At 33.7% G+C, this 113,525-nt stretch overlaps 15 protein-coding genes across 40 annotated transcripts; 10 read left to right on the top strand and 5 right to left on the bottom strand.

Annotated features, from left to right (window-relative positions):
* Positions 1-20,928: 20,928 nt before the first annotated feature.
* Positions 20,929-21,826, top strand: LOC112714461 (early nodulin-like protein 6). The gene is made up of 2 exons (XM_025766068.3): positions 20,929-21,143; positions 21,353-21,826. Exons 1-2 carry the CDS (start codon positions 20,960-20,962, stop codon positions 21,745-21,747), a joined length of 579 nt encoding a protein of 192 aa, XP_025621853.1. The 5' UTR covers positions 20,929-20,959; the 3' UTR covers positions 21,748-21,826.
* A 3,826-nt stretch (positions 21,827-25,652) lies between these two features.
* LOC112714457 (calmodulin-binding receptor kinase CaMRLK) lies at positions 25,653-30,097 on the top strand. Its single transcript, XM_025766063.3, has 2 exons — positions 25,653-28,779; positions 28,918-30,097. Exons 1-2 carry the CDS (start codon positions 27,348-27,350, stop codon positions 29,541-29,543), a joined length of 2,058 nt encoding a protein of 685 aa, XP_025621848.1. The 5' UTR covers positions 25,653-27,347; the 3' UTR covers positions 29,544-30,097.
* A 3,292-nt stretch (positions 30,098-33,389) lies between these two features.
* Positions 33,390-37,156, top strand: LOC112714459 (uncharacterized). 8 transcript variants are annotated; one of them, XR_011867034.1, is made up of 8 exons: positions 33,390-34,079; positions 34,167-34,227; positions 34,509-34,744; positions 35,121-35,322; positions 36,193-36,327; positions 36,441-36,535; positions 36,609-36,745; positions 36,946-37,156. XR_011867034.1 is itself a non-coding variant. In XM_025766066.3 (8 exons), the coding sequence occupies exons 1-8, from the start codon at positions 33,645-33,647 to the stop codon at positions 37,010-37,012; spliced, it is 1,350 nt and encodes a 449-aa protein (XP_025621851.1). In that variant the 5' UTR covers positions 33,390-33,644; the 3' UTR covers positions 37,013-37,156. The 8 variants fall into 8 exon arrangements, 4 of the variants coding, with proteins under 4 accessions (XP_025621851.1, XP_072061750.1, XP_025621850.1 ...); XR_011867033.1 differs by having other exon boundaries at positions 36,827-37,156; XR_003159272.3 differs by having other exon boundaries at positions 35,103-35,322.
* Positions 37,157-40,253: 3,097 nt separating this feature from the next.
* On the top strand, positions 40,254-45,115 carry LOC112714458 (nucleobase-ascorbate transporter 2). 2 transcript variants are annotated; one of them, XR_003159267.3, is made up of 14 exons: positions 40,254-40,674; positions 40,780-40,877; positions 41,358-41,534; positions 41,737-41,837; positions 41,938-42,013; positions 42,141-42,200; positions 42,286-42,470; positions 42,567-42,663; positions 42,878-43,023; positions 43,104-43,195; positions 43,294-43,371; positions 43,481-43,641; positions 43,903-44,216; positions 44,777-45,115. XR_003159267.3 is itself a non-coding variant. In XM_025766064.3 (13 exons), the coding sequence occupies exons 1-13, from the start codon at positions 40,584-40,586 to the stop codon at positions 44,113-44,115; spliced, it is 1,575 nt and encodes a 524-aa protein (XP_025621849.1). In that variant the 5' UTR covers positions 40,254-40,583; the 3' UTR covers positions 44,116-44,308. The 2 variants fall into 2 exon arrangements, 1 of the variants encoding a protein (XP_025621849.1); XM_025766064.3 differs by lacking the exon at positions 44,777-45,115 and having other exon boundaries at positions 43,903-44,308.
* Positions 45,116-45,478: 363 nt separating this feature from the next.
* On the bottom strand, positions 45,479-48,851 carry LOC112714456 (O-fucosyltransferase 8). 2 transcript variants are annotated; one of them, XM_072205648.1, is made up of 11 exons: positions 48,687-48,851; positions 48,074-48,248; positions 47,828-47,914; positions 47,629-47,728; positions 47,480-47,550; positions 47,294-47,382; positions 47,071-47,191; positions 46,844-46,987; positions 46,432-46,760; positions 46,003-46,243; positions 45,479-45,884 (listed from the first exon to the last, which is right to left on the bottom strand). In XM_072205648.1, the coding sequence occupies exons 1-11, from the start codon at positions 48,785-48,787 to the stop codon at positions 45,576-45,578; spliced, it is 1,767 nt and encodes a 588-aa protein (XP_072061749.1). In that variant the 5' UTR covers positions 48,788-48,851; the 3' UTR covers positions 45,479-45,575. The 2 variants fall into 2 exon arrangements, with proteins under 2 accessions (XP_072061749.1, XP_025621847.1); XM_025766062.3 differs by lacking the exon at positions 48,687-48,851 and having other exon boundaries at positions 48,074-48,583.
* A 2,258-nt stretch (positions 48,852-51,109) lies between these two features.
* LOC112714454 (shaggy-related protein kinase eta) lies at positions 51,110-55,803 on the top strand. 2 transcript variants are annotated; one of them, XM_025766061.2, is made up of 12 exons: positions 51,110-51,712; positions 52,740-52,832; positions 52,914-52,973; positions 53,051-53,323; positions 53,405-53,479; positions 53,572-53,628; positions 53,923-54,063; positions 54,175-54,225; positions 54,312-54,407; positions 54,519-54,602; positions 54,754-54,855; positions 55,176-55,803. In XM_025766061.2, exons 1-12 carry the CDS (start codon positions 51,698-51,700, stop codon positions 55,269-55,271), a joined length of 1,143 nt encoding a protein of 380 aa, XP_025621846.1. In that variant the 5' UTR covers positions 51,110-51,697; the 3' UTR covers positions 55,272-55,803. The 2 variants fall into 2 exon arrangements, with proteins under 2 accessions (XP_025621846.1, XP_025621845.1); XM_025766060.2 differs by having other exon boundaries at positions 51,193-52,182.
* A 1,012-nt stretch (positions 55,804-56,815) lies between these two features.
* On the top strand, positions 56,816-60,854 carry LOC112714453 (probable LRR receptor-like serine/threonine-protein kinase At5g45780). 3 transcript variants are annotated; one of them, XM_072205647.1, is made up of 12 exons: positions 56,858-56,891; positions 57,043-57,324; positions 57,408-57,540; positions 57,714-57,785; positions 58,044-58,187; positions 58,325-58,396; positions 58,485-58,544; positions 58,698-58,768; positions 58,844-58,987; positions 59,075-59,413; positions 59,688-60,079; positions 60,258-60,854. In XM_072205647.1, exons 2-12 carry the CDS (start codon positions 57,210-57,212, stop codon positions 60,576-60,578), a joined length of 1,863 nt encoding a protein of 620 aa, XP_072061748.1. In that variant the 5' UTR covers positions 56,858-56,891; positions 57,043-57,209; the 3' UTR covers positions 60,579-60,854. The 3 variants fall into 3 exon arrangements, with proteins under 3 accessions (XP_025621843.1, XP_025621844.1, XP_072061748.1); XM_025766058.3 differs by having other exon boundaries at positions 56,816-57,324; XM_025766059.3 differs by having other exon boundaries at positions 56,833-57,324; positions 58,850-58,987.
* Positions 60,855-71,386: 10,532 nt separating this feature from the next.
* Positions 71,387-73,760, top strand: LOC112714452 (uncharacterized). Its single transcript, XM_025766057.3, has 2 exons — positions 71,387-72,764; positions 73,402-73,760. Exons 1-2 carry the CDS (start codon positions 72,055-72,057, stop codon positions 73,616-73,618), a joined length of 927 nt encoding a protein of 308 aa, XP_025621842.1. The 5' UTR covers positions 71,387-72,054; the 3' UTR covers positions 73,619-73,760.
* A 60-nt stretch (positions 73,761-73,820) lies between these two features.
* On the bottom strand, positions 73,821-78,130 carry LOC112714451 (uncharacterized). Of its 3 annotated transcripts, none has more exons than XM_025766056.3 (5): positions 77,819-78,130; positions 77,141-77,716; positions 76,835-77,053; positions 74,723-76,711; positions 73,821-74,316 (listed from the first exon to the last, which is right to left on the bottom strand). In XM_025766056.3, the coding sequence occupies exons 2-5, from the start codon at positions 77,628-77,630 to the stop codon at positions 73,970-73,972; spliced, it is 3,045 nt and encodes a 1,014-aa protein (XP_025621841.1). In that variant the 5' UTR covers positions 77,631-77,716; positions 77,819-78,130; the 3' UTR covers positions 73,821-73,969. The 3 variants fall into 3 exon arrangements, with proteins under 3 accessions (XP_025621841.1, XP_029145341.1, XP_025621839.1); XM_029289508.2 differs by having other exon boundaries at positions 74,723-75,478; positions 75,614-76,711; positions 77,141-78,115; XM_025766054.3 differs by having other exon boundaries at positions 77,141-78,089.
* A 585-nt stretch (positions 78,131-78,715) lies between these two features.
* LOC112714449 (uncharacterized) lies at positions 78,716-83,988 on the bottom strand. 3 transcript variants are annotated; one of them, XM_025766052.3, is made up of 6 exons: positions 83,243-83,988; positions 81,764-82,129; positions 81,435-81,653; positions 81,315-81,326; positions 79,335-81,182; positions 78,716-79,217 (listed from the first exon to the last, which is right to left on the bottom strand). In XM_025766052.3, exons 1-6 carry the CDS (start codon positions 83,847-83,849, stop codon positions 78,865-78,867), a joined length of 3,405 nt encoding a protein of 1,134 aa, XP_025621837.1. In that variant the 5' UTR covers positions 83,850-83,988; the 3' UTR covers positions 78,716-78,864. The 3 variants fall into 3 exon arrangements, with proteins under 3 accessions (XP_025621837.1, XP_025621836.1, XP_025621838.1); XM_025766051.3 differs by having other exon boundaries at positions 79,335-81,326; XM_025766053.3 differs by lacking the exon at positions 81,315-81,326.
* Positions 83,989-85,937: 1,949 nt separating this feature from the next.
* Positions 85,938-87,319, top strand: LOC112714448 (large ribosomal subunit protein uL5). 2 transcript variants are annotated; one of them, XM_025766050.3, is made up of 4 exons: positions 85,938-86,055; positions 86,182-86,332; positions 86,427-86,622; positions 86,960-87,319. In XM_025766050.3, the coding sequence occupies exons 1-4, from the start codon at positions 86,053-86,055 to the stop codon at positions 87,156-87,158; spliced, it is 549 nt and encodes a 182-aa protein (XP_025621835.1). In that variant the 5' UTR covers positions 85,938-86,052; the 3' UTR covers positions 87,159-87,319. The 2 variants fall into 2 exon arrangements, with proteins under 2 accessions (XP_025621835.1, XP_025621834.1); XM_025766049.2 differs by lacking the exon at positions 85,938-86,055 and having other exon boundaries at positions 86,176-86,332.
* Positions 87,320-87,434: 115 nt separating this feature from the next.
* LOC112714447 (uncharacterized) lies at positions 87,435-89,173 on the bottom strand. Of its 7 annotated transcripts, none has more exons than XM_072205646.1 (3): positions 88,648-89,173; positions 87,988-88,284; positions 87,435-87,910 (listed from the first exon to the last, which is right to left on the bottom strand). In XM_072205646.1, exons 2-3 carry the CDS (start codon positions 88,247-88,249, stop codon positions 87,558-87,560), a joined length of 615 nt encoding a protein of 204 aa, XP_072061747.1. In that variant the 5' UTR covers positions 88,250-88,284; positions 88,648-89,173; the 3' UTR covers positions 87,435-87,557. The 7 variants fall into 7 exon arrangements, with proteins under 7 accessions (XP_072061747.1, XP_025621831.1, XP_072061746.1 ...); XM_025766046.2 differs by having other exon boundaries at positions 87,435-87,913; positions 87,988-88,302; positions 88,648-89,143; XM_072205645.1 differs by having other exon boundaries at positions 87,988-88,302; positions 88,659-88,966.
* Positions 89,174-94,209: 5,036 nt separating this feature from the next.
* LOC112714445 (glycosyltransferase BC10) lies at positions 94,210-99,084 on the top strand. Of its 3 annotated transcripts, none has more exons than XR_011867031.1 (6): positions 94,210-94,931; positions 95,054-95,170; positions 96,172-96,272; positions 96,445-96,543; positions 96,644-96,725; positions 98,910-99,084. XR_011867031.1 is itself a non-coding variant. In XM_025766045.3 (6 exons), the coding sequence occupies exons 1-6, from the start codon at positions 94,617-94,619 to the stop codon at positions 98,913-98,915; spliced, it is 693 nt and encodes a 230-aa protein (XP_025621830.1). In that variant the 5' UTR covers positions 94,212-94,616; the 3' UTR covers positions 98,916-99,084. The 3 variants fall into 3 exon arrangements, 1 of the variants encoding a protein (XP_025621830.1); XR_011867032.1 differs by having other exon boundaries at positions 94,212-94,931; positions 96,628-96,725; positions 98,910-98,941; XM_025766045.3 differs by having other exon boundaries at positions 94,212-94,931; positions 96,445-96,516.
* Positions 98,915-102,012, top strand: LOC112714444 (small ribosomal subunit protein uS2). Its single transcript, XM_025766043.2, has 5 exons — positions 98,915-99,272; positions 100,434-100,696; positions 100,831-101,028; positions 101,265-101,490; positions 101,699-102,012. Exons 1-5 carry the CDS (start codon positions 99,116-99,118, stop codon positions 101,779-101,781), a joined length of 927 nt encoding a protein of 308 aa, XP_025621828.1. The 5' UTR covers positions 98,915-99,115; the 3' UTR covers positions 101,782-102,012.
* Positions 102,013-103,560: 1,548 nt separating this feature from the next.
* Positions 103,561-105,661, bottom strand: LOC112714443 (receptor-like protein 51). Its single transcript, XM_025766042.3, has one exon. It carries the CDS (start codon positions 105,431-105,433, stop codon positions 104,135-104,137), a length of 1,299 nt encoding a protein of 432 aa, XP_025621827.1. The 5' UTR covers positions 105,434-105,661; the 3' UTR covers positions 103,561-104,134.
* Positions 105,662-113,525: the final 7,864 nt, after the last annotated feature.

Genomic DNA, 113,525 nt, shown 5'->3' with positions numbered 1-113,525 from the left:
TGTCTAGGAAGCTTAGGTTCCAAGAAAATTGATGGAATCCAACGACCCCACTTTAAACTCAAACTTTTGGCGTCCAGGTATGATGTGCCAAAAAAGGTCGTAGCACTGCTTGATACAGGATCTTGTGCAACTGTAGTCAGGCCCAATCTGTTACCTGATGAGATTTGGGCTCCTCATGACAAGATCTACACAACAGCCAGCCAAGGAAGATTTACCATTGACCATATTTCTAGAGGAAATGTTGGGCTACAAATATTTCCTGAAATGGTGATTTGGCTGAAGGTTCTGGGAAGCTACCTCCCTGAGAAAGATGTACTGTTTGGTTTTGATGCATATTACCAAACGAAGGGGATGTCAATATGGCCTGAAGGTCTGAAATTCAAAAGGAAGTTCTTGCCACTTCTCGAAAACAGAGGCATTTATGAAATTAGCAAGGCTCCTCCAGACTATGAGGCTATCCAGAACAGGTTACTAAAAGCTTGTTGTGACAGTCATGACAAGTTTGATCACCCTCTTCCTTTATGGAAGAATCAAGAATTCTTCATTCAATTGCCCTTCAAGAAGAATGAAGACATCAACCCTACCAAGGCAACCCATTCAGGAATGAATCCTGAAGATCTGAAGTTAGCAAAAGAAGAATGCGCTTCGTTACTGAAGCAAGGTTTAATTGAACCAACAACTTCCAACTGGGCATGCCAAGCATTCTATGTGGAAAAGAGGTCTGAACAGATCAGAGGAAAGAAGAGATTGGTGATTGATTACAAACCCTTAAACCTCTTCTTACAAGACGATAAATTTCCACTACCAAGGATTGACGCCATAACTCCTCGTCTTAGTGAAGCTAAACTTTTCAGTAAGTTTGACCTCAAAGCAGGATTTTGGCAATTGGGTATCCACCCCAAAGACAGATATAAAACGGGCTTTTGCATACCTGATGCTCAGTACCAATGGACTGTCATGCCATTTGGACTAAAGGTAGCCCCATCATTATTCCAAAAGACTATGATCAGAATTTTTGAGCCCATACTCCACTCAGCTCTCATCTACATAGATGACATTCTGCTGTTCTCAAAAGACGGCCCAACTCATCAGGCCCTTCTGACCCATTTTACTGAAATTGTAGAAAAATATGGAATAATGTTATCTCAAAAGAAAAGCCTTATTGGTCAGGCCCAAGTTGATTTTTTGGGAATGACTTTCAATAATGGTTTCTTCCAGCCTGGAGAGCACATCTCAAAGGAACTGTTAAATTTCCCTGATAATCACCTGACAACAAAGCAGGTCCAACAGTTCTTAGGCATCATCAATTACATCCGTGACTTTCTTCCGGATGTAACAAGACACACAAGCCAGTTGTCAAAGCTACTAAAAAAGCAACCCCCACCATGGGGCCCTGAACAGACGACAGCTGTCAAGTACCTGAAAGAAGTAGCACAGAAACCCCCACCATTAAAGATTCCTAGCAATGGACAACGCATCCTGCAAACTGATGCTAGTGATAACTACTGGGGAGCTGTTCTCCTTGAAGAGATTGATGGAACAAGACACTACTGTGCGCATGCTAGCGGACAGTTCAAGGAGTCAGAGAAACACTACCATGCTACATACAAGGAGATTCTTGCAGTCAAAAGAGGAATCGAGAAGTTCAGCTTTCACTTGAGTGCATATCACTTCATTGTGGAAATGGACAATACATCTTTTCCGTCCATGCTGGAAACCAAAGGGAAGATACTACCAAACTCACAACTTCTAAGATGGAAAGATTGGTTTTCACGCTATAAATTCACAGTAAAACACATCAAGGGAAACCACAACACCATAGCTGACTACCTTTCCAGACCAATCAAAGAACTTCCACCCAAAGTTCTTCACATCTTAGCCATGAACAGAGCTTCACCACCAGCCTTCCCTCTTCCAGACTGCCCTCAAGACCACAAGTTCTATAGAAGGGAACCTGGACCGTTTCCTTTTTCCCTTCGACCTAGGACTGCCGCTGAGGTCAAGACCCTAGCTGAAGAATGCCTGTTTTACTGGTTACACAGGCTCCTCCTTGTTACCCAAATCACAGCAAAACCTCAACATTTTCACCCAAAAACACCTTATCATATCATACCCATTATCAAAGGTGAAATTCCTGAAGAAATGCTGTGGTTCATGTGGGCGCTCACTGTTCAGTATGATTGCGCCATCATAGTTCCTGGAATTGCTATGTATAGGTTCCTCTGTGACAAAAGCTTCTCAGGAACAAATCTTGAGAAACTTCTCAAGATGTTTGCACCAATTCCTTTTTGGAGAGGAAAACTTTTCAGTGCACTAACAGACCATGACGTTTGGAACCTCCCTGATAAGCTGAGACACAGGTTTTATTATGCCTTTGTCTTAAGAAGGTTATTTGCTTATCGTAATGAGATCCTTTACACCAGAAATAACTTCAACATTGTTGGTTATTCAAAGATATGGCCAACAGATGAGAAACACTGTCTCAACAATCTGGCCAAACATCTCACCTTCCACAACAATCCTAATGTTGATGTACTCACAGGATCCATTGAAGGACTCTCACTCTCATCAGAAGAGGAAGCCTCCTCTTCCAGGACTATACAAGAAGAATTAAGCGAGTTCCAAGCCAACTTTCTTGCTTCATCTGTGACTTATCCTACCCCGCCACTCCACCAGAATGAACACCCATGGAATTCTCCTCTTGTAGATCAAGCCACGTATGGCTATGGAAGCATTGAAGACGAAGAACCAGGATCAAGGGTCTATCCACTACTGCCAAGTCCAACATATGTGGATGCTGGGATTGAAGATGGTGATACTGAGGATCAATACACAGAAGGACCACATGACCTTGTGGATGACATTGATGAACATGAGCCCATTACGAAATACAGTTCGTGAAGAATGGGACCCAGCAACAATCATGATGTCCAGAAGTAATTATGGTATTTTGTCTTTTGTAATCATGTAAAATATGGTGTGACATAAAGTAAGTTTGTCCTTTTATAAAAAGGAATGATGTGAGATAAAGTTGTCATAATGTAACCAGAGATAAGATTTCTTCTTATCTCTTAGTAGTCTCTTAGTAGTGCAGTCCACGTGTCTGTATTTAAATAGCTTGCTTAAAGTTGTTTGTCCTGTTGTAATGATGGATAAGATTCTTTCTTATCCTCCACTACCCAAGAGCCTCTATATATAGAGTGCTCTCCCATTGTAAAAATCAGAACTTAATCTTTCAATATAACCATTGTAAGATATTCACCATGAATACTCTCTAAATCTCTCTCTCTCTGAAATCTTGAGTCTGCAATATGCTTATCTTTGCTTACTAGTTTCACGTATGCTCTAGGCTTGCCTCGATCTTGAGGATCCTGCCTATCAGAAATGAAACTGATCCGATCCATGAGAAGTTCCAGTAAGGTCCCTTGAATCCCCGATTGAGATGAGTTTAGTGGGAAATCGGGATAGAGATGACAGGAGGTATTGGTCTCTTGGTATGTTCTTTCAGAAGTACGTCTGGATGCACCCCTTGGCTATCAGAACTTAATCTTTCAATATAACCATTGTAAGATATTCACCATGAATACTCTCTAAATCTCTCTCTCTCTGAAATCTTGAGTCTCCAATATGCTTATCTTTGCTTACTAGTTTCACGTATGCTCTAGGCTTGACTCGATCTTGAGGATCCTGCCTATCAGAAATGAAACTGATCCGATCCATGAGAAGTTCCAGTATTGGAAAGAAAGAACATATCGGCATCCATGACGCTCTTGTCATAAGGTCCCTTGAATCCCCAATTGAGATGAGTTTAGTGGGAAATCGGGATAGAGATGACAGGAGGTATTGGTCTCTTGGTATGTTCTTTCAGAAGTACGTCTGGATGCACCCCTTGGTATCAGAGCCTAATGAACTAAAGCAAAGAGAAGGTATATTGGAGATAATGGAGAGTAAGAGAGAATTTGAAATATTCATGTCAAACCCTGAATCTAGTCAACCTATCTTTCATAATACAGAGCTTTCTCTTGATCGTTTACCACCATCTGTCCATAAAACCCTATCCAACAAGATAGAAAACCTTGTCGAAATCACCCATATACCAGAAGACTCAAAAATCCCTGCTACCCAACAACCTCTCATAAATCCATATTCTTTCTACCACCGAAAAAAGCAGTTTAGTATTCGCCACCTCATAAGAAGACAATCATCACCTCCTGTTAAGGAAGTGATTCAAACTTCCCGTTTACAACAGTGTGGCCTTCAAGCCACCTCTGCAGAACAGTATGTTACGATTGAGATCCCTCAAGAACTCATTCGTGAATACCTGTCACAAGGATATACTCACCTACACCTTGGAGCTATAAGGATGATTCTGACCTTACATGGCAGAAAAGGACTACCTGTTACCGTAAAGATTGCACTTTTAGATACCACCTTCAAGGAATACCAACATGCGCTTATTGGAGCACTTGTATCCACTCTCACTAATGGGAGTGTGATTCTTACAATCTCGCCAGATTTCACCATCAGGCTTACAGATCCGACCCTTTCCCAAAGGATCCGGATACAAATTCAGTTGATTGGTGTTACACAAGACGCCAGTGCTGAACAGGCAACACTCCATCACCAGGTGTTGTACAGAATCCAAGATCACGCTTTGGATCTGAACCTTCCAAACACCACCCATGATGCTCTTTTGATGTTCACAGATAAGAACCATGGACCGGCCATAGTTAACATTCCAAGGATGATTCCTCCAGATGAGCTTGCGGCTATAGTGCCACTAGAATGGATTACTAACTATGAGAGAGCTTTCCCACAAAGCACTCCTGATGTCCAAACAACATCACCACCAGTAGTCACGCGAGAGACTGACGGAACAGTCAGAACGGTTTTTCAAAGGCCAGGAACAGAAGGACGACCATCCTTTTCTAGGCAGTCATCCTCCAGGAGGATCTATATGATCTCTCCTCTCACTGTTCAACATACCAGCAATCAAGATGATCCCCCAATTCACTACTATGAGGAAGGAAAGCCAGTCTATGTCTCACACGTCAATGGCCATTTCATATGGGATGTTGATCACAATATGTGTGACTCAGATTGCAACTGCGATGCTTGGGGAGAATCAGAAGATGAGGACTACTACAAAAAGAAGAAGTCCAAGAAGAACAGGAAGCAAAGCTGTACTGCTCCTCCAAAGTTCTACCCACCAGATGAACCTGAGGAACCACCAAGGTTTTATCTAAGGAAGAAGAAAAAGAAGATCCTTAGGCCCCAATTCTCAGATCCTATTGCTGTACCATGCATAGCAACTCTCAAGCCTTATGAACAAGAATTTCCTCCTCTACAGGTTTCCACTGACAGTCAAAGGATTACTCGACGGCCATACATAGCCCCAAAAGGAGTAACTCCACAAGGAGTCCAGTCAACTTCACCTCAAGATGAGGTCCTGAATTGGCAAACGGAAAATGCTGTTAGCCAAAACAAAGTCCTGCTGAGAATCGATCACACTTTGGAAACACTCGTTGAGAAGACAGACAACCTGTCCTCACAAGTGTACTCAGTCCAAACACAAGTTGATGAGCTAAAAAATAGACTGACCATACAAGCCCAAAAACTTGACCAAGACTTAAAGACCTACATCCAAACCCATTACTTTGGCCCAGATTTCCAAAAGAAAGACCAAGAGCTCACCCGTATTAAAGCCCAAATCAGACAAATCGAACAAGACCAAGCCAGACAACCCAAGCCACAAGCTTTGGCCACAGACCCATTAGCCTTATATCCACCACAGTATCCCATGTACACACCCACTTACATTCCTCCACAGCAGCCAACCATAAATCAACCTGACTATGACAACATCTTTAAAACCCATTACCATCTTGCCCGACGACTCCACACAAAGCCTAAGCCACACCCGGTTCAACCTACAGGACCTTCACAAAAAAGGATGCATAATCCACCATGGTCAGAAAGAGAATTTCTCAGAGGAGAAATCTCTGGAGAAAAAACTGAGACAATTTCCAAAGGAAAAGAAGAAGAGGTACCAGAAAAGAGGACAATCGGAATGATTAATGCAGACATCACTTCGAGTGATTCGTTTGAAGAAGTAACGTCTGACTCATCAGATTTTTCGGTTGAAGAGTCATCTGAGGAAGATCAAATTGCAGATCTTTCTGCAATTGCGATGGTTGATCAGGCCAACCCAACCTCAGAAGAAGAAGGAGAAGGGATAGTCGTAGAAGAAGAGGATGATGTTGTTCCTCCACAGACTAAGTCCACTCAGACAAAAGCAGGCAACCATTATTTCACTTTCGATAACCTTCCTCCTCACAAGTACAGAGAAAGGTTGAATGATTTTGGAGCCTGGATTGATACCAAGATGTCCAGCCCTAATGCAGATATCCAGCAAGTACTTTCTGAGTTTGTCACCAGGATGACTGGCAATCTTAGAGAATGGATAAACACACTAAGTGAGTATGAGCGAATGCAGCTCACTGGTGGAAGTGCTGCTCAGTTTCTAGGAAGATTGCATAAAGAATTCCTAGGAGACATTGGGATTATCCAGCAGAGAAATTCCCAAGAATACTATGAGATGAAATGCTGTTCACTTAATAAGAAAGATCTGGAAAAACATTTCAAAAGAATGCAGGCCAAATACTACCCTCTTGGAGGACAGAGCAATTCAACGCTTAAAGAAGTATATCTTGCTTCACTCCCAAAGGAGCTCCTACCGGAGATACGAAGAACAATGGCCATTTACCAGAAGGATATTCCAACGATAACCTTCGGAGAAATCCATCAATTGGCTCTAGCAGCTCTTGACAAGCTCTGCAACCAGCAAGACTTGTTCAAACAGCTAGCCAAGAATTCCCTTAAACTAAAGGGAGCATGTAACAAGTCTTATCTGCAGATCAAATGCAAGGATAAAGACTCATGTGATTGCCACACAAAAAAGAAGCACCACTACAGAAGAACCAGACGATCAAATTTCGATCAAAGCCATTTTGAAAGAAGAAGAAAGTTCAAAGGAAAGAAACGGTTCTTCAGAAAAAAGACTTTCAAGGACAAGCGAACTAACAAATGCTTTCTTTGTGGACAAATTGGACACTTTGCCAAGAAATGTCCCAATAAGAAGCAGACAAGCAAAAGAGAAATCAAGATGCTTCAATCTCTACAAGATGCTGTCTTAACCCGAGATGATGAAGATCTTGAATCGATCCTTGAAGAACAGTCAGAAGCAGATGAATACACGAAGTACATGCTTCATGATCCTGAAGATAGTTCTTCTGATGATGACTACAGACCAATTCACTATATGGCACCTGCTCCGCCTCAACAGCGGATGACAGAAGGAGGATGTCTAGGAAGCTTAGGTTCCAAGAAAATTGATGGAATCCAACGACCCCACTTTAAACTCAAACTTTTGGCGTCCAGGTATGATGTGCCAAAAAAGGTCGTAGCACTGCTTGATACAGGATCTTGTGCAACTGTAGTCAGGCCCAATCTGTTACCTGATGAGATTTGGGCTCCTCATGACAAGATCTACACAACAGCCAGCCAAGGAAGATTTACCATTGACCATATTTCTAGAGGAAATGTTGGGCTACAAATATTTCCTGAAATGGTGATTTGGCTGAAGGTTCTGGGAAGCTACCTCCCTGAGAAAGATGTACTGTTTGGTTTTGATGCATATTACCAAACGAAGGGGATGTCAATATGGCCTGAAGGTCTGAAATTCAAAAGGAAGTTCTTGCCATTTCTCGAAAACAGAGGCATTTATGAAATTAGCAAGGCTCCTTCAGACTATGAGGCTATCCAGAACAGGTTACTAAAAGCTTGTTGTGACAGTCATGACAAGTTTGATCACCCTCTTCCTTTATGGAAGAATCAAGAATTCTTCATTCAATTGCCCTTCAAGAAGAATGAAGACATCAACCCTACCAAGGCAACCCATTCAGGAATGAATCCTGAAGATCTGAAGTTAGCAAAAGAAGAATGCGCTTCGTTACTGAAGCAAGGTTTAATTGAACCAACAACTTCCAACTGGGCATGCCAAGCATTCTATGTGGAAAAGAGGTCTGAACAGATCAGAGGAAAGAAGAGATTGGTGATTGATTACAAACCCTTAAACCTCTTCTTACAAGACGATAAATTTCCACTACCAAGGATTGACGCCATAACTCCTCGTCTTAGTGAAGCTAAACTTTTCAGTAAGTTTGACCTCAAAGCAGGATTTTGGCAATTGGGTATCCACCCCAAAGACAGATATAAAACGGGCTTTTGCATACCTGATGCTCAGTACCAATGGACTGTCATGCCATTTGGACTAAAGGTAGCCCCATTATTATTCCAAAAGACTATGATCAGAATTTTTGAGCCCATACTCCACTCAGCTCTCATCTACATAGATGACATTCTGCTGTTCTCAAAAGACGGCCCAACTCATCAGGCCCTTCTGACCCAGTTTACTGAAATTGTAGAAAAATATGGAATAATGTTATCTCAAAAGAAAAGCCTTATTGGTCAGGCCCAAGTTGATTTTTTGGGAATGACTTTCAATAATGGTTTCTTCCAGCCTGGAGAGCACATCTCAAAGGAACTGTTAAATTTCCCTGATAATCACCTGACAACAAAGCAGGTCCAACAGTTCTTAGGCATCATCAATTACATCCGTGACTTTCTTCCGGATGTAACAAGACACACAAGCCAGTTGTCAAAGCTACTAAAAAAGCAACCCCCACCATGGGGCCCTGAACAGACGACAGCTGTCAAGTACCTGAAAGAAGTAGCACAGAAACCCCCACCATTAAAGATTCCTAGCAATGGACAACGCATCCTGCAAACTGATGCTAGTGATAACTACTGGGGAGCTGTTCTCCTTGAAGAGATTGATGGAACAAGACACTACTGTGCGCATGCTAGCGGACAGTTCAAGGAGTCAGAGAAACACTACCATGCTACATACAAGGAGATTCTTGCAGTCAAAAGAGGAATCGAGAAGTTCAGCTTTCACTTGAGTGCATATCACTTCATTGTGGAAATGGACAATACATCTTTTCCGTCCATGCTGGAAACCAAAGGGAAGATACTACCAAACTCACAACTTCTAAGATGGAAAGATTGGTTTTCACGCTATAAATTCACAGTAAAACACATCAAGGGAAACCACAACACCATAGCTGACTACCTTTCCAGACCAACCAAAGAACTTCCACCCAAAGTTCTTCACATCTTAGCCATGAACAGAGCTTCACCACCAACCTTCCCTCTTCCAGACTGCCCTCAAGACCACAAGTTCTATAGAAGGGAACCTGGACCGTTTCCTTTTTCCCTTCGACCTAGGACTGCCGCTGAGGTCAAGACCCTAGCTGAAGAATGCCTGTTTTACTGGTTACACAGGCTCCTCCTTGTTACCCAAATCACAGCAAAACCTCAACATTCTCACCCAAAAACACCTTATCATATCATACCCATTATCAAAGGTGAAATTCCTGAAGAAATGCTGTGGTTCATGTGGGCGCTCACTGTTCAGTATGATTGCGCCATCATAGTTCCTGGAATTGCTATGTACAGGTTCCTCTGTGACAAAAGCTTCTCAGGAACAAATCTTGAGAAACTTCTCAAGATGTTTGCACCAATTCCTTTTTGGAGAGGAAAACTTTTCAGTGCACTAACAGACCATGACGTTTGGAACCTCCCTGATAAGCTGAGACACAGGTTTTATTATGCCTTTGTCTTAAGAAGGTTATTTGCTTATCGTAATGAGATCCTTTACACCAGAAATAACTTCAACATTGTTGGTTATTCAAAGATATGGCCAACAGATGAGAAACACTGTCTCAACAATCTGGCCAAACATCTCACCTTCCACAACAATCCTAATGTTGATGTACTCACAGGATCCATTGAAGGACTCTCACTCTCATCAGAAGAGGAAGCCTCCTCTTCCAGGACTATACAAGAAGAATTAAGCGAGTTCCAAGCCAACTTTCTTGCTTCATCTGTGACTTATCCTACCCCGCCACCCCACCAGAATGAACACCCATGGAATTCTCCTCTTGTAGATCAAGCCACGTATGGCTATGGAAGCATTGAAGACGAAGAACCAGGATCAAGGGTCTATCCACTACTGCCAAGTCCAACATATGTGGATGCTGGGATTGAAGATGGTGATACTGAGGATCAATACACAGAAGGACCACATGACCTTGTGGATGACATTGATGAACATGAGCCCATTACGAAATACAGTTCGTGAAGAATGGGACCCAGCAACAATCATGATGTCCAGAAGTAATTATGGTATTTTGTCTTTTGTAATCATGTAAAATATGGTGTGACATAAAGTAAGTTTGTCCTTTTATAAAAAGGAATGATGTGAGATAAAGTTGTCATAATGTAACCAGAGATAAGATTCCTTCTTATCTCTTAGTAGTCTCTTAGTAGTGCAGTCCACGTGTCTGTATTTAAATAGCTTGCTTAAAGTTGTTTGTCCTGTTGTAATGATGGATAAGATTCTTTCTTATCCTCCACTACCCAAGAGCCTCTATATATAGAGTGCTCTCCCATTGTAAAAATCAGAACTTAATCTTTCAATATAACCATTGTAAGATATTCACCATGAATACTCTCTAAATCTCTCTCTCTCTGAAATCTTGAGTCTCCAATATGCTTATCTTTGCTTACTAGTTTCACGTATGCTCTAGGCTTGCCTCGATCTTGAGGATCCTGCCTATCAGAAATGAAACTGATCCGATCCATGAGAAGTTCCAGTATTGGAAAGAAAGAACATATCGGCATCCATGACGCTCTTGTCATAAGGTCCCTTGAATCCCCAATTGAGATGAGTTTAGTGGGAAATCGGGATAGAGATGACAGGAGGTATTGGTCTCTTGGTATGTTCTTTCAGAAGTACGTCTAGATGCACCCCTAGATTAAGTTCTGATTTTTACAATGGGAGAGCACTCTATATATAGAGGCTCTTGGGTAGTGGAGGATAAGAAAGAATCTTATCCATCATTACAACAGGACAAACAACTTTAAGCAAGCTATTTAAATACAGACACGTGGACTGCACTACTAAGAGACTACTAAGAGATAAGAAGGAATCTTATCTCTGGTTACATTATGACAACTTTATCTCACATCATTCCTTTTTATAAAAGGACAAACTTACTTTATGTCACACCATATTTTACATGATTACAAAAGACAAAATACCATAATTACTTCTGGACATCATGATTGTTGCTGGGTCCCATTCTTCACGAACTGTATTTCGTAATGGGCTCATGTTCATCAATGTCATCCACAAGGTCATGTGGTCCTTCTGTGTATTGATCCTCAGTATCACCATCTTCAATCCCAGCATCCACATATGTTGGACTTGGCAGTAGTGGATAGACCCTTGATCCTGGTTCTTCGTCTTCAATGCTTCCATAGCCATACGTGGCTTGATCTACAAGAGGAGAATTCCATGGGTGTTCATTCTGGTGGAGTGGCGGGGTAGGATAAGTCACAGATGAAGCAAGAAAGTTGGCTTGGAACTCGCTTAATTCTTCTTGTATAGTCCTGGAAGAGGAGGCTTCCTCTTCTGATGAGAGTGAGAGTCCTTCAATGGATCCTGTGAGTACATCAACATTAGGATTGTTGTGGAAGGTGAGATGTTTGGCCAGATTGTTGAGACAGTGTTTCTCATCTGTTGGCCATATCTTTGAATAACCAACAATGTTGAAGTTATTTCTGGTGTAAAGGATCTCATTACGATAAGCAAATAACCTTCTTAAGACAAAGGCATAATAAAACCTGTGTCTCAGCTTATCAGGGAGGTTCCAAACGTCATGGTCTGTTAGTGCACTGAAAAGTTTTCCTCTCCAAAAAGGAATTGGTGCAAACATCTTGAGAAGTTTCTCAAGATTTGTTCCTGAGAAGCTTTTGTCACAGAGGAACCTGTACATAGCAATTCCAGGAACTATGATGGCGCAATCATACTGAACAGTGAGCGCCCACATGAACCACAGCATTTCTTCAGGAATTTCACCTTTGATAATGGGTATGATATGATAAGGTGTTTTTGGGTGAAAATGTTGAGGTTTTGCTGTGATTTGGGTAACAAGGAGGAGCCTGTGTAACCAGTAAAACAGGCATTCTTCAGCTAGGGTCTTGACCTCAGCGGCAGTCCTAGGTCGAAGGGAAAAAGGAAACGGTCCAGGTTCCCTTCTATAGAACTTGTGGTCTTGAGGGCAGTCTGGAAGAGGGAAGGTTGGTGGTGAAGCTCTGTTCATGGCTAAGATGTGAAGAACTTTGGGTGGAAGTTCTTTGGTTGGTCTGGAAAGGTAGTCAGCTATGGTGTTGTGGTTTCCCTTGATGTGTTTTACTGTGAATTTATAGCGTGAAAACCAATCTTTCCATCTTAGAAGTTGTGAGTTTGGTAGTATCTTCCCTTTGGTTTCCAGCATGGACGGAAAAGATGTATTGTCCATTTCCACAATGAAGTGATATGCACTCAAGTGAAAGCTGAACTTCTCGATTCCTCTTTTGACTGCAAGAATCTCCTTGTATGTAGCATGGTAGTGTTTCTCTGACTCCTTGAACTGTCCGCTAGCATGCGCACAGTAGTGTCTTGTTCCATCAATCTCTTCAAGGAGAACAGCTCCCCAGTAGTTATCACTAGCATCAGTTTGCAGGATGCGTTGTCCATTGCTAGGAATCTTTAATGGTGGGGGTTTCTGTGCTACTTCTTTCAGGTACTTGACAGCTGTCGTCTGTTCAGGGCCCCATGGTGGGGGTTGCTTTTTTAGTAGCTTTGACAACTGGCTTGTGTGTCTTGTTACATCCGGAAGAAAGTCACGGATGTAATTGATGATGCCTAAGAACTGTTGGACCTGCTTTGTTGTCAGGTGATTATCAGGGAAATTTAACAGTTCCTTTGAGATGTGCTCTCCAGGCTGGAAGAAACCATTATTGAAAGTCATTCCCAAAAAATCAACTTGGGCCTGACCAATAAGGCTTTTCTTTTGAGATAACATTATTCCATATTTTTCTACAATTTCAGTAAACTGGGTCAGAAGGGCCTGATGAGTTGGGCCGTCTTTTGAGAACAGCAGAATGTCATCTATGTAGATGAGAGCTGAGTGGAGTATGGGCTCAAAAATTCTGATCATAGTCTTTTGGAATAATAATGGGGCTACCTTTAGTCCAAATGGCATGACAGTCCATTGGTACTGAGCATCAGGTATGCAAAAGCCCGTTTTATATCTGTCTTTGGGGTGGATACCCAATTGCCAAAATCCTGCTTTGAGGTCAAACTTACTGAAAAGTTTAGCTTCACTAAGACGAGGAGTTATGGCGTCAATCCTTGGTAGTGGAAATTTATCGTCTTGTAAGAAGAGGTTTAAGGGTTTGTAATCAATCACCAATCTCTTCTTTCCTCTGATCTGTTCAGACCTCTTTTCCACATAGAATGCTTGGCATGCCCAGTTGGAAGTTGTTGGTTCAATTAAACCTTGCTTCAGTAACGAAGCGCATTCTTCTTTTGCTAACTTCAGATCTTCAGGATTCATTCCTGAATGGGTTGCCTTGGTAGGGTTGATGTCTTCATTCTTCTTGAAGGGCAATTGAATGAAGAATTCTTGATTCTTCCATAAAGGAAGAGGGTGATCAAACTTGTCATGACTGTCACAACAAGCTTTTAGTAACCTGTTCTGGATAGCCTCATAGTCTGAAGGAGCCTTGCTAATTTCATAAATGCCTCTGTTTTCGAGAAATGGCAAGAACTTCCTTTTGAATTTCAGACCTTCAGGCCATATTGACATCCCCTTCGTTTGGTAATATGCATCAAAACCAAACAGTACATCTTTCTCAGGGAGGTAGCTTCCCAGAACCTTCAGCCAAATCACCATTTCAGGAAATATTTGTAGCCCAACATTTCCTCTAGAAATATGGTCAATGGTAAATCTTCCTTGGCTGGCTGTTGTGTAGATCTTGTCATGAGGAGCCCAAATCTCATCAGGTAACAGATTGGGCCTGACTACAGTTGCACAAGATCCTGTATCAAGCAGTGCTACGACCTTTTTTGGCACATCATACCTGGACGCCAAAAGTTTGAGTTTAAAGTGGGGTCGTTGGATTCCATCAATTTTCTTGGAACCTAAGCTTCCTAGACATCCTCCTTCTGTCATCCGCTGTTGAGGCGGAGCAGGTGCCATATAGTGAATTGGTCTGTAGTCATCATCAGAAGAACTATCTTCAGGATCATGAAGCATGTACTTCGTGTATTCATCTGCTTCTGACTGTTCTTCAAGGATCGATTCAAGATCTTCATCATCTCGGGTTAAGACAGCATCTTGTAGAGATTGAAGCATCTTGATTTCTCTTTTGCTTGTCTGCTTCTTATTGGGACATTTCTTGGCAAAGTGTCCAATTTGTCCACAAAGAAAGCATTTGTTAGTTCGCTTGTCCTTGAAAGTCTTTTTTCTGAAGAACCGTTTCTTTCCTTTGAACTTTCTTCTTCTTTCAAAATGGCTTTGATCGAAATTTGATCATCTGGTTCTTCTGTAGTGGTGCTTCTTTTTTGTGTGGCAATCACATGAGTCTTTATCCTTGCATTTGATCTGCAGATAAGACTTGTTACATGCTCCCTTTAGTTTAAGGGAATTCTTGGCTAGCTGTTTGAACAAGTCTTGCTGGTTGCAGAGCTTGTCAAGAGCTGCTAGAGCCAATTGATGGATTTCTCCGAAGGTTATCGTTGGAATATCCTTCTGGTAAATGGCCATTGTTCTTCGTATCTCCGGTAGGAGCTCCTTTGGGAGTGAAGCAAGATATACTTCTTTAAGCGTTGAATTGCTCTGTCCTCCAAGAGGGTAGTATTTGGCCTGCATTCTTTTGAAATGTTTTTCCAGATCTTTCTTATTAAGTGAACAGCATTTCATCTCATAGTATTCTTGGGAATTTCTCTGCTGGATAATCCCAATGTCTCCTAGGAATTCTTTATGCAATCTTCCTAGAAACTGAGCAGCACTTCCACCAGTGAGCTGCATTCGCTCATACTCACTTAGTGTGTTTATCCATTCTCTAAGATTGCCAGTCATCCTGGTGACAAACTCAGAAAGTACTTGCTGGATATCTGCATTAGGGCTGGACATCTTGGTATCAATCCAGGCTCCAAAATCATTCAACCTTTCTCTGTACTTGTGAGGAGGAAGGTTATCGAAAGTGAAATAATGGTTGCCTGCTTTCGTCTGAGTGGACTTAGTCTGTGGAGGAACAACATCATCCTCTTCTTCTACGACTATCCCTTCTCCTTCTTCTTCTGAGGTTGGGTTGGCCTGATCAACCATCGCAATTGCAGAAAGATCTGCAATTTGATCTTCCTCAGATGACTCTTCAACCGAAAAATCTGATGAGTCAGACGTTACTTCTTCAAACGAATCACTCGAAGTGATGTCTGCATTAATCATTCCGATTGTCCTCTTTTCTGGTACCTCTTCTTCTTTTCCTTTGGAAATTGTCTCAGTTTTTTCTCCAGAGATTTCTCCTCTGAGAAATTCTCTTTCTGACCATGGTGGATTATGCATCCTTTTTTGTGAAGGTCCTGTAGGTTGAACCGGGTGTGGCTTAGGCTTTGTGTGGAGTCGTCGGGCAAGATGGTAATGGGTTTTAAAGATGTTGTCATAGTCAGGTTGATTTATGGTTGGCTGCTGTGGAGGAATGTAAGTGGGTGTGTACATGGGATACTGTGGTGGATATAAGGCTAATGGGTCTGTGGCCAAAGCTTGTGGCTTGGGTTGTCTGGCTTGGTCTTGTTCGATTTGTCTGATTTGGGCTTTAATACGGGTGAGCTCTTGGTCTTTCTTTTGGAAATCTGGGCCAAAGTAATGGGTTTGGATGTAGGTCTTTAAGTCTTGGTCAAGTTTTTGGGCTTGTATGGTCAGTCTATTTTTTAGCTCATCAACTTGTGTTTGGACTGAGTACACTTGTGAGGACAGGTTGTCTGTCTTCTCAACGAGTGTTTCCAAAGTGTGATCGATTCTCAGCAGGACTTTGTTTTGGCTAACAGCATTTTCCGTTTGCCAATTCAGGACCTCATCTTGAGGTGAAGTTGACTGGACTCCTTGTGGAGTTACTCCTTTTGGGGCTATGTATGGCCGTCGAGTAATCCTTTGACTGTCAGTGGAAACCTGTAGAGGAGGAAATTCTTGTTCATAAGGCTTGAGAGTTGCTATGCATGGTACAGCAATAGGATCTGAGAATTGGGGCCTAAGGATCTTCTTTTTCTTCTTCCTTAGATAAAACCTTGGTGGTTCCTCAGGTTCATCTGGTGGGTAGAACTTTGGAGGAGCAGTACAGCTTTGCTTCCTGTTCTTCTTGGACTTCTTCTTTTTGTAGTAGTCCTCATCTTCTGATTCTCCCCAAGCATCGCAGTTGCAATCTGAGTCACACATATTGTGATCAACATCCCATATGAAATGGCCATTGACGTGTGAGACATAGACTGGCTTTCCTTCCTCATAGTAGTGAATTGGGGGATCATCTTGATTGCTGGTATGTTGAACAGTGAGAGGAGAGATCATATAGATCCTCCTGGAGGATGACTGCCTAGAAAAGGATGGTCATCCTTCTGTTCCTGGCCTTTGAAAAACCGTTCTGACTGTTCCGTCAGTCTCTCGCGTGACTACTGGTGGTGATGTTGTTTGGACATCAGGAGTGCTTTGTGGGAAAGCTCTCTCATAGTTAGTAATCCATTCTAGTGGCACTATAGCCGCAAGCTCATCTGGAGGAATCATCCTTGGAATGTTAACTATGGCCGGTCCATGGTTCTTATCTGTGAACATCAAAAGAGCATCATGGGTGGTGTTTGGAAGGTTCAGATCCAAAGCGTGATCTTGGATTCTGTACAACACCTGGTGATGGAGTGTTGCCTGTTCAGCACTGGCGTCTTGTGTAACACCAATCAACTGAATTTGTATCCGGATCCTTTGGGAAAGGGTCGGATCTGTAAGCCTGATGGTGAAATCTGGCGAGATTGTAAGAATCACACTCCCATTAGTGAGAGTGGATACAAGTGCTCCAATAAGCGCATGTTGGTATTCCTTGAAGGTGGTATCTAAAAGTGCAATCTTTGCGGTAACAGGTAGTCCTTTTCTGCCATGTAAGGTCAGAATCATCCTTATAGCTCCAAGGTGTAGGTGAGTATATCCTTGTGACAAGTATTCACGAATGAGTTCTTGAGGGATCTCAATCGTAACATACTGTTCTGCAGAGGTGGCTTGAAGGCCACACTGTTGTAAACGGGAAGTTTGAATCACTTCCTTAACAGGAGGTGATGATTGTCTTCTTATGAGGTGGCGAATACTAAACTGCTTTTTTCGGTGGTAGAAAGAATATGGATTTATGAGAGGTTGTTGGGTAGCAGGGATTTTTGAGTCTTCTGGTATATGGGTGATTTCGACAAGGTTTTCTATCTTGTTGGATAGGGTTTTATGGACAGATGGTGGTAAACGATCAAGAGAAAGCTCTGTATTATGAAAGATAGGTTGACTAGATTCAGGGTTTGACATGAATATTTCAAATTCTCTCTTACTCTCCATTATCTCCAATATACCTTCTCTTTGCTTTAGTTCATTAGGCTCTGATACCAAGGGGTGCATCCAGACGTACTTCTGAAAGAACATACCAAGGGGTGCATCCAGACGTACTTCTGAAAGAACATACCAAGAGACCAATACCTCCTGTCATCTCTATCCCGATTTTCCACTAAACTCATCTCAATTGGGGATTCAAGGGACCTTATGACAAGAGCGTCATGGATGCCGATATGTTCTTTCTTTCCAATACTGGAACTTCTCATGGATCGGATCAGTTTCATTTCTGATAGGCAGGATCCTCAAGATCGAGGCAAGCCTAGAGCATACGTGAAACTAGTAAGCAAAGATAAGCATATTGGAGACTCAAGATTTCAGAGAGAGAGAGATTTAGAGAGTATTCATGGTGAATATCTTACAATGGTTATATTGAAAGATTAAGTTCTGATTTTTACAATGGGAGAGCACTCTATATATAGAGGCTCTTGGGTAGTGGAGAATAAGAAAGAATCTTATCCATCATTACAACAGGACAAACAACTTTAAGCAAGCTATTTAAATACAGACACGTGGACTGCACTACTAAGAGACTACTAAGAGATAAGATTGAAAATTTGCATGAATCCATTTAATTTATATGAAAATATCATTGACAGAGGTATTTTAAAATAAATGAAAAGCTGTTCTAAAAAATGTATCATTCATGGAAAAGCAGAGAAGAATCTTAAAACAAATTTTTTGAAGACACACCGTAATAAAATAGGTTGATTTTAATATAATTAAAAGCTAAATTTAATAATTTAAATAAGTACCACTAATTATGTTAAAAAAATAATTTTGTAATAATAATATGATTTACATATTAATTTTTCGAATAAATTTATTCAAAATGTAAAACTTAGATTCAATTATGCTAAAATTTTAAAGGTAATATAGAATTTGACAATAAAATTAACATTTATTAAGAAAATAAATTTATTTATGGCTATTTCCTAATTATAAATAATAACAAGACTTATGAAAAAATGTTAATATCATCGTTCTTATTAATTAAATTATAATATTAGGTAGTTAATAGTTTCATAAACAAAAATTATTAAATAATTATGTAAAAATTAGCAACGAACAAACAATAAGGATTCAGAAAAAATCTATTATATAATACCAATTTTATAATTAAAATATGTCACATATTATATTCTCAGATATTCTATTTATTATTTATTCTATTATATAAAAATCAGATTTTTAATTTGCACTTAATGATAGAGTTAAGTGTTTAGCGATTTGTTTCTTTTAACTCATTGAATACAATTTATTATGATAAATTTACTATATCAACTAATTAATTTGATTAGATATTTAAATATCATATAATTTATTATAATTTATATCAATTTGATTTGGAAGTATTTTTTAATTTATTTCTTTAATGTTCCGTTAGTATTTTCTAATTTATGTTTAATTACTCTGTTGGTCTCTATAGTTTTGTAAAATTTTTAATTAGGTCCCTATACTTTTTTTTCTTTTAATTGGGTCCCTACACTAATTTTTTTTCAATTAGGCCCCTCTTAGTAGTAATTGGCTTAATTTTATAAGGACTCTACTAAAAAAAATTGGTGCAGAGACCAAAATAAAAGAAAAAAATGTAGGGACCTAATTAAAAAAAATTAGTGCAAATAATCAATTATTAAGTTTATAATTAATTTTTAACCCAATTTTTGGTAATTAAAATTTAAATGATTGAAATTATTAAATGTTGAATACTTTATATCTAATCAATTTGTTTTTTTTATTGAAATTAAAAAAGAATGAGTTGTTAATCAAATTTAAATTTAAATTTAAATTTGAGTAAAAAAATAAAAAAAAATTAAAATTTTATCTCACTAACTAGAATTAATTTTAAGATAAGAAATTATTTTGTACATCATATATATTGTAGGATAGTATGCTGATTTACTATTTTTTAATGGTAAATATTGTCAAATAAAATGGTGTAAGAAATTAGAAGAAAATATATTTACAAGTTTAGAAAATATTAATTTATTTTTCAATAGAATAAATTATATATTAAATAACAAAAATCGTTATTGGTTTCTCTTCACACTAACTAATACTCAACGATGGTGTTTAGGTACACCATGTTACCAAGAAATATTAATCGAACTAATAACTTTGTAATGACATAAGTTTATAAATTTGAAAATTTAAAAATTATTTCATAAAATGTGAAATTTTAACAAATAATAATGTTGATCATATTGTTTTGATTTTTAGAATGACCAACAAATAAAATTATCCCAAGTAAATTTTAACAAAGACAAAAGACCATAAGTATTGCTATTAATGAAAAATTAATCTATTTTAAGACAAATACAATTTTTTTCTATGGATTTCTTAACTCGGCAAGTTGAGGACTAATCCACCACGTATTGATGTTCTATTTATTAAGGGTCTGTCGCTAACTAATGAATTCTTATACATACAAGGCGAAATTCGAATTTCAAATACTTACTTAAACAGACAAATGAGATGATCATTTAACTAATAATAATTAATTAAAATAAATATTAATTATTTTTAATATTTTTAAGTTGTAAAATATTTATAATAATAATTACTATATATATTTTTTATTTAAATTTTAATAAAATTTTTTATATAATTATATGTATTATCCCATACAACACACGAAAACATACACTAGTTAATAATAAACTTGCAATCTTGAGTGTTTTATGTTAATTGTATGATTCATTTATTTCAAATATTTTCAATCAACTGTATTAATTATATATTAAAATTAACTATTAAAATCATTAATATAAAATATATATTAAAAGTAAGTTAAATTATATAATTATTTATATACAAATATATCATACTTAATTTTAATAACTAATTTTAACATGTAAATAGTATATTTTATTCTCAATACATCCATGCTAACCATACTTGAACTTAAAGGCTTTGTATAGATTTTAAGCTATTAATTTTATGCACGCTTTTTAATTATCAAGCTATAGTTATTTTGTGTTATTATTATTATTATTATTATTATTATTATTATTATTATTATTATTATTATTATTATTATTATTATATCTTTCAAAATATTTGACGGCAATGCACTAATAATAATTGTAAATTAAAGGGTAAAGCTCCTGAGAGAGAATTGTATTGCTAATTTTTGAAAACCAGTTAAGCCAATGAAATTCAAATTAAGTGCTCCTAATTACTCTCCCAAATCTTCGCTAACAAACGTGCTTTTACTTTCTTCTTATAAGTTCAAACCTTAACCACCAATTCTCTTTTAAAAAACTCACTCCACGCACTAGAGCTCCCTATAGAAATATCCAAAACCAGCAAATATGGCCAATCTATTCAGAAGTTGTTCATTATTACTTTCGGTTTCCTTGATTATTATAAGAGTAAATTGTACTGAATTTGAAGTTGGGGGTCACGATGGTTGGATTGTTCCTAAGTCAAGAGACAACGATCAAATGTATAATCAATGGGCATCCCAGAACAGATTTAAAGTTGATGACACTCTTCGTAAGTACCTTCGTTATTCCAACAACTTATATTTTTTTAAATTATGATTTACAAAAATATTATTTATACATTAAAATTAACCATTAAAATTAACAATTAATGAGTTTGTATATAAATACATACATAATTTAATTTATTTTTAATGTGTATTTATATTTCAACGTATATTTCATGTAGTTTAATTTTGGAATATGATTGTTTGTACAAAGGTTTCAAGTACTCTAAAGATTCGGTGTTGGTGGTGAGTGAAGAGGAGTATGAAAGCTGCAGATCCACTAAGCCACTATTCTTCTCCAACAATGGTGACACTGTCTTCAAATTTGAGCATCCTGGAGTGTACTACTTCATTAGCGGAGTTAGGGGCCACTGTGACAAAGGCCAGAAAATGATTGTTAAGGTTTTGGCCGTACATAATCCAAAGCCAGAGCCACCACATTCACACTCACCAGCACCAGCACCAGCAGCAGCACCAGCATTTACATCTGCATCTACACCTGCACCTTCTCCTTCTCATCATTCTAATGCTGGAAGACCAATTCCTCTTCTCAGCATAACTAACTTGCCGCTCTTTCTTATCTTACTTCTTCCTATGCTTTTTGCTTGATTTTTTTCCTTGTATTATTGTCTTATCTCTCCTTATGATTAGTAGTAATTACAATTAGTTTCTAGGTGTTTAGTTTTAATTTGTTGTTGGGGTCTTAGGCTGTTTAGTTTGGTTGTTTGAATAATCAAGACTATTTATATTGTTGACAAATAAATTGCAGATTGTTTTTTTCTGGTTTCTTAAGAAATTTGCTGTTCATGATATATTTATTATTAGGGTTTTTCTTTTATTAATGTCAATCTATTGGTGGTGGCTTAATATTAATTATTCCTATCAAGTTACAATCTAAGCAACTATCTAGAAGCAAAACATTGAAGTTGTATATTCCATGTTATATCTAAACTATAAAAAAATAAGACTGTTTGAGTTGTATGGTAAAACTTTTTTTTGAGTCAATGTTTTCTGTAATTATTTTTTATCTTAAATTTTGAATTAAAAAATTTAAATTTAAATCCTAATTTTAAAATTTATTTTAAAAAGATGAGAGTTAAAAATTAAATTTATAACAAAAATTAATTAATATTAACTAGTTAAAAATTAATTTCTCATATTCATTTTTTTTTTTGGACAAGGGAGCCCATTATTTGACAGGACTTCATTCCCCTTCTTTAAAGAATAATGGGCTTTGACCAAAGAAAACGAATAATGGGCTTACTTTAGGCCTTGGCTACAGACATTGATACACTAATATGTGTCTGTTTGAAAAAAAAAAAATCCAACAAATACGGCAAAGCATGCATAACAAAACCAATTCCAAACCGCCACTATGAATCTATGATCACAGAAAATACCCCATAAGGCCGTAACAAATGCTAACGTAGAAAAGAAATAACTAATTAAAGGTCTCTTTTGCTAAAGCTTATCTTTAGTAAAAAAATTTAAATTTTTTATTTAATAAATATAAAATAAATATATTAAAAATTTAATTTTTTATATTTTAATAAAAAAATTTTTAGTTTGTATTAATATCTCTTGTTTATTTTGATTAGAAATGAGTTAGTATTAATAGGATTTATGTTTGACAATTTTTATATCAAAATATATTGTAGTAAATTAAATATTATTTGGATTATATTATTCAATTATTTTTAGATAAAAAATTACTAAAAATGCATAAATTTAAATAATTATATTATTTATATTATCTTATTATTTTATTTTAGATATTTAAATAAATTCTAATATTCTTTTTAGTTTCTTTATTTAATATGGTCTTTCTAATAAAATTAATAGAATCATAATTAAAAAAATATTAACATGTATGAGAGCATTAGAAAAAAAATGTTACAGAAATAAACATCAAAATTCATGTACGAACAAGAAAGAACAAAAGTGGTAGATAAAAAATAATAAAATTTAGAATGATTTTTTATTGGATAAGTTTTCATTTTGCCAATCTTTTAGTTACTTGCAAATTGTTAACAATAATAATAATGAAAATCTTTATCCATACATATTTTTTCTTAAAATTTCACTTAAAATCAACTTGAATTAATGTAATAATTAATTTACTAGTCCGTTTTAGTCGAAATTCGAATTAATGTGAGAAAAAAACACTTTCACCCATATTAAAAAATGTCAACTTTCTTTTTAAGTCTTTTCAAGGAGGGAGGTCCAAAAAAAAAAACCCCGTTATAACAAAGCATACACCCGATAATGTAACAATCTGAAATTCTATGAAACTTTCAATTTAGGAATTAAAAAAAAGTACTGGAGCTAATAGTCTAAGTGTACAATGTATATAATGGATTAAATTTTTGGCCCAATATTAATAAAATGAACATAAACATCTCATGTCATGAAATCACTCATCTCAAAAGTTTAAATTGATTTTGGAGTTCATCAAATATCAAACTCTTAACCTTTCGGATTTAGAATTCTGATACCATGTCATGAAACCACTCATCTAAAAGCTTAAACTAATAGGAAAAGATAACACTAATGATTATATCTCTAATACTGAATCAGACATTCCTAAACCGTCGTTATATACATTGTACAAAATTTTCATTAATTCTCTATACTTTCTCATTAAAAAATTAAAATAAAAATCTGGTTGCTGAAATGGCACCTTTATCATAAGTTGAATTTCAGTTGTGGGGACACAGACAACCACTAATACAGACATACAAACTTAAATCATACATACTGAATACTGATAAATCAGCTTTCAGGTAGGAGTGTCAACTATAGTTGTTAACTATTTTATTTTAATAATTAATCCTCCTTAATCTAAGTGTATCTGTTAAATGTTGTGAGCTGTCATTCTCTAGGAATTCTGGTTTGGATGGTTGTGGATCAGTGGATACCATCATCCACCTTTTCCTGCTCTCCATTAACATTTCCAACTTCCAAGGATAGATTTGTTTATTCCTTAAGATATGGAGGCAAATGCAAGAAGCCAAGACCCACGTGCTAGGAGCAGGTGAGGTAACCACTTAGCATCTGGAGTTTGTGGAGCAAGCTGCTTGCCATCTTCCAAATCCATCTTCACATTATGCTTAATTAGTTTTTGAATAATGAACCACTTTACTGTATCCATGCATATCCTCTTTTGGTTTGTTTTAGTCTTGGTTTGACTAATGCATTGCCATGTAATTTGTCTTAGTCTTTTTCTTCATTTGCAATGTAATTTCTATTGAAAAAGTTTAGGGTCAGCAATTTTTATATTTTTTGGCCAGCATTTAACCATTAAAACAAGAGTGAGTAATCTCTCACTATTAGATATAATTTCACACCATTAAAAATACTATTGATAACCAATTGATGGTTACAAAACACCAAAATTACTGACTCCTAGCATTTCTTATTTCCATTATGCCTTATCTTATTTTGTATTCTAATTAGAAATCCATTTGCATAATTCATTAAAAGGGCAATATTTCCTTAGAGGTCTAAACTCTAAACATAGGTCAAATTGAAGTCATAGTCATTTGCACGTGATTTGTTTGTTTCTAAGCAATTAGATGATGTAGAGAAATGCCCCAATTTGTGCTTATCTATTCCTCAATTTTTTACAATCCTATTTTGTATTGTTATTCAATTATAGGAATCCTCAATCTCTAATATCTGTTTATTCCTTTCTTATAGCTCTAGCAAATAACAATCACCCGATTTAGGCATGGTTTAAACTAGTAAAACCTGCTCAGTCAAAAGGCAAGAAATAAAGCACTCTTGACTAGAATATGTAGCTGAGCTGCGATCAAACTATAATAATTGTTATGTGATAATTGTCCTGATCTTCTTCACCTACTAAGAACCCACTCCATTATCAAACTATAAGGCTCCGTTTATTTATTTATAAGAATAGTAGGATATTAAAACATGAAGATTTAATTACTCTGGTGGTCTTATAATTTTATAAAATTTTTAATTAGGTTACTATATTTTTTTTTAATTGAGTTATTGCACCAAATATTTTTTTAATTAGGTCCCTACATTTTTCTTCCTTTTATTTAAGTTTCTCTATCAATTCTTTTTTTAGTTAGGTCCTTATAAAATTAAGCCAATTAGTACTAAAAAGGACTTAATTGAAAAAAAATTTAGTATAGAGATCCAATTAAAAAAAAATGTATAGGACCTAATTAAAAATTTTACGAAATTATAGGGACTAACAGAATAATTAAACCAAACATAAATACAGAAACATAATTATATTTGGTAGATAAAATATAGATAGAGGTATTATATCTTGAGATATTAATATTGTATATTGTGTATCTTTTCTGATAGAAAGAATATATAAATACTGAACGGAGATATAATTTATTTTTTTACTTTTTTTTATTATTATATTTTTAATTTTAAATTTTATGTAAAAAATAAAGATAAATTAAATTTTTTATTATTTATTCTATCTTATATTTAGTCTAATAATAAATAAAATATAAAAATATTAATTTTTATTTCTTTATCCATCTTTTTTATTTTATTTTTTAATGTCTTATTTTATCAATATTCTCAAAATTAAAGCGAGTCTTAATAAACACGATATTTTTCTATCTAAATTACAACCTCGCATCTAAAAGGGGATTAGTATAGTCACAAAGAAAAAAAGGGGATTAGTATAGACATGATAATATTACCTAATGTCCTAATCCCATAAAAGATGAATATGACTTACCCCCGAAAATGTACTATCCTACAATTGGTGTTTGACTAGTAGCATATGTCCAATCTACATGATAAAAACTGCAAATGTAGCTAGAATCATTAAATTATGAGCAGAAGAGGTGAAATGTTGCTTCTTGCTTGTTGAATGTTGAGCATTTGCTCAAGTATGAGTGGTTAGTCAAAAGCAAAAACAGTGTTCAGGTCGAACTTAAACAAGTATATTGCCATTCTACTCTGCCTCTGCCATCAGAATAACTTCTTTTTTAAAACTAGAAAAGCACTATAGCCCATTCCTTCAACTCTGCAACACTGCATATATTGCTGAATTTGAGTAATCCAATTTGCAACACATTGTAAGCGCATGGAGTAATTGTTGCAAACATCTAGGCATACAAAATTTGCTAAAACCGTATAAATCATGCTCCATAATTTTTACCCATTATTGGATCAATGTATTTAGGAGGAATGTATGTCGAAATCCATGAGCAAATTCAATATAAAGTTATTCATGAAAAATGTAACCATGTGTTTACATGCATAAACCAAATATATAAAGTTATAAACTATGTAGCTTGTTTCTCTGCTTTGCATCTTGTTATGGCAGTTAAAAGGCTTAAATTAAAGCACTGTCTGAAATTGTTGACAGAAGCATATACGGTGTTGTGAAGTGCGGTTTGGGTTTGGAAAATTTATTGCATGCCATTGGCAACAAGTTTAGCATTACATCATCTGCCCTTCTGATCTTTCCAACCCTCTGAGTCCAAATTTAAGAACTGGGTCCCCATCACTTTGAACCCACAGTGATGTCACCTTCAAATCTATTTGAGTACACTATCATAAATCCTAATATTATATTAATACAACTTAGATCTTTTTTCTTCCACACACAATAATCAAAATTTTATGTATTACAATCTTAAATAAATAAATCAATTTAAAATCATCGTAAGATTTTATATATCTTTTCAATATAAAATCACTGTGTATTCAAACCAATACTAATGAGGTTAGAATAGTATAAAAAAACACCCACAATTTTGAAAAATAAAAGGGGATAATGAAAACAAAAAAGGGGTCACAATCAGCGAGTGCAAGAGGAAATGTGGTGAAAGCGGTGATCATAAAAACTGTGTTGATTTTTGAAGCTAATGAGTCATGATGCTCAACAGTCAACGACCCATAGGTACAACTTCCATTAATTCTGTGTTAATGAGTTTCAACGCATGCTCACGTGCCGTTGGCGTTAATTCCTCCGTCATAAAAAATCAAAATTAAATGACGCCGTTAGTTTGCTTCTTCAATATTCATTCCTTCCCACTTCACTATACCTATAACCGCCAACTGTCCCACCATATAACACCAACATCACTACCCTCTTTCTTTTCCTTTTCCCATTCCTCTCATCTCACTCACTCTCACTCACCACTCCCCTGCGCCGTATAATATAATACCACACGAGATTATTGAGCTTAATTAACGAACTCATCATGAACCCCTTCTTTTACAGATTCTTGATTCTCCTTGCTCTGTTTTCTCTCGTGGAATCTTCTTCATCATGCAGCAGCAACAACAACAGAGACCACGAGCTTGTCTTAAAAGCCTTCCAATATGTCTCTGGATTCAAACCTTCATGGTTCCAAACAACACGCCAACCTTCTTCTTCTTCTTCCAACTGTTCGGTACAAGAGTCATCTCCCATTATTAAGAACATAGAGCTTCCTTCAAGAAACTTAAGCGGCAATATCTCATGGAGCTACCTAAAGAACATGTCAAACCTGCAAGTTCTCGATCTCTCCGGAAATTCCCTGCAAGGCCAAGTATCAAACATGTGGTGGGCAACTCCAAACTTGTTAGTAGTAAACCTCTCCAGAAACAGGTTCGGAGGAACCATTGCTTTCAACCAACTCACAACCGTTTCATCATCGCTTCAAGTTCTGAACCTCTCACACAACAGGCTCACCAATCAGGTTCACCTCTCCGGTTTCACAAACCTCAAAACCCTCGACCTTTCTCACAACCACCTTGGAACCTTACCTTCGGGTTTCCAGAGCCTCAAAAAACTCCAACACCTCGATCTCTCTAACTGCAACATCGAAGGACCAGTGAAACAAGTCTCTTCCCTTCACTCACTCACCTACCTCGACCTCTCTAACAACACGTTGAATGGAACCTTCCCTTCAGATTTCCCTCCATTGAACACCATCAAGTTCCTCAACATCTCACACAACAACTTCATCAAATCCACAGAACTAAGCCCAAACAAGTACAAGAAGTTCGGCCACTCGGCGTTCATAAACGCCGGCAACAACTTCCACTTGAACTTCAACGCAACCAACCTCCATTCAAAGAAGCAACACCACCAACCACCAATGCAACCAACTAATAACAAACACCACAGGCACAAGTCAAAACACAAAACCGTTTTGCTTGTGGCGGCATCGTGTGCCTCAGGGGTAGTTTTGGTATTGTCGTTGAGCGCGTGCATGTTACGGTGTTACTGTAGGAAGAAGGAAGAGGCGAAGAGGAACAAGTGGGCCATATCGAAACCTGTAGCGTTGACGAGCATCAAGATGGAGAAATCAGGGCCGTTCGCCTTCGAGACGGAGTCAGGGACGTCATGGGTGGCTGACCTGAAAGAACCGTCGTCGGCCGCCGTGGTGATGTTCGAGAAGCCGTTGATGAGTTTGACTTTCAAGGACTTGATGAGTGCCACGTCACACTTCGGTAAAGACTCACAGCTTGCTGAGGGTAGATGTGGGCCCGTGTACCGAGCTGTTCTACCAGGAGATATCCACGTGGCAATCAAGGTTTTGGAAAACGCAAGAGACGTTGATCACGATGACGCTGTCAACATCTTCGTTGACCTCTCCAGGCTGAAGCACCCTAACCTCTTGCCGCTCTCCGGTTACTGCATTGCAGGTACTCTCATTCAATGCATTTCACGGGATGGAAAACTGGATATTCAATTCACGAATGTACTTTCCAATTTCCATACTAGGGTTCAATTGAATTTAGCGCAAAAATATTAATGATTAATTGTTGTTTGTGAAATTGAAGGGAAGGAGAAGCTGGTGTTGTATGAGTTCATGTCAAACGGGGATTTAGGTAGGTGGTTACACGAGCTACCAACGGGTGACACCAACGTGGAAGATTGGAGTGGTGACACGTGGGAGATTCAAAACGGTATCGCGTCACATGAAAAGATGGCTTGGCCAACACGACACCGTATCGCCGTTGGTATGGCGCGTGGTCTCGCATTCCTCCACCACGCCGGATCCAGGCCTGTCGTTCACGGCCACATGGTAACATCTAATATTTTACTCTCTGATGACTTCGAACCACGAATCGCTGATTTCGGGTTGAGGAAATTCGGGCAGGAACAGAACGCGCCGAATTGCAGCACCGAGACTGACGTGTACTGCTTCGGTGTGGTGCTGATGGAGCTTCTGACGGGACGGCATGGCACGGCGGAGACAGTGGTGTCGGTGAGGAAGCTTGTTAGGGAGGGCCACGGTGTTCGCGCGTTGGATGAGAGGCTCGGATTCGGTGACTCAGAGGCTGAGATGGTGGAGAGCCTCCGAGTCGCGTACCTTTGCACCGCCGAGTCGCCGGCGAAGAGACCCACCATGCAGCAGGTCTTGGGTCTTCTCAAGGACATTCATCCGAGTGGCGGACTCGACTGAGTCCGATGAGTTGACTCGTCCCTGAATCGTCGCTTTTTTCCTTTTTGGGTTTAAGGATTTTGAAGCCCACCACGCGCTTCGTGAGCGGTTTGTGGCTTAAACTCGACGATCCTAAAGAAAAAAAAAAAAAATCGACGATCCTGGTTACTATAGGAGGTGGCAAAATTGGCAATTGAGTTTTTGAATTTTGTAGTATTTATTATGATTATGATTATAAAAATGTATAGGAAAATTTTCGACGTACATCGATACATAATAATTTTTAATTGTTGATTTTAATTATAAAAAATAGTTAAAATTTATCGAAATACCAATATACTTGGAAGCTTTTTAAATGTATATAGTGCAAAAAACAAAAAGGTTGAGGAAAACAGTTGGACAAAATTAAGTGGGGGTAGGAGGGGAAGCTTGGAATGGTGAGATAATGTGTAATGAATAATAATGAAGTGGGGGAAGTGTGGTATGTGTAGTATTCTTCTTTTTGGGTGAGCATGTATGAAGGCAGAGAATCCCACTTATTACTTGTCTCTTCTAATAGGGCCTTCCATCATTTATTCTTTACCTTCTTTTTCTGTCTATTTTATTTTTTCATTTACTATATACTATACTTTACTTTAATGTTTTTTTTTTCCTTTTCTTTTTTATTTTGTTTTATTCTCTTTCACTTTGTTCTTTTTAGCTTTGTTCTATACTTCTATTGTTAGTTTATTTTCTTCTCTCTTTAGTTACGGAATATCCCCTTCCCTAAAAGAAACAAAGATGGGTAGATGAGATTAGATACAACTATATTTATATCTTTAATAATGTGCATGCGTAGCTACTATTTGCTGCTTGTGAGTAGTTTTTTGCTTTATTATAGAAAATAAAGGAGAACCATGTGCGTTGTGTGTTATACCGTCATGGCTAGGACCAGGTTGTGGCTCTTTAAATAGTGTTAATTTGAGTGACCTTTGATTTTATGGTAGGTAATTAAGGCTATTCTATTTTTGATTTGTCTACATACTCTTGTACGTTAATTCCATCAACGTGGGTCAATGAGTGACATGGGATCTCGTATTGCTTTGATTATTTTAGCATGCTTAAGATGTCAAGTTTTGAATGATTTCGATTGACTTATCTCATTGAGGGATCTTTCACACATTATTGCCAATATGGAAAAAGATCACCAACACATAGAAAATTTCAATGTAGTGTTCTGTTCTGCATGAATTATTCAAGTGATATTTGTAATAGTAGATTGTTGAGCTAACATATGCATTTTTTGTATTCTATGATGACCTTTGTCACAATGAAAAAAACTCGGGTAATCAGTTGTCTACCTACTAAGAAATGGAAAGTAATGATGATTATAAAAAGAGAAAGTATAGGGAGCTAATGTGTACAATAGATGTTTAGAAAGTATTAGAGATATGACTATTAGTGTTACATTGTCCTATTAGGTTACGCTTTTAGGGTGAGTGGTTTCATGACATGGTATTAGAGTTCTAGATCCGAACATGAGATGTTTATTATCCTGGTATTCGGATGGTTATTCTGGATAGTATGGGTGATGTTTATTTTATTCATATACCAAAGATTTAATCCATTGTACACATTGTATGCTTAGGCCATTAACTCAATTTGTAAAATGTTTTGGGAAAAAAAATATCTTTCATAAAAAATACTATTTTCTAATATCAATAACTAATACTTTAGGACACTTGTTAATAGGACTATATATTTAATTTAATAGCTCCATTTACTATGCATTATTCTATTTTCTATCATATTATTTCTTCTTATTCTAGTCACAATTAATTAATTACCTAGAGACATAGAAGGTGTTCTACGTTGGTTAAGTTCGTTAATGCCTCTTGTGTTCCTCCTCAGAGTTAATGCCCCCAGCGAGTCTCTCATGCTTAGATTTCAATCCGAATCTGGTTTTGATGGAAACAATAACATACTGTGGACTATAACACTTTGATCTTTGATGTTTTATACCACTTATATCTTCTCCTAATAATTATTTACAATAGTATATTGCAGTACATAATTTTCTCTTTTATATATCTTTACAATGTGACATAAATTAAAGGGAAGTATTAAGGTTTTAATCCTGATTTCATTATCTTTAACTTTTGATGTAATTATCCTACTCATGTTTCAAACTTTAAATCTTTATGATACCTTTAACATTATTTTAATACAATGTGTGTATATATGCATGGTGATGAAGAAACGGATTTGTATTATCTGCATGAGCAAGCTTATAAGGTGCACGTCAATATCAACTTTACTTGCAGCTGCTTCAATTCAAAGTTGGTCTGCCAGCTGCTATATTTCCGCGTTTTTCTTATCCACATGATGGATGAAAATTCTTGAGCCTGACATTACAATTACAATAGTCCCATCCCATTAATGCTAATAAATTAAATTAGGCTGACACAGAGAAATGTAAAACCTTAGCTTCCACGTTCCTTGTCTATTTCGTACTTTATAAATAAAAAGTTGGATAACATTTTTTCTACCAAGATATTCTTTCTGCATGATCGGCTTATTATAACTAGTGAAATAGTGAAATACTATAGTAGCCATGACAATGTTATAAATCACAAGAAAAATTTCTACTATTGGTTCTAACTAAATTTCTTGTAACACACGTTATGTGGATGCTTTTTCAGTTTCTTTTACCTTTAGCTTTTACACAAGTGTTGCCAATATTGCTACAAATATGAGTCATGGTTATTATTGTCACTTTACTATTTTGCTGAAAGTTTAATGTTGTTTTTGAGCTTACCCTATTTGAAAACTCAGTAATGGTTTCGATTAAAGCTGTTATTGTGTCCAGAGATAGATTTAGATTTCCGTCCTTGTCAGTAAGAATTGAGTTAGTTCCGTATTCCACAAATCCTTTAGACCTTAAAGTAGAGACAAAAGGGTGTGCTTCTAGTATTCTTACATGTATGTACATAACTGATGGAGTTGGGTAATACAAATCTTGTGGTCATTTAATTCATCCTAACTCCATCCATATATAAAGCGATAGATTTAACGTATATTTGGGTATAAGTATATGTGTATGTATAATTTAACTTATTTTTAATATGTATTTTGTATTTTAAAATATATTTTTACTTTTATGATTGATTTTAGTGGTTATCATACAAATATTATAAGAGAAGGAGTTAAATAATTATTAGGAAATAGGAACCGAGGGATATATACATGGAAGCATTAGAAGTTAGAACCATACATTTTTTTTTTAATTTTTTTTGATTTTCAACGGTATCCCCCTAATTCGACAGGTTAAGAACTAATTCGTCGCGGATCTGAGCTCCATTTAAGGGTCTGTCGCTGGCCAATGGGTTGCTGCATGCACAAGGCGAGATTCGAACCCTCGACACTTGCTTAAATGGACTTGTGAGCTGACCATTCGACCAACCCAAGTTGGTTTTTATTTTAGAGAAAGTATAGGGAGCCAATAGAATGTTTGTACAATGTGTACAATAGAGATTTAAGAAATATTAGAGATATAATCATTAATGTTACTTTTTTTCATCAACTGAAGTTTTTGAGATGATTAGTATATTGTACACTTAAACCATTGGCTCCCTAGCACTAGCCTTTTATCTTATTATTTAACCAGGGGATCATAATAACTGGATTGCTTCTAACATTTTTTTTGTTGCTGTTGTCAGTTTATAGGCTCTCAGGCCCAAAGGATTTGTTAGTTGAGATTGTTTAAAAATGGGCTCATTGTCCAGGCTGAAAGAAAATGGGTTCATTATATTGGGCTAAAGTCCAATATTGATTCTTACACCAAGAACAAGAAACACCGGTTTGATCGGGTCGGGTCTGACCGGCCCACCCATAGCAAAAAAAAAAAAAGGAACCCCTGTGTTTTCGAATTTCGATTCATCATTTGCATCCGTGTTGAGTCTTTCTTTGGTTCTTCCTGATTCAACCTTTTTCCATCTTTTCTGGTTCCCTCCTAATTCCAATTTTCTCGTCTCAAATTCCCTTCACTCGCAGCTCAACAACACTTCCCTGTCACTCAATTTCAACCCTTCACAGGAAACAAGCCCTTCATTTGTTCCCTCGCCGGAACCCTAGCTTCTGCCAATGGCATCCAGGAAGAAGCAATCTGAAGGTATAGCCTTATTGTCCATGTACAACGATGACGGAGACGACGATATGGAGGACGCCGAAGAAGATGAAGAAGATAACCAAGAGATAGGTATGCGCCACGAGCAGAACGAGGACGCCGCCGCCGGAGGATTCGCTGCGGAGGTAAATTTGACCGCCACCGACACGGATAGAATGGCAGGGATTGATTCAAGTAACGAGGGAGTTGCGGACGAGGTGTCCACGCCGGCGGAGAAGCGCAGGTTTGGAACTCCAACGCCGCAGCGTGTTAACACAAACATGGTAATTTCGCCGCCGCAAGATCAACGAGGGGTAGCGGTGCTGCCGTCGGATTCGACGAGGAGCGGGAGAGGAAAGCTTACTATAGTGGACTATGGCCATGACGAAGTTGCAATGTCACCTGAGCCTGAGGTACACTCCTTTTGTAGAATCTTATGTTTTCTCTTCGGTTTTTTTGGAAGTGAGAATGATGGGTGTGTTTGTTGCCAATGATTGCAGGAAGGAGAGATAGGAGGTAGTGTTCGAGTCATGTATGGGGACCAGCTTAATTTGACCAATGGTAAGTGAAATATGATATTACAATGATGATTGAAATCCGATGAAACTTGTATGATACTTATGATAAATCGTGATTGAAATGCATCTTTATGCATTTAACTCATGCTTAGAATGCGGTGTAATTTGGGATGGGAAGAGTAGCAATCCTGTATTCGAATTTCAGTCTTGAGAAGATGATATTGCTTGATTTAATTTTTATTCAAATACAGTACAATTGCTAGTTTGCTACATGTTCATTTCTCCTGCCTCTAACTTACTACCCTCTGTAACATGTAATTGCAGGTGATTTGCTAGATAGAACACCATCTGGAGCAGTTCACGTTATGACACCTAGCAATCAAGCAAACACTCCTCAATTATCTGAGCAGTTGAAATCTGATACAATGAATGATGATGCCATGATTGGACCTGATGATGCAGAACCTGGAGAAGCAGGTCAAGATGAGCAAAAAGCTGAAGACCCATTGGATAAATTTCTCCCTCCTCCACCAAAAGCAAAATGCTCAGAGGAACTGCAAGTAAGTTTTGTTACAGCATTTGAATATTATCAACAGTTGAATACCATTTTAATAGATTGTAAAGTAGCATTCAATAAGTTAAGTAAACCACTTAGCTTGTCTTGTGTGCTGGTTTGATGTTGGATTTAATTGTAAGTTCCCTCAATTTTTTGAGCAAGAGCATTCTTTGGTATTGATTTAGCAATCCATGGTTTCTATTTGCCTCGATCAAATACCTTCTGTTAATAATTAGAGGGTTCTATTTTGTAGATCTTTTACGTCAGTTTTATACTATCTAGACATTAATATTTTCTAGTGGATGCCCCCTTCTCTTCTCAGTACTATCCCTTAAAAGTTGGCTGTAATTCTGTAATTACAGATTCTTTTTCGATTGCAGAGAAAAATAAATAAGTTCTTGGAGTATAAGAAGGCTGGAAAAAGTTTTAATGCCGAAGTTCGCAACAGAAAGAACTATCGAAATCCTGACTTCTTATTGCATGCAGTGAGGTATCAAGAAATTGACCAAATAGGATCTTGCTTCAGTAAAGATGTATTTGACCCTCATGGATATGATTCAAGCGACTTCTATGATGAAATTGGTCAGTAACTGCTGCTTCTCTCCTTATTTCCTGACTGTTATTTGCCATGTTAGTCTACATTTTACTCTTTTCCATGATTTTGTTAAATTTATCATGCATACTATTTTACTGTCTGGACCATAGTAGTTAAGCTGTGATAGTGGCATGGTGCAGCTGAGTGAACAAACCGCAAAGATGCTATGATGGTATAGCAGATCATAGAGCGGCAGTGCACCCAAGATTGTAGATACCCTGTAAATAATCTCTGATACACATTAGTTCTTAAAAGTCAACTACTTGTTATCAATACTATAAATCTGCACTACTAAAAACCTTGGCGCATCTGCTCATTTTGCTGCTATTGGTTACCTTGGTCTGTAGATGTCTGTCTACATTTGTTGGTTCCGACGGCTTGCGTGTTAGGCCATAATAGGTTGTTTATTCCAAGCTGGCAGTGTGTTTAAAGTATTTAATGATGTTAAAATCCTTTTTTAACTGTCAGAATGTGTTTTGCTTGCACTACAAATACATTAGAGGTTATCTTTTGGGCTGCAATGCAGCACTACCTTTTATAGTAATTATGATACTCTTGATGAAGTATAATTTTATCAGATTAAGTATGTAATGTTAACTTCAAGAGATGAGGCCTTCTAGATTTCTCTATTATTTTTTTGGTTGTCAATTTTTCTTGGTCTTGACTTGGCAAACTGAATATTTGCTAGGTTTAGGCTTTAGTTCTTGGCATGTCTATATTTTGGCTTCCATCTCTGAGCATCTGTTTTTAATATTTTTCCAATGTCATCTATTTTATTTCTCTTGATTTTGCAGCAAATACTGGTTTTTCTATTTTTAACTTCTATTTGTTTTTCGGTGCCTTAAATGAACAAACAGAGGCTGACATGAGGCGTGAAAGTGAAAGGAAAGAACATGAGAAGAAGAAAGCACAGAAGATGGAATTTATCGCTGGGGGAACACAACCGGGAATTGTAGCAGCAGGTGCTCCCAGAATTGGCTTGCCTGTTGCAGGTCCAGAAACCTTCTAGATGTTTTGTGCAATAGTGAAGCTTTTTCTTAGGTGTCATTTTTCATATATTTATGATGTTATCTTATAGTGCTTTTATGATATTGTTTTTGCACAGGTGGTTCTGCTGTGGCTGCAAGTGGTTTGGTGCCACCTATAGCTGACTCTATTAATCGGGATGGTAGACAGAACAAAAAATCAAAATGGGATAAGGTATTCATCTAAACTTTGCAACTGCAACTTCAGGGACATTCTTAATTGGCTCATTGTGCTAACAAAATTTTAGTGAATGATTTTGTTCCAGGTGGATGGTGATCGAAAAAATCCTCTGCCCTCTGTGGGGCAGGATTCTGTATCCACTGTTGGGGCTCATGCAGCAATTCTATCTGCTGTTAATGCTGGCAGTGGGTACATGCTATTTGTGTAAGTACATAAACAACCTTGAATTTTATGCGTTGTATTTATGTATCTTGATTCCAGTTTGGCATTTGTTCAATCATATAGAGGAGAGAGGAGGGGACTAGAATAGATGACATATGAAAGCTAACGAGAGAGAGAGCCACAAAACTAACAAGAGAAGACAACATGTGATTGATACAGTGACGGGTGTTTTTGTTGAGCAGGCAGCAAAAACGGCGAGAGGCAGAGGTGAAAAGATCTACTGAAAAGAGGTCGGAGATAAGATCGTGAACCATCCATTTTACTAAGACTGTGTATAACTAAAAAGTTGTGGGTTGAACACATTTCAGCATAACATTTTTGTCTGTTAATCAACTTTGGCAATGATCACTGGCACTGTATATTTTTTAGAATGGAAGGAATTTTTTTACTGAAGCATGCTTTGATGCCTTTTTAAATTTTAATCTATGTAGCAGTGCAGAAATTAATTGGTTTAATGCTTCCTAATTTTATTAGTTGACTACCTTTGTCATCAGTTTACTCCAATAGTTTTTTCATATTCGTCGTGAACTTTGTACTAGATATGTACATGAATCTAGGTTTGGGCTCAAATATGTCTCTATGCTGAATGTATTTGTAACTTGAGTAAAATTTAGTTTGAAGTAAAAAATGTATTCTGGACTAGTAAATTTATCGGCTATTGTATTGAAGAAGAAAAAATATGACAAATGAAGAACTCGGTTACGACTTATGATTGACTTGATAATGTATGTTTTCTAGTTATTATTGTGTTGATGTTATCTCAACACCCAAGAATGATGCCTCTTGTTAACATGAATATTAGATGTTTGTTAAGGATAACAAAGTTCCAAATTTAATTTAGGAGCATGGATTTAGTTTTCCGTGGGACGCATTACAAATTATTAGTAAAGTTATGCTTAACATTATTCCATACCGTTAGAAGTGCGAACTCAGGTGTTTCTTTTATAGAATGTAGGGGTTGATAGTAATAATATTCAGCCTGCCTTAAACAATGTTATATTCACGTGTTAGTTAAATTCATAATATTGTTCTGTTAATAAAAACCGCTACCCGATATTAAGAAGCTAGAAAGTGTTGGTGGCACCGAGCTCAGAGGTGGTTGGAGTGAATCATTGGTTGCAGTAATTGGGCAAATAAATAAATAAACAGTAAATACATTTTACGGGAAACGAGGTTGGACTTGGGGTGTAGTCCAGTTGAAAATGTGCCACTTGCTTTCTGCTCTCCAGCTATTCCTTCATTCATGAAACTCACCTTCCTACACTCGTGTTTTTACCATAATTAAATATGACCTGACCACCTTAAATATAATGTGAAGTTGTTTAGTGAATAATATATCTTTTTTTTTTTCAAAATAATGATTAACACTAATGATGTTGGTTAAAATATTAAATGATGCTTTGTGCAGCCAAGCTTTTTGTTGTCGTTATTGGGTGGATGCATGAAATTGTCCATTGGTTCCTAACATTGCCTCATTTTGATGTACTATGCATGTGGGACCTTATACGGAAACAGTTCACGGAATCAATCACGGTTGCATTGCACCTTTTATTGTTTGTTTTTCTTTGGGGGAAACTGTTTGGTGCCTATAATTTTTGTATTTAAAAGTAAAAATAGAAAAAAAATGAGATTTATTCTTTTATTTTTGAATTTTATGTCTAAAATTTAGACACCATAAAAACACCTTTTTGTGGAAAGCTGAAAGTCAAATTCGACTTTTGCCATGTGATACGAAAATGTACCAAGAACAAACCATTTTAATGTTAGAGATACCATACAAATTAGTGAAGTGAAATCATACAAATTATATTATTTTGATATAATATACACCAAATTTAACTTAATGCATCAGAGCATTTTACTAGGTAGGGGACCCCATATGCCATATTCATTGCAAGATCCTTATATCAACATCTATTCAACATTCCAATCTTGTTCATTTGTGATATTATCTGGCAACTTCGGCTTCCATTCAATTCAACCATCAAACACTTTTGGTCAGCATCCACATATATAAACTCCTCAGAATCATCATTTTCTTGCTTCTTTTCACTAATTAGCCAGGCCCATTCATAGAAAGTTGCATGAAAAAGGAAAGAAAAAGAAAAAAAAGTGTTTCTCTGCATATAAAATAATAGAATCTTACATTTCTTTTCTTAATTAATATTATTGTCACAAAGCTAGCACTAAGGTTGTTCCTTTTATGACTTAGTAATGATTTCTTGGTTGTTAATGGGATATACATATACTAAGGAAATGAAGCCTCTAGAGATAGATAACATAGGATGCATCATCTTTCCCTTCATAAAGATGGCTTACTAGGTCTATTACCTTTTTCATGATGAGGGATGCAAACACATCATAGTTCTTGAGAAAAGAAATGTCACTTGCTATCTCTCTTCATCAATCAAAATTTTCTCTATAAATATTTAAAGAAAATGACAAATCGATTCACGAGGTCTGCGGATATTTAAGTTCTTGAGAATTTAAGACATCTTCAAAATTCGGACATATCGATTCCTAAGTTTAATTTGTTCAATTTTAAAAACTCTCTCACGTGTGTATTTATATCAATCAGGTCAGTACAATGGGAATTACATAATTTTTTTGTTGAATCTGACAAACCCAAATGAACATAAGGAATCAGTATGTCTAGATTTTAAGAAAGTTAGAGATTTAAATATATTTTTAAATTTTCAAAAACTTAAATATCTGTGAATAAAAAAGTCAATGATTTATTTATCTTTTTCTCAAATATTTATTTAAAGGTACATGTCAATGCAGACAAATTAAAGTGCTTTGGATATTCTCTAACAAAAGTTTGTTGATTTAATTTTATTTGTATCTTTAACTTCCTTTAACATGCTTAGCGTTTTAATAATTTAAGTGCAACAGCATTATATATATTTAAATAATAAGAATATGACAAGCTTCAAGGCCTTATTATCACAAAGCATAACTCCAGATTTTGTGGATTGTTTTCCTCGACCACAAAACATTATTAGATAACACAAAGCATAACTCCATATTTTTGTTTTCTATATTGAAATAAAACACACTTTGTTTACCAAAAAAATAGCTCACTCTTCACTGTTGTCTTTATCACTAGAAGAATAAATCAATTCGGTGTAAGATACCAAGACGTACGTGCGTGCGTATAAAAGGCCAGTAATTTAGTCTTTTTTTATTAATTATGAATAAATAACCATTTATACTTATGAAAGATGAAAATGCTGATATATGTATCATACTAAATTGAAACTGAATTTGTATCTTCGTGTGACAAAAGTATCCTGTCTTTTGGAGGATTGGAGTGCCATGTAGAGTACTTTTGTCACATAGAGACATCTTGCGTAATACAAATTTAGTTTGTATCTAATGTTAAATATATATATCAGAATTTTCATCTTTTATGGATACAAATGATCATTTATTCTATTAATTATTAACTACTAATATAAAAATCAAAAGTAAAGTGATGTATTGAAGTGTTGAAGACAGTGCAATTTCTCTTGTTACTCAGTTGCTGTGCTGTGTTCTCAGTTCTCACTAACTACTCTCTGTGTCTCTTCAAGACTTCAACTGCGCATTCTCTCTCTTTTCTCTGTCTAATCTCTCTCTCTCTCGTCTCTTTTCTTTCTGCTATTCAACTTCATACATTGACTCTACTACACCACTGCATTCTCTTCCACTCCCTCAGTTCTCTCACATTTTCATCTAGTTCTCTCTCTCTCTCTCTCTCAAGCTGTTCTTCTTTTTTGTCCATCATTAGCAACAAGGTTTTTGAGGAAGAGAAGAGTTACAAGCTGTGTCAGAGATCATGGAAGCTTCTAAGCCAGAAGAGATAAACCACCCACCAATGGACCAGCTTCAAGGCTTGGAGTACTGTATAGACTCAAACCCATCTTGGGGTATGCAAAGCTTTCACCTTTCCTCAACTACATTTTCAGTTTCAGTTTCTGTGACCATTTTGGTTTTCCGTGACAGTCATATATTTGCTTCTAAACTGTTAACAGTGGAGTCAATAGCTCTTGGTTTCCAGCATTATATTCTGGCTTTAGGAACTGCTGTCATGATTCCTTCATTCCTTGTGCCTCTGATGGGAGGAAGTGATGTAAGCCATTCCATGCTTCCAACTCCTTTTTCTTTCTGCATCTTCAAAACTTCATTTTTTGTATTCTTCTGAGAACTTCTTGTGTGCTTGGGCACATTTTTTCCCTGCTTCAGTTGCACTTACAACTACTCATTCTCATTTTTAATGTTAAAAAAGTGTATATTAGTTATAAATACTTTTAAAATATGGATTAAATATGCTTTACAGGCTTTTCTTATTCTGAATTTCTGATGATATTATTTGATATCAGGAAATCCCTAGGAAGTAAAGTTTTTTCTTTCTTTTTTGTCCAGTTTTTCATTGTATTGAAATTATATATTTGGATTTTGTCATCATCTGCTAAATCAAAATTGACTCATTGAGCTGGTTGGGCCCCACAGAAGAGAAAATTTTGTATAGACTGAAAATGAAATTACCTTGGTTTATTTTTCGTCTGCATTGGCCTAAATGGGGGAATTGATGTTTCATACAACGGTTCAGGATGATAAAGTTAGGGTGGTTCAGACACTGCTTTTTGTTGAAGGGATTAATACATTGCTACAGACACTCTTTGGAACCCGGTTACCAACAGTGGTAGGAGGATCTTATGCATACATGGTCCCCATTATATCTATAATCCATGATTCATCACTTGTGAAGATACAGGACCCTCATTTGGTTTGTACATGTCTCTACTCTTTGGTCATAATGTTTTTCCCTTAAGTTCATTTATAAGTTGATGGTCCTATTTATTATGTTGAAATGATATCTTAGTTCCTTTAAAATGTGAGTTTAAGCATTCAAATTTGAAATTTGCCTTGAATTTATCATGTCTATGCTCCATGTCTGCATAAATTAACGCTCTTTCATTGATTTCCAGAGATTTCTTAACACAATGAGAGCAGTCCAAGGTGCAATGATTGTAGCATCAAGTATACAAATTATTTTGGGTTTTAGTCAATTATGGGCCATTTGTTCTAGGTAGGTAAAAATTCTTCTATTTGAAATGCATAGATATTCTTGCATTTGAAGAATGAAGCTTTGATATCATTACTGTATTATCCTTCCCCTTTTCTTTCAGGTTTTTCAGTCCACTTGGAATGGCTCCAGTGATTGCATTAGTTGGTTTTGGATTATTTGACCGAGGTTTCCCTGTGGTATATATATATATATAACAATAACTCATGTGTCAACACTCAACAGTACTTGTTATCTGACTATACAAGAAATTTAAGACTCTCTCTTTCTGTCTAACATTGTTTGTTGTTTTGAATCTTCTTTCAGGTTGGACATTGTGTTGAGATTGGAATTCCCATGTTAGTTCTGTTTGTAGCCTTCTCTCAGGTACTACTCAAATTCAATTTCATTATTCTATACATTCGAATTTGGTAAAGTATAATAATTGTGTTACAATATTTTCATTATGCAGTACTTGAAAAGCTTCCATACAAGACAAATACCAATACTAGAGAGGTTTGCACTACTTATATCAACCACCATCATTTGGGCATATGCACATCTCTTAACAGCAAGTGGAGCATACAAACACCGCCCGGAACTAACCCAACATAATTGCAGAACAGACAGAGCCAATCTTATTTCTTCTGCTCCATGGTTAGTGCATAAAACATCTCTCCCACATTTGAAATTAGTTGCAATGAGAATCTTGATGAGCAATTGCCATTAACTCTTGAACATTGTTTCTTGCAGGATAAAGATCCCATACCCTCTTGAGTGGGGTGCTCCTACATTCAATGTTGGTCATGCTTTTGCAATGACAGCTGCAGTTTTAGTCTCCTTAATTGAGGTATTGTATTTAAAGATGACAGTTCATACCAAAATTCTATTCTAACAATTTATATTAATACTTCAATTCGTGTTCCTCATTTGTAGTTAAAGTTTGTGATTTATGTTCTACTAAAGCTTTATGGTGTCTTGGAATTTCTAATATCATGTTCATATTCTGTATCAATACTTGAGCTTCATAGTTGACTAACTAAATTAGGAAAAACCTTTCACAGTCAACTGGGGCATACAAAGGTGCATCAAGACTGGCAAGTGCAACACCACCTCCTTCACATGTTCTAAGCCGTGGTATTGGCTGGCAGGGAATTGGAATACTGCTAAATGGACTTTTTGGAACAGCAACTGGTTCATCAGTTTCTGTGTAAGTGCAATTCTTCATGTTCCTAGTTTCCAGTTTCACTATTATAGGACACAAATTTGATTCTCCTAGGATCATGACAGAGAGAATGTGGGACTCCTTGGAAGCACTCGCGTTGGAAGTCGAAGGGTCATTCAAATTTCAGCTGGCTTTATGATATTCTTCTCAATGTTAGGTGAGTAGTAAACTGTGGGGCAACATTAGTCTTAACTAAATTTACTTTGACAGTTTATTTCATGATTTTTACTTACAAAGTACAATATACCTCTTCAGGAAAATTTGGAGCTTTCTTTGCATCAATACCCTTACCTATTTTTGCAGCTGCACACTGCATTCTATTTGGTCTTGTAGGTGAGTATAAGCTATAACCGTTTAATTCATTTCACCTTCGATTTCATTGGAGCCTATCTATGCTTCATTCGTCTATCTTTTGATGACAATTGCTCTTTGTATGTTTCAGCTTCTGTGGGACTATCATTTCTGCAGTTCACTAACATGAACTCATTGAGGAACCTCTTTATTACTGGTGTTGCCCTTTTCTTAGGACTTTCCATTCCTGAGTATTTCAGAGAATACACTGCCAAGGCCCTTCATGGACCTACTCATACAAAGGCTAGATGGGTGAGTCTGTTTTTCCATCCATATTATTATATTAAAAATTGTCCAGAGACTTGAAAATTTGAAAGTTGTCTTCTCAAAACATTAACTAAGTGCTATCATGGTGATATATTGACATGAACTAAATACTGTCATGAAGATTTCTGTTCTAGCTATGCATCTTCTGCTTCTATTTGTGATGGCTTGTGCTTGACACAACCTAAAAGCATGTCATTCTTTATGAGAAATGTTACTCATTCTCATTCCTTTGTTTTCTTTTTTCAGTTTAATGATTTCCTTAATACTATATTCTTCTCTTCACCAAGTGTTGCATTGATTATTGCTGCATTCTTGGACAACACACTTGATTACAAGGATAGTGGAAAGGATAGAGGAATGCCATGGTGGGCCAAGTTTAGATCATTCAAAGGAGATACCAGGAACGAAGAATTCTACACCCTCCCTTTCAACCTCAACCGGTTTTTCCCTCCATCTTAAGAAGAAAGTTCTATCTTAAAGGAAGATGTAAAAGGAAAAGCATCATTCCCAGAGGGATGTATATGTTTTGGTGTGACAATTGTGTATTACTGAAAATTTTTGTGAGTAAATTATTGTCAGTTTATCTTAGACCTCTTTCTCACCTATTTTGGAAAGAGTTGTTAAAGCAAGTCAAGAAGATTGAAATGATAAACTACTAGTTCGAATTAAGTTTTAAATTAGCAAACATTAAAAGATTAACTTGGATAAAATTCTGAGAGAAATTCTGTATTAGCACTCTACACTCATTAAAGCTAAAATAAAAAATAAAATCCAATAAGCCATCCTATATCAGTCTTACAAGTATTTCATTTTTAACTTTTTTTTTTAAATTTATAATTTAAGCAAGTCAGCTTCTTGCTTGACTTTGATCTATTGGAATTTACTTATTTACTGTCAAAAACTTTTAACAAAAAGAAACTGTAAAAGCTTTAAATTTTCAGTCTTTGACTGGTAAAAAGACTTCCTTGAACCAAGTAAAGTTCTTGAAAAAAAAGTATTCATTTTGTTATAGTTTCAAGTATAAATGAATGTGAATTAGCTTTGATGAAATACATCTAATTATCTACTATTTTGCAGTTATTCCTATGTTTATAAAGAACCTTGGATTCTGTGTGTGCAGCTTGAGGTGTGTTTGACTTCTAACTTGAATCTTTGGAAGTTGGAGCTAAGAAAGAAAGAAAAGATGACAGTGGTAATGTATGGTTTCAGTGCCAATGAAGAACTGCTAATATGTTCTGTCTCTGTTGAGAAGCAGCTTTAGCTTTACCCTATCTGTGTCTGTCTTCTTCTGCATATCATGTCTTTTTTTGTATTTATGTGATAAATCACAGTGGATAGGGATGCCATATTGATAATCATATAATAATGGATTCTCATCCACCTAAGTTGCCTCATCTGGTTACTGGTGATTATAATTTCTCCAGTGATGATCAATATTTTTAGCCTCTTTTGCCAATTATTTAATGTGTTTGAACTATCGTTGGTAAATGAATGTTTATATAAAATTGATTTTATAAAATTGATTTTACAAAATTGATTTTCATCAAAAAGTGAATTGGTATTAATGTAGTTTATATTTAGTAATTTTTATTTAAAATAAATTATAATAAATTAAATATTATTTAAATTATATTATTTAAAATTACTTTTAGATAAAAAATTATAGAAAAGAACATAAATTTAAATAACTATTTTATATAATCTTATAATTTTAGTTTAAATATTTAAATAAATTTTAATATATTTTTTTAATACTCTTGATACTTTTTAGTACTCCAGTAGAATTAATAAATTTTAATATTTTTTAATCACTCGTGATGACTTTTAACACATGACAATGGTACTAAACTATTATTAATCTAATTAAGATTGATTCAGGTGAAACTTTAAAGAATATGTGAAGGGCGAACACAAATTTACTAGTGGAGTTTACACATACACTCTTGGCACCTAGGATGTCTATAAATGCTTTTGCCATAACCCTTTGTTCCAAGCTTCTGAGCTTCTTGGATCATCTTCTTTATTCTACCTTTAAAATTATTCCATCCTATGGTCCCATCCTCAGATAAAATTGACGATAATCTCTTCTTGTTTGGCCGTAATGTAGGAGCGTGGCCGCTGCCATAGTAGGTTCTTAGTCCAGACACCAATGATGAAAGTTGGCTACCAGAGTCGGTCATAGCAAACACATCAGCACTTGCACATGCAATGAAATCCAATGCAGCCAGCTGCATTATATAATCAAATATATATTTTTAGGCATTATAATTCAAAATTTAATTGTCAATCACTTCCAAATAAACAATTCAGCTCATAGATTGTGTTTGTGCTAATATATGAATTTACCTGAGAAGAAAAATTTTTAAAAGGTGCTAGTTCAGTAGGTGTGAGCAGATTCTCTTTTGTGATCACATTGGGATAAAGTCTAATGAATGGATTCATTCTTGATGTTCCTCCGTAAATTTGTGAACTAGCCAAATAAATGTATGTACTACGTTTGAAACCAAGACCTGCTAGAACAAGACCTGCTTCTTCTGGGGTCAATGGACATCTTCCCAATTTTCTCAAATCCGCCGCGGAAATAAAGCTACAAACATCGTAACAATACATGTCATAAGAATGCTAAACAAACTTCGAAGGATTTTTATCAAACAGAAATATTTTGTGTATTCATTTTGCCACGTATACAAGACCAAATACATATGTACAAATAACTTAATTCCTTAATAACCAACATAATATGCAAAGAAAAGCATATGGTAGGATCATGCATACGTCGAATTCTTCAAGCGCTGAAGGAGCAGAGGAAAATGGCTTTCTCTGTAAGCTTGAAGTTCTTTTCTCTCATTTTCACCACCTCCAAATTCACAAAGTGAATAGGCTACCATATCTATTTCAAATCTCAAGTGCAAAGCAAGGTATTTGGTTGTGCCTCTAGCATATTCATGGCTCTCCTTCTTCTCAATGAACTTCCCCAGCAACTGAGTGTCTAGCATACTTGGTGGAGTACTATATTTTCTGATCCTTTTGATTAATAGTGACCCAGCTTGCTGAATTTTTTGTGTAAATTTCAAAGCATGAAAATTGCATTTGCATCTTAACCTCTGCAGTTGTTTCAAACATATATAAAGTCATTAATTTATAATAATTTTTAGCATCTTAACGAAAAATAACGTTCTTTTATGACCTGAATATCAAAAGGCAATGGATCAAAACCAAGTCTGTTTCCATATCCTAGGAAGTGAACAAATCCATTTTTTAATAGAATAGGAAGGACAATTTTGATATAGTCAGCAGAAGTAGCCTCTTTTGGAAGATCTGCATCTGTAATCTGAAATGTAAAATATTTAGAATCATAAAAGTTGCAATTAGTCTTCTCTAAGTGCAATGAGATTATTAGCTAAGATAATAGACCTGGCTACCAACAGCATTTGAATCTTTTGATTTCATATGAGGTGGAAGTTCCTTTACTATTCTGATATCATCCTTCAGAATATTCATAAAATAGTCTTCCTGGTATATGTCACCAAACTGGCTGCATTTATTTACCCCCATTTTTTCAATTAAACAAATTTGGTTTGATGAAAATATATATAAAACAAACTTTTCAGCTATTATTCTGGTAAACAAATTTTACCTTGGATCCTTCCATACATTGCTATAGAGAAACTTTGGCATGACTAGAGTCGCATTAAGGAGTGATGCCACAGCAACAGCATTGCAAATCTGTAATCACTACATCATTGTTATAACATTTTAACCATAGGGCTTGATTTTATTATTATCTAAAATGACACAACATTATCAAGGTGCCAATACTTACAGCAACTCGTTGTTGATTAAGGCCACCATTTGCACTTACTGATATGTAGCCATTACTTTTCACAATGTTCCCTGCCACATATTGTAAACTATGTTAAGTCTTTTGTGATGTTAAGAAATTAAATTATATTAAATATTCATCCTAATTACCTGGATTATGTTTAACATTTTTATCTGCACATGGTTTCCATAAAGATGCCTGCTGATATGGTTCAGCCCATAAATTGGACGGCTCTTGCTTGAACTCTTTCTATTAGTAAATTAAAGTCAGTATCATGATACACTAATGAATTATTGATTTTGACAAATTATCTAACAAGAAATACTACTAAGAAAGTTTTATACAAACCTCAGCAAGAGCACTGCCAGCCATGTTTAGAAGCCGATCATACATTTGAATTGGCGATTGCTTCATGTGGATGTTGGAATCTTTAACCTTATTCCATCAAATTAAATGTGTAGCAATTACAAATAAGTATCAATGCAAAATATCACATTATTTATTTTAGTTGCACTAGTTAACCTTAGATTACTCTGCTCTATTTGAAAATTCAAGGAGGGTGTTGAGAAGCATACATGGATGATTTGCTTATACCTGAAGAAACGCACTTGAATTATTTGATGATGTAGTGGGTTGAGGATTTTCAAACTCAAAGAAAGAGATGAAAAAGGAATCAATGAGGAAGAGACAACCCAACAATCCAAGAACAACAACAATGGTCTTGATGTGCTTTTGTAGCCACAGGTGCTTTTTTCCAACATAGATTCCCCTACAAGAATAATAATTATACTTTGAAGAATCACTTCTCAGCCCATAATGATGAAGCAACAAAGTTTTTTTCACCCTCTTCCATGAAGGAAGGATATCACAACTGCTTATTATCTTGTGATCTTTCATTCCTCCTGTGATTATAACACTAGCACCCTCAAATAATTAAGCTCAAAATAGCAAGACATTGATATTAGCAAGTGAACTCTAATAAAACATGCATGCAACTAAAAGTTTGTTTATGGGGTTTGTTATTCTTATAGATCCTAAAACCAAACTATGAATAATCCAATAGAAAATGAACAAATAAAGGTTAGTTCTTCCTTGTATGAATTCAAAGTGAAGGGAAGTAGGTGATGTAGATATATAGTTAAGTAAGAAAAAAGTAGAAAGAGTGAAATCCAAGCGAGTGATGAAGACTCAACCATATATGCATTACCTTACAGCACAAGAATCCCAACAATAAGAACAGCTACTTCCTACCAAACTCAACCAGCGCTGGGGTGTAGGTACACCTTCCTGCAAGCCTTCCAATTCCATCTCTGCAGAAATCCAAGCAATCACAACGTAACGACAATATATTTTTTCCTTCTCGATTTTTCTGTTCTGGACTTTTAGCTTTTGTTCGTTCCAGCATGGCTTTATTTGTTTACGTTAGTTGTGTGATTTGGTTGGTCGTCACAGAACCCCATGTTTCCTATAAAGCCGTTGTACTAATATGGCTAATAACTTGGTATATATATACGTATAAAACCAAGTTAAGTGCATACAAACAAATCAATAGTAGATCATTTTTTATTAGCAATAATATAGGTTCATTTGTAATTAATTTTATAATAAAAATATACGAAGAGTACATAATATTTTATAATAAAAATATATAAAGAGTACATATACTATGTAACTACTTAACAACTATATATTTATATAGGAATATATATTGTTTAATTTATGATCAATTTTGAAAAAGTAAGCATATTTGATCATTAAGTAAATTTGTTCATCACAAATTTTATTAAAAATATCTTTCTCTTAATTTCACTACTAATTTGTATTATATATGTGATTAGTTTTTCTTTGTCGTTTATATTTTTGTAGTTAAATGATAAACACATGGAAATAAAGAGTTGTTAGACTTGGATCTTAAATTTGCAAAATTGTTACCTTCTCTGTTGAGGTCAAACTTGCATCAACTTAAATGGTTTGTATTAAAGTGAATATACACATTAATTTTTTTAAATAATATTTTTTTGTTTATTACGTCGTAATTGCTTAACCTTATCCTTTCCTTGCAGATCAGATTCCGTGTAAACCAATCAAACAGTCTGTATTCTGTGGAACTTGAAAATACTAAATAGGCTAGGTGACCACTCGTTTTTAATTAAAGCACATTAATGGGATTCTCATTGTCATAGATTTATGGATAAAATAAAGCACAATTTAGACTTTGGACTTTGGACAAAATAGGCTAAGTTTTAACTACATATCATAAATATAATTAGTCATTTTAATATATATTTTTATAATTAAAATTTAAAATATATTATTTTTTAAATTATATATTTTATAAATATATAATTAATCGTATTATAATATATAATTATTTATTATTTTTTATTTTAAAAAATTCAAAATTTAAATTTTATGTCACTTTGAAAGGTCATATTTTATATTAATTATTTTAATATAAAAAAATTTGATAATAATTTTTTAGATATTAATGAGTCAAAAGATAATTTTTAATGAATTTTTAAAAATTATTTATTATTTTATTTTAAATTCATAAGTTTATAAATAAAAAAAAATTAATAAGTTTATAAAAATATAGATTTTCTAAAATTTAAATTAAAACATAAAAATTGGATATCTATTTTTATTCGTTTTAATTTTTTTAATATTTTATTTGAATTTAAATGAAGGGTATTTTTTTATTGACATTATGTTTTAAAGTTAATAATTTAAAAGTAATAAATGTCAATAATTTATACCAATACTAAATCGAATTAAACTGATTTGATTTATTATATATGAGCTGTTCAATAGTAAATTAAATTAGATCAATTTGATTTATTATTGAAAAGACTGATTCGAATTAGATAAATTGATTTATATAGATATATGCATAGAATTTTAAGGTAACAATTTTTGTTTTGAGGGATTCATATAATTTTGAGATGCCTGAGTTTAGTGTTGGATTTTACATTTTTACCCCATTTATAGCATTAGCCATGTTAGATTGTTACATACCATATAAGAAGGCATTACAAATTGCTTCAACAATTTTTTGCTCCTCCTAATACTACTACTACTACTAAGAATATGCCATTGAACTATTCTCCTATGTGGCACATCATTTGATAATTGATATCTCTATGTGAAAGCCCTATTGTGCAATATAATCTTAGTCAATAAATTAAAACTCCATAAATTCCTCGTGTTTTGTTTCTGCTCTGTCATTACCAGTCACAAGTTCTCATAAAAGAAGAATAGTGAGCATTAAAAGAGAAAACCAAATTCAATCCAAAAGCTAATAAAGGGATGTAAATTAAGGGTCCCAAGTAATTAAGCAAATGAAACCAAAACAATGGGCAAGAAGTTAGTCAAAATCTCCCTGTTAAGAGTCATTATTAATGATGTGTAAGCAGTAGCAACTACTGTAATAATTTAGTTTTGGGCAAACACCACCGCAATGTGATGTCACTACCTGCTCATTATGATTGCGCTTTGGTATCATTCAATAAAATCTTTTAGGAGAACCCACTCCCGAGACTAATTATTGTAGAGGAATAGTTCAAACTTATACAGTAGTCATTTTTGTGGACTATACTATGTATATAATAGATGTATTTTAGTTCTTAGATTGGTCATTTTCTTGTGTTTTTTAAACAATTTGCTCATGCTAATAATTGTATACATTATTAAGTTTACTAAAAAATATATAAAACACTTATACATAAAAATTAAAAAGTAGAACATTATTCAACAAAAAGTTTATATGCATGTTATAAGAAAGATCCGAATAAAGGGTCAAATTGACCTAATCATATAACCTATTTAAGAATATATTCTGTAGACGTTAAAAATGATAAAGTGAAAAAATATGGTTACTTTTTTTTTTTACCCTTTATTGTTTTTTATTCACATTTCAATCAAGCACACCTAATAATTGTGATTAACTGTGTCTAGGAGGTCTGAAGAAAAAAATGGGAAAATGACAAAGAAAAAAAATAGAAAAATAGGGAGAAAAAAAATAAAAAGAAAGAAAGGGGAAGACAGAAAGGAAAGGGAGGTGGAAAAAAAGGAGAGCTGGAATCACATGGACTTGTCTTTCTCTTGCTGGGTCCTCCATCCTCTTCTCTTTGTTCACACCTTTACCATTCTCTTCCTCTTCTTCTTCCTCTCCACCCACTCTTAGATTCCTCTTTTCTTTCTATTTCTCTCTCTTCCTCCATGGCTGAGGATAAGGTACTTCCCCATTAACCAAAAACTGCTTTTTTTTTTTTTTTTTCATTGCCGTTGTTGATGTGCTGATTGTTTGGTTTCTGAGAAAATCTGGGTGACCCTTGAATGGGAGAGTTACAAAATCTTATCTTTTTGTTTAAGGGATGAGGCTAAGATGATCTAGGATGTGTGATTTTTGTTTCTCTGTTTCTCTTTTTGGGTTTCCTTAGCGTCAGAGGGAAAGTTAGGGTTTGTTCTTTTTGGGGAAATTTGATTTTCGTGCTAAAAAAATTTGGCCTTTGAGTTTAATAGAGAAGACCATTCAGCTTATTTTCGTCTTGATCTATGCTTTTCAGTGAAGTTTCATCTCTATTTTTTTTTAACTTTCTCTTTTTTTCTGGAGAGAAGTTTTCTGAGCTCGTTCTGTGATGCGTTAGGGATTTATTTGATGTTGAAACTCATGTCCGAGTCGGATCATGTTTCTTACATTGATGGTGGGGTTTCAACGTCTTTTTTTAATTTATTTTTCATATGTTATGATTCCAAATCTGGATTACTTTCTGTGTATACCATCCCCTATGATTTCTATTTCTGATTAACTTGTGTCATTCCTTTTTTCACTCTTGTGCTAGTTGTTGCATTGCATCTTGCTTATTTTAGCAGCATGGTATGTTTCTTCCTTGAGTTGCTTCTTACTTTCGATATTTGCAGTAGAAGTTTGTCCTGTGGGCTTGCTGCTACTATATTCCTTGTCATACCCTTCTTTAGCAGCTTATTACCATAACAGAATATCTGCAATACCATACTGATGTTTCTACTTTCTACCGGGTTATTTATTAATGTTAATGAAACTTGCCTTTTAGGTTAAGGTTATTGAGTTGTGCTGTTGAAATGTGGTGGTTCATTTGTGGATTCACTTTGTGTGTTTGATATTCTGTCAAGTGGTTGTTTATATCTTCCTTGTGACACCTAATCATTTTGAAGTATTTGTTAATCGTTCAAGATTCTAACATTCCTTATACCATTGTTGTAAATGTTTCAATTTGAACAGGAGATGTCTACCTCTGTTGTCAACGGGAATGATTCTCTCACTGGACACATCATATCTACAACTATTGGAGGCAAAAATGGCGAGCCCAAACAGGTATTGTCTTTGTGAATCCATTCCCCTGGTAATATGGCATGTATCGGGATTTAATGATTTCTTATTTACTGATGCTTGTAGACTATTAGCTACATGGCCGAGCGTGTTGTAGGAACTGGATCATTTGGAATTGTTTTCCAGGTATGCTAATATCATGCTCATGACTGTTGCTGTTTCCACCTATTTTCTATCATGCTGATGTTTTTTTTTCCTCTTAGGCGAAATGCTTGGAAACTGGAGAGGCAGTGGCCATTAAGAAGGTTTTGCAAGACCGAAGATACAAGAATCGTGAGCTACAGCTAATGCGTGTGATGAATCATCCAAATGTGATCTCCCTGAAGCATTGTTTCTTTTCCACCACAAGTACAGATGAACTTTTTCTTAATTTGGTGATGGAATATGTTCCAGAATCCATGTATCGGGTCTTAAAGCATTATAGTAATGCTAATCAAAGAATGCCCATTATCTATGTAAAACTTTACATGTACCAGGTATGCTTAAGAATTTTGGTGATTTGTTAACACCTTGATTTCATTCTCTTTGCCTAATAAAAGTTTGTGGTGGGCCTGCAGATTTTCAGGGGCTTGGCTTATATACACACGGTTCCTCGAGTTTGCCACAGAGATTTGAAGCCTCAAAATATACTGGTTTGTCTATATCTCTTTGCTGAATGTACAAAAATCATAATTATTTCTCATAATCCTTCCTGGCTTCTGATGCTGTTATCTGTATTATCCAGGTTGATCCTCTTACCCACCAAGTTAAGCTATGTGATTTTGGAAGTGCAAAAGTGCTAGTATGTTGGCCCCTTCATTTTACACAAGACACTTAGTTTGTTCTTTGTTGTGCATGCATAATTTTTTGTAGTATTTATTCAGTATAGAATATATCTTGACATGCTGGTGTCCTGGCTTCTTAATAGTGAAGACCAGCATTGCATTCTGTTTTTACTTTCTAATCATCCAACATATTTTGTAGCAATATTATTACTCATCTTGCAGTATTCAGGATCATGCTTTTTCTGTGTAATAGGCTTTTCTTTGTTGTGTGGAATTTCCTTGTGTTAACCTTGGGTCTTTATTCTGATCAGGTGAAAGGTGAAGCTAACATATCATACATATGCTCACGTTTCTATCGAGCTCCAGAGCTTATATTTGGTGCCACAGAGTATACTACTTCAATTGATATTTGGTCAGCTGGCTGTGTCCTTGCTGAACTGCTTTTGGGTCAGGTTTGTGTCAAGGCTTTGTTTTCATTATTATTCCTTCAAAAATGTACTGTGAGTGAGATGATTTTTCTTTTATTATCTACCATCCATCTGACAGAATTTCAACTTTTGCAGCCACTATTCCCAGGTGAAAATGCAGTGGACCAGCTTGTACATATTATACAGGTGCAACTGGTGTTGGTAATTTTAGATTATTTCTGATATCATGTCAATTTTGCCATCACAAGTTAACTCTAAAATTTTGATTGCAGGTGCTTGGCACACCCACTCGAGAGGAAGTACGTTGTATGAACCCAAATTACAATGACTTCAGGTTTCCACAGATCAAAGCACATCCATGGCACAAGGTCTTATCCTTTCCACCTCTTTTCTGACACTTCAATTTTCTGATGATGAGATAAGTTGAGTAGATTGAAAATATTCCTGGTCATTCTAACACTTCAAAAAATTGTTTTCAGATATTCCACAAAAAGATGCCTCCGGAAGCTATAGATCTTGCCTCCCGGCTTTTGCAGTATTCCCCTAGTCTCCGGTGCACTGCGGTGAGTGTGACTGGCTAGCTTTTTTGTTTTCTATCCTCTAACTCATCTATTAAATTAGTATTTCTATGTGTATATCAGTTTGTATTTTGTTGGAATTGGATCATTAAAAAAATAACCTAGAAATCTGATGAGGATCTTTTCTGTTATGCAGCTAGAAGCATGTGCACATCCTTTCTTTGATGAACTCCGAGAACCTAACGCCCGCCTGCCAAATGGTCGCCCATTCCCACCTCTATTTGACTTCAAACAGGAAGTAAGTTCTCAATAATTTTCTTGGTAGATGTGTAATCTAGCAGTAACTTATTGGTTCAAAATAATTAAATTTCGCAATGTGTTTACAGAAGTCTAGAATCCATAGAAGGGTCCATATATCCAAGTGTGCTTCTTTTTTTGGGTGTTTTCTTTTTTTTTTCTTTAACAACTGTTTGGGTAGTTTGAATTTTCAACACATTGCTCTTTGTCAAAATTCAGCCAAACCAATCAACCATCCAAATTGTTGCTGTTATTGACTGTGATTATTATATAACTCCCTAAAACAAAATTGATGAACAAATGTTGTGACTCCCTTTACAGCTGTCTGGGGCGTCTCCAGAGCTCATCAATAAGTTGATACCGGATCACTTGAAGCGGCAAATAGGGCTACAGTTTTCTCCCATGGAAGGATCTTGATGTAAGCTCCAAGGGCAATGTTGTATACTAGTTCAACGAGTTAACGAAAAAGTGGCGCCATTATTTTTTGTCTAGATTACCAATGTTCTGTGGCATGGGCAGTGTAATTCCATGCCAAACCCGGACTGAGACTTGGGGGTGCTGGATGGCTGCAAGTTGATCCATCAGTATATCATCATATATGTATACCCTTTCGAATCTACTGTTGCTTAATCTGGTGGGTCTTCAGTGTCCCCAGGCAAAAGCAAATAGCCTTATCCCTTTGCATGTTTTTATTGTAAACGTCTTAAATGTCTTAGTAATAGTTTTGGCCTCAAATGGGGTCAGAAATGCTTCTGAGGGGAAAACTAAACCCTTTCCTTCTGGAATATGGAATGTTGGTCCTTTTTCTGATGGTTGGTGGTGGGGTGGATATGTTGGTTTTTTTTGGGTTTAGTTTTTCCCCAGAGTTCAAATGTTAATATGTCGCTGATGTGCAACTTTGCAGACTAGTTCCTTGTTTAAATGTAATGTGCTTTATGTTTCTCTTCAATGTTGTCTTCTACTTATTCTGCCATTTTGTTTCCATAAGCTGAATTACAAGTTTTACATCTCTCGAATAGTTTTTATATAGTTTTACAAGTGAGCCAATATTCACTGAGTCAACTTTTGGAGTTAGCTTCACTCAATCTCAATTCTGAGATACTTTTGGATATGGTATGCAGAAAGTTTAAATGGAACTTATGCATGGAGGCAGACATAGAACACATGAATTTTAAAATCTTACATGATATGGGGACACGCATACATATAAAATATAAAGTATTCTTTAGATAAATTGTAATGATATTTTGATATTTTATTATTTTATTGATATTAAAATATAAATTAAAATTATATATATCTAAATTTATTTAAAGAATATATGTTAGAATAAGATTGAATATGATGACACATGATAGTATTTAGATATATTCAGGCATGTCTAGAAAAGAGTTTTTTATTTTTTATTACGACACGATTGGACTTAGTAGACATGGCAACTCAGTGTGCTTCATAGAATGGAACATAAAGTGTAATTTTAATGCATTGATAAAAATATTTTACACATGTTGAATTATATTTGTTTTTTGAATGATTATTTTTGTTAACATAGGGATGTATCTTGTAAAACTATCTTACACTTACCGTGAACTAAAAATAAATTCAAAAATAAATTAGTGGATGGCTTTAGGAGTTTTTTTCCTAAATTTTTTATATAAAATTATAATTGTTATTAATTATACTATGGTTGATAAACAATTATGTAAAAGTTGGCGATAATAGTATTGGTTTGCTAGCAGTCAACGACGCCGTTTGAAGAGCTGTTTCTTGAGCTGTGAGACTCGCAAACTATTAAATTTCGCGCTTCGAGAGCGCATTACTCTGCCGCGCACTCACTTCACTACTTTCATCTGAACCGTCCATTCGCCATCATCATCACAAACAGAAAAACTAAACGGTCCTAACTAACCCATACAACAGAATCACGTGACTAACTGCAGGGAATCATAGCCAGCAGAGTTAAGCACTGTTGTTAAACACCTAAATCAGACCATGGGACAATCACTGTCATCTCACAAATCTCGAGCTGTTTTCCTGGTCTTACGTTCGTTCTTCATTTTAATCATTTCACTACTTCACTTAGATTTTATTTATTTATTTATTTTTTATATAGTGTACTTTTTCATTTTCTTTTTGTCGTAATAATAAAATTGCTTCGTCCTTTTCAACTTCGTTTCCCTCGAGGCAGCAATGAACGACTTTCCAAAAGGGGTTTGCTTGCTTTTATGCTTGTGTGCGCTTCGGCATTGAAGCTTCGTTTGGTAGAGAAGTTTAAAGGAGTCAGAGGAGAAAGTTCCCAGTTAAAAAGTTCCAAACTTTTTCAGCTCCCAGAATTTGATTCGGTTTTTCTGTTTCATGGAAGGTGTCAAGTTGGTTGCTTGGTTCTTCTCCTTGTTTATTTTGTGTTCGATGCTAATGGTTGTTGAGGGTACTGATAGCCTTCTCTCTCCAAAGGGTGTCAACTGTGAAGGTTTTGTCTCACTATTGCTTATTATTCTAGCTTTGCTTTCTTCAAGTGTTGCTTACTTAGTTCACTACTTTGGTGTTTTTTAGTTGCTGCTTTGATGTCCATGAAGAATAAAATGAACGATGACTTGCACGTCTTGAATGGCTGGGATATTAATTCGGTTGACCCTTGCACTTGGAACATGGTTGGTTGCTCTGCCGAGGGTTATGTCATTTCCCTGTAAGTGTTCCTCAACGTTGCTTCCTTTTGGTTTTATGGGAAAAAAAATGTGAAAGATCTTACTTGTTAGCATTTTCATGTGTTTTCTCTGTCTTTCACTCTTTCTAATACCATACACTGTATTCTAATGATACTGATCTTTGTTGCTGGTGGTAACTTTCTGCTTTTGGCAGGGAAATGGCCAGTGCTGGTTTATCTGGAACTCTTTCGTCAGGAATTGGAAATTTGAGCCATCTCCGAACATTGTGAGTGTCTCTTATTCTCTACATAAATGGCCTATACTTTTCAAACTTAATGGTGAATTGTGGTGTATTGTTGACTCAGCACTATCTGAAAGATGCCTTGTTTATCATGCTTTTTGTTCATAAATAAATAGTCATAATAATCTTCCACTAATTTTTAATAGATGCCAAACAACGGTGGGAGAAAAATAAGTAGTCATAAAATACAATGAACTCATTTTTATCATATGATTAAGTGAGTTTTTTCATTGCTGAACTTAGGTTACTGCAGAACAATCAGTTATCTGGTCCTATCCCGGCTGAGATAGGCAAGTTGTCAGAGCTTCAAACTCTAGACCTTTCCGGTAACCAGTTTGTTGGAGAAATTCCTAGTTCTTTGGGCTTATTGTCTCAACTAAGTTACTTGTGAGTGTGTCTTAACAAATAGATAGATGATGATGTTATTTTAACCCTGTACATTTTGTTCCCCTTAAATTTTAATTTTATTCATTAGTGTTTCTCTAACTCCATGGTTCCTAATTCAATCATGCCAAGCTTTTCAGGCGGCTCAGCAAAAATAATCTATCTGGACAGATCCCTCCACTTGTTGCTAACTTGACAGGCCTTTCATTCTTGTATGTCCTCTACTCCTCTATGAAACTTTTAATACCTTTACCTCCTCAATCAGTCAAGTACAGTTCCATAACCTTATCTTGTTTGTAGGGACTTGTCATTCAATAATCTCAGTGGTCCCACTCCAAAAATTTTGGCAAAAGGTTACAGGTGAATTCTTTAATTGTATTAGATTTTTTGCCTAGTTATGCAACAGCTAAATTCTGATTATCCTATTAAAAAGAATAAACACTTGTAGCACTTTTTTTTTTAATTTCCTTTAATCATGCATTAACTGACACTATACTTCTTTTATCATAATAGTATTTCAGGAAATAACTTCCTTTGTACATCTCCTTCAGAACATTGTATGGACATTTCAAAACCACTAAACGGTAATACATTTTACTTTTTATTTATTAAAACCCAATAATCAGTGGACTATGTTACAGATAATGATTCAATTACAGATACAGGATCATCTCAGAAAGTCAAGAGTCATCACCAAAGGGTGATTTCTGTTGTTGTTGGCATCAGTTGCACATTTATAATTTCAGTGATGCTTGTATGTTGGTTGCATTGGTACAGATCGCGCATACTCTATACATCTTATGGTACCTCCTTAAACGAACTTCATTACCTTTTTTATTGCTTCTAGATATGCACATATTCTGACAATATGTAATAATTGACATCTGAAGTGGAGCAAGATTGTGAATTTGATATTGGCCATTTGAAGCGGTTCACCTTCCGTGAACTACAAATTGCTACTGGAAATTTCACTCAAAAGAACATCCTTGGACAAGGAGGCTTTGGCATTGTCTACAAAGGATGCCTTACAAACAAAATGCTGGTGGCAGTGAAGAGGCTGAAAGATCCCAATTACACTGGAGAAATGCAATTTCAAACTGAAGTTGAGATGATCGGCTTGGCCGTGCATCGTAACCTCTTGCGTCTCTGTGGATTTTGTATGACTCCAGATGAAAGGTTACTTGTTTATCCCTACATGCCTAATGGCAGTGTTGCTGATCGCTTGAGAGGTTTGTTTCATATTAATTCTTACCATTTGTTATTCATCCTATCTTATAGTTAAAACAATGTGTCTCAAAATTAATGTCAATTACTGATTCCATTACATGGGGAAACAAGAAACAGTGATTCTCCTTGTATAGTTGGTAGTTAGAGGCCTAAATCTTATGTATTGGTGCTACCTCCTAAATCAGTGAAAATCCTTCATTAATTTGTTTGTTCTTTTATTAACTTGTGATATTTTAGTGTTTGATGGATTTTATCTTTTCCCTTGTTCCGAAGCAGACACATGCCGAGAAAAGCCATCTCTGGACTGGAACAGGCGAATGCGAGTTGCTGTTGGCGCTGCACGCGGGCTTCTGTATTTACACGAGCAGTGCAATCCTAAAATAATCCACAGAGATGTTAAGGCTGCAAACATTTTGCTAGATGAAAGTTTTGAAGCTGTGGTGGGGGATTTTGGCCTTGCTAAGCTGTTGGATCAAAGGGATTCGCATGTCACTACCGCCGTGCGTGGTACAGTAGGCCACATTGCCCCGGAGTATCTCTCCACTGGACAGTCTTCTGAGAAAACTGATGTTTTTGGATTTGGCATATTACTTCTGGAGCTCATAACAGGACAAAAGGCACTAGATGCTGGGAATGGTCAAGTACAAAAGGGAATGATTCTTGATTGGGTAAGTAACAAGTAAATTTTTTCAAATGTTTTGTTGCTTCACAACCAAGTAATCTTAAAATCAATGCAACATGTCATTATTGCTCAATTTCTAGTTTCATGTAATCCATTTTTTTTCATCATTGAGTATTCATTGACCTTAAACTTTGAGTAATGTGTACTGGCCTGAATTCCTGAAGGTTAAGACATTATTTGAGGAGAAGCGGCTAGAAGTGTTAGTTGATAGGGATCTAAGGGGATGCTTTGATCCAGTTGAGTTAGAAATGGCAGTGGAGTTGTCTTTACAGTGCACTCAGTCACTTCCGAGTCTGCGGCCAAAGATGTCGGAAGTCTTGAAGATTCTAGAAGGCCTGGTTGGGCAGCCGGCGCCGCCGGAGGAGTCACAAGGAGGGTCTAACTTATATGAAGAAAGAGCATGCAGTTTCTCCCAAAATTATAGTGATGTTCATGAAGAACCTTCCTTTGTTATTGAAGCCATTGAGCTTTCTGGTCCTCGGTGACAATAAAGTGTAGCTTATTATTCCATTTTGTAAATGAATTTTGCATTTTATGAATATAGAAAACGTACATAGAAATATATTTATTTCCCATGCTCTCTATTCTTAACTAGAGTTGGGTCCATATGATCACAAGTTATTGCATTTAGTACGAATTTTCATGAGTTATTGGAGTGAATCTCTGATATGTTGAGGTATATTGTACAATTATATGTCATATATCAAATTAAATAGTATGATATGGAGACTCGAGCAATGCACAAAGAGGTAAATTATTTATATTATATAATGTACTTTAATAAATATTATATTATTTAGAGATTAATTAGATAATATGCAAATTAATGTTAAATTTAAAATATTTTATATTAAAAATATTTTGCAAAACATTTATTTGACAATTTGTAATAATTATTTAATTAAAATATAATATAAATTGAAATTTAGTTTATTGTTTTAAGAATTTTAATTCATTTAGTTTTAAAGAAGACACAGGATTTTTATATTACAGTTATATAAAGTTATATCTTTTTTTTGTTGTTTTTATTTTTATATTTGTTTTAGTTGTCATATTTTATCTTTTCTTGTAGTGTTTTTTGATTTGTTAATAATTAAAAGAAATAAATGAATGAAAATGAAAAATATCAAAAATATAATATAAAATTATGAATTAAAAAATATAATCATGATAATAAGATGTGTAAAATATAAACTTACTTGAAAAAATTTTGATATTTGGTTTGAGAAATTAAAAAATAAAAAGTTGTAAGAATTTTATACAGTATGTATAAATAGAGTCTTAATATGTATAAGTTTTAGAATTTAAATATTTGTAACGAAAATTTTTTATAATTATTATGACACTTTTAATATATATTTATTGTATTTAATTAATATTTTATATTTTAATTGAATAATAATTGATAAGAATTTTTTTATTTTTAAAATTTTTTTTACTGAAAGATAATTGGTTAACTTTTATTTTTTGTTAAATTATTAAAATTGCTTATGTGATATTATTAAAGAAAAAAAAAGATGACTTATATTCATGATAGAAAAAGTTAGTATAGTTTTTATGTGTTATAAATAGATAAATAAATAGATGATGTTGAAATTAAAAGTTGAAACCCTCTAACAAAGAAATAATGCTCTAAGTCGTTCAAATCTTGCTTGACAGAAATATATAATTTCTCTGCCAAGAGTGGTGTGGTCAAATTTTGTACCAGCTTTTTCTCTTCCCTTCATGTCCAAACCAATGAACTTTTCAACCTAATGTACCTACCACATTGGATTTTCAAAAATCAATCAGCTAGTCATTATATATTTATATATGTATAACTAATTTAGTTATTAATTTTGTATGTATACATAACATGATTATTATATTGGAAGATTTTTAAGTGTAGTGTTATGTATTAGTGATTTTTAATCATTGATCTTAATTATATATATTATATATATTTTTTATACTTAAGATTAACGGTTAAAAATTATTGAAACTGGTACGACGGTATACTTAAAAATTTTTCTATTGTATTTTACTTTTGCATTTTTCATGATAAAAGCATCTTTACCTTCGGACGGAATACATAAATTATATTTCTATAATAATATTTGACCCTACAATCTTATGTATAATTAACAAGATCAAATCAATGTTAGACTAATCCGAGTAGCTTCTAATGATAAATTATTAGCAAACTAAATCATAGGTCATTAACGACATGTTATTTATTTAGCAAAGCTCATAGCATATCTAATTTTAGATGTGTGGTATATATTAGGTGACATCTACATTGAACAAACATTTAGATTAACATCCAGTCATCCACACATTAGTGTTTTAATAAGACAAGGTTGCATGGCATAAACACAAGGCTAAATGCTTTCCTTTACCATAAATTAGTATCTGTATTGCTGTGTTTGTTTTTAAAAATAGGTAGGACAAAGATACTGACAATAGAATAGAATAGGAGAAGACACTGATAAATAGAGATACAAAATTTTATATTTTTGTATTTTGTTTTATGATAAATTAAAATAAATTATGAAAATTTAATTTATTCTTATTTTTTTGGAAAAAAGACATATAAGTCCCTGACCTTTTAAATTTTTGATAAATACTTCTCTGACAAAATTTAAATACAAAAAAGTCCCTGACTTTAACTAACGGATGACAATTTAGTTCTTCCGTCTATTTGCCTCTCATACACCAAACGGAACTGGCTGACGTGGCTGAAATGGCGTCCAGGTGTCCGTTACGGTGCCACACTGGAAGGAAAATAAAGTTCGAAGGACAAATAAGTCCTTGACGTCATTTTACAAATAAAGTTCGAAGGACAAATAGGTTCTTGAGAATTTTTTTTTCAAAATTAATAAACTCCTTTCCTGAATTCTCTCATTTATCTTTCTCCATTTTTATATTTCTTTCTACTATTTTTACTCTATATATAATTATATTTTATATTAGTAATTTGACAAATCAAAATATGTCATTTGATATTTTTTACAATTAAAATATTTTAAATATAAAAATATACACATTAAATTATTTTAAATTTTAGATAACGAATGTTAAAATTAATTATTAATAAAAAATTAGACTTTTTCATATAAAAATAATAACTAAAAATCTTATTATTTAATTTTTTTATCTGCGGATATCTTGGTCTTCTTAGTCATAAATTTTTGTCAACTTACGACTTTTTTGTAAAAGTAGTTTGATTTTATAAATCTTGTGTGTCATGCATAATTTATACTGTTAGAACAAAGTGAACTATAATTTAAAAAAATTATTCTCGTAATGTTATTATGGATAAAAATACTAGTTCTAATATAATACACAAATACATTAGTGCTAACTTAATACATGAATGATGCACAAATGAACTAATGCTAACTTGACGCATAAATGAACTGATGCTAACTAATGCCACTGATATGATGAAAAATGAACTAATGCAATTTAACAAATTCTAATATAATACACAAATACACTAAAACTGAACTAATGCAATTTAAGAAAAAAAAGTAGAAACAGAACAAACCCAATTTCTGCAATTTTAATACAAATAATTTAAATTACAGAATACAACAAGTTAACTAGATTTCAAAATACAAACATAATTTTATAAACTAAATTCTCATAATAGAAACATAATAGAAGCATAATGAAAAAAAAATTCTCAAGGACCTATTTGTCCTTCGAACTTTATTTGCAAAACGACGTCAAGGACTTATTTGTCCTTCGAACTTTATTCCCCTTCCAGCGTGGCACCGTAACGGACACCTGGACACCGTTTCAGCCACGTCAGCCAGTTCCGTTTGGTGTATGAGAGGCAAATAGACGGAAGGACTAAATTGTCCTCCGTTTGTTAAAGTCAGGAACTTTTTTGTATTTAAATTTTGTGAGGGATGTATTTGTCAAAAGTTTAAAAAGTCAGGGACCTATCTGTCTTTTTTCCTATTTTTTTCATTCAAAAAATTTAAGATGAAAAATATAACAATAAAAAATATAATTATGAAAAATTAACAAGAATAATGAAAGAAAAAATAAAAGTAAGTTGTGTCCTTTGTTAGTGTCTTCGTATCTTTCCTGTTAGGATGGACACAAAATACACTAATTTAGTGTCTTTGAACACATTATTTCTATCCATATCTTTTTTACTAAACACAATTTTATATCTTAATATCCCTATCTCAATGTGCTATCTCTATAAACAAACACGGCCTATAGTTCGAAAACAAAAAGAATTGGGATCCATACAGAAAGAAAGAAATCAGTCAATCAATCAAACTCCAGTTGTATTTAGGAAAAATAAATGTATACCGGAAAAAAAGGGGGTTTGTGGGTACAGGCATAATAGTAGTCAAATAGCACATGTAGTTGCCACACTTGCCAAAATTAAAATCCAAATCCAAATCCAGTTGGTTTAAGAAGTGGTTAGTATGTAGCTGGAAAACGTGTAAGACCCACAAACACTCATTTTCTTGTAGACGTCATTCTTCTACGTAGGCCCCATTTCCTCATAATTAATCATAATTTTGGTTCATACATTCAATTTTCTAAGCATCTCATTCGTCAATCCACATTCACCGGATCTTTATATATATATATATATATATATATATATATATATATATATATATATATATATATATATATATATATATATATATATATTTTGAAAATATTTAATAAATAAAAATAATTAATTAAAAATAATCAAAATTTATCTTATTTAAATTAAATAAGATAAGTTCTCACTATTATTTTTTGTCTTTTTAGTATTATTCATATTTTTAAGATAGTACAACTGAATTCAGATTAAGGTGTTTATTTGGACGCCATTAAATTGATAAAAAAAATCTTTTTTTAATAAAAAATATCCTTTTTTATTTTTTAGTGTGTTTGACAAATTTCTAATAATAAAAGTAAAAGTACTAAAAAATAAAAAAAATATATTTTTTGAGAAGGTACAATTTACATCTTTTTTTCTTTAAAAAAAAAAGATATTTTTACATAATAAATAAATAAAAAAGTATTTTATCTTATTTTATCTAAATATAATTGATAAATAAAAAGATATTTTTACATGAAATATCCAAATATAAAATCACTTTTATTTTTATAAAAAATCTTTTAAAAAAATATTATTTATAAAAATATCTTTTTCCAAAATAGTGCCTAAACCAATCCTAAACCCAACTCAAAGATTCTAATTGTATGTGAATTTTCTTTCATTCAAATTTTTCTAGGACAATGCTAATGCATATTAAAAGGGTAATAAATAATTGGTTTAATTATTCTATTAGTTTTTATAGTTTAGCAAAATTTTTAATTAGGTCTTTATATTTTTTTTAATTAAGTTTTTTCACCAAATTTTATTTTTAATTGGGTTTCTATATTTTTTTTCTTTTATTTGGGTCCTTGCACTAATTTTTTTAATTAGGTTCCGATATAATTAAACCAATGACTGTTAAGAAGGATTTAATTAAAAAAAAATTAGTACAGGAACTCAATTTAAAAAAAATATAGAGACCTAATTAAAAATTTTGTAAAACTATAAGAACCAATAGAATAATTAAACTTAAATAAAATAATTAGCTATACTTTTTATTTTTTTGGTAAGAAAATTTATGTAATTCATTTATTTTTTAAAAAAAATATATTATTAATCTAATTAATAAATTATTTTAAAAATTTTAAAACCTTATATCAAACATAATAAAAAAAATATTTACAAATTGAAGATCCTACACATTCATTTTGCAGGTTGAAATCCTTGAATTAGACCCCCAAATGTTCATGCTTCATCCTCTTGATCATTGATTAATGCTTGTAATTATGTGACGTTTGTGATAGTTGGATTCATCTGGACCGTTAAGCAATTTCATTTTTACATGGTTTTACATCAAATCTAATGAATATATATTTCGTTGAAAAAAACGGGATTGATGAATTGAAACATAAAGTAACGGATATATATATATATATATATATATAATAGTCAATTACCGTAGATGTCACTAATTAAGTTAAAGAAGTTAAGAGGGGAAAGCTCAAAATTATGCTCCTACCCTTTGTCTTTTCATTCCAGAAAGGCCTTGTACTAGAAAAGGAAAACCACTAATTAAACAACTATGTTTAGGTATTTAATTGATTAATAATTCGTAGGCATGATTAAGCACTTGTGGCAACGTGGATAAGAGTTTTTCTATAAATAAAGATACTTTATTGATGCGTTTATATATGGGCAAGTAACACTATTAAATCAGAATGGAGCATGATTCAACCAAAGTAAAAAATATAACATAGATAAATTAAAAGCGTGTTTTTATGTAATTCGAAATTGATCAATTTGAAATATATAGACAAAAATTTGTACGTAATTCGAACCTATCTGATTCGAATTATACATACAGGTTGACCCAGGATAGTTCGAATTACACTCATTCGAATTATAAGGGATGCAATTCGAATTACACTAAAAAAACAAAATTATCTAGAATATTGGACCAGTTCAATGTTAATCAGATTTTTTATTTTTATTATAAAATATAAAAAAATTAATTCTAAAAAAAATTATGTTATTTTTTAGGATTTAATTTTTTTTATTATGTTTTTATAAAGTTTGCACAAAATTCACCTATCACGTTAACTAAACTTATTTATTTACATAAAGTTTGTTTATGGACTCAACAAACCTGTTTACGTTTTAATACGATTTAAATTGTATTAGTATATTTTTATTTTTAATCAATTTAATTTTATTTAAATAATTAGATTTTTAAATTATAAAATTTGTATTAGTTTATAATTTAAAATTTAAATAGATATAATTTAAATGAATGATTTATAAAATTGTATGTATTCGTATTATTATTGTACTCACATGATTAATTATATTTATTCAATTTAAAAAAAATAACGATCGTTAATTTTTAACTAACAAATAAATACATTTATATTATTTTTAAATTAACATTTTTTAGATAAATATACTCTTATTATTTTAATTTTTAATTTAAATAAACATATTTGTATTATTCCTGGTTGATACATTAACCCTTGTAATTTTCGTTAACCTTCTTACCAATTTTTATTTTTCTCTCTTTTCATGGACTTTTTTATTCACTTATTTTATTTTTTAACTAGTTGCAAATTTGCAATTTTAAGAGCAATTCAATATTTTAAGCTATTATGAGTGGTTTGGTCATTGATAATCGTTTTCTGCTTTCTAGGTTAGGAAACTTGAGGGGCAAGGATTGCCCACAAAATAGGCTAAGACTATAACTGTTGCCATAACTGAAGTTTTGAATGACAGCCTGAAAAATGTATCAAAATTATTAGTATCAAAAGCAGAAATGTAAAGAGTAAAACCCATGTTTATATTATTCTTTATTTGGTTCCTTTGTGAAGTTTATTACTCTCTTGAAATCTAATATCAAAAGTAGTTAGAATATTACTGACTAATATAGGTGACATAAATTACAGTAATCCATAACATAATCTTTTTATATTTGTGTGTCAATATTAAGAATTAGGATACATGTGTACTCCCACTATACTCCCACTTTTTTAACTGTTATTTAGTAATTACAAAGCATCTGTTTTTAGTTGTTATTCTGAACAACAATGATACATTCTATTACATTGATATGATTGTTAAATTACCTCATTGAATGATGTTGTAATATCGGGCTAACATTTTAGTTCGTTGTCTTTTCAAATGGACATATTTATTCAAATAATTTTAACTTCTATTAATAAATTGAATTAAAAATAACATATACAAATAGACATATTTATTAAATTTTAATAATATATAAAAATTTAACGATTTTTTAAATATTTTTTTAATAATAGAAGTATATTTTTATATACTTTAAATACTTTATAAAAAAATATTTAAATATTTTATAAAAAGAGTATTTAATAAATATATTATTAAAAAAATATTTAAAAAATTGTTAAATATTTATATGTTATTAAAATTTAATAAATATGTCTATTTTTATATATGATTTTTAATTTAATTTATTAATAAGAGTTAAGAACTTAAAATTAACTTATATTTGACCATTTTATATTAAAATTAATTTTAATAAAATAAATATTATTTGAATAATATTAATTAAAATTATTTTTAGATCGATAATTATTAAAAAAATATGATATTAAATTATAATATTATCTTTTTAAATTTGGTATAATAATTTTTTTATATTTTTTTATATATTTTTTATATTATATAGTATTTTTTTTAGTATTCTATTTTAGTATGTTATAATTTTTTATTATTATAATAAAAATTAATATTTATTTATTTATAAATTTAAAAATAACATATAAAAATTGATAAGTTAAGTATTTTTTTATTACAAAATTTTTATTAATATTTATATAAGTTGATTTTGTATTAAATTTAACAGTCGAAATTTTATGTATAGATAGAATTCAATTTTCCAGTGAATCAAAACTAACCCATTCAAATTAGCTAAATTCGAACTATAATTCGAATTCTTCAAGCACTAATTCGAATAAGCTAGATTAAAATTTTCTATGCATAATTTGAATCAGGTTGATTCGAACTTTCCCATGCATAATTCGAATCAGTCTGATTCGAACTACTAAAACTGCAAACTCCCTCGTTAATTTGAAGAGGTTTGATTCGAATTATTAAACTTTTTAGTTCGAATAAGGTTATTGATTCGAATTATATATAGACATGCTTTTTTGTTGATCCATGTCTTATTTTTTTATTTGACTTAATCATGTAAAATCTCATACAAAATGACTTAATACTGTCATTTTCTCTTTATATATACTACTTTATTTGCTCAACTATATGATTTCGATTTCATTATTGTATTTTTCAGAATCTTAACTTCTATATTTATAATTTTCATTTGTAAATTTGGAAAAAAAGCCATATATGAGAGCAATAAAAGACAAGAATAAGTTCTTGTTTTCCTTTACCCTAATTTCAGTAAGTACTTAATTTGTGATCATATTATACGTAGTTATCACTCAGTTCATATTGCAACAGCTGGAAACTTTGATATGTATATATATATAATACAAAGGTGCAACTGGTTTAATAATTAATATAATTTTCTGTTAATCCTATAATAAATGAAAAATATTAATACTTAGTGAAAAAATTAAAAGTTGATTAGTATTAATTCAAATATCCAACATTTCTCTAAATAAATAATATAGATGCATGTTTAATTTCTTGAAGAAATTAAATAGCCGATCGAAACATTGACTTTCAAATTATTACGATAAAAATGCAAAGATTCTCCATGATTGAGTTCATTTATTTTAGTTTGAGAATATATTTAAAGATTTAATTTAATATTATAAACAGTGAATATTCTGTTTGTTATAATTATGCTGAATATATTTTTTTTTAAATTAGCATATGATTATTTTATTAACACCCCTTATGATTAAGATTAAGTTCTCATGTTTTATACTTGACAATAAACATTGGCATAAATAAACTTACCCAATGTAATATTCGTGAAGATAATAAACATTTCGAAATAAAACATCTCATCTCTTATTAATTAAAATATTTGCCTAACATTAACCGATAATCATTCATAACGCATGCATCCACCTTTAAACGTATGAAAAAGAAACAACTTGTAAAATCTTCAAAAACTAGTTAGTCCTAAAATAGTAATATTAAAAAGATAAAAAAATAAAATGATAATAATTAATGAATATTAAATAAAATAAATTTTAATTATTTTAAATTAATATTTTTTTGTTATCAAATATTTTTGTAAAATACCAAGGTTTGACATTTGAAATTTTGAATAACACCAACGTATAAGGTTAAACTTCTGATTTAATATTTAATTATCTGCCAATGTAACAAAAGCATATAGCAGCTACCTTTCACACCTGCGTCTCTAGGTAGAACTCATTTTTTAAGTACTTTAATGAAAGTAATAAACATTGAATATTATTGAAGCACAATAAAAAACTTGTGATGAAGGTTTAAATTGAACTCTAAGGAAGAATATAATAATAAATCAATTATCCCTTGAGTGTAACATATCTGCTTGTAATTTAATAAATAAATGAAAACATCTCTGTCAAGTGTCAACGATAGCTTAAGTTAAAATCAATACGACAAGTTCCTACCATACACAATAAATACGTACCAAAATTTAAGAACACAAAAATATAAAATAACTGACAAATTAACAAGATACACACAAACACAAAAAAAAAAAAGCAAATATATATAAGAGATAAATGGAGAATAATATTTCTATTCTGGCTAACAGATCAGTGGACTCTAGTCATTAGTACGTAAAATCTTCAATGAAACAAAAAGAGTGCTTTCTTCTTTATTACATAAATATATGGAAGCTCATTTTTTTTAGGTCCATGCAAAACCCTAATACTTCACCTCACCATAGAACCTGATCCTCTAAGTTGGCTCTTCTGGTTAGTGGTTACGGCACTAACAAGAATTAGACACATCTTTACAAATTACAACACTAAAAGAATTTAATCACTTTTATTAATATATAAATAATTATTTAAAAAATAAATATAATTAAATAATTATCTAAAATATTTTACAGTAATTTATAAGAGTTTAATTTTGATGTACTGATAATAGGGCTGTCAAACTGGTTAGTCCGACCCATTAAATTCGTGGGTTAAATAGGCTGTCCCTTTAAGCTTGCTTTATTCAAAGGCCATGATTTTTCGTTCCGGATCGTTTATAGTAAATCTGATGGGTTAAACGAGTCAGTCCGTTTATCTTTTTATTTTATTTTTTGAAAAATAATTTGATAAAAATTATTACTTTTATGTCAAAATTAATATTTTTAAAATTGGTGGGTCGGATTTTCGGGTCGGATAGAGAAAAACATCGGCTAAAAGTGCTACTTTTTTTTGGACAAATGTAAAAAAAATTAAACGAGCCACTCATTTAGTCCGCGGACTAACCCGTTTAACCCGTCATCTTTTTCAGGTTAATTGGGTTCAGTCCGTTTAGCCCGAAATTTAAACGGACTTAATTTTAGAGACAAATTCCGACCATTTAAATAGGTAAACAGACTGGCTCGATGGGTTTAGCCCATTTTAAAGGTTCTAACTGACAATATAAAACGTTTCGTGCAATCACAACTGTTCTTATTTACGTAGTTAATATAAAAATAATTATTTTTGTTAATGTGATTTTATTTAATTGAATGTAAATGTAAAACAGTTTTATACTGCATTAAAAATAAATTCAATTTATAAATTAAATATATTTTTCGTTTCAAATTAAATAATGATAACTACTTTGTGAGCTTTGTATTTTGCAATAGTAGTGAGATGTCAATCTCTGTCTGTCTATATATGAAAAGGGATTCATATGAAACCGACCAATAAAGACAAAACCCTTTTTATTTCTCATTTATCCCTTGCTTTCTCCACTCACTAACACATTCAATTATATGATTCAAACGCACTCAATCCTCTTTTGTTGCTGTTTTTCTTCTTCATTTCTTTTCTTCACCTAACTTAATCTCCTATTTTCCCAATTAAATATATTTCTATATGCTCCCTGAAGTTAAGGTTGGATTCAAACATTCCCAGATTAAAATTTTCCTTTTTTTTCTTGATTTTGGGGGGTACTTGCTTGTTTTTACTTGGAAATTGAGGTCATCCTTCTTTTTTTTTAATTAGGTGACATCCAAAGTTTCATTTTTCAATAGAATCTTGATGGTTTATGGTAATATGCCAAGGTTATGTCTCGAATCATGAAGTGGGTTGTTGAAAGATATTCATTTTCAAAGTTTTATTTGATCACATTGATCTTCCTCTGCAATTAAAAGCAGCATTTTTGTTTATCCGTTTCAAGTTTAGTTTTTGGTGGTTGGAGTTTGCACTGTGGCATGTATATGTAGTAAGGATTTCTTTTCTGGTTAGAAAATAATTGAGTTGAACGAATTGGTAATGGATCAAGCCGCAAGTGAGGGGAGTGGTGAGGTAATGGATCCTGTTCATGAAAGAGTTGATGATAATTTGAGTCATGAACCTGATGGGGCTGCAATTGATGCAGTAGGTAGGGGTAGCTTGGGTGAGAGAACCACTATAAGTGGAGAAGTTGGAACTTCAGAACAAAAGGGTAAGGATTTGGGATCAGATAAGGAGTTAAAGGTGGAACCTGAGGAAGTTGAGAGTGGGAAGAAGTGTGATTACCAAAAAAACAGTGAAACAATGTCTGAGGTTGATCAAGGAACTAGTTATAATTCAAGCAATTTGGTTAATCAGCAAGTGGTTGAAACCGTGGTTGTAATAGAGGCTGTTCAGAGTGAGTGTGTTAACAGGGACAGTATGAAATTGGAGCTGAAGGTAAATGAATCAGGGTTGAGCAAAGTATCTGTGAGAGCCCCCAAAGGGGTTTCTGAAATGACAGATAAGAATTCTTGTGTGATTGATATAAGGTGCACCAACCACAAACGGTTTAGTGAGAGTTCAGAAGGTGAAAGGATTTGTAGGATTTGCCACCTTGCTTCTGGGAGACCATCAGATGCAACAGCTGTTGGAACTGCCAATGGTGCTACTAGTACTGATTTGATTCAGCTTGGTTGTTCATGTAAGGATGAGCTTGGCATTGCGCATATTCATTGTGCTGAGGCCTGGTTCAAGCTTAAAGGAAACAGGTACATGTGTTGTTATCAATGTTTTTTTTTCCAATTTATATATCCATGTGTACATGTCTTGTGAAATATTTGGAAGTATGCAGCAGCTTCAGACTATTTGATTATCATGATTATCATCTATCCTTGGAATCCAAGAGTAAATGGCTGTGCTTGTATCTTGCATGTCAATTATGACCAGACTATTTGATGTTTATTCAAAATTGTAAAGAGTCTTTTGATTCTGCACTTTCCCTGCTCTGAATTTTGATGATTTGTTGGGCTTGGACTAGGAAAAGCTTATAGTATCATCACCCTAAAATGATTCTTATTTTTTAGAAGCATAACACTTTTCTTCAAACCCCTTTTTATTGTATATTCTTGGATGCCAAATTTGGTATTGGTATAAAATATTAAGGTAGGTAAAAACTCACATATAGTTAACTTCAGAACCGTTAGATAATAATTTAGTCAAACATGTCAAATCATGTAACGATTTTCAACTAGCAACTTTACATGAAGATAACTGCATGTGAGTCTTATCACTGATCGTTCAAAAACTATTAAATTCCGAATTCGCAAATTGCTCCATGTTAAATACATTTTTTGTTGCATTTTATTACAGAATAAATTGCTTATTAGCTACTCTTTCTAACAACAGATTATGTGAAATATGTGGCGAGATTGCGAAAAACGTGTCGGGTGTTGCTGATGCTGGATTCATGGAAGAGTGGAACGAAGGGAGATTCATGGACCAAGATAACTCATCACGCAGGTTTGGTGGATGTTGGCGAGGACAGCCATTTTGTAACTTCTTGATGGCATGCCTTGTAATTGCTTTTGTTCTTCCATGGTTTTTTCGTGTAAATATGTTCTAGCTACGAATTCAATCACTGTTCTTCCCTTCCATTCTTCATTACACGCATACATATTGAGTGTTTTATTGGTTCCTGGCCTAAAAAAACGGTTGCTGAAGCTTATACATATAAAAGAAGTTGCCAACTTCACAGGTTACTGAAAGATTGTTTCCCTGTTGCAATCTTTGTGGGGTGTGTGTGTGTGTGTCTGTCTCTTTTGATCTGTTGTGAATATTGGAACCTCTGTTTCCATTTTCTTTCCTTGAAAGAAATGAGAGAAAAATAATAATAGAAAAAATACACATATATATTTTACATTTGAAAGAGGGGGGTGTGACTGCAAAAAATTAAAAGTTGTCTAAGGTTTGTTCCTTAGCTTTCTTGTGTGAACAAATTCTTGATCTTGGTTAATGACACAACAACATCTGTCACTGTAATTCGTTCTTCAGGTGGATTTACACAACAACTCAAAGCTAATTCTAATATAGATGATATATGGGGCAATATATTATCAATTTGTTCACCATATAATTGTACTAAATTGTAATCCACAACTTCTATGATTGAATTTGGCAGTGATTGGTTAATCCAACTTTTCAAGCTCAATTCTGCAGCAAACATATCATCTGTAGGCATCTTTCTTGTGAAGACTTCCATTAACATAATTCCATAGCTATACACATCTCCTTTGACAGAAATAATTCCCATAGATCCATACTCTACAAGTCAATACTAATTACTAGTTATTTTCAAATGTTCTCAATATAATAAACAAATATAATAAAGTAAATAATTTTTCCACAACAAGTAATTAAGACTTATAGTTTATAATTTGTCTAGGCATGTCTAGTATTACCATTCCTATCTTGATGTCACTCCTAACTTTATAAGATTTTGTTATAGATATGCTTTATAATGATGGAAATATGTCCAAAATAGGGATGACATTATAAATTGGGAATCAACTATACTATGTGTATATTTATAATGACTGATTTGGTGGCTGATTTATAGTGTGCAAATAGTATTTTTGATTTGCGAGTCATAATATCCACATCCATCATTTAAAGATATGTTTAACTAAGACAAAATCCAAAGGAAAATACAATAGTGATAAGGAATTACCTGGTGCAACATAGCCAAGAGTGGCTAAGTAGGTCTTTGTATGAACTTTAGATTGTCCCTTATCCAAGAGTTTAGCAATGCCAAAATCACTTACATGTGCCACCATGTCTTCATCTAACATGACATTGCTAGGCTTCAAGTCACAATGAACAACTGGAGTTGAAAAACCATGATGCAGATATTCCAATGCAGATGCCACATCTAACATTATACTCAACCTTTCAAAGAAATCTAAACAGTACTCATGTGAGTACAACCATTTGTCAAGACTTCCATTTGGCATAAACTCCATCACCAAGGATTTGAAATCATCATTTGAACAACTGCTAATAATCTTAACAAGATTTCGATGGCGTAGATTGCGCATTGCATTGCATTCCACTTCAAAACTGTGTGCTGTTTCTTCTGAATCCAAATCAAGCACTTTGATTGCAACTATCAACCCACCAGAGAGCTTCCCTTGATATACAGAACCAAATCCCCCCTTTCCAATTAAATTACTCTCACTAAATCCATTAGTTGCTCGTACAAGTTCATAGTAGGAAAGCCTTCTTGTTTCCAAAGTTGATGAATTTCTCTCATGACGAGTTTTAACATTTTTTCTCTTACATTGCAGAACTACTATGAATGCAACAACCAAAATGATTGACACAACTATAGGTGGAATGCATTTGAGCAAAAGCAACATTGTCCTTGATCTTTGCCTATCTTTCTTAGAACATGGAGGGACCAATAGGCGAGGATTACCACAAAGTGCTTCATTATGCATGAAAGATTGAGCAGTGAAATTTACAAATGGTCCATCATTAGGAATCTCTCCTTGCAATTTATTATAAGACAAGTTGATGTATTTAAGATAAACAAGTGACTCTAAGGATTTTGGAATCGCACCTGACAAAAGATTTCGAGATAAGTCCAGTGAGCTTAAGCTTACCATTTCGCCGTACGACGCAGGAATAGACCCTTGAAATTTGTTGCTTGCCAGGGACAAATTTTGCAGTGTTCCCAAGGAACTTATGGTTGTAGGAATGTTGCCTGAAAACTCATTTTTTGATAGATCCAATAGAACCAGAGCTCTCAATCTTCCTATATCATATGGAAGTTCTCCAACAAGAGCATTAGATGATAAATTTACCTCTAAGACATCCTTGAGATTCCAAAAAGAAGATGGTATCTCTGAAATCAATTTGTTAGAATCCATGTAAACGATTCTAAGAGAGGCCATATTTCCCAAGCATGTTGGTATAACTCCAGATAGCTTATTACTTGATAGAGACAGCACACTTAAGCTCCCAATTTCACAAAGCTCATCTATGATGGATCCCTGCAATTCATTGTAGCTCAAATTCAAAGACTGAAGCTTCTGTAACCCTTTAATTGTAGTAGGAATTGGTCCACTTATATCATTCCCATACAAATTTAAATTCAACAAGCTACTTATGTTTCCTATTTCCAATGGAATGTTGCCATAAATTTTACAGAGATCTGCTTGAAAAAGTTCTAGAGACTTTGATAAATTTCCAATCGACTTAGGAAGACTCGCCTTTAAAGGATTGCCAGTTACTACAATACGCTTCAACTGTGTACAACTTGTCAAGGATGTAAGGAATTCAAGTTCATGAGAACTTGTCAAATTATTGCCACCTATATGAAGAACTTCAAGGATTGATAGATATCGAAATCCGGTAGGCATGAGTCCATTGAATTGATTCTCACTCAAGTCAATTTTAGTAAGCAAAGTAGCATTGAATAAACCATTTGGAATGCTTCCAACAAGCTTGTTCCCAGTTAAGTGTAGTTGCACCAAGCTAGGCAGAGTATACCCCATTTCTGATGGTAGAACACCTGAGAGAGAGTTGTATGAAAGATACAAGTATTTCAATGTTGAAATGTTGAAGATCTTTGATGGAATTGGTCCACTCAAATCGTTAAACCCCACTGCAAGATGCTCAAATTTACCAAGATTTTCAATCTCCATGGGTATTGGACCTTCATAAACAGAGATATTTTTGTGAAAGAAAAGATAGATATTGATTAATAGGTGACATAAATTTGTTATGTATAATGGCTGAAATATTGTTGTACAAAATTATGGAGGACATATTATTGTACCTGTGAAAAAGTTATTGGATAAACTTAATAGTACCAGAGATGTGCAGTTACCAATTGATGCTGGAATAGTTCCCTCAAATTGATTAAAATCCAAAAGAAGGAATTCAAGTTGAGGAAGCTGATGGCACAACTCTTTAGGGAGAGTTCCATTTAAATTGTTGTAGCCAGCACTGAAATGCCTCAATGAAGAGATGTTCAACAGAGACACTGGAATCTCACCTATATAAGCAACACTATTCACTTATTACTGCAATGTTGAGATGTTTAACATGTGATAATGTGTGCTAAAATATAAGGTATTATTACCTGACAAGGTGTTATAACCAAGGCTAATGACTTCAAGTGAAGAGAGATTAGATATGGCTGGTGGAATGAATCCTGAAAGAGAGTTGTTATCTAACCTCAAAACCTTCAAATGTTGAAGCTGTCCAATGACTGGTAGAATAGTATTGGATCCTTTGCTGAAACTTGATGAACAGTCCAAGTAAACCAACTTAGAAAAGTTGGATATTGAGTCCAAAATGAAACCACCAAAGTTGTTATAACTCAGGTTGAGCAACTTCAGTTGTTGCAACTGATACAATTCATGTGGCAACTCACCATGGAAGCTGTTTCCTTTGAGATCAAGCTCCTCAAGGAATGAGAGGCTCCCCACTTGTGGAGGAATGGTACCTACAAGCCCCATGTTGCTGAGATTCAAAGACTTCACTCTTCCATTACCCAAATCACATGTAACACCAACCCAGTTGCACAGAGAAGAAGATGATGATGATGAGGTTGACCAATTACTAAGCATGAGATTATTGGGGTCTGAAGTAATGGAAGACTTGAATGCAAGAAGAGCATGTTCATCATCTGTGCTGATGTTCACTTCACTCAGAACTAAGCATGCCATGAAGTAAAATAGTGAGAGACAGAAGGTAGAGAGATAAAAACATAGTTTTGCCATTACATCAATAGGTTGGATTGGATGAATCTAAGCACCTGAAAGAAGAGAATATAACTTGCACAAATGCTTTTTTTTTTTTTAATATGACCTGATGAACACATTTTTCTTTAACAGATAATTTTTAGTTGCCAACTTATGTAACTTGTATATAATTTTTCAAAAGAATTTATAACCTTTGAAAAGAAAGACAGAAAATAATTGCATAAAATTCACACTCTAGTGATAATTCACTCAAACTAGTCAAAACTATCCCTTGTACTGTGTGTCCATCATTATTGTTGCAGACAACTTGCCGACCAGAAAACTATGACACTTTTATTTTAGTAAGAGATGGTATGGTTAGCTACATATTTTTCAAAATATTGTTATCAATAATTCAATACATAATTATTTTTTAAAAAAATATTTATTTCTGTTTATTTATAGTCTATATATACAAGTTAAAATTATCACTATTTCTGACCAAAATAAAATTGTCTGTTTTAGAAACATGTGGCAATTTCATTTTGTTTTCTTATGACAAGTGGCACTTTTTATTTTAATGTTGTCATGCATGCCACTACTGACTACTTCATCACCTTTATTTTATTCAGACGTTGTTATTTAATTATATAATCCATACTTTATACCAAGTTGATGAATATTTAAATGATTTCTTGGTAAGGGTAACAAGGACGATGCATGTATGGCATGTCACTAGTACTATTGATGAGCTGTTATGTCATTTTCAGTATCTTGTTTACTATTCTTTCTTAAGAAAAAAATCATTTGTAGATTCTTTCTAATGATACAATTATGTATGTCCTTAAAGTATAAGTGGCTTTTTCATCTCTCTTTAGAATATTGATTTGGTCACTAACTATGATTAATTATGCTCATCTCATGTGTGGAAAGTACTCTTGAGCTCTTTAATTAAGGCGTAACAATATCTATGCATGTGAACTTCTGTAGATATATCTATATAAAATAGGGGCTAGGAGAACAACAATTACATATATTATTATCTTATTTATGACTTGACATTCTTTTAATTTAGCTTTGAAATCCATACAGATGAGCCATGCATATTTCACTGGCTTGCTCATTCTTTCATTAAGGTGAACTCATTCTTGATCTTGGTTAATGCTGCAACCACATCTGTCATTTTAATTCGTTCTTCAGCTGAATCTGTACAACAACTCAAAGCTAATCTCAACACAGATGATATATGAGGCAATACAACATCAATATCTTCATCACCATATAGTTGTATTAAATTAGAGTCCACAACTTCCATCACTGAATTTGGCATTGAGTTGTTGATCCAACTTTTCAAGCTCAACTCTGCAGCAAACATATCATCTGTTGGCATTTTTCTTGTGAATACTTCCATTAGCATGATTCCATAGCTGTACACATCTCCTTTGATTGAAATAATTCCTTTAGATCCATATTCTGCATTTCAGTAATAATAATAATAATGATTATCAAATGTTATCAATATAAGAAGCAAATAAAATAGCTTAGATTGTGCTATAGTTAACTAGAAAGTAATAAGAATTAAGAAAGTACCTGGTGCAACATAGCCTAGTGTAGCCATGGTCTTAGTATGTGTTATGGATTGTCCTTCATCCAAGAGCTTGGCAATGCCAAAGTCACTAACATGTGCAACCATTTCTTGATCTAGTAAGACATTACTAGGCTTCAGATCACAATGAACAACTGGTATTGAAGAACCATAATGAAGATATTCCAATGCAGATGCCACATCCAACATTATATTCAACCTTTGCAAGAAATCTAGGCAATAGTTATGTGAATACAACCATTTGTCCAGGCTTCCATTTGGCATGAATTCCATCACCAAAGATTTGAACTCATCATTTGAGCAACTAGTGATAACCTTAACAAGATTTCGATGGCGTAAATTGCGCATTGCATTGCATTCTGCATCAAAGCTCTTGGATGTTGCTTCCAAGTCCACGTTAATCACTTTAATGGCAACTATCATCCCACTAGAGAGCATGCCTTGATACACAGAACCAAAACCTCCCTTTCCAATTAAGTTACTCTCATTAAATCCATTGGTTGCTTGGACAAGTTCATAGTAGGAAATCCTTTTTGCTGCTCCCAAGTCTGATGAATTCTTTTCAGCTGGATTCTCAACATCTTTTATTCTATGTCGGCGAACAATTATGTATGCAAGAATCAAAATGATTAACACTAGTACAAGGGGTATGCAAATGGCTAAAATCAGTTTTAGCCTTGAACTTTTGCCATCTTGTTTAGCACATGGAGGGACTTGTAAGCGAGGGTTACCACAGAGTGCTTCATTATGCATGAAAGATTGAGCAGTGAAATTGGCAAAAGGTCCACCACTGGGAATCTCTCCTTGCAAGTTATTGTAGGACAAGTTGATGTATTTAAGAAAAGTAAGGGACACTAAGGATTTTGGAATGGAACCAGACAAAAGATTTTGAGACAAGTCCAAAGAGTTTAAGCTTACCAACTGACCAAGTGATTCAGGAATGGAACCTTGCAACTTGTTGCTTGCCAAGGAAAGATTTTGCAGAGCTAGTGAACTTATTGCAGGAATGTCACCTGAAATGTCATTTCTTGATAGATCCAATAGTACAAGAGCTCTCAATTTTTCTATCCCTGGTGAAAGTTGTCCAGTTAAAGCATTGGAGGACAGGTTCACCTCTAAGATGTCATTGAGATTCCAAAAAGAAGATGGAATCCCCGAGTTCAATTTATTAGAATCCATGTAAACCTTTCTAAGAGAAGCCATATTTCCCAAGCATGCTGGTATTGCTCCAGAAAGCTTGTTGCTTGATAAAGCTAGCACACTTAAACTCATGATTTCACAAAGCTCATCAATGATGGATCCCTGCAATCCATTGTAGCTCAGATTCAAAGACTGAAGGTTCTGTAACCTTTTGATTGTAGTAGGAATTGGTCCAGATATATTATTCCCATATAAATTCAAATTCCACAGGCTAGTTATGTTTCCTACTTCCATTGGAATGTTGCCATAGATTCCACAATTATCTGCTTGAAAGAGTACCAAAGATTGGGACAAGTTTCCAATTGATTTAGGAAGAGTTGCATTTAAAGGATTGTTAGATAGGATTATCCTTCTCAAATGTGTAGAACTTGTCAAGGAAGTAAGGAAGTCGAGTTCATGAGAATCATTATCGGTTGTCAAGTTATTGCCACCTATATGGAGAACTTCGAGTATGGTTAGATCTCGAAACGCAGCTGGCATGACTCCGCTGAATTGATTCTCACTCAAGTCCAGTTTAGTGAGCAAAGTAGCATTGAATAAACCACTTGGAATGGTTCCAACAAATTTGTTCCCAGTCAAGTGCAGTTGATCCAGGTTAGGAAGGTTATAGCCTTTGTCTGATGGAAGAGTGCCTGAGAGAGAATTGTAAGAAAGATACAACAATCTCAAAGCTGTACTATTCAGAAGCTTTAGAGGAATAGTTCCACTCAATTTGTTAAATCCAAGCATAAGATACTGAAGATTGTTCAGATCAGCAAGCTCACCTGGTATGGTACCTAGAAGCATAGCAAAATGTCTCAACAATATGGATTCAAGTAGTAAATTGAACAGGACTAAATACATGCAAGAGTAGGTAAATTGGTCAAGTATGAAGAAGTATATACCTGTAAACTGGTTATACATTAGTCTTAAAACTTTGAGTTGTGTGCATCTGCTAATTGATCTTGGAATGATCCCTTCAAATTGATTGGTATCTAGGTACAAACATTCCAGTTGAGGGAGCAAATGACACATATCACTTGGAAGCTGCCCCTTTAACTTGTTCTCCATAAGGCTCATTATCACCAAAGAAGAGATGTTTAAAAGGGAGAATGGAACCTCACCTGTATATATATATATATACACAATAATAAGCATTAAACAATGCTTTCCAGAACATAGTATTTTAGGCATTTACTATCAAGTAATTAACAATGCTGGTGTAAGTTCATACCTTCCAAGTTATTATCATCAAGATATAAATACTGAAGCTTAGTCAAGTTCCCGAAATCGCTTGGCATGGGACCTTTATCGAAACCATTGACGGATAGATTAACATGGATCAACTCTTGGCAGTTATGCCAAACAGTTGGCATCTTACCAGAGAGATCATTTTCGTTGAGATAAAGGTAAGAAAGTTGGGGAAGGCCTTGACAAATGTTTGATGGAAGAGTGCCAGAAAGATCATTGAAGTGAAGAATGAAATCATACAACACTGACATGTTGAATAATGTTGCTGGAATTTTGCCACTAAGCTTATTGTGATCAAATCTCATTCTCCTTAGTTTAGTAAGATCACCCACCTCTCTTGGAATTTCTCCTTTAATTCATCAAATACATGAAAAAACATTATTATGCAAGTTGGAATAATAATAAAGTGTATAAACTCTATGCATGGTAATAGAAAACAACATTCCTAACATCTAGCATCCAAATTTTAACGTTCTTAAAACTGTGAATAATATTTCTAACCAGTAGTTGTCTGATTAATTTATTTAATTTAAAGTGGAAACTCAACTTCACGTGAAGTCGATAATTGAAAGTCGTTAGATGATTTGACTGATTTGACTAAATTTTCATCTAACTTTTAACTATCAACTTCATGTGAAGTCGACTGCAGCTGAGTTTGCTCCTTAATTTAATATCAAGAGAGAGAGTTCAGGTTGTATTGACTTTGGAAGAAAGCTTTTGTTGCTCTCATCAATAACCGGTGCCGGCAAAATTAGAAAAGCTTTTGTTGCATTCACATAAATTCTTTCACAAACTTATTAAATAATTTAATATATTTGACTCAATTATTGTTTAATGATTCTTATCTATTATCTTTAGATAAAAACAAAAAACAGCGTGTATAGAAAACCTTAAACTCAAATTCCTTATTTAATTTCGTGTGAAAACTGATGAGTTAAGACTTAAGAGTTAGTATTTGATTGTTATCTTGCCTCAACCCTCATGTGGTCGTGTACGTATTACATCATGCAGGTAGCAAAAATGGACTTTGAAAAGTCAACCTTCAAATTTCTTTATCTTATCTGTTCAGTTATCTTATCATGTCCCTTTGTACATAGAAAGAATATATACAATGTATTAATTAAAATTAAATTATGGAAAATAATGTTAATATTACTATAACAAATTGAACGTTCACTTAAAAATATAACTTCCACACTACTATTTTAAGTTAAAAACTCGAGTAAATCGACTTTACGTCAAATTGATATCCGAAAGTTATTAGATAAAAATTTAGTTAAATCAATTAAATCATCTAACGACTCTTAGATATCAACTTCACGTGAAGTTTGCTGCACCTGAATTTCCACTCTATTTTAATTACTACTAGAAAAAAAAAGAAAACTAAAAGTGATATACACAAGACTTCTCTCTTAAAAGAAAATGTCTAAATGCATGTGACTATTAGGTACGGAAATAGTACCTGATATGAAGTTAGAACCAAGGTTGAATACTTCAAGCAAAGTGAGGTTGGAAACTGTTGGTGGTATAATTCCAGAAAGTGAGTTATTCTCAAAATTGAAGAGCTTCAATTGGCGAAGTTGGCCAATCACGGGTGGAATAGTTCCATTGATGAGATTTGATGAACAATCGAATTCGACCAAGTTGGACAAGCTGGACACAGATTGAGGAATGGAACCACCAAACGCGTTGGAACTCAAGTTGAGCAACCTTAGTTGTTGCAAAGAAAACATCTCCTGCGGCAACATACCATGAAAGTTGTTGCCTTTGAGGTCAAGCTCCTCAAGGAAAGAGAGGTTCCCCACGTGAGGGGGAATGGTACCTACGAGACCCATGTTACTAAGATTCAGAGACTTCACTCTTCCGTTGTCCGAATCGCAAATGACACCAACCCAGTTGCATAAAGAAGATGATGAAGAGGTTGACCAGTTACCAAGCATGTGATTTGGGTCTGAAGTAATGGAGGATTTGAATGCAAGAAGAGCAGATTCATCATCAGTAGATAACAAAGCAAAGGTGTAATAAAAAGAGAGGAAGAAAACAGAGACATGAAACCATGGGTTGGCCATTTCGGTAGAGAAAAAATGTCCTGAGCTTCTTTAATAATTCTCCTTTCCTATATATAGTAGGCAACATTTTATCATTATTGGTGTCGGTATGTATCCTTTACTATATCTTATACATACAAATAAAATGCTAAGTTGAATATTCAAATTATTGATATATTATATATGTTATTGACTATACTTTAGAATTATGAGTGGAAATTTTTTTTACAAAAATAATGGCGTTCACATTCATGTCCACTAGGTGTACAATTGTACATACATGTTGAGTGTTGTCGTATGTACACGTGTTATTGACTATTGACTATTTTGTGACTCAATACACAGGGTTTCAACTTGAGGCTGAAATGGAAATATTTCAGTCTTAACTCCATTCATTCATCTAAACTGGTTTTAACTAAGCCAATTTCAAAATTAGATGAACATATGTATGTATGGTGAATAAAGTTTAGCCTGATTTTTTTTATATGAAAAAATATTGATTTTTTTTTGAAATGGAATTATTTAGTGAAATTATAGATTGGTGAATTTTGTAGATGAGAAGTCAATACATAAAAGCGCGTTGTAATATGTGAGAGACATGTTAGACACGTGATAATATTTTGGCCAATATGTGATGAGTATTTTGAACACGTGACAACATATTGGTCAACACGTGGGGAACATAATAAGACATGTAGATAGCATGTTGAATAATTTTTACAACACTGTAATACATTTCAAATATAAATATTTAACCAATATACAATTTTCATTTTCATATTAAAAATAATTTCCGTAAAGTCTATCTGTGTGAATAAATAAATCCATACATAGAGTTGATTGTTGTTGTCACCTTCATTTCAAAGAAAGATCGCACACTCTTTTTCCATTCACACTTTTTTTTTTCTCCTTTTGGCTCTATGTATTCTTTCCAAGATGACATGCTCTTACCCTGGAAGGAATTCAAATTAGAGAGCCGCCACCTCAATCATCGTCACGGTGGAATTTCTCAATTCTCATCAGCCACAGCACATTGTTTTTCTCAAACCATTTTTGTACGTGTCACAACCTAAATTTTGTAAACCATGCATATAAAAAGTTATAAACTTATACAATTTTTTGTTCTTATTTCAAACTACTATAAATGCATGCACACATACTTAACTAGCTAATAAGCACTACTATATGCTGATAAATTCCATTTGCGCAATCTTCTTAGTCATCCTCGCGTTTTTCTTCATAGCAGAATTTACTCTTTTCTTTTTTCTTAATATCTTAGAAATTTTACAAATAATAATATAAAATTCTTCAACACTTTAGCATTTAAACTATTCTAAAAAACATTTTATATTTGTCTCTTGGGTAGCTAAATAAAAAACGTCATATAAAAATGGTCTCCACCCAAATTTTAATTTGATTATTTCATTGGTGTAGCTTACAATTGTATCCAAACTTTATCACCAAATTGTTTGCTTTATGAAAAATGAACTAACTATAAACGAAGCCTGGTCAATTTTTTTTTCTTCATCATAAATGATAATAGTCTAATAAAACTTTAATTTGATTAAAGTAATGAAAAAGATAGATTACAAATGTGAAAGAGAATTTGCACCCACAAAAGCAGGTATTTTAATGTACCAAAAAAAGTGAAGTAGGGTTATTATAAAACTAGAGTCAGCTGAATTCTAAATGAACTTTATGTAAAGTCAACGATTCAAATACAATTTTTTTTTATCAATTATCCCAGAACATAAATATATTTTTTTTTTAGTTTCCCACGGTATTCTCCAGCCTGGCAGGCTAAGGGCTAATCTGCCGCGGTACTGAGCTCCAAACCCTGACACTTGCTTAAGCGGACTAGTGAGCTAACCACTAGACCAACCCAACTTAATTAGTAGACCAACCCAACTTGGTTAGAACATAAATATTTTTTTTGTTATCAAAGGAGAAAGGGAAAGAAACTATATGCTTAAGGCCTACATTGGGCTTAGTATTTTTGGACGTACTATATCTTCATTATTGGGCTCCATGACTTTGATGGGCTGCTTATGGACCGTTACCGAAAAAGGAGAAATAAACAAAATGTCTTCTTTTGGGCCTTTAGGGCCCGCATAATTACCAAAAAAAAAAGCTGAGATAGTTAGTTCATAAACCCTAGAAAGCAGAGTGGCTGAACATTCCTGTTGCTGCCGCGCTGCTGCATTTCACTTCCTCACAAAGCGCCATGGTTAGTTCTTTCTTCAAATGCATATCTTTCTTCGGATTTAGATCTACGTTCAGATTTTGTTTATATATTGAATTGTTTTTGTTCTTCTACAACTTGGAATGAGTGTGAACACTTTAATGGATGCAGGCATCGGAGAAGAAGCTTGCGAACCCTATGAGGGAAATCAAAGTGCAGAAGCTTGTCCTCAACATCTCCGTCGGCGAGAGCGGCGATCGTCTCACCAGAGCTTCCAAGGTCTTGGAACAGCTCAGCGGCCAAACCCCTGTCTTCTCCAAGGGTACTCTTTCACCTAAACCCTAAACCTAATCCCTTTTTTGTTGTTTATCTTCTATAATTCGTGGTTTGGTTTGGTTTGGTTTGGTTCACAACAGCTAGGTACACTGTGCGTTCATTTGGAATAAGGCGTAATGAAAAGATTGCTTGCTACGTCACCGTTAGGGGAGACAAGGCCATGCAACTCCTTGAGAGTGGGTTGAAGGTCAAGGAGTATGAGCTGCTTAGGAGGAATTTCAGCGATACTGGCTGCTTTGGTTTTGGAATCCAGGAGCACATTGATCTCGGGATCAAGTAAGTTTCTCATTATTCCCTTAAATCATGTATATTATGTATATTGCTATATAGGAATGTTTAATTAGGGAGAGTCCTTGCAAATTCACATGTTATAAATTGATTTATACTAATATATGAATATGGTGGTTGTGCGATGTTACATTCATTATACATTAGTGGTGCTCAATGAAAAATGTAATCATGTATAAATGTTGAAGTTCAACTCAAAGAAATTTGATGTTGGTTTAAGTGGATTTGCTTACATGAGTGGTTTTTCTTTGGGCATGGTGTTGGAAGATAATAAAATAATTTTTAGTTGTGTGTGTTATGCTAATGTTGTGTTATTTTGCTTCAGGTATGATCCTTCTACTGGGATCTACGGCATGGATTTCTTTGTCGTCTTAGAGCGTGCTGGATACCGTGTGGGTAGGCGGAGGAGACGAAAGTCCCGTGTTGGAATTCAACACAGGGTCACCAAAGATGATGCAATGAAGTGGTTTCAAGTTAAGTACGAAGGAGTTATTCTTAACAAGTCCCAACAAATTGTATCCTAGACAGCACTATTTTAGTTTTTTTTTTTTGGACTGGTAGTCAGCAACATGCAACTATTTCATTTGGTTTTCTTCAAGTTTTGATGGGATTTTTCCCAGTTTTATGAAGCAAGATATTTGTTTCATTTTGAGTTCAATACAATGCCGGTATTGTTTTTATTTAATTTAGGGTGTCATTTCCTGAAGGGACGTAACTTAATATTGTTAATGTTGGGTATTGCATGTGTTTGTTGTTATGTCTATTAACGCCTGTTTGAACCGTTCGATGATTTCTGGCGATTCAGCATACCATGTTGATTTGCATAAATTCTATGAAATCTGAGTTTCATATAATCCGTAGTTCGATACATTTGTACAATCTGATGGTAGTTAGAGTCATCACAAGGAAAACTAGGATTAGGTCTAGGATCCAAGTACTTTGATAAGTTCGCTCTTCTTAAGCTTAGAGTAACCTTTTATTCCTCTTGACTTGGCCAGTTCTTTCAACTGGGCAAGTTTCATTTCCTCCAGGGTTTCTTGCTCTGGTTGAACCTTTGTTTCCAACGAAATGTTTGATGATCCATAGTTAGTTTGCCCAATAGTGTTGCTTCTTGGGGTTGATAGAGACAGAATAGGGGATTTCTTTGCAAAGTTTGAAGGTAGCCTAGTCAACTTAAACCCTAATACATGTGGGTTCCCCTCTGCTCCTTCCTCATTTCTTGACGCGGATATTTTCTCCGACAAATCCTTCTGTTTTGACTTGTTTGAGATATTACCTGCTGTAAATAGAATCAAATGAGAATTAGAAATGAAAAAACATAACATGCATCTGCCATTATAAGCAAGACAATACCTTTCACTTGTTTCTTTGGTTCACCAAGAATATCTCGATCAAATTCAGCTGAGGGCTTATCCTTGTATTGTGATTTACCCTTTGATATTGAAATCCGTATCCTTTTGAGTAGATCCATGATCTCTTCATGATGAGGTGACTCTGTTTTCTCAGCCTTGAATGATTTAGATCTCTTGTCTTCAGTTTTCCTACTTGTTTGAACTCCCTCGGTGTCTCCTTTAGAACTTATAATTTTTGAATTGGTAAATGGAGAGACAGCCATTTTGAACGCAAAGGGTGAAGGTTGAACTTGAACCTCTGCCACATTTTAACAAGCTGCATCATAGTATTATCCTCAGAACTTAGTCCGCACAATATCAGGGAACATTATCAACATATCACTACCCCAAATTGCATCAAGTTATGTATTGAAGAACAGATAAGATGAAAATTTTGCTCATTATGTAGCAGAAAGCTATACGAAATTATTCTTCCCAAAAATTTGTTGTGAAGTTAAGCTACCAAGAGGTTGATGACTTGTTGGACTAATATTAAAAGCATAAGAAATCAGAAAAGGTGAATGAATGAAATGAAGTCAAGAAAAGAAGCAATCAAATAAGATTTTCAGAAATCTTTAATATCTCACTCTCAGAACAAAACAAGGAAAGGAAGTTGAAGTACCAGCTAAATACCAGTGCTTGCGCAAAGAGAAACTCGTGGAGAAAGAGAGGCCAAGAACGCTATAGGAATGAGAAGCAAAACCAATTCTCAAACACAACTAATATTAAATCACAGTTCACACACCCCCACTCCATTTCTTAAATGAACATACATATGTTATACTTTAGGAAAAATTTCAAGTGTACTGGAACATCGGTATTTTAATTGTTTTAACCGTTGATTTCAATTAATATATATTATGAATATTTTTTATAATTTAGATCAACGGTTAAAACAACTGAAATATCAGTATTTTTCGTACACTTAAAACTCTTTCTATACTTTATACTTTTTTATTTATTATTTATTTATTATTTCCCACGGGTAAAATAGCTGGTCCACAATTTTCTGTGATCTGTAAGGCGTGCAAGCACGCGCAGACTCTATGGCTAAAAATCGCAACACCTTTCTTCATACAGGCTTTGCAACTTGCAAGAGGGTATTATCTGTTCATAACAAGCGAATGCATCATTGAGAGTTTGAGACCAAATAAGAACATTCTACATGGCTAAACTATTTCAAAAGTAAAATAAAATGGACCCACTCCACCGAGGCACCGACTATTCCTCCTTCTTTGCAAATCAGGGACCTTAATTGGACAAAACCGCATTTATAACCACTACAGCAGTCACTAGGAAAATCTTGGCTGTGTCTTTTCCATCACTATTTCATCAAATTATTCTTTATGCTCTCTCTCTCCCATGCAAAAAATCACACTATACACATTGTATTCTTTTGCTATATATCTTGATCACTATGTGTGTGTGGATTTATTTTGTAAATGTGAGTTTGCATAAAATTAATTTTGATAAAAAGTAAGTTTGGGTTAACGTGATTTATGTTTGGTAATATTTGTATTAAAATTGATTATAATAAAATAAATATTGTTTGGATTATACTACTCAAAATCATTTTTAGATAAAAAAATTACTAAAAGAGACATCAATTTAAATTATTTTTTTATATACATGCAAAAACAGAACCTAACAAAAATAATATAAAAAATATTTATTATATAAATAAATAAATACAATAAAAAATATGAAAGAGAGTACTATAAATTTTTTAATGTTAAACAAAAAAATATTCTATAATTTTTCTAATATTACCATACTCTTTATTTAGTATTATTTTGGATTATAAATTTTTATTATTTATGGTTCTATTGTTACTTAGAATTAATTTTTTATTTATTTTGTCATTTTTTATAGGATCATATTTTATATTATACAAAATTTTGATAATAAACGTAGTATATAATAATTACAATTACAAATTTTACAAAGTCAAAATAAAAAATAAAAAAAATTAATATAAAACAAAGATAGAGTACATCAAAGAATAGAAAAAAATATACAAATAAAAAATAATAAAAATTTCATAAAACCATCAACATATATCATATGAACAAAAAAATACAATAAAAACTAAATAAAATTCATATGAATAAAATAAATAAAAAAATAAAAAATTTCGTACACAACATAAAAACAATATAGTAAAAGATAAAAAAAATTCATATGAACAAAAAATAATTTAAAAAATCATAAAAATTGATAAAATACCTGAAAAATTATAACACTACAAAAAATAAATAAAATCAACAATATTTGTCATATAAATAAAAGAAATACAATAAAATAAATAAAAATCATATAAACAAAGTCAAACAAAAGTAAAAAAAATTCATAAAAAATAGTATAGAAAATGATAAAAAAACTCATATAAAAATATACAACAACAAAGCCTTGTCCCACTAAGTGGGGTCGGCTACATGAATCAAACGACGCCATTGTGCTCTGTCATGTATCATGTCTACAGTGAGACCGTTTACATGTAGATCTCGTCTGACCACCTCATGGATGGTCTTCTTAGGTCTTCCTCTGCCTTTCGCCCTTTGTCCATCTTCCATCTCATCCACCCTCCTGACTGGATGTTCTATCGGTCTTCTTCTCACATGTCCAAACCACCTGAGACGCGATTCAACCATCTTTTCCACAATGGGTGCTACTCCAACTCTCTCCCTTATATCTTCATTCCTTATTTTATCCAATCGCGTATGACCACTCATCCATCTCAACATCTTCATCTCTGCCACACTCAGCTTATGTTCGTGCTCCCCTTTAGCCGCCCAACACTCCGTACCATACAGCATCGCCGGTCTTATAGCGGTGCGATAGAATTTACCTTTAAGTTTTAAAGGCACTTTTTTGTCGCATATAAAACCAGATGCACTCCGCCATTTTGACCAACCTGCTTGGATCCTATGATTTACATCATGTTCAATCTCTCCATTATCCTGTATGATGCACCCGAGATACTTAAAACTTTTAACTTTTCGTAGGGTGTTCTCTCCAATTTTCACCTCTATATTGGAGTTTTCCCTTCTCAGACTGAACTTACATTCCATATATTCCGTCTTGCTACGGCTTATGCGCAGACCATACACTTCTAGAGCTTCTCTCCATAACTCCAACTTCTTATTTAGGTCTTCCCTTGACTCTCCCATAAGGACGATATCATCGGCAAAAAGCATGCACCATGGCACAGGCTCTTGGATGTGCTCTGTGAGTACTTCCAAGACTAATGTGAAAAGGTATGGACTTAAGGATGATCCCTGGTGTAATCCTATACCAATAGGGAATTCTTCTGTCACACCACCTTGAGTCTTCACACTAGTTGTGGCCCCATCATACATGTCTTTAATTGCCCGAATATATGCGATCCTTACTCTCCTCTTTTCTAAAACCTTCCATAAGACCTCCCTTGGTACCCTATCATACGCTTTTTCCAAATCAATAAACACCATGTGTAGATCCCTTTTATTACTACGATACCTCTCCATCATCCTTCTTAATAGGTATATCGCTTCAGTGGTAGATCTGCCTGGCATAAATCCAAATTGGTTCTCTGTTACTTGTGTCTCTTTTCTCAACCTCCGTTCTATCACCCTTTCCCATAACTTCATAGTATGACTCATAAGCTTAATCCCTCTATAATTTCCGCAACTTTGTATATCCCCCTTATTCTTGTAGATAGGTACCAAGGTGCTCTTTCTCCACTCATCAGGCATCTTCTTTGACCTTAAAATCTCATTAAAAAGCTTGGTTAACCAGTTGATGCCTTTTCCTTCAAGACCCTTCCAAACCTCAATCGGGATATTATCAGGTCCTACTGCCCTGCCATTTTTCATCTGCTTTAGAGCCTCTTTTACCTCGAAGTCTCGAATCCTTCGATAGTAGTCAAAGTTTTGATCTTCTTCGCTTGTGCATAATCGACCAAGGCTCGGAATAGTCTTCTGTCCCTCATTAAATAACTCGTAGAAGTAGCTCTTCCACCTTTCATTAATCTTCTCCTCTTGAGCCAACACCTCTCCATCCTTATCCTTTATGCACTTAACCTGATCTAAATCTCTCGTTCTTCTTTCCCGGCTCTTTACAATTCTATATATACCTTTTTCTCCTTCTTTCGTGCCTAAAGACTGGTAGAGACCCTCATATGCTCTTGTTCTTGCTTCACTTACAGCCACTTTTGTCTCTTTCTTAGCCGCCTTATATTTTTCCCAGTTATCTGCATTGCGGCATAAAGACCACTCTTTAAAGCATTCTCTTTTTATCTTTATCTTTTCTTGTATACTCGCATTCCACCACCAGGACTCCTTGTCTCTTGGTCCTATTCCTTTAGATTCACCAAAACTTTCTTTTGCTGTTCTTCTAATAACTTCTGCCATCTCCCTCCACATTTCTTCCGCGCTTCCATTCCCATCCCACTTTGCCTCTTCTCCTACCCGTCTTAGGAAGCTTCTTTGTTCCTCACCTTTCATCCGCCACCACCTCGTCCTTGGGTTCTTCGTATGATGTCTTTTCCTCAACTTTTGCTCAACGCGAAAATCCATGACGAGCACCCTATGTTGTGTTGTCAAACTCTCTCCCGGGATAATTTTACAGTTAATGCAAAATTTCCGGTCGACTCTCCTCAACAAGAAGAAGTCGATTTGAGAGCTTGTCATGCCACTCTTATAGGTTATAAGATGTTCGTCTCTCTTTTTAAAACATGTATTTGCGATGAGAAGATCAAAAGTTGAGGAAAAGTCCAAAATAGTTTTACCCTCGGCATTGATCACCCCGAAACCATGGCCTCCGTGAATACTCCCATATCCAGTCACTTCTCTCCCAACATGGCCATTTAAATCTCCTCCTAAGAAAATCTTATCTCCCAAAGATATGCCTTGAACCAAACTCTCTAGATCCTCCCAAAACCTTATCTTGTGTTGTTCGTCCGAACCCACTTGCGGTGCATATGCGCTAATCACATGGAAAGCACCTCCCTCCGCCACAAGTTTGATAGAGATGATCCGATCTCCCACCCTCTTGACATCAACTACGTCCTTCTTCCACTGCTTATCCACAATTATTCCAACTCCATTCCTATTCTTCACCTTTCCTGTATACCAAAGTTTGAAACCAGAAGAATCCAACTCCCCAGCCTTTGCACCAACCCATTTCGTTTCTTGTAGGCACATAATGTTAATCTTCCTCCTTGTCATGGTGTCCACCACCTCCATGGACTTTCCTGTTAGAGTGCCTATGTTCCATGTCCCAAATCTCAACCTTTTGTCGCTTCGACCTTTACCTTTTCCTTTGTGAACTAGCTTATTTACCCTCGTCCGTTCACGAAAACGCGAGAACCCTTGCTCATTTAACACTACATCCGGGCACCGATGCAGCGGCTCTTGCTTTGACACCGTACTCGAGCCATACGGCGCGTTACTTCCGGGTAACGACCTAGCTTTAGCGCAATAATGTCTTTGATTCATGTCATGGGGGGTTCGGCTATATTTTTACGTTGGTTGCCGAAGACCTAACACAACCCTCCTCCTTTATCCAGGCTTGGGACCGGCTATGTACCGCAAGTGTAACATAGGCGGAGTTAAAAAAAAAAAAACTCATATAAAAATATAACATCAGAAATTCGTAACACTAAAAATTAAAATATGAAAATAAGTACTAAAAATAATAAAAAAAATTAAAATATTCAATTTACTAGTGATTGAAATAAATTTGAACGATTTCGATAAAAAAAATGTAAGAAAAAACTATGAAAAAGTAGAAAGAACTACAGAGAACTACTGTAAAACTTATAATTATTGGTATCCTTTTTATAGAAGAAAATGAAAAGTAAGGTTGGTGAAAAAGAAAAATTTTTTCACCTAATTTTTTAAAGGTAATCAGCAACCATGAACGTAAAGCGCAGAAACTACAAATTTTAACTTCTTTTTAACATGGGTTCAGAAATTTTCGCATTTGAAAAGAAAAAAAAATTACCACATAAAAGTAAAATTTTCAAAAAGCTCAAATACATCTCTTCCTTTGCTAACGCATTTGCCAAACACATAAGCAGCTTGCAATGTGAGCCAAACAAGATAAATGAAAAATAACAATTTTTGCAACTGTTGGATATTTTTTACATTATACTATTTGAAACCTTAAAGATATTAAGCTTGACTAATAATAATATTTTATCAGAATTCCAATCTAATTTGAAACAAGAATCGGTGTTCAAGTTCATTTAAATGAAAGTAGGAGAGACAGCTCATATATCCTTAAAAAAATAACAACAAAATTTTCCCCATCGTCTCATTAATCATTATAATAAGAAATTATATATATTTGGATTTAGTTAATGAATCCATAAGTAATAAGAACATTGGATCTTGGGGGGTTAGGTTAAGTGAACGAATGATGTGGGTCCACGTGTATTTTGGCGAGGCGGTGCCGCGCCCTCCGTTGAAAAGCTTCACTGGCCACGTTGGCGTTGCCGACGTTTCAACGCAGGCAGCTATGGCTATGGTATCATCATCATTCATGCTTGTTTTCGTTCTCCAATTTACATGGTAATCAAATCAAATGCTCTGTTAGCTTTAGGTGGTGATGGTGGTGGTGGCAACTGCAAGTGCGAGAGGCGTGCCTCCCAAGAGGCGCCACGTCATCACCAGCACCAACGGCAGTAGATTCTTCAGCTGGAAGCTCCTCATCCTGCTCTGCGTTTCACTCTCCTGCCTCGTCGTTTTGGCCTCTCTATTTTCTCTTCACTCCTCTTACCTCTCCAACGCTGATAGCTCCAACCACTTCAAGGTAACGCGATCAACGGTTTCTAGAACCTTCCACGGCCCCCCTAAGATCGCCTTCTTGTTCCTCGTTCGCCAAAACATCCCCCTTGATTTCCTCTGGCATGTCTTCTTCAAGGTTCGTTTCCCTCTTCTTTTTCTTTCTTTTTTCTAATATTTTTTTAAAACTGATCGTTATTGGAAATTATGAGAAAAATATGTTTGAGCTTCTTGTTTTTTTTATGGATTTGGTTGGTGCAGAACGGTAACGTTGCCAAGTTCTCGATTTACGTTCATTCGGCGCCAGGGTTTGTGTTGGATGAGTCAACTACGAGGTCCAGCTTCTTCTATGGTACACAAATCTCCAATGTCATTCAGGTTCCCCATCCTTCTCCACTTTTCCCTATTTTGGCTTTTCCATTTGGTGGTTTGCAAATATAAAAGTTGCTTTCTTTTCGGGTTGTTGATGCTTGATGTGGATGTGTATGTATATATTACCCCTTTCCTATGATGCACAAAATGGAAAGAAAATAAGAAGTAAAATGTTAATTCCCGGGGAACTTCTAAGGTCTGTTTTGTTTAACTGCTCACAAATTGAGTTATGAATTTGTTATACGACCTGTGAAGTTGTCTCCATGCCCCTTGAAAATATACTTTCTTTCTGCTAGACTTGGTGGGTGGAGCCGCTAAATTTGTCACCCCGTAATTGAAGGGACACCAAATGGACTCTTGAGGAAAAATTCTTTCCAACGGGTTTTTTTTACTTGCATCGTATATAACGTAATTTACCTTTTAAGAAAATATTTCAAATGGGTTATTTAAACTTGTCAACCAATATGTGTTGGTAAGTCACATCTTATAACATTATTTTCTCATTTTTTTAAAAATCATATTACATAATGCATGGCATGGTTTCATCAAAAGCAAATTATGCAAGATATAGTAAAAAAATCATATGTATATTTTTATTATTTCCTAGCTTAAATTCTGTAATTTGCAATAATCTGGTGGTAGGAAGCTAAGCATTTGACCTGAATCAAATAAGTATCCTCTGATCATACTCATTGTTTTTTTTTTTTTAATTGGACCTGGATATACGTTTTTATCCTAATGCGATCTCTGCGGATATGATTTAGTATAAAGATAGAGTTTTGCTAATACAAAAGGGAAATGATTTTATAGAGAAAGTGAACTTCTATGTATTTAATGCCATTGGAAACTCAGATTTTATCTTTCCTATAGAAATCCTTCCATTTTTGTATTCTTCACAAATGCCCTTTGTAAAACCGATAAAGATATAAATTGTCAGCTGTTGTCTGGTATACCAATGTGTTGTCTTGTCCAAATTTTTTAAGAGTTCGCTTAATTCGTTATTTTAGGTTTCATGGGGAGAATCAAGTATGATTCAGGCTGAAAGGTTGTTACTGGCGGCAGCACTAGATGACCCTGCAAATCAAAGATTTGTTCTTCTCTCAGACAGGTTGGCATTTACAAGTCTTGTAATAACATAAGTTTCCATTAGGACTTTTATCTTTATATGTTTCTTCTTTGTCCTGTTTGCCTTGTATCCTTTTTGAAGTGAAGAGGCAGGTTGGGACATGGTAATTTACTTGCCATAGTAAGTGTCTTAAGTTTCTGTTTTCCACGTGCAGCTGTGTTCCTCTGTACAACTTCTCGTATGTGTATAATTATGTCATGGTTTCTCAAAGGAGCTTTGTGGACAGGTAGAGAAGAAGGCTTTGGTTCTTGAGGTGCTTAGCACTATATCTTTTTTGGCTGCTCAATTATAATAAGTTCATGTGAAATGGAAATGTTCAAAAGGTGCAATGAATTAGTTTGTTCATATTGTAGCTTTCTTGATGTGAAGGATGGCCGCTACAACCCAAAAATGTCACCTAAAATACCAAGGGAAAAATGGCGTAAAGGGTCACAGGTGATTTCTCTTATCCTTGAATTTTGTTTAATCTTGATGTTGTTCTTTCCAGTCATGAAGGACTAAATCTGGTGGCATTTTCATCTGTAATTATGTTTCTTTTTGTTGCTGAGATGTTTTTATTAAAATGTTTTGTTCTGCAATCTGTCAGAACCTACCACCTAGGTGTAGCTATCAGCTATCTCTTGTAGGTGATGGGGGAGCATCAATCTGAATAGCTGAAGGATTGATGAGATATATTAGTCCATTTCAATTTACTCTTCATTTATATTTTCTAGCTTTAACTTAGTGTTTCTTCTTAAATAAAGGCTGAAGTAAAACATGTATTAATAGTGGTAAAAAGTGCTAAAATCCAGTGGTCAAGGGGATAAAGAATGAAAAAGGAAGGGGTGTGAAAATTAAGAAGCTTGGTCAACGCTTTTGTTGCTCGGGTTAAAAACACTACGAAAAAGATAAAAGAGAGAGAGAGAATTTGGCCACTCTAGGGATAGAGGGGACCGTGTTACTTGAGAGAGAAGAAAGAGAATTCAGTGTCTCTAGGAGATGTACACTGAGTATTAGGCTGAGGTCTGTCTTGGATTAAGTTTTACCATGTGGTAAAACAATGAACGGCTGAGGTTTATTCTTAAAAGAATAACTCAAGAATGAGTAGCTGAGATTAGTCCTAAAAGGATAATTACCAAGGTGATAATTATATTATTACTGATTTTACGGTTTTTGGTATGCTGCTATTTTTTCAACTTGAGCAAAATCATCATGAAAAGCAAATCTCAGCTCAAAAAATTTCTAGTGAAAAAAAGCAGACCAAAACCAAGTATAAACAGGTCTCTACATGGTCAAGAGAATATTTACCTTTATAAAGGTAGAATTTTTTTACTTATTTATTAATATTTTTCTTTAATTTTCTTTTTTTTTTTAATTTGGATCGCCTCACTGATTCATGATGAGCCATGGTTATAGATTTTGCGAAATAAATCGTTGAATTGCCTAAAATTCAGTTTACTAAAAATCGGGTTCTTACAAAAACTCTTGTTATTATTGACAAATTTCACAATTAACATTTAATACTTCTTTAATACTTCCATCATCTTTAGGATGTTTAAGTAATACTCTCTTCCTTTAACTTACAAAATATACACTCCATTCTCTTTGTAAAAAAAAAAAAAATACTCTTTAGTCTATTTGACCAAATTATCTTTTAATAATTATTATAATTATATATAAATTAATGATAATATAATTTTTCTGTGTAAATAATCTCATTATAGACATGATTTATGATAGATTTTAATGACATCAACTAATGCACATAGTTGATCCAACCTAAAGTGTTAAAGCTTTGTTGTTGTTTGTTGTTGTAGTGATAAAATAATTATTTGGTTTATTCAATATTATTATTGTAATAAATTTTATTTTTTAATATTTTATCACATAATATAAAATATTTTAACATGTTACAAAATATTTAATCTGAATATTTTTTTCATATTTGATGATTAATGATAAAATATTAAAATTACATAATTTTTTATTAAAAATATTTATTTTATATGGTTATTATTATTATAAACCAACAATTATTATTAATTTATATATATAATTATAATAATTATTAAAAAATACTTTAGTTAAATAAACTAAAAAATGTGTTTTGTTTTTGGTGTAAAAAAAAGTAAATATATATTTTATAAATAAAAGAGAAAATAGTTTTATTTAGACATAAGGAAAAAATTATCATTTTCTCAAACAATAAATAGCATGAATATGCATTAATCTGTTATTATTGTACGCACAAACTAATTAAATAATTGTTATACTATTGGTGCTCTGATCTGTTCTTACGGCATAGATTTGAAGTATTAGCAAATTTTGTTGTATTATTATTCTGAGAATTGGATCGATCAGATTAATTAGGAATTATTTATCAAACAAGTTCAATTCAAGATAAAAATTGATTAGTAATGAATTAATTAAAAATAAAAAAAACTAATTAAATAATAGTTAATTAGTTGAACTAATTTAATTTTTTAATAGTAAACTAATTTAAAATAATAAAATATAAAAAATTAGATATTTTAAAAAAATTATATATTTTATATATAAATATATTATTTTATTATATTTAATTTAATTTAATTTAATTTAATTTCAGTTAAATTTTTAATTCTGCTGGTTCAATTACAGATTTAGTTTTCACTACATGCTTACGAGGAGGAAGAAGAGGGCATTGGTGTCATTTCACAACAAAACTAGGGTTTAGAGAAACAGAAACGGATCCCTTTAAAATACCCTTCACTCCAAATAACTGGTTCGTTTGATACTGCGGCTGCTACGAGTTGGAGCTTCCATTGTCTCCAAATATCTCAAGAGCGCAAATCTGCACCGCAACAATGGCCACTTCCGCCGCCGCCACAACTGCCGCAGCGCCACGCCAGCTGTCACAGAAGGAGCAGGACATCCAGATGATGCTTGCTGCTGAGGTCCACCTCGGAACCAAAAATTGCGACTTCCAGATGGAACGCTACGTCTTCAAACGCCGAAATGATGGTCAGTCTTCGTGATCTTTTTCGTTTCTCCTTTTGGATTTTGAGTCTGAATATTATTGAAGAGTGTGTCGATTATGGCGAGTTTGAAGGGTATTTTGCAAAATGTTATATCTTAAATTATCAATTTCATAACTACATCTGAATTTCTATCTAATTTTTATGCTTTAACGTGATAACTTAATTAGCCAGGTTAATAAAAGAGCATGATAAATTTTTAGTACTCAAAATTTATTTGAAAGAATAAAAAATATTTGTTAATACAAATTTTATTAAAATTACATAATAATTTTATTAAATATTTAATGATTCATTTATATTCAATTTTTTATTATAAATTTTTTAGGTATATGTGATGCCATGTTGATATCATCCTAACCCTTCAACTTCACAGCTACTAGCGTCAGATCATGACATGCATGGCTGATGCTAATTTTGGGAGCCAATGCCATTTTTAATTCTTATACTATTATTAATAATAAGAATGTTACTCTTACACCGTCCATAATGATATGGGACGGATAGAATTAATAATCAAGAGTTATATTTTTGTTTCGTAAGAATACATTATATATCTATCTTTGATTATATATATCACTGTTACGTATGATGATGGAATTAAAATATTTATTATAAGTGTAGTATTTGACATTCGTTTTCATATATATATATATATATATATATACTTAATAGCTTTGTTATTAAATCATGTATTGAACCCATCTTAATGTACAAACCTCACAATAGTATATTCTGATATGGATTTTTTCATATTTACTCAAACTGTAGTGAGTAGTTCAGTTCTTGAAATCTAATGCAAACAACACAGATGTGCGTAGTTGTTTTTTGTAATATATTCCTTGCTCTTTTGTGAATTTTGTATTCAATTTTTTTACATTTATCTTTTCCTATATCTAGGGTTCCTTTTTTGATATATACTTTTTATAAATTTGTTATAATCTAGTGGTTTGTCAATTTTTCTTTATTTGTTTCGTGTTTTCTATATTCAAAGAGTCAATTTAATTTCTAATCAGGATTTTGATACGAGTAAGTGTATTTTGTATGACCACCTTTGTGTTCAAAACAGCTTATTATCATAATTTTATGATAGAGCTTATGAAAGCATTTTTATGTTTGGTTGATTTTTTGTATTCCTTGTTCCCAGGTATTTACATAATTAACCTTGGCAAGACATGGGAGAAGCTCCAACTTGCTGCTAGGATTATTGTTGCTATCGAGAACCCGCAGGACATCATTGTTCAGTCTGCTAGGCCATATGGTCAGAGAGCTGTCCTTAAGTTTGCACAATACACTGGTGCGAATGCAATTGCTGGAAGACACACTCCTGGAACATTCACTAATCAAATGCAAACATCCTATAACGAGCCTCGTCTACTCATTCTGACTGATCCAAGGACCGATCATCAGGTGCCACTTATGTTATTCACTTGTTTCACTATTAACTGTCAATATGTTTTTTGTGGGAGTTTAAAATTCTGTTATTAATTGATCTCATCTTGGGTTTGTTTTTCTATTTTTTTTTTTCAAAAAAATATGTGCAGCCCATTAAGGAAGGTGCTCTTGGAAATATTCCGACCATTGCCTTCTGTGACACCGATTCTCCAATGCGCTATGTTGATGTTGGCATTCCTGCCAATAACAAGGGGAAGCACAGTATTGGTTGTCTGTTTTGGTTATTAGCAAGGATGGTTCTGCAGATGAGGGGTACTATTCGTCCGGGGCTTAAGTGGGACGTGATGGTAAACTAATTTTTGCTCTTAACGGATTGAACAATTATTATTTTGTAGCACTTTTAGATTTATTGTGTTTCCCAATGTCTGCATTGTAAGTGTCTGATCTCGTATGCACTTATTTAGAACAATCTTTCTTGCTGTACATACAGGTGTAAAAAATTTCATATTTTAACAAAAGATAGTAGTCTTATTATGTGGTTTCCTTTGAACCTTAGCTAAATTTGTCAACTTTTCATGTGTAGGTGGATTTATTCTTCTATAGAGAACCTGAAGAGGCCAAGCAACAAGAGGAGGAGGAATTACCAGCTGCCCCAGAATATGCCATTCAAGATTTTGGTGCTGCTGGCATTGCCGGCTTCCCCGCAGCTGATGGGGAATGGGGGGCTGTTACAGCTGAACAATCCTGGACTGAACCGGTTCCTCAGCAACCCATTGCAGCTGCTCCTGCTAACTGGGCCCCAGACGCCGGTAAGAATAATTATTTCCACTCTGGATCTGTTAAATTTGATGCAATATAATTGTCGTATTTGCTTCTAATATGTTATAGTCAAATAATTCTGGGTTGTTGTGTTGAATCATTCTCCCTCGATATGCAAGAAAATCTGTGCGCCTTAACATAGTTCTGTCAAAAACTGTGATGGCAATTTATTTGACCCAAGTTCTTTTGTATCCGCAGCTGCAGGTGATTGGGAGCCAGTTCCAGCTCCACAGGCATCCGTTCCTGCACCTGGAGGTGTTGCTCCCACTGGCTGGGAATAGGCATCGAGTTTGGAATTTTGTTTATGTTTTCTTTGCTTCCTGAGCAATTTTCCTTCCGGGATTATTTCTTTAGGAAACATACATATTTAGTATTTTGTAGTCTTGGTATTGAGTTTTAAAATTTTGTTGACGTGTTGATGGAAGCTTGTTTAGTTTCAACAATTTAACAGGATTCGTAATGGAAGTTTGAGCAGTTAATTGACAAGGACATGCTACTTTTTGCATGGCAAATTTGTTCTTGGTGATTGTTCTTCAATTTGATTAGTATTGAAAAATATAGATAACCTCAGTATATATGCAAAAGTACAATAAAATAAACTTAGGTATTTTCTTAAAATATATGAAGATCTGCCATTATAACCAAGGCAATACCTTTCACTTGTTTCTTTGGTTCACCAAGAATATCTTGATCATATTCGGCTGAGGGCTTATCCTTGTATTGTGATTTACCCTTTGATATTGAAATCCGTATCCTTTTGAGTAGATCCATTATCTCTTCATGATGAGGTGACTCTGTTTTCTCACCCTTGAATGATTTAGATCTCTTGTCTTCAGTTTCTTACTTGTTTGAATTCCCTCGGTGTCTCCCTTAGATCATATAATCTTTGAATTGGTAAATGGAGAGACAGCCATTTTGAACGCAAAGGGTGAAGGTTGAACTTGAACCTCTGCCACATTTTAACAAGCTATTTCAAAATAAGAACATTCTACATGGCTAAACTAGTTCAAAAGTAAAATAAAAATGGACCCAACAATCAAATCATGGAATAGATAGATCTGGTCCAACCCCAATTGTTATGGTACTTGGTTTGGAGCCAAGTAGTTGCATGTGGGGTGCAGGGTAGGGATTCTTATTTCATAGGAAAGTGCAAAGTTCGAACAAAGCTGCGTGCAGATCACGTGCAGTGACCAATCCACTCCACCGACTATTCCTCCTTCCTTGCAAATCAGGCACCTTAATTTGACAAAGCCGCATTTATAACTACAGCAGTCACTAGGAAATCTTGGCCGTGTCTTTTCCATCACTATTTCATCAAATTATTCTTTATGCTCTCTCCCATGCATAAAGTTCACACTATACACATTGTATTCTTTTGCTATCTATCTTGATCACTATGTTAAGCAACTTGCAGTGTTGGATAGTTATTACATTATACTATTTGAAACCTTAAGATATTAAGCTTGACTAATAATAATATTTTATCAGAATTCCAATCTAATTTGGAACAAGAATCGGTGTTCAAGTTCATTTAAATGAAAGTAGGAGAGACAGCTCATATCCAACCGTCCAAGACAATATAGCACAGAACATGAAATTGGACCAAAGCCAGATATTATGATTCTCCACTCAACAAATCATGTACACCAACCATCATCAACATGGGGCTGCTGTCCCTTTCTGCAAGTCTAGATAAAGAAGTTGTTTTTCCTCAAGTTGTGTGTGCCCACAAATAATAGCATCACTGTTTTGCCCAATTGCTGCACAACCTGAAATCAATGTCACAACTGCCAGAGCTATCTTGCTCCAAAAATGAACAACAGCGATATGTCAAACAAAAGCCATAGAAGAGATTTCGAGACAACTGAAACTATATTCTATCATAGCCTCAAATTCAAATACAAGGTATATAAAAAGGTTAAATTACACTAGACTAATCTTAAAAGTACACAAACATATGATAATATGAGGGATTCCGGAAAACTCTGCTTGAGCTAATTGGGATGCAAATAAACACAATATGTAGCAAATAAAAAGGTACAAATCTACTGCAATAATAATACAAAGACCAAACAAATTAAACCATCAATTACGAAATTAAGCAGAAGCTGCTGATATAGATAACAAATGTGAAAAATAAATGCTTGATATTGTACAAGTAAAAGAGAAAGCTTTAAGAATTAAGATGCCACATGCACCACCTACAATCTTTTACAGCATAAACAGCTAAATATACAGTGTCCAACCAAGCCTAGCATTCCACGTAAAATCATTCAGCTGCACATGCATTTATTGAAAAAAGCAACAAATATAGAACTTCAATTTGATCATAATCCCTTTCCTAATTGTTCCGTTTTTTTTCTCCTCTTGGGCAACTTCTACAGTACAGCCATATCCCCACAAAATCTTTTTTTTTTTTTCAAACTTTTCCCTTTTCATTTCCATAATTTTTGTTTTGGTCAATATACCTTTTTCCATTTCTGTTCCTGCTTCTTGAATCTACTCTCTAGTATGTAGTGTAACACTGTATAATAAATAAATAAATTAAACAAGCCCTCACCCCAAATTATGAATTTTCCTAATCTATAATCTTAAGAAAAAAAAAAGGGAAAAATGAAAAGAAAAGAAAACCCTTTAGCGGCAGCAGCATTTTGCGCACATTATCATGAAAACAATGAGAAAGACAATGGAAGAAAGTGCAATTGCCACACCAAGAACAAACTTGTTAGGGCCACTATGGTGCCCTTTCTTTTGATTGCTGCTACCATCACTGTCATTATAATCACTGCTATCATCAGCATAAGAAGAATCCTTTGATGGTGGAGACGCCGGCATCCCATACTTATCACAAGGTGAAATTCCAAGCTTCAAGTTTGAGGACAGAACCGAATGGTTATAGCAAAGGTTGCTATTCCCACCAACGTTGAACACATCCAAATTCTTAATGAAATTTTGATTGAAAGGCAGAACACCACGAAGGTTGTTGTTAGCAAGATTCAAGTGCCTTAAACTCTTCATCTGAGAAATGAACTTTGGAATAGTACCATTGAATTGGTTTGAGCTCAGATCCAAATGAATCAAACCCGAAACAGAAGATATTGAACCTGGAATTTGGCCAGAGAAAGAGTTTGAAGCCAGAGACAAGGTTGTCAGAGATGTCAAGTCTCCAATGGTAGCAGGTACCTCACCACTGAGATTATTATTGGAAAGATTCAAACTTTCCAATCCAGAAAGCATGGTAATCGAAGAGGGAATAGTCCCTTTGAGCTTGTTGCCAGAAAAATCTATATGGGTAAGGTCGGAATGAAGATGCCCAGGAAGAAAACCAGTGAGATTAGCGTTTGAAATGGTCAAAGTTTTGAGCTTGTCCATGTGGGCAAGGATAACGTAAGGTCCAGAAGCTTTGACTTGGACATTGGTTACGGCGAGATCAGTGAGATTCTGAAGCTGAGAGAGCCAAACGCCGGAGACCTTGCGGAGGCTGTTGATGCATGTGAAGGTGCGGAGGGAGGAGGTGAGTTCGGGTGGGAAGCGAATGGGGGTGACGGGGCAGTTGAGGAGGTTGAGAGTTTGTAGTGTTGAGAGTGATTGGAGTGCGGTGAAGGAGAGTGCAACGTAGGAGGAGCAGTTTGAGAGTGTGAGAGAGATGAGGTGGCGGAAGGGTTTTGAGTTGTCGCAGGTTGTGGCGTCGTGGAATGCGGATTTGGAACATGGGTCCTTTGAGGTTGGGATGTTGAGGGATTGGAGTGCTCTCAGCTGTTTTGGGTCGAGAGTTGATGAACTTGAAGGCGATGATGGCGGGGAAGAGGTTGGTGAAGGTGTTGGGGGTTGAGGTTTTGATTGACAAGTCGCAATGGTGGGGAAGAGGAAGATGAAAATGAAGAGAACTGCAAGTGTTGGTGGCGGTGCTGATTCTGATGGTGATCTCATCATGGTGTTCTCAGTTGTCAGAGCCACACATGTGCTTCTTTGAGTTCTGTTTTGTAGTGATGAGTACAACGTTGGTTGTTGTTGGAACTGATGGCAATAAGTCAGATTCAGATTATATTAGATTAGCTTAGCTTAGATTCAAAACTCAAGAGAGAGAGATGAGATTATTAGAGTTGGGGATGCGTATGTATTGGTTCTTTGATTTCATTTTGGATTTATATATTTTTCACAGAAACAAGAAACAACTGCACATCACATTGATTATAGGTGAAAACCAAGGTGCAGTCTATTTTAAGTAAGTTGATAGCTGAGATTTGAAAATCGTTGAATAAAAATTTAGTCAAATTATTTAACAATTTTTAACTATCAACTTTACAATAAAATCGACTGCGCCTGAATTTTCATCTTATTTTAATCGGTTGATTTTCTGGTAATAAAATTGGGATGGTGTAGGAAAGTAACAAATTACATGCACGCATGACAAATATTCACCGTCACGGGACTACTTTATAAATATAAATAATTAGAGAAGAATTCAAGAGGCATCCAACAATAATATAAGGCAACTACTCCTATGAAGATGCCAAAAACATCTTTTTATGATGATCTTTGTTTAAAAAGTGTAACTTATTTGTTTAGCAACACTTTAAATAAAGATAACACTTTTACTTTAAATAAAATCAAACCCTACAATCTATCATCTAATGGTCAAAATGAAATATCTTCATATGATGACAATCATAAAATCTTCATTGGAGTAGCCACCATAATATAATGCTAATGTATTTAGATTCTCCAACTCACAAAACTCAGTTAATTTGAGTTGCCAGAACCGTGTTTGGCAACATAATCCCCTTTTATTCTTCCCACTTTTACAACGTGACTTATTAGCTTCAATTTCGTGCGCCCATGAAGAAACGAATTTCATGTTCTTTAGGTCAACGATATATACAAATGAACAAGTAAAGGTGATGTAAAAGTTTGTTTAGCATTATTAGCTTTTTGTGTTTGTTTGTTTGATCAGATAAAATGATTAATTTTTTTAGCGAAAAATATCAACCAATACGAAGGTAGAGTTTTATGAATAGAATTATTCAGAATATAATAGGGAATTTATTCTGTGAAAACTCAAAAGGATTACACATTATTGGTCCCAGAAGGAGCTATTAGTTCCGGTGTTTTATTCATCAAGATTATACAATCTCTGAAAAATTACTTCTTAATTATTCATTCTGATCAAACCAGCATTCTTCAGTTAACAATGTAAAATTTGTCAGCATCTCAATCGATATCATCACTTATTGTACATCCTTATTAACAATGAATCTAAAGACTAAATGAGTTAATACTTTCCTGAATTTCTAAGCGAGACTCAATTTAATTTTCGACATTTTTATTTTTATTTTTATTTAAATTTTAAATTTTATAAATACGATTTATATTAGCCTTTTTGATAATTTTCAGCACATAAACATTAATGTAGACTGATATAAAAAATTAATACCATGCTAGAACCTGTAAAATAATGCAATTTTAATTTTGGTATTCAAATAGTCCAAAAACGACGTTATGTCACTTGCATCTAATTATCTACATCAACATTTTATTAACATTTGTATATCAAAAATTATTTTAACCTTTAAGAACTAATATGAGTCATGTTCACAAAATTTAAAGGTTAAATAAAAATAATTAAAATTTTAAAAAATAAATTGAGATTTACATGTAAATTCAAAAATTAAATTTAATATTATTTTAAAAATAAATTAAAATCTTGTTTTTTAGTATTAATATTAGGTTCAATATATAAAAAATAAAATTTAATAAATGTTAGGTAATCAGCTGCTGCATTAGACGTGGCACAACCAATTGAAAACATTTAAGAAATGTATTAAACGCTTGGGATCCATTTCTTCCAATAATTTAACTTCCTCTTTCAGTATTCCAGCTCCTATATGCTTTTTTCATATCTTTGGTCAAGGGTCGATATTACAAAAACAAGTTCACCAAATCATATTTATATATGAATTCATATATTATCTTTTAATTTATTTTTAATGTGTATTTTATATTCTAATATATGATTGTATTATAATTAAGTTTATTTTTATTTAGATGTTTAAATTTAAATTTATTACTTTGTTATTCAATAATGTAATAACCGATGTAACTAATTTTTATTACAACTCAAAAATGAATTATACAAGAATTTATTATATATCTCAAACCGCTCAAATCCTTGGTGATGGATATCTCTTTAGACTATTTCATCCCGAGATTGATAAGTTCTTGATTTTGTTATGTCAACAACAAAGATTTAAGTATTTAACTCATTATATATGGCAAAAGAAAAAAAAAAGGTGGGGAGGGGAGGGGGGATACAGGTAGCAATTAGTTATTGTTATGTCTAAGCATTTTTAATAATCCTTATAAATATAGTGCTAATGTATGAGATCTTAGTAATTAGTGTTTAGTTTTGCCATCTCTTTCCCACATTTGTGTATGGACCATGGAGTGCCGGATGCAAAAGCTTTGTCATAAATCTAAAAGGGACTACTAGAGCATCCACTTTTGTGGTGCTTTTAATTAGTTTCAGAAAAGGACTACAATTTGGAATTGGTTTTGTTATGCTTTGCCGTATTTGTTGGATTTTTCTTTTTAAATTTTCTTTTTTGCCATTTTACAAACAGACACATATTAGTGTATCAATGTCTGTACCCAAGCCTAAAGTAGGCCCATTATTCCTTAAAGAAGGGGCATGGGCTCTAATTGCTCTCACCGTTTACACAAGACCAAAAAAATAAGTGAATATGAGAAATTAATTTTTAACTAGTTAATATTAATTAATTTTTGTTATAAATTTAATTTTTAACTCTCATTTTTTTAAAAATAAATTTTAAAATTAGGATTTAAATTTAAATTTTTAAATTCAAAATTTTAAATAAAAAATAATTTCAAAAAATATTGACTAAACAAAAAGTCAATCATACAACTCAAACAATCTTATTTTTGTTTTTTGATAGTTTAAATAGAATGAGAAATGCTATTTGTACACTAAAATTAGTTACTAAAATCGACCACCAATGTATTTGTGTATAAATACATATGTATTTGTATTTCAACGTATATTTAACTTCAATGTTTTGCTTCTAGATAGTTGCTTAGATTGTAACTTGACAAGAATAATTAATATTCAGCCACCCATTAATAAAAGAAAAACCCTAATAATAAATATATCATGAACAGCAAATTTCTCAAGAAACCAGAAAAAAACAAACTGTCACGATATAAATAATCTAGATGATTCAAATAACCAAACTAAGCAGCCTAAGACCCCAACAACAAATTAAAACTAAACACCTAGAAACTAATTGTAATTACCATAAGGATAGATAAGACAATAATACAAGGGAAAAAATCAAGTAAAAAGCATGGGAACAAGTAAGATAAGAAAGAGCGGCAAGTTAGTTATGCTGAGAAGAGGAATTGGTCTTCCAGCATTAGAATGATGAGAAGGAGAAGGTGCAGGTGTAGATGCAGATGTAAATGCTGGTGCTGCTGCTGGTGCTGGTGCTGGTGAGTGTGAATGTGGTGGCTCTGGCTTTGGATTATGTACGGCCAAAACCTTAACAATCATTTTCTGGCCTTTGTCACAGTGGCCCCTAACTCCGCTAATGAAGTAGTACACTCCAGGATGCTCAAATTTGAAGACAGTGTCACCATTGTTGGAGAAGAATAGTGGCTTAGTGGATCTGCAGCTTTCATACTCCTCTTCGCTCACCACCAACACCGAATCTTTAGAGTACTTGAAACCTTTGTACAAACAATCATATTCCAAAATTAAACTACATGAAATATACGGTGAAATATAAATACACATTAAAAATAAATTAAATTATATATATATTTATATACAAATTCATTAATTATTAATTTTAATGGTTGATTTTAGTTTATAAATAATATTTTTGTAAATCATAATTAGAAAAAGAACAATGCTAGGGGGTTATTAATTAGCCATCAATGATGATTTGATAGTGTGAGATTTTATCTAATGGCTCATTTTTCTCTGCTGGTTACATGCTGGCCAAAATACAATAAAATTGATGGCCTCTAGACTTTTTCTTAAAAAAATATAAGTTGTTGGAATAGTGAAGGTACTTACGAAGAGTGTCATTAACTTTGAATCTGTTCTGGGATGCCCATTGATTATACATTTGATCGTTGTCTCTTGACTTAGGAACAATCCAGCCATCGTGACCCCCAACTTCAAATTCAGTACAATTTACTCTTGATTGCACACACAATATAATAATCAAGGAAACCGAAAGTAATAATGAACAACTTTTGAATAGATTGGCCATATTTGCTGGTTTTGGATATTTCTATAGGGAGCTCTAGTGCGTGGAGTGAGTTTTTTAAAAGAGAATTGGTGGTTAAGGTTTGAACTTATAAGAAGAAAGTAAAAGCACGTTTGTTAGCGAAGATTTGGGAGAGCAATTAGGAGCACTTAATTTGAATTTCATTGGCTTAACTGGTTTTCAAAAATTAGCAATACAATTCTCTCTCAGGAGCTTTTCCCTTAATTTACAATTATTATTAGTGCATTGCCGTCAAATATTTTGAAAGATAATAATAATAATAATAATAATAATAATAATAATAATAATAATAATAATAATAATAATACAAAATAACTATAGCTTGATAATTAAAAAGCGTGAATAAAATTAATAGCTTAAAATCTATGCAAAGCCTTAAGTTCAAGTATGGTTTGCATGGATGTATTGAAAATAAAATATACTATTTACATGTTAAAATTAGTTATTAAAATTAAGTATGATATATTTGTATATAAATAATTATATAATTTAATTTATTTTTAATATATATTTTATATCAATAATTTTAGTAGTTGATTTTAATATATAACTAATGCAGTTGATTGAAAATGTTTAAAATAAATGGACCATACAATTAACATAAAACACTGAAGATTGCAAGTTTATTATTAATTCTACCTGGAACATGTTTCATATATGAGATGAAACTTGGATGGCATTACTAATAACTAAGCAGGCGTGTTAATTTTCTTTTTTTATTTCCTCCCATTTCTTCTGTTTCTTTTTTTAATTTTATCATTCTTAAAATAATAAAATAATTAAATAAGCTGAGCTAACAAAAAGAAACCAAACACATCATAAGTTAATAGGGAATACCACATCATAAACTACGCTAAGCTAAGCTAATTAAAAACCAAACACATCATACCTTTCTATGCTAAGCTAACAGGAAACACCACGTAATTAATACACCACGTAATTAATACGAGGAACTCAATGTATATGACCAGCTCCATGATCCAATTATCCCAATACAATACTCATCCACCGTCCTAAAATATGGCCTAATAAGGAGGCACTCACTAAGCTCATAAGGCTTTAGTATCCCTATTAAATTTCCCTATGAGTTTATACTTTATAGCTCACAAGTAATTACAATGCAATACTCTTGGCTTGAGTCTTCACGTGCTGTATTACAAAATGAATTAATTTAAGTGTTTTTTACAATAGCTGGATGATAATGAATTAAATCAAAAAGCTTCTGTTAACTTTAACTCAATGTAGGAGTAGTATACATATAATAAGGTCCTTTTATATGATTGCGTGCGATTTAATCATCACCGATCACAAAGTTGACTTTCTAAATTGCATTGAGAGAACTTTCTTGTGACAAGATTAATAGATCAATCATATAAAATGCTCTAAATAATTATGACCGGTGATCATTCAGAACTAGATATATTTTTTTTTTGAGAGAAAATAAAAAAAAAATATAAAAGGCAAATTATTTTTTGCCTATTTTATAAGGGGCATGGATAAGTTTATAACCCTAAATTTATATTAATTAGTCATAGGTTTCTGATTATTAAAAACGCAAAATTAAATATATATTCCTCTGAAGGAAGATTTTTAATTTCTTCACTTTGCGTATCCTCATAGTTAACATACAAATAAAAAAAATAGCATGTATCCTTTGTAATTTTGTTATATAGTTCGGTTGGCCAAAAATTTACTTTTGGTTTTGTCGAATAACTCATTATTCCATAATTTTAGTTCATTAGGCTTTATGATTATTTTAAAATTTATATAATCTATATGATTAGAAATTCAAAAAAAAAAACTGAAAAAAATATTTGTGAGTACTTTTCTTAAGAATTATTTATATTTTTTTAAATGTTATTTAAAATATTTTTTTATTAATTTAATATTAATAAATTGGTTCAATCAATTTGCACGTAACTTTTAATTCAATCAATTGGTTTTGAAACTTCAATCAATTGAATTGTAGTCATACTCCTCATTCCCAACAAAAATAAATTCAATTGATCAAGGTAAAGAATCAACGCTTTTCACATCATAATACCTTGACTACTCGGCTGTTTGAATATGCCATAGTAAAAGAGGATCTCATGGTCCTCATGGTCAATTTTCCCCGCGCAGAAAAGATTCTCACGATTCTCACAATGAGGTTCATTCTTGAAGAAGTCTGCTCTATCAGCCAATTGACTAGGGTGATACAGTTTTGTGTGACTTCTGTGAACACCAACAGAAGTAAGAAACCAAAAGGGTTCTTTTTTAAAAAAATCTTATAAAAAAACTAAAGAAATGTACAAAAACATGGAAATGGGAAAAAAAAAAAGAAGTTTTACCTCCAAAAATCGAAATCTTCAATGGTGGGAAGGTGAAAATAGGTTTAACGGAGCTTCTCCAAACTTCTTACTTGGACTTGGTGAAGGGGTTTTCGAATCAGAAACTCCAAGGATTTCTTCACTTTGTATATCCTCATAATTAACATACAAATAAAAAAAATAGTGTGTATCCTTTGTAATTTTGTTATATAGTTCGGTTGGCCAAGAATTTACTTTTGGTTTTATCAAATGATTCATTATTTCATAATTTTGGTTTATTAGGCTCTATGATTATTTTAAAATTTATATAATCTGTATTGTGTATATTATATGATTAGAAATTCAAAAAAAATAAAAAAATATTTGTGAGTACTTTTCTTAAGAATTATTTATATTTTTTTAATGTTATTTAAATTATTTTTTATTAATTTAATATTAATAATAATTAATTATAATAGACCAATGAGTAATAGTTCAAATGACATAGTCTTCCCATATTCAATTAAGAAGTTGCGGGTTCGAGTCTCATATCTTTAATAAAAAAATTAATTATAATAGAAGTACACATATCATAGCTTGAATGCATACAATTCACTCGATGGCACACACAATATAATAATCAAGGAAACTGAAAATAATAATTAACAACTTCTCAATCGGTTCGTCATTGTTAGCGAGGATTTGGGAGAGTAATTAGAAGCACTTCATTTGAATTTCATTACTTCCTGCATTTGCTTAACTGATTTTCAAAACTCGAATATTCTCTCAGGTAGCTTTTTCCTTGATTAACGATTATTATTAGTGTATTGTCGTCAAATATTCTTAAAGTCATAATAATAATAATAATAATAATAATAATAATAATAATAATAATAATTATTATTATTATTATTATTATTATTATTATTATTATTATTATTATTATCATTCTAAAAATACAGATAATAACAGAAAATAAATCTAGTTTTATAATTAAAAATATCTTCTTATTTTTATAATATTACAAATCTTTATCTTTATTTTTATTTTTATAGTAATACAAATATGGAGTTCATTTGCTGACGTGGCACTCATACGTTAAGTCTAGAGTTTATTTGCTTAGATGTCGTCACTAGAAATTTTTAGATTTATATTTATAAATTATAAATTATTATTTGTTTAGATTGTTATTTTTAAATTTTAAATTATTTGTTAGGGTTGTTATACTTAGGTTGTTATTTTTTAAATTTTAAATTATTTTAATTAGGTTGTTAATTTTTAAATTTTAAATTATTTTATTTAGGCTATTATTTTTTAAATCTTAGATTATTGTACTTAGGTTGTTATTTTTTAAATTTTAAATTGTTTTACTTAGGTTGTTCTTTTTTAAATTTTAACACTATTTTTTAAAAATTTATTGATTTT

Source organism: Arachis hypogaea, chromosome 10 (genome assembly GCF_003086295.3).
Source record: "Arachis hypogaea cultivar Tifrunner chromosome 10, arahy.Tifrunner.gnm2.J5K5, whole genome shotgun sequence".
In the NCBI taxonomy this organism is placed as follows: Eukaryota; Viridiplantae; Streptophyta; class Magnoliopsida; order Fabales; family Fabaceae; genus Arachis; species Arachis hypogaea.
This window is presented reverse-complemented; position numbering and strand designations above follow the sequence as displayed.

Coding starts and splice junctions, on each gene's coding strand:
- LOC112714461 (XM_025766068.3), top strand. CDS start 20,960: ATGGCCAATCTATTCAGAAGTTGTTCATTATTACTTTCGGTTTCCTTG. Junction 21,144..21,352: donor TAAAGTTGATGACACTCTTC/GTAAGTACCTTC, acceptor GTTTGTACAAAG/GTTTCAAGTACTCTAAAGAT.
- LOC112714457 (XM_025766063.3), top strand. CDS start 27,348: ATGAACCCCTTCTTTTACAGATTCTTGATTCTCCTTGCTCTGTTTTCT. Junction 28,780..28,917: donor CTCCGGTTACTGCATTGCAG/GTACTCTCATTC, acceptor GTGAAATTGAAG/GGAAGGAGAAGCTGGTGTTG.
- LOC112714459 (XM_025766065.3), top strand. CDS start 33,645: ATGGCATCCAGGAAGAAGCAATCTGAAGGTATAGCCTTATTGTCCATG. Junction 34,228..34,508: donor CCAGCTTAATTTGACCAATG/GTAAGTGAAATA, acceptor ATGTAATTGCAG/GTGATTTGCTAGATAGAACA. Junction 35,323..36,192: donor CGACTTCTATGATGAAATTG/GTCAGTAACTGC, acceptor ATGAACAAACAG/AGGCTGACATGAGGCGTGAA.
- LOC112714458 (XM_025766064.3), top strand. CDS start 40,584: ATGGAAGCTTCTAAGCCAGAAGAGATAAACCACCCACCAATGGACCAG. Junction 40,878..41,357: donor CTCTGATGGGAGGAAGTGAT/GTAAGCCATTCC, acceptor ACAACGGTTCAG/GATGATAAAGTTAGGGTGGT. Junction 43,642..43,902: donor CTCATACAAAGGCTAGATGG/GTGAGTCTGTTT, acceptor TTCTTTTTTCAG/TTTAATGATTTCCTTAATAC.
- LOC112714456 (XM_025766062.3), bottom strand. CDS start 48,376: ATGAAAGATCACAAGATAATAAGCAGTTGTGATATCCTTCCTTCATGG. Junction 47,383..47,479: donor TTAATCAACAACGAGTTGCT/GTAAGTATTGGC, acceptor TAGTGATTACAG/ATTTGCAATGCTGTTGCTGT. Junction 46,761..46,843: donor CATTGCCTTTTGATATTCAG/GTCATAAAAGAA, acceptor AAACAACTGCAG/AGGTTAAGATGCAAATGCAA.
- LOC112714454 (XM_025766060.2), top strand. Junction 52,833..52,913: donor AAAATGGCGAGCCCAAACAG/GTATTGTCTTTG, acceptor TGATGCTTGTAG/ACTATTAGCTACATGGCCGA. Junction 53,480..53,571: donor TGAAGCCTCAAAATATACTG/GTTTGTCTATAT, acceptor TGTATTATCCAG/GTTGATCCTCTTACCCACCA.
- LOC112714453 (XM_025766058.3), top strand. CDS start 57,210: ATGGAAGGTGTCAAGTTGGTTGCTTGGTTCTTCTCCTTGTTTATTTTG. Junction 57,541..57,713: donor GAGGGTTATGTCATTTCCCT/GTAAGTGTTCCT, acceptor TGCTTTTGGCAG/GGAAATGGCCAGTGCTGGTT. Junction 59,414..59,687: donor TGTTGCTGATCGCTTGAGAG/GTTTGTTTCATA, acceptor GTTCCGAAGCAG/ACACATGCCGAGAAAAGCCA.
- LOC112714452 (XM_025766057.3), top strand. CDS start 72,055: ATGGATCAAGCCGCAAGTGAGGGGAGTGGTGAGGTAATGGATCCTGTT. Junction 72,765..73,401: donor TTCAAGCTTAAAGGAAACAG/GTACATGTGTTG, acceptor TTCTAACAACAG/ATTATGTGAAATATGTGGCG.
- LOC112714451 (XM_025766054.3), bottom strand. CDS start 77,783: ATGGCAAAACTATGTTTTTATCTCTCTACCTTCTGTCTCTCACTATTT. Junction 76,712..76,834: donor ATCCAATAACTTTTTCACAG/GTACAATAATAT, acceptor CTGTTTATGAAG/GTCCAATACCCATGGAGATT. Junction 74,317..74,722: donor TCTTGGCTATGTTGCACCAG/GTAATTCCTTAT, acceptor ATTGACTTGTAG/AGTATGGATCTATGGGAATT.
- LOC112714449 (XM_025766051.3), bottom strand. CDS start 83,849: ATGGCCAACCCATGGTTTCATGTCTCTGTTTTCTTCCTCTCTTTTTAT. Junction 81,654..81,763: donor TGATGATAATAACTTGGAAG/GTATGAACTTAC, acceptor ATATATATACAG/GTGAGGTTCCATTCTCCCTT. Junction 81,327..81,434: donor AATGTATAACCAGTTTACAG/GTATATACTTCT, acceptor CTATGCTTCTAG/GTACCATACCAGGTGAGCTT.
- LOC112714448 (XM_025766049.2), top strand. CDS start 86,176: ATGCAGGCATCGGAGAAGAAGCTTGCGAACCCTATGAGGGAAATCAAA. Junction 86,333..86,426: donor AACCCCTGTCTTCTCCAAGG/GTACTCTTTCAC, acceptor GGTTCACAACAG/CTAGGTACACTGTGCGTTCA. Junction 86,623..86,959: donor CACATTGATCTCGGGATCAA/GTAAGTTTCTCA, acceptor ATTTTGCTTCAG/GTATGATCCTTCTACTGGGA.
- LOC112714447 (XM_025766046.2), bottom strand. CDS start 88,249: ATGGCTGTCTCTCCATTTACCAATTCAAAAATTATAAGTTCTAAAGGA. Junction 87,914..87,987: donor ACCAAAGAAACAAGTGAAAG/GTATTGTCTTGC, acceptor TTCTATTTACAG/CAGGTAATATCTCAAACAAG.
- LOC112714445 (XM_025766045.3), top strand. CDS start 94,617: ATGGTGGTGGTGGCAACTGCAAGTGCGAGAGGCGTGCCTCCCAAGAGG. Junction 95,171..96,171: donor AAATCTCCAATGTCATTCAG/GTTCCCCATCCT, acceptor TCGTTATTTTAG/GTTTCATGGGGAGAATCAAG. Junction 96,273..96,444: donor TTTGTTCTTCTCTCAGACAG/GTTGGCATTTAC, acceptor TTCCACGTGCAG/CTGTGTTCCTCTGTACAACT.
- LOC112714444 (XM_025766043.2), top strand. CDS start 99,116: ATGGCCACTTCCGCCGCCGCCACAACTGCCGCAGCGCCACGCCAGCTG. Junction 100,697..100,830: donor ATCCAAGGACCGATCATCAG/GTGCCACTTATG, acceptor AAATATGTGCAG/CCCATTAAGGAAGGTGCTCT. Junction 101,491..101,698: donor TAACTGGGCCCCAGACGCCG/GTAAGAATAATT, acceptor TTGTATCCGCAG/CTGCAGGTGATTGGGAGCCA.
- LOC112714443 (XM_025766042.3), bottom strand. CDS start 105,433: ATGATGAGATCACCATCAGAATCAGCACCGCCACCAACACTTGCAGTT.